This window comes from Gopherus flavomarginatus, chromosome 1, assembly GCF_025201925.1.
Source record: "Gopherus flavomarginatus isolate rGopFla2 chromosome 1, rGopFla2.mat.asm, whole genome shotgun sequence".
NCBI classification, from domain to species: domain Eukaryota; kingdom Metazoa; phylum Chordata; order Testudines; family Testudinidae; genus Gopherus; species Gopherus flavomarginatus.
In genome coordinates this window covers 140,853,516-140,997,694 of record NC_066617.1, presented here as the reverse complement: position 1 = coordinate 140,997,694, position 144,179 = coordinate 140,853,516, and the positions used below count along the sequence as shown (strand labels likewise).

Here is a 144,179-nt window from a genome sequence, read left to right as displayed (position 1 = left end):
TAATGCATCCCAGAATCACGTTTGCTTTTTTTGCAACAGTATCACACTGTTGACTCATATTAAGCTTGTGGTCCACTATGACCCCTAGATCTCTTTCTGCCATACTCCTTCCTAGACAGTCTCCTCCCATTCTGTATGTGTGAAACTGATTGTTCCTTCCTAAGTGGAGCACTTTGCATTTATCTTTATTGAACTTCATCCTGTTTACCTCAGACCATTTCTCCAACTTGTCCAGATCATTTTGAATTTTGACCCTGTCCTCCAAAGCAGTTGCAATCCCTCCCAGTTTGGTATCATCTGCAAACTTAATAAGCGTACTTTCTATGCCAACATCTAAATCGTTGATGAAGATATTGAACAGAACCGGTCCCAAAACAGAACCCTGTGGAACCCCACTTGTTATACCTTTCCAGCAGGATTGGGAGCCATTAACAACTACTCTCTGAGTACGGTTATCCAGCCAGTTATGCACCCACCTTATAGTAGCCCCATCTAAATTGTACTTTCCTAGCTTATCTATAAGAATATCATGCGAGACTGTATCAAATGCCTTACTGAAGTCTAGATATATCACATCCACCGCTTCTCCCTTATCCACAAGGCTCGTTATCCTATCAAAGAATGTTATCAGATTAGTTTGACATGATTTGTTCTTTACAAATCCATGCTGGCTATTCCCTATCACCTTACCACCTTCCAAGTGTTTGCAGATGATTTCTTTGATTACCTGCTCCATTATCTTCCCTGGCACAGAAGTTAAACTAACTGGTCTGTAGTTTCCTGGGTTGTTTTTATTTCCCTTTTTATAGATGGGCACTATATTTGCCCCCTTCCAGTCTTCTGGAATCTCCCCCGTCTCCCATGATTTCCCAAAGATAATAGCTAGAGGCTCAGATACCTCTTCTATTAACTCCTTCAGTATTCTAGGATGCATTTCATCAGGCCCTGGTGACTTGCAGGCATCTAACTTTTCTAAGTGATTTTTTACTTGCTCTTTGCTTATTTTCTCTTCTAAATCTACCCTCTTCCCGTAAGCATTCACTATACTAGACATTCCTTCAGACTTCTCAGTGAAGACCGAAACAAAGAAGTCATTAAGCATCTCTGCCATTTCCAAGTCTCCCGTTACTGTTACCCCCTCCTCATTGAGCAGTGGGCCTACCCTGTCCTTAGTCTTCCTCTTGCTTCGAATGTATTGATAAAAAGTCTTCTTGTTTCCCTTTATTCCCATAGCTAGTTTGAGTTCATTTTGTGCCTTTGCTTTTCTAATCTTGCCTCTGCATTCCTGTGTTATTTGCCTATATTCATCCTTCGTGATCTGCCCTAGTTTCCATTTTTTATATGACGCCTTTTTATTTTGTAGGTCACGCAAGATCTCAAGGGTAAGACAAGGTGGTCTTTTGCCACATTTTCTATCTTTCCTAACCATTGGAATAACTTGCTTTTGGGCCCTTAATAGCGTCCCTTTGAAAAACTGCCAACTTTCCTCAGTTGTTTTTCCCCTCAGTCTTAATTCCCATGGGACCTTGCCTATCAGCTCTCTGAGCTTACCAAAATCCGCCTTCCTGAAATCCATTGTCTCTATTCTGCTGTACTCCCTTCTACCCTTACTTAGAATTGCAAATTCTATGATTTCATGATCACTTTCACCCAAGCTTCCTTCTACTTTCAAATTCTCAACAAGTTCCTCCCTATTTGTTAAAATCAAGTCTAGAACAACTTCCCCCCTAGTAGCTTTTTCAACTTTCTGAAATAAAAAGTTGTCTGCAATGCAGTCCAGGAACTTATTGGATAGTCTGTGCCCCGCGGTGTTATTGTCCCAACATATATCTGGATAGTTGAAGTCCCCCATCACCACCAAATCTTGGGCTTTGGATGATTTTGTTAGTTGTTTGAAAAAAGCCTCATCCACCTCTTCCGCCTGATTAGGTGGCCTGTAGTAGACTCCCAGCACGACATCACCTGTGTTTTTTACCCCTTTTAGCCTAACCCAGAGACTCTCCACCCTTCCGTCTCCTATGTCCATCTCCACCTCAGTCCAAGTGTGTACATTTTTAATATATAAGGCAACACCTCCTCCCTTTTTCCCCTGTCTATCTTTCCTGAGCAAACTATACCCATCCACACCAACATTCCAGTTGTGTGTATTATCCCACCAAGTTTCAGTAATGCCAATAATGTCATAGTTGTATTTGTTTATTAGCACTTCCAGTTCTTCCTGCTTATTACCCATACTTCTTGCATTTGTATAAAGGCATCTAAGATACTGGTTTGATTTTGCCTCCCAGCTTTGCCCTGACCCTCCTTCCTCTCTGCCATTATAGCCTGTGCTCCCTCCTGCTTCCAACCCATCTCCCAGGTCTTGTTCCCCACTTTCCTGTGGGCTTTGCTCACCTGTCCCCGTCGAACCTAGTTTTAAAGCCCTCCTTACCAGGTTAGCCAGTCTGTGCGCGAATAAGGCCTTTCCTCTCTTCGAAAGGTGAACGCCATCTGTTCCTAGCAGTCCTTCCTCATTCAGTAAGGCATTTGATGTAGATCTGCATTGGAAATTATTACTTAAATTGGATAAAATGGGGATTAATATGAGAATTGAAAGATGGATAAGGAACTGGTAAAGGGGAGACTAAGCTGGGTCATGCAAGATGAACAGTCAGGCTGGAGGAACTTTCTTAATGAAGTTCCTCAGGGATCAGTCTTGGTACCAATCTTATTTAAGATTTTTATTAATGCCCTTCACACAAAAAGTGTGAATGAGCTAATAAAATTGGCAGATGACATAAAAGTTGGGAGGTATTGCCAATAAGGAGGAGGACCAGGATATCATATAAGATCAGGATGACCTTGAAAACTGTAGTAATAGAAAAGGGATGAAATTTAACAGTGCAAAGTACAAGGTCATGTACCTAGGTACTAACAAAAAAAAATTGCTGCTGGGGACTTATTAGTTTGAAGCGACAGAGGAGGAGAAAGACCTGGGTGTATTAGTTGATCACAGGATACTATGAGCTGCCAATGTGATCCAGCTGTGAAAAAGGCTAATGCAATCCTAGATTGCATTAGGCAAGGTATTTCCAGTAGAGATAGGGAAGTGTTAATACCATTGTAAAAGGCACTGGTGAGACCTCATCTGGAAAACTGTGTGCCTTTCTGGTCTCCCATGTTTAAAAAAAGATGAATTCAAACTGGAATAGGTGCAGAGAAGGGCTACTAGGACTATCTGAGGAATGGACAACCTACCTCCTGGGAGGAGACACAAAGAGCTTGGCATGTTTAGCCTAACCAAAAGAAGGCAGTTATAAATTACCACACAGCTTGCTTGCTTAAAAGGTAAAAACATTATATAGAGAATATATTAAAACAAAAGTTTCTATATACAAACTAAATAACAGCTAGGCAGATCAGCTGTTTCTTTATACAGCTGCTGCTCAGGCCTTTGATCTTGGCCTTTTGTTAGGTTATCAGCTGACAAAGACCTTGTCCTCAGTGCATAGCTTAAAAATGCTGGATTATGGCTAACTGGAGTGGGGGTAATTTGCATTAATGTCTTTCCCTTGGGATTTCCCAGGAAATCCACTTTACACTCAGGCTAAGTCTACACTACTGTATAGGTCGACCTACACTATGCAACTCCAGGTATGTGAATAACATAGCTGGAGTCGACATAACTTAGGTCGGGTTACCGTGGGGGGTCAATGGCAGAAACTGTCCCATCAACTTAACTTACTCTTCTAGTTGGCAGTAGAGTACAGGGTCAACTGGAGAGCGATCTGCTGTCGAGTTGGTGGGACTTCACTAGTCCCACTAAATCTATCCACCCACCGGTGGATCCATCTCAGAGCGTTGATCCCGGCTATATTGAAGACATAGCCTTATTGTCCCAAAGGCTATATTTGTCTGAGACATTTTCAGTATGGTCTATTGAACTCCCAAGTCTCACATGTCATAATCCCTTTTTTCCCACCCGCAAAACGTTACATACAATCCCAGCCCACAATAATACATATACTTAATACTCTAGGTCCTTTAAGGATATTACAGGAAATTATTCCATCTGTCAGAGATGCTATTCAGCCAGCCAAGCTTCTTTATATCCAGCTGCTCAGCTTGTACATCTTGCCGTTCATAAGATCCTCCTTCAGAGAGAGAGAGAGCTTGCTGAGTGTTTGATTTCATCTGGTTTCACCAGCTCAGCATTTAAACTGCTTGAACTAACAAGTACACAGAGCATGCAGGTTTTAGTGTGTGCATGTATATTTTATGCAACAATTGAGAGGGTTCATTCTTTCAAGATGAGCTCTAAACCGGGCTTTTTTAACTTTGTAGACAATGTCTGTGGAAGGAGTCAAAAACACTACATTAAACAGCTGTTTTTGAGGACCTGATTTGAGTACCTAGGAGAATGAGGTATTGGGTGAACAGTGGCTCCCAGACTGGTCACCAAGCAACCCAGCAAGCTCAGCTGGGCCCAGTTAGTTTTATTTAAATGCTGTTTCGAATGTCAAACAGCAGCCATTTTCCTGGTTTATTTTTATGAAATGTGCTTAGGTTTTTTGTGTTTATTTACACTGGAAAAGGTGGAATACAGTGTAACCTCAGAGTTACAATGCCTCTGGGATAGAAGTTGTTCATAACACTGAAATGTTCATAACTGAACAAAACGTTATGGTGGTTCTTTCAAAAGTTTACAGCTAAACAATGACTTACTGCAGCATTGAAATTTTGCTACGCAGAAGAAAAATTCAGCTTTTAACCATCTTAATTTAAATGAAATAAGCACAGAAATTGTTTTCTTACCTTGTCAAATATATATTTTTTTAAAATGTTCCCTTTATTTTTGCAGTGGTTTATGTTTAACACAGTACTGTACTATATTTGGCCCAGCCCCACCCTCGCTGCTGCCTGATTGCATACTTGCGCGGTTCCACACCAGGCGTGTGGCTGACCAGTAAGTTCATAACTCTGGTGTTTGTAACTCTGAAGTTCTACCGTAATCCATTTCCCAGTGCCAGGGTTGTAGCACTGCCTAAGGGGATTTTGATTTCACTTTAGACATGAACAAAATTAATCTTTGGGCAGAGACCAAGCAGGAATGTTTGCAGCCCAAAACATGGACTTTTCAGGAAGTCATGAAAAGCTTTTTTCTCTCACATTATCAATATCCTCTTGTCTAGCATCTGCCTGATGGGTTAATCACACCAACAAAGTTCGTATTGGCATCCAAACTGCCCTCTTTATATAATCCTCAAACTTCACCTCCGTGCCAGTCTGCTACTTTTGTGCCACAGCACAGAGCTTCTCTCTGCAAAGGGGGAATTTAGGCTCCTGCCCCTTAGTTTTAACAGTGAGAACATAAGACTGGAAGGCAAGGCCGGTGCAACCACTAGGCAGACTAGGCAGCCGCCTAGGGCGCCAAGATTTGAGGGCGCTGCTGGCTGCAGATCGGAGACTGTAGGAAGGGAAGACGTATATGATAAGAACCATGCTCCCAATGAATTGCTCTCCTGCCTTTAGAAAGCCAGCGAAGTCCTTTGATTTGATTGCTGTGTTGATAAGTACATTTATACAGTAATCGCTCCTTTGTCTTGTAGATGGCACAGCAGCCAGAAGAAAAGTGGAGTAGCTTGTGGGGGTGAGGGGTGAGGGTGTGTAAGACCCCAGGGGTTGGGGCTGTGCTGTCAGTGAGGTGCCTTGGAGAGCGGGCTGCAGGTTTTTCAGGGTGGAAGCTCTGCTCCCTGGGGAGAGAAGGGAGGGACGCCCGGTTGGCAGCTCTGCTGGCTCTCTTGCAAGGAGGGGCGGCTAAGCCGCTTTAACCCACCTCCCTGCACCCCAGCTTTCTACCCTCATGACCCTGCTCTGCCTCACAGTCCTGCCTGCCCCACGCCCCACTGCCGGAGTGAGAGCCCAGCATTCAACTCCCCAGCCCGGGCACAGGACAGACTCATGAAAGCAAAGCAGAGGACACGCTCCCATTGCCCTGTTGCAATTGCAGTTGGCCTGCTGCTGCATGCCAGGGACTGGAGAGGAGAGGGCCCATTTCACCTTGTGGCTCTTTGAATCCTACCCTGCCTGCCACCCCCCAGCCAAACCCAGATTGCGCCCTCTCTCCCCTCCACACCCAAACCCGGTCTGCCTCCCTTCCCCTCCCCAACCAAACCCGATCCTCCCAGTTACCTAACCGTTCTGCTCCCCTTGCACTCCCCAGCCAAACCCAATCCTCACAGTGACCGAACCCAGTCTGCTTCCTTCTCTTCCTGGTCAAACTCAAACCATCACTAACCGAATCCGATCTGCTTCTCTTCCCTTCCCTTCCCCTCCACACCCAAACCCAATCCTCCCAGTGACTGAATCTGTTCTGCTCCCCTTGCACTCCCCAGCCAAACCCAATCCCCAACTGACTGAACCCAGTCTGCTTCCCTTCCCCACCAAACCCAATCCCCCGGTTTGACAGAACATCTGCCATTCTAATTTTATGAAAACAACAAGGAGTCCTGTGGCACCTTAAAGACTAACAGATTTATTTAGGCATAAGCTTTCCTGGGTAAAACCCCCCACTTCTTCAGATGCATGGAGTGAAAGTTACAGATGCAGGTATTATATAATGACACATGAAGAGAAGGGAGTTACCTCACAAATGGAGAATCAGTGTTGACGGGGTGGATGTGGTCCACTTCCAATTATTGATGAGGAGGCGTCAATTCCAGAAGAGGCAAAGCTGCTTCTGTAATGAGCCAGCCGCTCCCAGTCCCTATTCAAGCCCAAATTAATGGTGTTAAATTTGCAAATGAATTTTCGTTCTGCTGTTTCTCTTTGAAGCCTGTTTCTGAATTTTTTTTGTTCAAGAATAGTGACTTTTAAATCTGTTATAGAATGACCAGGGAGATTGAAGTGTTCACCTACTGGCTTTTGTATGTTACCATTCCTGATAGCCGATTTGTGTCCATTTATTGTTTTACGTAGGGACTGTCCAGTTTGTCCAATGTATCTGGCAGAGGGGCATTGCTGGCACATGATTGTTGTAAGTAAAAGCCCTGATAAAGGCCTGGTCTGAGGCCTGAGCTAAAGTAATGGTCAAGACTTTGCTATCCTAAAGCAAAGTTAAGCTGTGAGCTAGAGGCAGGCCCTGCTCACAGAAACTGGCAAGGAAAGGGCTGATGTTGCATAAACATATCTACCTAGTGTGAAGTATAAACATGGTACCAGAACACCTTATACTGGAACATTTCACAGATAACAAGGAACAGGCTGACCCATCCCAATGACAAGGCCAAAAGGGTAATATGATGGATAGAGTTGTTTTGTTCAAACCAACATGTACAAGGTGAGAGGCGGCACCTGACTACATAGAGGGGTTGTACCTGGCTACGTAGAGGGATTGCACCTCAATACGTCAGGCGTGATTGTGTAACTTGTTTGTACCTGTGTATAAGAATGCATCCCTGGGGCGGTGTCTTTGTCCAGCCGAGGGGGCAGTGGAAAGTCCTGCCACTGACTAAGCCGAGTCCATTGCCAAGAGGCATTTTCTTGTAGCATGCCCTGAATTAGACTAAGAAATTTACAGGGAACTACTATTGTCCATATGGCAATAAACCTGGCCAACGTGCCTTCGTACCTTACTAGACTCTGCGGTCATTGGGGGTTCTCTTCGGGTCTGCTGTGTCAGCGATCTGTGCAGAGCTGAGACAGCACACAGAGGGAGCACACACATGCAGCCTAGTGATATCAACACTGAACAGAGCAGAGCACCACACCGGTAGCATCTGACAACACTGGTGACCCTGACCGCTGATCTGAAAGTTTATAATAAGAGATGCTCCAGGGGAGGGGAGGAGGTGGGTGGATGGGTGGAAGGTGGAAGTTTCGTCTAGGGTGCAAAATATCCTTGCACCGGCCCTGCTGGAATCCAATCCCCCTTGTGTAAACTCATTAATCTATCCCTGTGCTCCTTTGACACCTTCACCTCTTGAACCTTCCTGCTCTATTTTCCTTTCTTCTTCCTCGTCTGCAATCCGGCAATATGAGAGTGTAGTCAGGGTAGGGAACAACTGCTGTAACCTCCACCCAAGAATTTCAAAGTGCTGTGAAAGTATTCAGGAATGTAGCCTGTATGATGGAGCTGGTGGTGGTGGTATTTTGTAAATGAGAAAGTGGAAGTGTGTATTGATTAAGTGACTAATTCATGACTATGAATATAGTTTGCAGGAGATATGGGGAAAGAATCAGCTTGTGCTGGCCTTCTAATCTTGTACTTCAGTCTGGAAATGGGCTTGGCATGATAGGTTGCAGTTCTAGCACATCAAACATTGATTTTGGATTTATGCCATCTATTGACAGTAAATAACACGTAATGTAATTATATTTGACAGACTAAGAAAAAGTGGAGTGTCCTCCTCATGCAGGCAAAGAAGCAGCCAGAGGCTGAGGACAGCAAAGGATGCCTTGCCTTTCTCCATTACAAAAAAAGGGACTGAGGTCTGGACTTAGGCATTGCAATGCTCAGAATGGCAGTGCCTAGCCACCCAATGGAATCCATAAATGCTAGGCTAGGCACCTAGGCTCCCTATACAATGCATGGGGAGAGATAAGTGCCTAATAATGGGATCCACAAAAATGAACATCTAGGGGGGAGCTGCATAAGCTAGCCCATTGCAGACACCAAAGGGAGGGGTGCATCCTAAGCCCTCCCCTTCTCAGGGAGTTAAGTGCCTATATCTGCTTGGGATCCACAGCTGGGAACCCCATCCTGGAGTCAGGCAACCAACCTATTTCATGCAAGAACAGCACCAGAGCATGTCTCGTGCCACACAAAATGGCTGGGGCAGGAGGAGGTGACCTTCCTTATAACCTTTAGCCCAGTCACTAGCAGGGCCAGTGCAACCATTTAGGCAAACTAGGCGGTTGCCTGGGATGCTGAGATTTGGGGGTGCCAAAAAGCGCCCTCAAATTTTTTTTTAAATGGTTGACCAGCCGCTGCTGCCGGGACAGAGAGGGAGTCTGAGCTGCCGGCGGCAGCCGGCAGCCCAGGGGGTCCCCCGGGTCAGTGCGCCGCCGCAGCAGCTGGCAGCCCAGGGGATCCCCTGGCCCAGGGAAACCCCGGGCTGCCGGCTGCCGTGGAGGTGCACTGACCCTGGGTCAGCACGCACCACCACGGCAGCCGGCAGCCCAGGGGGTCCCCCGAGTCAGGGCGCTGCCACAGCAGCCAGCAGCCCAAGGGGTCCCCCGGGTCAGGGCGCCGCTGCGACTGCCCAGAGGTTCAGGCTGCTAGCTGCGTGCTGACCCAGGGGAATCCCTGAGCTGCTAGCAGAGGCTCAGAAATCAGAATCCCTCTCCCTCCTAGAGCAAGGGCTCCAGCCTATGCAATTTTTCTCATTGTGGTGGGGGTGGGGGCGGCGGCGGCTGAGCAGAGCTGTGCAGCTCTGCTGAGCGCACATGGTAGGAGCCCTGCAATGGCATGACACAAGGGCTTCTGGAGGAAAGCGAGGGCTGCCCCCTGGCTCAGCCTCCACATCAGCCCCAGCGAGGGACACGGAGAAGAAAAGAGCCTCAGCGGTGGTCTGGTGGAGTGGAGAAAGAAAGAAGACTCTGACGCTCATGTGCTGGGCAAGGTAAGCAAGTGCTTCCCCACAGCTCGGCCTCAGGCGCCTGTGCTCCTGCCCCCTTGGTCCTTGACTGGTCCCTGCTCCTGCTCCCCTTGTTTGTGGGCAGCTCGAGAGAACAGCAGCCTGCAGAGCTGAGCTGCCCCAGTGCCCCCAGGCACCCCCTTGACCCCATCCCCCCCACAGCCCTGACCCCCAGCTCTGAGCCCAGCTCCTCTGAGCTGGACACCACCCTGACCCCATCTCCCCACATCCCTGAGCCCAGCCCCTGTGAGCTGGGCACCCCTGAACCCAGAGCCCAGCTCCCCACCCAGCCCTGGGCAACAGCACCACCTCCAGGCAGCGACAGCCCATTGGTACCAACCATCACAATCACCCATCATCTGCCCATTATGTAATTGCAAATGTATACATACCATTACAGCTTTTAATGTTTTTAATAATGTATTTAGTGTATTTTCAAATTATTACAAGTTAATTTTTGAATGTATTTCACTAGTTATTTTTTACATTTCCTAATACATGTTACTACAGTATTGCAAATGTTTTATGGAAGGGGCCCCCAATTTTGCTTTGCCCAAGGCCCCCTGAATCCTCTGGGCGGCCCTGTCTGAGTTTTAAGCCCTGCTGCTGTGTTTTGCCTGAAACAGGCAGGCCTAAGCCTGTGAGTGACCCCCATAGCAGCTGCCTGAAGAAGTGCTTGGGGGAATCATGTAGAAGGAGCGTGATATTTATTTGAGTTCTCTCCTCATGGAGGCTGTGCTCCACTTGGTGCAGGACAGCAGTCTCAGCAGGACTCTAGGCCCAGCACCTTGCCTCAGTTTGTGGACTTGTACTGCACCCATCACCGGGCTCAGTCTGGCACCGTTACCCCTCACCAGTGCCCAAGAAGCAGTCAAAAAAGTTGGATGGACTGGTTAGGTTAGTTGTGCTGTTGCTTGGCCAGTGTAGGGACCACTGAATGCATAATATTCCTCTGTGATGTTCTGTCCTGAGCACAATTGGCATGTTATGAGGTAGTGCCTGTGAGGGACAGGTGTCTGTTTATGTCATCCAGCCATCATGTCTTAGGTCTTCTGGGCGGGGGGGGGGGGTGACCATTCCATCCTGCTTTCATTGGATCAAAGTCAAAGATTATTTTCACAGGGAAGTTAGTAGGCATTTAGAGCAGATGAACATACCACCACAGAGAGCACTTGGGAACCATTTGAGTGTGTGTGACCTATTTAGTTAGAAAATGGAATTTTTCATTCAAATTGAGTTTGTACCATTTGATGTTTTTAATCATTTGGAGGTGCATGCCTAGTTAGGCAGAATGGGTTCTGCAGCACTCCCAGTCAGATTTTGATATGAAGGAAGGACATATACATGACTAAAAAAAGGTGTATTTCTGATTACAATTTAATTTAATTTTAAGGGAAAGTCATCTTGATCTCTTAATCAATATTTACGTCAAACAGTTGATGAAATTCAAATAGTTAATTATAGTAAGTGACATGCATTCTCTATCCTTTACTTTTAATAGTGAACAAGAAAAAGGACTGATAGGAATAAAATTTCATTTTTTTTTGTTTACAGTTGATGCAGCCTCATGGCAGATAAAAAAAAAAAAAGGGTCTGGGGCACAATTTCATGACCGTGTATTGTGTATAATGTATGTGATTTTTTTTGAGGAGGGGGGCGCAAGATGGAAGTTTTGCCTAAGGCGCAAAATATCCTTGCACCGGCCCTGGCACTCAGCTGGGATATAGAAGACTACAGTTCAATTCCTCCACCCCCAGCCCTTTTCCTGATGAGAGGGGTTTGAACAAGGGTCCTTCATATGATGCTGTATGGAATTGGGAGACGCTTTATATTATTATTACCAATATTATAAAATTGCAATGAATCATGCCAGATATGCCATGTAAGGTGTCCGTGAAAATGTTATGATTTGTCAAGTATGATAATCTTGTTTATATGTTTGTATCACCTTTTGTGAGTTACAGATATACCCTACATATCTATATTTCAAAGCTTGTGCTGTGATTCTGGGTAACACCCCCAGACAGATTGGCACCAGCACTAAGCCTGCTTGACGGCTCATCCAAGGGACATCAGCTGTACAATGAACCCATTGAGAGAAGGCGGGGGTGCACCGTGTAAACATCGTGGTTGATTTTATTGCTGTAATTGGCCTCTGGAAGGTGTCCCACAATACCCATCCTGACCACTCTGGTCAGCAGTTTCAACTCTTGTGTCCAGCCTCTAGGTAAACAACCTTCCACCACTCCCCCCTTTAAAGCCCCAGGAATTTTGAAATTCCCTTCCCTTTTTGTTCGGGGTGGAGAGCTCACATCATATCTTCCCAGGTGACCATGGCAGCTCCATACAGCAAATGCTCTCCCACTTGGAGCAGTGTGGAGTTACTGGATCTGATCAGTATTTGGGAAGAGGAGGCTGTCCAGTTCCAGCTGCACTCCAGTCCTAGGAATTTTGATACCTATGGTCAGATTGCATGCAGCTTGTGCAAAAAGGACTATAATCAGGACACACTGCAGTGCAGAGCTAAAGGAGAAGAGGCATACATACCAGAAGGGAAGGGAGGCAAACTGTTGTTCTGGTGCTGTGCCCCCAACCTGCCATCCTTTAGAAGGAGTTGGATGCTATCCTAGGTGGCGACCCCATCTCCACCGTGGATACTTTGGCAGGTCTGGAGTCAGGGGAGGAAGTCATTGATGAAAAAGTGGAGGCAGAAGATGATGTGGAGCCTGTGCTGGGGTCTCCTGGTGCTGCATCTAGTCAGTACGGTGGAACAGGGTGTTGATGCACTCTGAGATTTCACGGGAATCCTCCAGAGATCTCTAGGAAACTTTCCTGGAGGTACTTGGCAATCTTCTGCCGAAGATTCCTTGGCAGAGCTGCTTTGTTCCTTCCCTCATTGAGGGACACTTTCCCATGCCACTCTGCAATTACTTGTGCAGGGACCAAAGCAGCACACAGACAAGTAACATAGGGGCTGGGGCGGAAGCCACAAGCATGTAGTAGATGCACCTTTGGCTTCCATGCTTACCCTCAGGAGCGAGATATCATCCATAATGACCTCCATTGTGGAAAATGTTGGGAAAGTTTAGGTTGTTGCCCCCCCATAAGTGCCCTACGACCCTTTCATATTGCTTTTTGGCAATGAACAGTGTCCCCGCCCCTGGGTGCACTTACAATGCTTGGGGTGTTTGCCAGCATGTGTGCTTGCCTAGGGTCACCGAGAAAGTGATAGGTATGCTACCAGTGGTGTATTTTCATGTAGCGTTTTAATGTTGTGTGTGTAATTAACAATAGTGCTTCTGTTTATTGTTGCTTGTGCTTCTGCCATATAACACGATCACAGATTGGCTCCCCTTTAAGGTATAATACAGTACGGTACTATACCAATGGTCCCCAACACGATGGCAGGGGAGAGAAGCTGCAGCCCTGCACCTGCTGGGGACAGAGAATTCCGAGGGTGCTGGTGCTCTCTGTCCCCAGCAGGCGTGGGGCCCCAGCTTCTCTCCAGCTTCTCCAGGGATGCGGGCACCGGTGCTCTCTGTCCCCGGCAGGTGCGGGGCCGTGGCTTCTTTGCCACTTCAAGAGGAGCTGTGATTCCCTGCCTGCCGGGGACAGAGAACTCTGGGGCTGTGGGCACCGGTGCTCTCTGTCCCTGGCAGGCGGGGGACCACAGCTCCTCTCCCCTGCTGGGCACTAGGCACCAGGGGCACTAGGTGGTGCACCTCAATGCACCGCTTTGGGGACCGCAGAAAAACTGACTGGTTTGAAACCCCGCTATACCATGACCCCGCATTTAGCGCGATGGAATTTTTTGGACCCCAAAGGTCGTGTTATAGCTGGATTTCACTGTATGTTCTTGAAAGCGCGCACACACACACACACACACACACACACACACACACACTGTCTGTGCCAGATAAGAAAATGCCCAAGACAGAGCAAGGAAGATATGTTCTGGAAGGGGCTGCAACACTCCAATGCAGAAAAGATGGAACATAAGCAGTGGAAGGAAAGCGACAAGCAGAAAAGAAAAGAAAATGAGGCGTACACTAGTGACGCCACGGAGAGGCTGATAAAAGTTTTCGAGCAGCAAACCTACATGCTGCAGTCCCTCCTTACATTCCTGACTGAGCATATGTGTGCCTGTCCTCCCTTTCAGCACATTCAGAACTTTTTCCTCATACCCTTCCCAAACTCCACTCTCACATTCCTTTCCAGAGTCTGGGCACTTTCCCCATGTTCCACCCTCACAGACACATTTTCACATAAAAGCTGGACTTCCACTCAGCTCTGAAAGTCAGCCCTCCCCTGCTACCTCCTCTCCCCCTGAGAGAGAGAGTGGGGGGGACGTTGAAAAATGCCGCAAACTGAAGATGGAAGTACATGGAATGCTGGGATGGAAAACAATGCATCACGGGGTATTGAGCCCAGATCCGTGATGTGCTGCGATCCCCTCCACCTTCCCAGAAGATCTAGCGGCAGAAGGGGGAGAGCTGCACTGTGGGATAGCTACCCACAGTGCATTGCTCTCACTGTTGATGCAATGGCCCCAAGTGCAAACGTGTTCTTCCGCCCATGGAAGACAATGGTTCTCTTTAAATGTTTTTTGATCATCAACCAAACTCTCGGCAAAAAAACTCTTCCAGTGTAGACATAGCCTAAGGCTTTTCCGTACCATGTGCTGTGAAGCTTGTGTTTGAGACAAAGGAAGTACAGGCCACATGGCAAAGGATATAAAAAGGCAGCTACATCTTCTCCATTTTGTCTTCAGTCCTCCTGCTTCTTACCTCTGGAGCAACTTGTCTACAAACTGAAGCTCTGAACAAAGGACCAAATGACCCATCCAAGCTGTGGATGTGTTCCAGAGGGACTTTCAAGCCAGCAAACTCACCAGAACAGCTGAGAAACTGATATATGGACTCTGAAGTCTCTGTATGTATCTGAGTGCTTTATCATTTTACAACTTTTCCTTGTTCTTTCTTTTTTCCTTACAATAAACCTTTAGTTTTAGACACTAAAGGATTGGCTGGCAGTGTGGTATTTTGGGTAAGATCCAAACTAATACTGATCTGCTAATGTGGCTGGCCCTTTGAGGTCAGAAGAACATTTTGTATAGTGAGCAGAGTTTTTAAATAACTTCTCACTGTACTGGACCTATTTGCTGATTGGGAGTCAAAGAACTGGAATGCAATAAAGGGGGCTGTGTGATTTCTTATTTCAGTTCCTTGATAACCAGTATGGGGGTTCAGGAGCACATTTGGTGAGTCTAACTTCAGTGTTAACCACCATTTGGGGAGAATCTGCACCCCTTTTTGCAGCCTGCCCTGACTTTAGCATTTTCAGTGAGGGCTGCCCTAAGCATCTCAGGAAGGATGTCATTTTAATGGGGGGGGGGCACTTTCACCATGATTCCAGGGGCTATTTTCTACTGCATCAATACTCCATAGTCACTTAAAAACTAGACCAATCTATTTATTTAAACAATTTATTTAACAACCCTACAGTCGATACCTTTAAAAAGAATCACTATTTAGAGTACAATTAAATGGTGGATGTTAGCAGCATAGATCTATAACAAATTCTGGCAGCCAAATCTTACAAATTGTTCAGATTGGCTTGGGTTTATGTTCACTGAAGGATTTATACAGATAGTTATGATAAATAGAAAGGATAAAGTTGGAAGGAGGTTTCTAATGTGTTGCTGTAAGGATTTGAGAGAGTAAACATCACCTATGAAATTCACTGATGGTACTGAAGTTTGTGAGACTCTGCCACCCTCAGAAATGTTAAGCAGCAAGTACAACAGGAGAACAATATTTACCAGCTGGAAGAGAAGGAGATACAGCAGAAAGCTAAAAATGGCTGCTACAGATAGCAGCTGAGGGGCAGCAGCTCCTCAAAAGGTATCTGGGGAAAAGGTTCTAGAAAAGTGCAACCCCGCTATGGGGAGATTTGGTAAAACCCAGGTGTTCACAGAAGAATCTGTGTTTCTGTATCACAGCCTATGGACCTGATCCAAAGCTGGCAAAGGAAAGACTCACAGACAAGTGAGGCAGAATAAATGGCCACAATGGGGTACTACCATTCACTACAAATTTAGAGTTGGAAAACAATGGGAAAGTTTTCAGTGTAATTTAACCAATATTTGCGGTGTGACTGCACACTTGTTTCTGACAGGAGGGAAAGATCCCTGGTAGTCGTTCTTCAGCACTGCTCTTGCAGCCTGAAACTTCCAAAGCTGGGCTGACTGAGGGGATAATTACCCCCTGAATTTGCCTCCTCTGCCTGAGCAGCCCTGTGTCTACTGGTGTCACAAGGGGCTTGCTCCTGCCTTTGTAACATGTCAGCATGTGAAAGTGAATGGCAGATCATGATGAACTCTGCAGCAAGCATCTTGTGACCTAAGCACAGAGCTCCCTGCCCCCCCCCCTGCCTGAGAGTGTTTGAAAAGTGCTGCAGAAGCTGCCAGCCCTGCTATTGGCTCTGCCAGACACACCTCTGTATTCCTGTGCAAAAATAGCCAGCCCAGGGAGGGGAGGAGGCAGAGGAGCAAGCAGTGTTGCTCCCAGCTGGCAGTATGAAACTTGAGCGGAAGCAGGGGATGCTCTATCATTTTTGCTGCCCCAAGCGGGAGGGGGAAAGGTGCTCGGACTACTGCCCGAAATGCTGAAGCTGCCCCAAGAATGGACAGAATGCCACCCTTAGCATGTGCTGCCCAGGCATGTGCTTCCTCCGCTGGTGCCTGGAGCCAGCCCTGGCAGCCCCCCTGCCCTCCTTAAATGGTGCCCTTGCCTGCGTCACACCCCACCTTTCAGGTGGGTCCTGTAGAGTCATTCTCACATGATCTCTGGCTCACTGCATGTTTAATTATTTATGCAAGTGGAATAGCTTCAACAGGGGAGATTGAGAGCGCTACATCATAATATGCCAGAGTCCAGTGGTTAGCGCAGTCACCTGGGAGGTGGCAGATCCCTGTGCAAATCCCTTCTCATCAGGCAGGTGGGGAATGGAAGTGGTGGTCTCTCACATTCCAGGTGAGTGCCCTGACCACTGGGCTAGAGGTTATAAGGGAGCCTGCCTTGTCATCCTCTTCCCAGACCTATTGTGCGAAGTTAGGCATTCTCAGAGCACACCTACCCCACTGAGCTCTAAAGGTGAGATAGGTGGGGGAATGCCTATCTTCACTTGGGTTGTGTATTGAACTGGGGCATAGCTGTGGGATAAAGTCTGGATGACCTTGTAAACTGGAGTAATAGTAATAGGATGAAATTTAATAGTGAAAAGTACAAGGTCATGCATTTAGGGATTAATAACAAGAATTTTAGTTATAAATTGGAGGGACATTAGCTGGAAGTAACAGAGGAGGAGAAGGACCTCAGAGTATTGGTTGATCACAGGATGACTATGAGCCGCCAATGTGATATGGCCGTTAAAAAAGCGAATGCGGTTTTAGGATGCATCAGGTGAGGTGTTTCCAGCAAAGATAAGGAGGTGTTAGTATCATTATACAAGGCACTGGTGAGACCTCATCTGGAATTGTCATAAACAGTTAAGTAAGAGTTAATAGAACAGAAGTGCTTCATCTCTCTTTGCCTGGAAAGGGTTAACAAGAACAGTGAGCCTGGCTGTCACCTAACCAGAGGACCAATTAGAGGACAGGATACTTTCAAATCTTGAGGGAGGGAAGTTTTTGTGCTATGCTGTTTGAATTTGGTTGTTGTTCACTCTGGGTTCTCAGAGGGATCAGACGTGCAACCAGGTTTCTCTCCTATCTCTCCAATACAGGCTCTTATAAGTTCAGACTAGTGAGTACTAGGTAGATAAAGCGAGTTAGGCTTATGGTTGTTTTCTTTATTTGCAAATGTGTATTTGGCTGAAAGGAGTTCAAATGGGTATTTTGCTGAAAAGATTTTAATTTGTACTTGTATACTTAGGCTGGGAGAGTATTCCCAGTGTCTATAGTGAAAGACCCTATACCTATTACATTTTAAATTTACAAAGATAATTTTTACTGTCTTTCTCTCTTTAATTAAAAGTTTTCTTGTTTAAGAACCAGATTGTTTTTGTATTCTGGTGAGACCCCAGGAGCCTGGGTCTGGATCTACCAGGGAATTGGTGGGGAGAAAGGAGGGAAGGGGGAGAGAGTGGTTAATTTCTTTCTGTGTCAGGATTACTTTCTCTCTCAGGGAGAATCTGGGAGGGGGAAAGAGAAGGAGGGAGGAAGGTGAATTGTCCTCTCTGTTTCGTGATTCAAGGAGTTTGAATCACAGTGATCTTCCAGGGTAACCCAGGGAGGGGAAGGTTGGGAGAGGCAACGGTGAGGGAAAGGGTTTACTTTCCTTGTGTTAAGATCCAGAGGGACTGGGTCTTGGGGGTCCCCGGGCCAGGTTTTGTGGGGACCAGAGTGTAGCAGGCACTGGAATTCCTGGTTGGTGGCAGCGCTACTGGTTCTAAGCTGGTAATTGAGCTTAGAGGAATTCATGCTGGTACCCCATCTTTTGGACGCTAAGGTTCAGAGTGGGGAATTATACCATAACAGGAATACTGTGTGCAGTTCTCGTCTCCCATGTTTAAGAAGGTTGAATTCAAACTGGAACAGGTTCAGAGATGGGCTACTAGGATGATCCGAGGAATGGAAAACCTGTCTTATGAAAGGAGACTCAAAGAGCTTGGATTGTTTAGCCTAACCAAAAGAAGGTTGAGGGGGGATATGATTGCTCTTTATAAATATATCAGAGGGATAAATATTAGGGAGGGAGAGGAATTATTTAAGCTTAGTACCAATGTGGACACAAGAACAAATGGATATAAACTGGACACTAGGAAGTTTAGACTTGAAATTAGATGAAGGTTTCTAACCATTAGAGGAGTGAAGTTCTTGAGTAGTCTTCCAAGGGGAGTAGTGGGGGCAAAAGACGTATCTGGCTTTAAGGCTAAGCTTAAGTTTATGGAGGGGATGGTATGATGGGAGAGCCTAATTTTGGCAATTTAATTTGGCAATTGATCTTTGATTATCAGCAGGTAAGTATGCTAAGTGGTCTATCATGGGATGGGATTTGAGTTACTACAGAGAATTCTTTCCTGGGTGCTGGCTGGTGAGTCTTGCCCACATGCTCAGGGTTTAGCTGATCGCCATATTTGGGGTCAGAAAGGAATTTTCCTCCAGGGCAGATTGGCAGAGGCCCTGGAGGTTTTTCGTCTTCCTCTGCAGCATGGGGCACAGGTCACCTGCTGGAGGATTATCTGCAGCTTGAGGTCTTCCAACCACAATTTGAGGACTTCAGTAACTCGGACATAGGTTAGGGGTTTGTTATAGAAGTGGATGGGTGAGATTCTGTGGCCTGCATTGTGCAGGAGGTCAAACTAGATAATCATAATGGTCCCTTCTGACCTTAAAGTCTGAGTCTATAAGTGTCTGGCCACCTACCTGAGACAGCGGTGCTGATACCCAGAGGTGGAAGTTTGGCCGACTGGGGGTTTTTACAGCAAAAATGTAGGTCCCTACAGGGAGTTGAGGCACCTACACAGGTTAGGCTTGAGCTGAACAGGGGTTTTGAGGATCTCTATGATGCCTAAATTTTGGATTTAGGTGCCTGAACTGGGAGGTGAGCACCTAAGTTCTTTTGTGGACCTGGGCCTGAGTACTTCGGTGACATTTGGCACCCTAATATATAGGTATGTGCTAGCTAGGTGTGAGGTAGGGAAGGCTGTTTTGGGGAGAAGATCAGATCCAAGAAGAGGGATCTATCCAAGAGGGAGGCAGTGTGAAATTCAGTCCTGGGAATGGGTTTGCAAGGTAAGAACTCTGCCCTCGACTCACCATGTGACCTGAGCAAGTCATTTCACCTCTCTATTTTACACATCCATCTCTACCTCCCCTAGATGGCATGTCATTGTCTCCATTCTGCTTTGTGGGCATTCCCAGTGTGTTTTGAATGTTGGCCACATAAGCATTAATCTGTGCTGGACTCCACCATGCCTGCATTGCGAACTCCACCCTGAGGGATTTGGGAATATGATGTCAGGAAGGATAATCATTACTTCTGTGACACTGCTGTGTGATCCTTTCCAGTCCCTTCCTCCCCCACCCCACACCATCCCACCGCCACCAAATCTAGAATGGAGTTCAGCCTCCAAGAGCTACAGATCTGGGAAAATTTACTGGGGGCTAGAGCCATTTCTATGAGGGGAGGGAAGAGGAATCCATTTTAGACAGCTAGTTATTTTACTTGTTTGTTTGCCAGTAATGCTTAGATCCCCCAATCAAGATTGGGGTCCCATGGTGCTAGGCACTGTACAAACATATTACCCCAATGAACTTAAAATTAATATGCAAAACAGACCAATAGTGGGAGAAAGGGAAAGTTGTTAACCTCGTTTACAGATGGGGTGCTATGGCACAGAGAGGCTAAGTGACATGCCCAAGATCACACAGAGTCTGTGACAGAGCAGGCCACTAAACCCAGATTCCCTGAGTCCCAGCTCTTAACCACAAACGGTCTCACTACAGGTGTGGGATCAAACACTGGCCCCAGAGGGAATAATCAAGCCGACACTCCATGAATGCACCTTCATCATTTTTTCAGTCCTCTCGAATAAAATGAAGAACAACTTGGCCTTTAATTTGTTTACATTGTGTTGAAACTGTGATGACATAGCAGGCTAAATAAATTGTGGATGGTAGTAAAATGTTTCAGTGGAAAAGCAGAAGTTGCATAGAATTACTAAGTCTTGTGATACCTGTGACTGAAAAATAATCCTGTTCACAGCCCCACTACTGCACCTATCTCAGAACAGCATCCTCTTCCCTAGCAGATTTTTGTCTGTTTCATAAAGCCTGGCGTAATTTGAGGGTTGATAGCCCCAGGAGCTATCTATTACTGAAACAGGGTTGGCTGGCCTATAGTACAATGACAGAACAAATAGAGAAGTTGACACAGGCTCTATTTACTCTTTTGCTTTTTCTAATCGTATTGACTCAAATGGTGTCTCACCTGGGAAGGTAAATAGCAGTTGGGAGACACCCTCTATTTACACAGCTTGTTATGTCTTCACTGCAGAGTTAGCCTGGGCTAGCTTACCATGGGTGGAAAGTAGCCACTGAAAAACACTACCCCTGTGGCTAGGGTGGCCACTCACATGGTTCTAGAATACCAGAGATTCTGCCACTTCCAGGAAAGGCACGGGCCCAACCTTGCCTGCATGGCCCTGCCCCTGCCTGCGTGGCCCCACCCCCACCAGCATGCCCCTGTACATGCTGTGTGTGAGGTCATGCCACGGGGTAGGGTGATCAGACAGCAAGTGTAAAAAATCAGGACAAGAGGTGGGAGGTAATAGGCCCCTAGATAAGACAAAGCCCTAAATATCAGGACTGTCCCTATAAAATTGGGATATCTGGTCACCCTACACAGGTGGGGATTCCTCTGTGCTGCGATGCCCCTGCTGGGGTGACCTCATTTACATAGTGTGTGGAAGTCATGCCATATGTGTGACACCATTTTCAAGAGTGTGCTGTGCTGCCCTGCCAGCCTGAGCTGGCATGCAATGTGCTTGAAGATGACGACAGTGAAAGTGGAGTGGTGTGCTGTTCAAAATGGTGTCCCCTGTCCAGTACTGGACAAAAAACACATCAGCTGTTGTCCCAGTTCTGGAGGGCGAACAAGCCAGCCAAAAGGAGGACTGTCTGGTATAAAACTGGACAAGTAGCATCCCTACATATGGCTGTATCCACAGTGGTGCTGTACTAGTCCATGTACTGGGATGTGTTTTTGGTGGGATATACCTTGATTCTTAGCAGGGAATTAAACTGGGCTGCTCTATGAATTCATTCACAGGGTGATCTTGCTCTCTCTCTTCTCTAGCACAGAGCTGCAGTGACATGAGGATAATCCTGCATTTAAAAAAGTGCCAGCTAGGATTACTCACTGTTAATGCAGATAGTTCTGAAGGTGAAAGCGAATAGCATTTGGAACCAAGAACTTTTATCATTAAGGAATTTGGTCTGCAAACCACAAAATGATTGGTAGCACATCAGACTGACTTCTCTGCCTCTGCATTTCTTTCCTGTCCACTAAATATTGAAAAATTGTTGTGGGGACATTTCTCCAAATTATGGGTCTTACTGACATCACACTACAGCTTTACCAGAAAGCTAGTTTTAACTCTATTGCCTTTGGTGAAGTTACTCCTGAGTTACACCTGTGTAAATGAGAGTAGAATCAGGTCTCTTAGAGACCTAAAGTGAGTGGGTAGATTGATTTTTGTGTGTTTTGAAGTAGTGCATAAAACACGAATGTTACTGCATAATTGTTTTATTGGCGTATATTTAATCTGTCTGATTGCAGCCATTACTAAATACCATTAATATGGCATCTCTTTCTTGTGAACCCTGCCAGATTGGAATCATTCTCAAAGATGATAATTTATCATTCATGAACTAGTGGTACTATTTAGATTAATGTTTGGCAATAACAATTGCCTTTCCCTTGTCAGATGACTTTGACTATCCACAGTTAGGTTGCTGCTGCTGCCCTCACTACTTTGACACTGAAAAATACATAGTTATCCTTTTTATTTTTTAATACTTAATTGAGAAACAATTGCAATGCAGAACAACAAAACAAATTATCTTGTTGGTTTAGGGTTGTTTCTAACAACATCACCATCTGAAAAAAAAAAGTAACAAAAATAAAACATCATCAAGCTGCAAAATCATGCCAGAGAATAGAAATCTGAATAGTAGGGTTTTGGAGCAAGAGATTGTGTCATGATCATCAAAAACTTCTACATACAGAGGTGATATGGCTATCGCATAGGAAGGTGTCTGGTAAAGGTGACAGTTCTGTAAAAACATGGGTCATACTTTGGTTGTCAACGTGGGGAACAGGGAAGGTTCTCATAGCTGAGATTAAGGTCAGTCCAGCACGTTTGTGTCAAGGTCACACAAACAATACAATCATTATGATGATTTGGGAAATCTCTCTGTACAATTTATGGGTTCCATGTGAGATTATGAATTCTCTGTAGGTATCTGTATCCAGCTGCAAATTCTATTTTGAACTTGCTGCCTTTTGTCATCTCTGATGTCCTTTCAACTCCATGTTGGCATAAAATTTCAACAAAGGGAGGGGAAGAGGCCTAACAATAGAAAGTCATTTAACATAAGTTCTCGATCACTGAAATGTAATCATTCTCGAAACAGACTGATTCCCAAGGAGGAGAACTGGGGAGAAGTCACCTGGCAATGAAGTCTTGTGGCAGGGATCTCTGGTCACCTGTTGAGGATGATAGGGGAATCACTGACTTGACAGAGAAACCTGAAAAGTTTATAAAAAGACAGGAGATGATCTATTCCAGGATGATTTTTTTTCCCAGCTTAAGAGGAGGGAAAAGCAACCCAGCAGGTAGAAGCCAGATGAAGCAGAGTGTGCTGACTACCTTCTGGAACACAGATGGTACCCCCAAGAATTCCCAAGGAAAGGGTGAGCCTGTGAGGGGCATTGCAGTTAGGACCTTGGTGGTTTTCTAAATGGGGGGTACTCTTTTGTATTTTATCTAAATAAGAGTGATGGTGCTAGAATCCCATGCAAAATGTTGCTTTGTTGTGCTTCACAAGAACCATGTGCTTAAGCTGTAACCCAGGAGGGATAACATCTTGGGATGGAGTTCCAGAGAGGGTGTGTTCAAGTGCAGGGAAGTCTGAAGGATCAACACTGTGTCCAGGGACCAGGCAGCTAGACAGCATATTCCAGTCCTCAGGACAGGTGCCCTATAGAGTAGGGGTTCTGAACATTTTTCTTTCCGAGGCTGCCCAGCATGCTAAAAAGAACTTCCATGGCCCACCTGTGCCACAACTGTTGTTTTTTTTTTTTTCACATAAAATCCAGGGCCAATGTTAGGGGTAGCAAGCAGGGCAATTGCCCAGGACCCCATTCCACAAGGGGCCTTGTGAAACTAAGTTGCTCAGGCTTTGGCTTCAGCCCCATGTGGTGGGTCTTCAGCTTTCTGCCCTGGGCCCCAGCAAGTCTAATGCCAGCCCTGATTGGTGGACTTCCTGAAACCTGCTCATGGCCTCCCAGGGGGCCCTGGACCTCTGGTTGAGAACCACTGTAATAGAGTATTTTTGCCATGCCTAGAGACATTAAGACACTCCAGAAGCTTAAAACACTGAGGACCCAGCAGCTGGGTTCCCTCATAGCAGACTGGTGAGTGTCCAAGAGCAGGTACTCAACTGGGACTTATGACACTAGATCAGTGGTTCACAAACTTTATTGGTTGATGTCATTTTATTTTTAAAAATGAATGTTCAAAGTATCATATATAAACATTTTGCCTTTTTGTGCATATTTGTTTTAGGCCTCAGTTGGCTTAACTTCAGTATTTCTGGACTCATAGTAAAATAAATGCCTAGGGAAGTCTAAAATATGATGATCTTAATATTCTTTTTAAATATCTCAGGTTTATACAATGAGTCAAAAAGCACAAGGAAGCAGGATGGTAGTTTATTTTCCATGTTACGCAAATTCCAAGACACAATTGAATCTGTCACATGATAGTCTGATATATTTTGGTATGCCACTGAATGATGTCAATGACTTGATGTTTAATTTGTTTAACTTTGCTTAACTTATTTGTTTTACTTAGAATTTCCTCCTAAATTTTTATCTGGGCTAATGCTGAACATGAGCCAAAGTTCACTTTACTTACCTTTTACAAGATATAAATCAAGAAAAATACAAAACATTTTGAGTAGGTCTCAGAAAAAGTTTAAAAAGAACCATTAATGAGAAGACTGTGCTTGCTTCATAGAACAGAGTTGTTTGATGTCAAGTCAGACACTGGTGAATGTCAGCTGAAAAGCTGTTTCTATATTGAGGTGCACCGTGCTCTTGTTTTTAATGAGAGAGACAAGGTGGGTGAGGTAATATCTCTTTCTGGACCAACTTCTGTAGGTGAAAGATACACCTTTCAAGCTACAGAGTTCTTCTTCAGGTCTGGGAAAAGTACTGAAGGTATGGCTACACTTGCAATTTCAAAGCGCTGCTGCGGGAGCGGTCCCGCGGCAGTGCTTTGACGTGCGAGGTGTGGTTGTGGCACCAGCCCTGGGAGAGAGCTCTCCCAGCGCTGCAGGTACTCCACCTCCCCGTGCGGATTAGCTTACAGCACTGGGAGCCACGCTCCCAGCGCTGGGGCACTGTTTACACTGGCGCTTTACAGCGCTGTAACTTGCTGTGCTCAGGGGGTGTTTTTTCACACCCCTGAGCTAGAAAGTTGCAGCGCTGTAAAGCGCCAGTGTAGCCAAGGCCTTAGAGTGTAACTACTAAATACAAGGTGGAACAGATTAAGTATAATGAGTTAACACATAGCAAGAGATGATTCAAAATGAAATGGGCAATTAACACCTTTGTTGTCATAGGACAAAAGACAGTCAGTGGGCTACAGATTGTTATAATGAAACCAGTGCCTCTGAGACCCAGAGTTTTGTTGACAAAAGTTATGTTGACGACCAAAAAGTATTATTATAATAACATTGCTATTGCATGTACACACTACACTCCCTCTGTTGGCAGAGCATGTCTACACTTGGTGCTCTAGCATCAACGGTAAGAGTAGTGCACTATAGGTAGCTAGCCCATAGTGCTACTCACCATCTTTTGCTGCTAGGAGTTGCGAGTTTCTGGAGTGGATCACAGTGCATCACGGGTGCAAGCTGAACATCCCATTGTTTTCTGTCGCATCATTCTATGGTCTTCCAACTGTGGCTCATGGCCTTTTTTTAACAGCCCCTGTTTACTGTGTGCCTACCATGTTTGTGGGAAAGGATGGATCCCGCACTGCTCTCTACTTGATCTGTTAACTGTTAATGCATCACGGACGGCAGTGCATTTAATCATGAGGTTCCTATTTGAACAGGAACCTGAGTTGCTTGACCTGCTGTGTGCCATGGATAGAAGTAATGCCAGATTACTTTTAGCATTCACAGAGCACTTGCACATGGTGGACCACCGCTTTTGGGCTTGGGAACCAGCATTGAGTGGTGAGATCACATCATTATGCAGATCTGGGGTGATGAGCAGTGGCTACAGAACTTTCAGATGCAGAAAGCCAACTTCCTGGAACTGTGCGCTGAGCTCACTCCAACCCTGTGGCACAGGGACATCAAAATGAGAGCTGCCCTCTCAGTGGAGAAGCACATGGCGATCGCAGTGTGGAAGCTGGCTGCTCACGACTGCTACTGGTCGATGAAGATTCAATTTGGAAGTCGACTGTTAATGCAAGTGTGCAGGGCCATTAATCACATCCTGCTGCGAAGGACCATGACTCTTGGCAATGTGCATGAAATAGTGGTTGGCTCTGCAGAAATGGGTCTGTCTAACTGCTGGAGGGGTGATAGATGGCACACACATCCCAATTTTGGCACTGAACCAACTTGCGATGCAGTATATCAATAGAGAGGGGCACTTGTGGATCACCATGGGTGTTTCACTGACATTGATGTGGGGTGTACTTGCCAGTACAGAAAGCTGCAATCAGGGTCTTTTCAGACCAGAAGATTCCAATGGGGGATGTTGAAATGCTCATAGTGATCCTGGGAGACCTGGCCATACCCCTTACTCCCTTGGCTCAAGAATCTTGGACAACAGCGAGGAACACTTCAACAATAGGCTGAGTAGGTGCAGGATGACCGTGTAATGTGTGCTTGGCAGATTAAAGGCACACTGGCGATGCCTTTATGGCCGATTAGACCTCAGTGAGGAAAATATTCCCATAGTCATAGTTGCCTGTTGTACGTTACATAATATTTGTGAAGGTAAGGGTGAAAGGTTTGCTCAGAGGTGGAGTGCTGAGGCAGATCACTGGCTGCTGATTTTGAGCAGCCTGATACCAGGGTTATTAGAGAGGCACAACGGGGAGCAAGATGAATCATGGAGACTTTGAGGCAACATTTTGAGAATGAGAACATGTGATGTATATTTCTAAGCAGCAATCTGTCATGCCTCATTAAATCAATTTTTTTTAAAAGAACTTGCACTGATTTGTGGGCTACATTTTCAGTAAGCAATTGATTAAACTGCCTGTATGTTTTGCTGCAAGGTGTTATCACAATTTGTAGGATGCAAATATATATTAGTTATCTTTCAGATACTTTTTTTTATTAAACATAATTAACACACACACACACAAAGGCTTGGTGGGAAAAGAGGTACCAAGCCAGTACAGATTGACATAGCTGTGCATAGGTCCAGCTGTCATTTTGAAAGCTGCCTGAAGGAAACTGAGAAGTTCAAGAAAGTTGAAAGGAACGTATGGGAGGAGTTTGTGGAGGGTAAGGAAAACAATTTTGTATAGGCTGAAGGGAAGGGCAAGCATGCATCTGTTCTGACTATGGTGTGATTAGGCACTTCAGCATTTCTATTTGCTCCTCCATTACTTTTATCATCTGCTCAGTGGCCTTTTGAATTATTTTCTTTTCTGTCCAGCCTTTCAATTTCTCACCACTGCCTGTGTTCCCTTTTTCCTGCATCAGAGAATTGCAGCACCTCCCGGAGCATGTCCACCTTGCTCTGTCTTGGTCCCATTCTTGTCTGGATGAGGTGCTGTGCCAGTGTGTAAGGGGTTCCCCCAGAGGCCACATCTGCAGAATCATAAGAAACAGTACACAGAAGCGAGATTGTTAGTTCATGCACAGCACTGAATCATTACAGTTAAATAGACCTCTTGTATCATACCAAGCACTTTTTCACTGATCCTTGGGAATCACACATCTTGGTGAACACCATAAGCATGGCGAGTTGAGGCTGGGGAGGTGAATGAAGTAGAGGCATTCCACTTGGGGTAAAGAGTGATGGTGGTGATTCAAGGGTCATGGTGCAGGTGACTAGGGACAATATAATAAATTATCCCACCATTCTCCAAAGGTGGGGGTCATTGAAACAGATATATCACTCCTGAGGGTAAGCAAGGATGTAAGGATACATCTACTACATGCATACGACTTCAGACACAATCCTTATGCTGCTCGACTGTGTACCACTTTGGTCCCTGCCCAAGTGATTGCAGGGTGGTGTGGGAAAGTTTTTCCTACAATGGGGGACAGAACAAAGCATCTCTGCCAAGGAACCTTCGGCAGAGGATTGACAAGTACCTCCAGGAAAGTTTTCCTAGAGATGTCTCTGGAAGAGTCCTATGAAATCTCGGTGTGCATCAACACACTGTTCTGCTGCACTGCCTAGCTGCCCAGGTGAATGTGCAGCACACAGAAACACAGCTAGTCTTGTACATTTCTATCCCTTCACCCACTTCTGCACTACACAAAGCGCAGGAAAGCTGGACATTGTATAACCAAGCAGCCTCAACTCAAAAAAAATCACTAACCAGAGGTCTCCTCTCCTGCTTCTTGCTTGCAGGAGTGGGACTGGCTAGACACCTTTGGAGTGGAGAAGAGTTCCTGACTGGCCACCCCACCTGGTGACTGCACGTGGGCTCCATGTCGTCATCCAACTCCCACTCCTCTTCCATGACCTTGTCCCCTGGGTTAGGTCCACTTTCTGCGATCTCCAGTCCTGCCAAAGTATCTACGGGTTCTTGGCTGTGGAGGCTGGGTTACTGCTGAGGATAGCATCCAGCTTCCTATAGAATTGGCAGGTCTTCAGTGCAGTACTGGAGCAATGGTTTGCCTTCCTTGCCTTCTGGTACACCTACCTCACCTTCTTTATCTTTGCTCTGCACTACACTGTGTCCCGATCATAACCCTTTTCGCACAAGAAATCTGCTTGTAAGGCACAGCTGAGAGTGGCCAGCCTCCTCTTTTCATATACTGAGCAGATCCAACAGCTCCGCACTGGCTCAAGTGGGAGAGTATTTGCATGTGTGTGGAACTGCCATGGTTCGCTAGGAAGTTGTGATGTGAGCTCACCACACCATGCAAACAAGAAATAAAAATTCCTAGGCCTTTAAAGGGGGAGGGGTGTATGGTGTTTACCTGGCTGCAGGGCAGAGGGGTTAAAACTGCTGACCAAAGTGGTCAGGATGGGCATTGTGGGATACCTCCTGGAGGCCATTTACAGCAACAAAACGAAGTGTGGTGTCTACACTTGCACTTTGTCACCAAAACTTTACCGGAAAAATCTGTCTTTAGTAGAAGGGGTTTTGTTTGTCACCAAAACAGGCCAGTTTTGTCACCAAAAGTTACATTGCAGTGTGCACACCTCCATTGTTTTGTCAAAAAATCCCCCATTTGCTGACAGACTGTGTAGTGCAGACAAGACCTAAGAAACAGCGGCATCATGCAATGACCTTTCTCCTCCCCGACCTACGCTGAAGGCGACAAGAACTCTGGGAAGAAGACAACTTGAACTGAGGAGACTAGTCTCAGTCTGAAAAGGAAAGCCTGGGCTTTAAGGATTGTAACCTACCTGCAACATCCATTAGAGTGAGACAAACTGCTTGATCCAAATGCTGCTTAGGCTGTATCTACATTAGCACTTCTGTTGGCAAAACTTTTATTGGTCAGGGATAGGAGATGTGATTTTGTTAACCTGAATATTATAAAATTACAAGGAAACTGACCAGATATGCTGTGTAAACTATCTGTAAAAATGTTATGATTTGCCAAGTATGATAATCTTGTTTATAGGTTCGTGTCACCTTTGTATTGTGAGTTATAGATATGTAGGATATATCTGTATTTCCAAACTTGTGCTGTGTTTCTGGGGGACACCCTCAGACAGACTGGCGTCAGCACTGCCTGACCTGCTCAGTGGCCAGTCAAAGGTCATGAGCTGTACAATAAACCCATTGAAAGACCAGGGACTACACCTTATGTGTCAGCAAGACATGTAGAGGCATGTCTATGGACAGAACTCTAAGGCTTTTCCATGCTATGTGCTGTGCAGCTTCTGTTTGGGACAAAGGAAGTACAGGTCACATGGCAAAAAGAATATAAAAGGCAGTTGCACCTTCTCCATTTTGTCTTCATTCCTGCTTCTTACATCTGGAGTAACTTTTCTGCAAACTGAAGCTCTGAACAAAGGACCAAATGACCCATCCAACTGTGGATGTTTTCCAGAGGGACTTTCAAGCCAGCAAACTCACCAATACTACAATGAACCTGATGTATGGACTTTGAAGTCTCTGTATGTATCTGAGTGCTTTATCATTTTACAATTCTCTCCTTGTTCTTTCTTTTTTCCTTACAATAATCCTTTAGTTTTAGACACTAAAGGATTGGTTGGCAGCGTGGTATTTTGGGTAAGATCCAAACTAATACAGATCTGCTAATGTGGCTGGCCCTTTGGGGCCAGAAGAACATTTTGTAAGTGAGCAGAGTTTTTAAATAACTTCTCACTGTACTGGACCTATTTGCTGATTGGGAGTCAGAAAACTGGAATGCAGTAAAGGGGGCTGTGCGATTTCCTTTTTTATCTTCTTGATAACCAGTGTGGGGATCAGAAGCACAGTTTGTGACTGGTGGTTGAGTTTAACTTCAGTGTTAACCACCAGTTTTGGGAGTATCTGCTCTTCCTTTTGCAGCCTGTCACGACCGTGGGATTTTCGGTGAGGGCTGTCCCAGGCACCCCGGGTCACAAGGGATGTGAAAAAAAACACTCCCTGGCCAACATAAATTGAACAGAGAAACATGCTGGTGTGGACAGTGCTATGTCAGCGGGAGATGCTCTCCCGCTGACATAGCTACACCACACTTTTAATTATGCCTGCAGGAGAGTTCTCCCCTGTCGGCATAAAGCAGCTTCGTAGGAGACCTTACAGTGGTGTGGCTGCAGTGGGACAGCTGTGTCACTGTGTGGTCTGTATTATAGACATAGCCGTAGCTTAATAAGGCTTAGGATTTAGACTATGTGCATATTCTTTATTTTCTTTGGCAACTTCCTGTGACCTTTTATGCTTACCACTTATAATCACTTACAATCTATCTTTCCGTTGTTAATAAACTTATTTTAATATTTTATCCTTACCAGTGAGTATGTCTAAAGTGCTTAGGTAATCTGCTCAGGTTACAAAGGCTGGTGCATGTCCACATCCCTTTGATGAAGTGGTGAACTAATTAGTAAGTTTGCACTGTTCAAGAATAGGTGTTGAGAAGTGCAAGATGGTATATTTGTGGGGTGCAAGGCTGGGGGCTGGGAGATTTGCTGATGTTTCCCTGTGTATAGTTCATGAATGGCTAGGGGAGAATTCATGCTACTTGGCTGGGTGTGCCTCTGCTTGCTGATGGTTGAGTGATAACAGCACCTGGAGGGGTTTGCTGCTTATCTCTGGCAAAGCATTGTGAAGACCATGGAAGAGATGGCTTCTTTGGCTGATGTCTTTGAACAGACCCAGGCATTCAGACCCACAGAAAGAAGGGGCTAAACCAGGTGAGAAGGGAAGATCTCATTTAACTCTGGGAAGAAAGAAATGGGTTGGGAGCCTAAACATTCTCTTCCCCCAAAACATCTTTCTCCTAGTAATTCCCACCCCAAACCTCCTGTGAAAACAGAAGAGCTCAAAGGGTATTATCAGTGTAATTCCACTGAACATCTAAGAAATCGTTGTCCAGAACTGAAAGCAAGCCAGCCAGAAACAGTTCATGTGAATACTACTGTCCTCAGCACAGAAACCTCTCGGGCACCTGTCATATTGGTTTTGTGAAATTAGGCTCTGCAGAACCAGACATGGAGCCAGGTAAGTTTTTCAGGATTAATGGCAGGGAGTTCTGAGGATGGAAGGATACTGGGACACACATTTCTCTGGTTAAGCAGATTGTGGCCCCAGATGCCAGCATATTATGTGGTCAAATGGCAGAGATTGTAGATGTGGATGGAACCAGATTCCTTGTGCCACTAGCTAGAATTCATGTGGTGTGAGAAGATTTGGAAAGTGTTTTGACTGTGGGGTTGATGGAAAGTCTCTCAGTTGACATGTTTATAGGAAATGATTTTTTCCATGTAGCTCAGGCTGTTAAGATGTTTACCAGCAGCAAGGAGTACTATGCTGGGACCCTAGAGGTGAGAGGCAAAGCCACAGAAACTGCTGAAGGAAATTGAGTAAGTTGCTTTGATTCCTCTGCAGCAAAGGGAAGCAGCATGCTTCCAGGTGTGAGGGGTATTGAGAACAACCGTGCACCTCAGCTAAAGGTAGCGCCTCCTCAGTAAGGGAGGAAGGTGGAGTGCCTGTCACTGAGGAAACTGTTCCAGCTGTTAACGGCAAGTCCTCTGCAGTTGAACAAGGGACAGAACTAGGGAGCATAGAGACATGTGTCCTAGAGAGGAGCCCAGAGAAGTGTGGTGGAATCTTAGAAACCACTGTTGTGGAAAACTAACCACAGCCTGAAGCCCACTTTATTACAAGCATGCAGGGAGAGATGACCAGTCTGGCTGCTCTCCAGAAAAAGGGAACACAGAAGCTTATATAGATCAAAACCACATTTAGTTACACATACGTCCTTATTAATATTTTTCCTTATTAGAAATACAGCAAAAACAAGCATTTCCTGTTATTCGCAGGCCGTTCTTTTGCATTTAGCAGCTTTCCTAACACTAGTTATTGCAGTTACATTAAGCAAGATCGGCTGTTGCAATTGTGTCTTGTTAGTCATTTTCCATACTCTCTTCTTTTGTCCTTTGTCCCTTACACAGTTACTTGACCAGAGTTTAGGCATATTCTTATTTTTCCTTTACACCACTAAGGAGGTGGGTATGTATTCCTCTAACTCTGCATCACAAGGAAGCAGCATGCTCCCAAGTCTGGGTGGGGCCAAAACTAGCTCCTTTCCCACAGAAGGCAACACTCCCTCTGGATGGGGGGCAAGAGAAGTGTTGTCATTAACTGAGAAAACTTTCCCAGTTGTTAGCTGGCAGAGTTTTGCAGCTGAACAGGGGATAGATCTCTCTCTAGCCAGCATAGAAAGATGTGTCCTAGAGGGAACCTCAAACAGAGAAAATGGGGAAAGGGTTTCTGTAGGAGATAAGCAATGCTATAAGTGATTGGCTTTGCCTATCCAGCATCATGGGGAAGGAATAATGGAGGCATATGATACAGTTGGGAGAGAATGCCCATGACAGAGAGGCTGGATCAGCATCTGTCCACCCAGACAAGCAACCTGCAACTCAAGTTCAGAGAGGGCACTGTGAAACTGACTTTCCTGAGGACAGCAGTCACACTGCTGACTGCTCGGGGCGGAAAAGGGGATGAGGGGTGGTACCCCAATCCAAGTTCGTTTTCCAGGGCACCGGCCTTGAAATACTTGTGGAAACAGACTCTCTTTTTAAGACAGGAAGCAGATTCTACTGAGGAAGAAGATGTTTGTGAGCATGCAATTGATCCTGCTGGCAGAGGGGATGGGGGCTTCCCCTGGGCTGATAAGACACAGATAGCGACTGAGGAAATGTTGATGTAAAGAGTAACATCTTATCGAAGAGTGGACACTCCTAACCCAGAGAAAACAACTCATAACCCGCTAGGAAAAGGGGACAGAGAATGTCCCAGTGCTGGGAGTGGGGAACATAGGGTAGCCCCAAGAGGGGAGATTTTTTTTTTCATATGTCGAGTCCTGGAGTTGGGAGACAGCCCCCCAGTGAGCCAGCTAATAAGCAGGATCCCCCTGAACCCTTACTTCACTGGACCCTGAGGTACAAAAATCCCAGAAATATGATCAGATTAAAAACCCAGGCAGAAAGGAACACTGGATGGAAAGAGAAGCCAGTGACTGATTACATTCAAAAGTTCTGAAGAGAGTTAAATGACACAATGAGTCATGAACAAACCAGTCTCAAAACCAGACTGTCAGAAACGGAAGTAGCATGATAAAGATATTTGTAAACACTCATCTGTGATAAAAAGTTTGGTACTAAGTTTCAACCTTGTGATAAGGATTTTGATACTAATGTTAAACCTTGTGATAAGCTACAATATGCACAATTTTTGGGACAAGTCTGGGAATGGTAATTGGGAACACCTGTAGTGTTAAGAAACCTTTGTGGTATGCTGCTTCCCAGCTATTACCTGTAAACAGACTTAAAGCTTATCACAGTAGAGAAACCATAAGGCTTTGATGGCTGGATGCCAAGATACCTATATACTGGAAAACCTTATTGACACTGAGTTAACACCAGTTGAGAAAGCAGAAGTGTTAATAGTAATGCAAAGGTACAAGGAGATGCTTTCTATCAACACAGAGAAAAACACACTTGGTAACTTATGAGACTAGTCCACAGAGAGTTAAAAGATGCACAAAACTTTGCAGGAGCATATGTGGGTAACAATACAAGGTTTAGCAACACTTGAGAATTATGCTGTTAAAACTCAAAAGGACCCTAAGACACACTGCCTTCGAGTCAGTCAATGACTAAACCTTTTGCAGTAAACTGAGGGGGGAGGGGTGACGTGCTGTACTCTAAAGTAGCATCCTGTAACTCTAATATTCTTCATTCACATATGGTTGTGATATTTCATACAAAGCATGCCATGTATGATATCATATGGAAGGGCATGATCTGCTGAACATCACCGTTCTGTTCAAATATGCATATTGTTAGTATGTATGAAGTTATGAGATTCTGTTATGGTTTCAAGTATCAGAGGGGTAGCCGTGTTAGTCTGGATCTGTAAAAAGCGACAGAGTCCTATGGCACCTTATAGACTAACAGAAGTATTGGAGCATGAGCTTTCGTGGGTGAATACCCACTTTGTCAGACGCATGTGATGGAAATTTCCAGAGGTAGGTATAAATATGCAGGCAAGAATCAGGCTGGAGATAACAAGGTTACTTCAATCAGGGAGGATGAGGCCCTCTTCTAGCAGTTGAGGTGTGAACACCAAGGGAGGAGAAACTGCTTTTGTAGCTGGCAATCCATTCACAGTTTTTGTTTAATCCTCAGCTGATGGTGTCAAATTTGCAAATGAACTGAAGCTCAGCAGTTTCTCTTTGGAGTCTGGTCCTGAAGTTTTTTGCTGCAGGATGGCTACCTTTAAATCTGCTACTGTGTGTCCAAGGAGGTTGAAGTGTTCTCCTACAGGTTTTTGTATATTGCCATTCCTAATATCTGACTTGTGTCCATTTATCCTTTATGTAGGGATTGTCCAGTTTGGCCGATGTACATAGCAGAGGGGCATTGCTGGCACATATTACATTGGCAGACGTGCAAGTGAATGAACCGGGGATGTTGCGGCTGATCTGGTTAGGTCCTGTGATGGTGTTGCTAGTGTAAATATGTAGGCAGAGTTAGCATTGCGATTTGTTGCATGGATTGGTTCCTGAGTTAGAGTTACTATGGTGCGGTGTGTGGTTGCTGGTGAGAATATGCTTAAGGTTGGCGGGTTGTCTGTGGGCGAGGACTGGCCTGCCTCCCAAGGCCTGTGAAAGTGAGTGATCGTTGTCCAGTATGGGTTGTAAATCACTGATGACATGTTGGAGAGGTTTTAGCAGAGGACTGCTAGGTGATGGCTAGTGGAGTTCTGTTGGTTTCTTTCTTGGGCTATCATGCAGCAGGAGGCTTCTGGGTACACAGCTGTCTCTGTTGATTTGTTTCCTTACTTCCCCATGTGGGTATAGTAGTTCTGAGAATGTTTGGTGAAGATCTTGTAGGTGTTGGTCTCTGTCTGAGGGGTTGGAGCAAATGCGGTTATACCTCAGTGCTTGGCTGTAGACTATGGATCGTGTGGTGTGTCCGGGATGGAAGCTGGAGGCGTGAAGGCAGGCATAGCGGTCGGTGGGTTTTCAGTATAGGGTGGTGTTAACTCAGGAACCAATCCATGCAACAAACCTCGATGCCAACTCTGGGTGTCGATCATGCCTAGCAGTGGAGATGTGTTTGCGGGTTTTTAATCTGTTGCTCTGGCAGAGTCTGGTGCCTCTTTGAATTGGTTTTTCCTGGTTGTGGGGAGCTTGTTCCTCGTGATGAACTTGGTGAGGTTGAGGGGTTGTTTGAAGGCCAGAAGAGTGGGTTTGGGAAAGATTTCTTTCAGAATGTGAGCCCCATCAAGTTTGTAATTGTTTGATGATATCCAATATGAGGTTCAATGTAGGAGGTTGGATGTGACAATTAGGAACATGCAGTCATGTCCCCCCCACAACCCCACCACTTATTGAAGCATGTTCTCTCTGGGTATTTCAGTGGCCCATTCCATGAGGTGTTCTACTTCTCTTGAGAGTCTTTATCTGCTGAAGGTGGTTTTATGTGTGTTAAAGTGTATCCTGGACATTCTCCTTGGAGCATATTCTGTAGTATCAGTGTATCTGGCTGAAGATAACAGATTTCTTGGTGTATTTGGGTTGGTTGTTGGGTCTGTGAAGGTAGGTGTGGTGATCTGTGGGTTTCTTGTATATAGTTGTCTGTAGGGTTCCATTATTGAAGCTGATCATGGTGTCCAGGTGTCCTTGTTTTTAATATTGATCAGGTAGAAAAAATGGTTGCCAAGGTTGGGAACAATTAGCTATTTCCCTTTTCTCCTCCTCATGCTATAAAATGCAGTTTCTTTATCCTTGCCTTGTTTTGGCATGTACAGTAAAAATCATAGTTTTCAGTCATAAATTACCATTCAGTTCACTGAGACGTGAGCAAGTCAGCTAAACAGGCTAGTCATGAGAGCCATAACTCAGCCACAAAACAATCAGCACACTCAAAATTAAAATCACCAACAAAAACTTGTATGTCAGAACAAAGTTCAAGGAGATGAGTTAACACGTGCTAGCCATCTTATTTCTGAATGTAGAAGAAGCTTTTGTTGATTACTTCCCATGTCAGTGCAGAAATTTGAAAACAAGCATGGGTTCAATGCTCATGTATTAATGAATTTGGCCACCTTTACCGCCTGCCACAGAGCCACTTTCAGACTGACATGCTTTTTAAATTTTTGTTTGGCAACTAATGCCTCGTGATCAATGCTGCAGTGAACGAATTTATCATTAGGTGCCACTTCTTCAATTTTTCCCAGAACACCACTCCATTTCCGAATTTTTGTTAGAGTACGCTCCAATCCAGTTTTGCAACTCCACACCATTTGCTGCAATTGTACCTCTTGATAAAGCTTCACAGAACAAGAACTCTTCTTTGCTTGTCACTCTAATTCAAATCTTACAACAGCTTTGTCTTTGAAAGAGTTGTGCTGTGTACTGAGATGATGCTGAAGTAGAGAAGAATGAATGGAATGGATGATAATACATAGCAAATGATGCACTGGTTCACTTTCTTCACCATCCAAAGTAAATCCAAATAGCAGATATTTAGGATTATACGTTCTAATAATCGTGCACTATTTATTTCTTGTAGCAGGAAGCCCTATCAGCAATGCCTGAAATATCTTCAGTTCTTTTACTCAAGTCTTGATTCATAGTACTGCCTGTTTCATCAACAGGCTTTTATGTTTCAGCATGTTTTCTTTTGAAGCTGTCACTTATCCATAGATTGGAATTATATTCACAAATACAAAACAACATCCACAACCATGTGCAAACTGAAATTAGTGATGCCAAAGCACTCCCATGAGCAGGGCTAAGATGGATGAGGATTTCTGAATGCACGCAAACTCTTTTTGTTGAACCAAGGCATGGGCTGTGGCCCTAGAATGTATGTAAAAAGAACAGAAGTACTTGTGGCTCCTTAGACACTAACAAATTTATTTCAGCATAAGCTTTCGTGGGCTACAACTCACTTCTTCGGATGCATAGAATGGAACACACAGATAGGAGATATTTATACATACAGAGAATATGAAAAGGTGGAAGTACACTTACTTAGAATGTATGTGTGCAGGATGATTAAAGATGGCCTGGTTAGTTGAGGTCCAAAGGGAGTTTGGCTGGAGAAGTCTGGGTGGGAGGTTTAGAGGGGTTCTGGATGGAGTTTAGTAGGGTTGCCAACACTGTATTTAAAAAAACATATGGGACTGTTTTCTTAGCACCCCTATGGGGGAGGAATATCCTGTATCCATGGGCCAGGGGTGGAATGCCCAGTACCACAGGGAGTGAGGGTGGGGGGTACTAACCATGTGGCATTTGAGGAAACCTTCTGCTCCCTGCAGCAGACAGGAAGTCTTGGCTGCCAGGACCCAGCTCCAGACGTGAACAGGGCAGCAGTGAAGGGCCAGGGTTGGGAGGGGAGTGAGAAGATGCACCCTTGAGTATTGGTCCTCTGCCGGACAGAGCACCCTGCTGACCCAGCCCTTGAGAGCAGCCCCATCTGCTTTCCCTGTTCAGGCTGTGTGCCCCGGAGCTGTGCTGAAGGACCAGGGTCAGGAAGGGGCTCTGTCTGGCCCAGGGGTCAGTACTTCCAGGGTGTAACCTCTCCATTTGCAGAGTCTCTGCCAATGTCCCCAGCAGTGAAGCATAACTGCTGGTTTGTGGCTGCTGCAGCAGTGGGGAGAGGCGGAGGGGGGGAGGGGAGAGGTGGTCAAGAAGCCTGGTCCTAGCAGCGAGACCATCTGCACAGAGCCCTGTCTGCTTCTCCTGCTGGACAGAGCCCCCTCCTGATTTCAGCCTTTCAGTGTGGTCCTATCAGGTCTTTGTGCCCCCTGATAACCTTATTGCGCTGCACCTCATAGTTTGGGAACCTCTGTGCTGTAGGTACATTGATTCAGTAAATCATGGGACCCATTCTGCATTACTACATTGTCTAATTTTACAACTTTGTAACATTGGAAGGTAAGTGTGACAGGGAGTGCATACCCCACACTACAGAAGCAAGGGTTAACCCCACACTATGCGGAGAGGAAGTCCTGCTCCCCCACACTATGCTGAGCATGCTCCAGTGGCTGTTCCAGTATAAAAGAGAGCAGACTAGCTCAGTCTAGGCTGACTACCACGGGGGAAAGATGCCTGGTGGAGGATCCAGCTCAGGAGCCTCCACAGCCCCTGACTGCAGGAGCTGGAGATCCTGAGAACCAGAGCAGAGACTTGTTGCCTGCAGCTGACCGACTGGAGTCAGAGTCCCAGGGAGCTACCTGTGCTGAGGAGCCCAGAGACCCCATCAACATATGGACCACAGTTTCAGGAGACAGGGTAGAAAGTGGCCCAGGGAGGGGGCGCAAGTTGTAATCCCATCAGAGCAAAGTCAGCATGATGCGGTAGGATCCCTGCTGACTGAGTGGTGGACACACTCGTCACCGCCTGGGCCAGGATCCAGTGGAGCAGGGAGGGACCTGATCCCTCTACCCCAACCGTCACACCCCCCTACCTTGGGTGGTGACCCCTGACTTTGGCCAGTAGCCCATGCAGCTCCGAACCCAAAGGCAGTCATATTGACTTAAGCCACACAGCCCTGAACCAAAAGGCAGCCATATTGATTCTGGACTCTGAGTTGCACCATTTTGAGTCCAAGGATGGTCTGGTAGTCTGCAGCCACAGTGCCACCACACCCAAAATCCACCTTAAAGGGGACTAGAGTATGCATACACTGCAACATGTGGTGGAGATAGGTAGTGACTGGGCCCCTGCTGAGAGGCCTCATGGGGAGGAGATTGCTGGGAGAGTAACCCTTCTTCGCCTGCCTAGCTGTTGCTCCACCCAAGATGGAAATCAAAAGATTTTGAAATGGCTGTTGGAGAGTAAACAGCAACAGGCCACCCAACAGCTGAAACAAATTACATCTCTGCAGCAACAGCTCATGAGGGAGTTGTCTGAGTAACATAAAACCCAACAAGAGTGCTTGATTCAACCGCTAGCCATGCTGATACATCCTACAGGGATGCCAAACCCTGACCCAGTTAGACAGGACCCACAGACTCTTCCCGCTGGTTTTCCATTGCAGTTGTCAAAAATGGGACCCAATGATGAACCCAAAGCATTTTTGGTAACTTTCAAACGGGTAATCACCACCACCAGGTGGCCACAAGAGCACTGATCCACGCTTTTAGCCCCTTATCTGATTGGGGCAGCAAAGGCGTCCTACTGGGGGTTGGATCTCAAAGCACCCTGGAGTATGAGAAAGTGAAGGCTGTCATCTTGTACTAGATGGGTATTAACTCTCACACTTACTGCTGGAGCTTTCACCAAGAAAGGTACCCCCTTGGAGTCAGGCCATGGTTGGTAGGTCAATGCTTACTAGGCAGTGCCTGGTGATGGGCCCCCAAATGTTTCTCCATTTCCAACCAAGTCGTGGAGACCATGGTCCTTGAACAGTTCACTCAGATCCTCTCGAGCAGGGGAAGGAATGGATGCAGTGGCAAAGATGAACAATGCTGGTGGCAGCCATTGATCTGATGAAGGAATACATGGCAGCTGATGAGTGGAAGCCTGGCCTCAGAGGTCTGGAAGCCTGAGGAGGAGGGACAGACTGGAAAGGGGTAGCCACCATAAAACAGAGCCAAGGGACTCCCAATGTCTGCCTGGGCCACTGGCCAACTCCCAAAACCTTGAATGCAGGCATCCTATCAGCCAGACCCAGACCAAGGGGAAACAAAATCTGTAGGAGAAACAGGGTCCACCACATGCAGATCTTGAGACCATTGCTGAGTTTGGCCAAAGGGGCACTTCGGCAAGACTGTCTCTACATGGATTGTAATTATGGACAAGTCTGTGTAGCTTGTCCTAGAGCACGGAAGAGAGGCCAAGAGAAACTCCTGGTCCTGATACAAGTGGAAGAGTCCCCCATGACAACTTCAGTCGACTTGAGCTGCAGCCAGATGCTCATCCGGCGGGGGGGGGGGGGGTTAGTCCCCAGCCTCAAGATCTCTGAGGCGAGAACACATCTAAAGTGTATCCATGGAGATATACAGCCCTACCCAACCTCTTGGGTAAGGCTTGAGGTCTTCCACTGGGAGGAAATCCTCCAGGTTGCGTTAACCCCTAAGTAAGCCTACCCCATGGTATTGTGATGAGATTGGCCCAAATTCCAGGAGATGCTGCAAGACTACAACCAATAACAGCTAGGAGAGGGAGAAGCAGAATCCTGGAGGAGGGAACTACTAGGCCACCCCTCGGAGGCCAACCCAGGGGAAGGGCCATCCAACCCCTATGAGCTGTCCGTGGACACCTGTTCAGGCATGGATCAACCCGTAGAGGACACCCAGGTGGAGCTGGAACAAAATGGGGATTTTGTACGAGAGCAAAGGGAGGACTCGACCTTGAGTCAAACCTGGGAACAGGCCTCAATCCCAAACCTGGAAAGGAACAATGTGTTACAACCCACACAGAGACCATTGTTTGAGATCTGGAGGATAGCCTACAATGAATGGTACAAGACCAAAACCCTAGAGGCCATCTAGGGGGTCTTGTACCACTCATTATAGGCTATCTACCAACAATTGGTTCCCTGGAGATCATGTCAGAGCCTCCTACATTTAGCACATGAGATACACTGGGCAGATGGTAGCCCGCTGCTTCTTCTGGCTTGGCATACACCAGGAGGTAAGGAACTATTGTGCCTCCTGCACTGAATGCCAATGGATTAGACCCAAGAAGGTACCCCAAGCTCCCTTTTTACTCTTCCCTGTGGTTGGCATAGCATTTGATGTGTCAGAATGGATCTTGTGGGCTCACTAGAGAATAGCCAGGCCGGGAACCATTGCATCCCAGTAGTTAATAATTATGTGACACAGTACCCTGAGGCTGCCCCCGTGCATGGTCATGGCCCCTAACCTTACTATCGAGCTGGTGAAGATTTTCACTCGAGTTGGGATACCCAAGGAAATTCTAAGTGTTCAAGGCACCAATGTGTCCTCCAAATTAATAGTGGATTTGTGCCGCATCCTGAATATTTGAACCCTCAGGGCTTTGGTATATCACCCCAAACGGATGAACTAGTTGAATGTTTCAACAGAACCCTAAATTCAATGTTGCATAAATTTGTAGAGGATGATCCCCAACAGTGGGACTTGCTGCTGCCAGCCATGATTTTCACCATACAGGAGGTCCCCCGAAGACTGGGTTCTCTCCCTTTGAGATCCTATAAGAGAGGCAACTTCAAGGCATCCTTGATCTCCTTAGGGAGGACTGGGAGGTGCAAGAGATGTGGGTCCTGGGAACCACCCAGTATTATGACTCCGGGAGTGACTCTGGGCCTTGGGGGCCTTCATTCAGGGGAACCTGATCCAAGCCCAGCAAACCCAGGAGCAGCAATAAAACATGGGAACTAAGGTATGCAGCTTTGAGCCAAGGGACCAAGTTTTACTCTTTTTGGCCTATGCAGCATCAAAACTCTTGGCCAAGTGCCAAGGCCCCTTTGAGGTTTCCCATCAGAGATCAGGTTGCCAGAGTGAAGGAAAGGAGTATGCACGTACTATGTGAACTTACTGGAAAACTGGGGAACCCTTATTCATTGCACCTTCACTCCTGGAACCTGAACTAGGGCCTCTGCTGGGAGAACCTCTAGAACCAAAACTGGCCGTACTTGGAGAAGACCTTAGCCCCACACAACGAGAGCAGTTACAATGCCTCCTGCAGGACTTCCCAGACATCTTGTCGATCTGCTCCAGATGGACCAATGTCATGAGCCACTGCATTGCAATGCCCCGGGGCAGAGAGTGAGGGATGACCTCCGGCCTCTCTCCCAGCAGCTGTGGATTGCCATCTAACAGGAACTGAAGGTGATGTATGAGATGAGAGTCATTGAAGAATCACAAAGTGAATGGTGGAGCCCAACTGTCATGGTCCTGAAACCAGATGAGGCCATCCAATTTTTCATTGGTATCTGAAAGGTCAAGGCCACCTCCCAGTTTGATGCATGCCCAATGTCCTGGAGCGGCTAAGGAGAGCCAAATATTTGTCGACCCTGGACTTAATGAATGGGTGTTGGCAGATATCCCTGATGCCAAACTCTGAGGTGAAGACTGACTTTCCCACTCATACAGCCTCTTCCAGTTTGTAACAATGCCTTTTGGGCTACATGGGGCAGCCGCAACCTTCCAGCAGTTGATGAACAAGATGCTACAACCTCATGACCAGTATGTGGCAATTTATATAGACAATTTTGTGGTCTACAGCAGCAACTGGAAAAACTGCCTTCAGCTCCTTCACAAGTATATTCCAGACCCTTTGGGATGCTGGTCTTACTGCCAACCCTGCGAAATGCCATTTCAGACAGAAGACGTGGCCTGTCTCGGGTATGTAGTGGGAGGTGGTAAGCTATGGATGCTTATCGACAAGGTACAGGCTTTATCTGATACCCTGACGCCAAAGACAAAGAAGCAGGTATGCAAATTCTAAGGAGTGGCTGGATACTATCAGTGCTTTGTGCCGGTTTCGCAACAGTTGCGTCTCCACCCCTGACTTGAGTAAGAGCTCCCAGCACCGGCAAGTGCAAGGCCTTTCAGACCCTGAAGAAAGGGCTAGCATGGGAGCCAGTCCTCATATATCTCGACTTCATGAAGGATTTTGTGCTCCAAACCAATGCCTTGAAAGTGGGGCCAGTGGCTGTCCTGTCCCAGGAGGTAGATGGGGAATAACACCCCATCTTGTATTTGAGCCGTAAGTTATTCCTCAGGGAGGCACATTATTCAATGATTGAGAAGGAGGTCTTGGTTGTAAAGTGGGCCTTTGACACCCTATGTTATTACATACTTGGAAGTACCTTGAAATTGATTACCAATCATGCACCCCTCAGATGGTTACAAAGCATGAAGGATACCAACCCCAGATCGTGTGTTGGTATCTCTCTGTCCAACCTTATGATTCCACATGTTACATTGACCTGGTGTAGCGAGGCAGTGTGGCTCCCCACCGCCCCGGAGCGGGAAGAGCCCATCCGGAGGCCCGAGTGGGCAGAGCTAGGGAGCTCTGAGCCTGCCCCTCAAAGGGTCAGGCGGAGACCCGGAACTATAAAGGCTGGCTCTCAGAGCTCAGTAGAAGCCCAGCTGCCCGAGAGAACAGGCATTCCTAGCGGAGCCCGTGACTGGGAAACCCCCGCGGCCCAAGGCGGCTGCCCAGACTGGCCGGGCCTGCCCTGCACCCTCTATCCAGAGGAGTTGCCGGGCCTGCCCTGCGCCCACTATCCAGAGGAGTTACCGGACCTGTCCTGTGCCCGTTACCCGGAGAAGTTGTCAGACCTGCCCTATGCCCGTTATCTGGAGGAGTTGCCGGGTCTGCCGATCAACCCATGCCCCGAAGAATCCATGCTCCTGGATCCCCCAGAGGCCAACACCATGGCCCAGATAGGACTTGAGGGGGAGTGTGGAAGTAGCCCGGGGACAGCCAACCCCTATCTGGCTGCAGCCTTACCGGAGCCTATGTCAGTGTGTTGCGGCCAGGATCCCCACTGATTAAGCAGTGGATCTTCAGCTGCTGCTAGGGCCCTGGGCTGGGATGCAGTGGAGTGAGAAGGCCTGCTTCCCCCCTGCCATCCAACTCCTGGGTGGCAGGCTCCCCCTTTCCCTGGCCTGAGGAGGCTGGAGCCTGTGATTGCTGCTCAGCCCTGCCTGAGGGCCTGAGCCCCCTGACTCAGTGTTTGTGCCCCACCCTGACCTAGGGCCTGGGCTTAATACTATTGTTACTGCTCAGCCCTGCCTGGGGCCTGAGCTCCTGACTTAGCGGTGTTGCCTCAGCCCTGAGCCAGGGCCGGGCTAACTGCATTTCGGCTGGCTACAGCAAGGGCTACTGAGGGAGACCCCTCGGTTGCACTAATTCCCCGGGACCAACTGTGTGTAGTGAGCTGGTATGGCTGCCCACTGCTCCGGCAAGGGTCGAGCCCTGGCAAACTCTTGTACACCTGGTAAGGCTCATGCCAACGCAGACTTCTTCTCTAGGTTGGGACTGGCGGAAGGAGGGGGTAGACTGCCCACCAGATCCTTTTAAAGGGGTGTGTGTGTGACAAAGTGTGCATATCCCGCATTAGAGAAGCAAGGGTTAACCTCACACTAAGGGTGGAGGAAATCCCACCCCAGATCATGTAGAGCATGCTCCATCTGCTGTTCCAGTATAAAAGGGAGCAGACTAGCTCAGTCTAGGCTGACCGCTGAGGAGGAAGGATGCTTGGTGGAGCTCCAGTCCAGGAGGTGCTACAGCCCCTGACTGTGGGCACTGGAGATCCCAAGAACCAGACCAGAGACCTGTTGCCTATAGCCAACCAGATGGAGTCGGAGTCCCAGGGACCTACCTGTGCCAAGGAGCCAGGAGACCCTATTGACATATGGACCATGGCTTCCAGAGATAGGGAGGAAGTGGTCCAGGGACGGAGAGTGAGCTGTAACCCCACCAGAGCAAAGTCAGTGTTGCAGTAGGATCCCTGCTGACTGAGTGGCGGACACACTCATCACTGCCAGGGCCATGGACTGGAACCCAGTGGAGCAGGGAGAGACTGGGTCCCCTTACCGCAGCCATCACAACCTACCTCCCCCTTTGCATGGCGGACCCTGACTTTGGTCAGTAGGATTCGCAGCTCTGAATTCAAGGGCAGCCATATTGACTCTGGACTTTGAGATGCACTATCTTGAGTCCAAAGACAGTTGGGTAGATGGCAACTGTGGTGCCAGCACATCCACAATCCATCCTGTCACAATGACAGTAAGGTATAATAATAAAACTGGCTTTGCATAATGATAATTTTTAATATGCTGAAATATGGGATAAAAGAGATTAAGTATGTGACAGGCAATTTTCTATTTAAATAAGGGACGCCCCTTGTAATACGGGACTATTGGCAACCCTACGTGCAGGTGGCTCTAGTGCGGAGTGTGTGTGTGTGTGTGTGTGTGTGTGTGTAAAAGTAAAAGGGCCTGGGATGGGTAGAAAGGTTGAGGGAGTCTTGGCAGGAGTGAGGAGCTTTACCCATGCATCAGGCAGCTTCCAATTCATCCCTGCTCCAAAACTTCAGGTTGCCAGTTCCCTTTCAGCCAGGCAGCTCTGCCTCTACCACTGGCATCCCTGACTTCTCTAGGCAGTCTTCTCCACAGGTCAGCTCTTTCTGGATCCACACTTCCAAATCCTTCCTCTTGGCTAAGGAATTCCACAGTCCCCCACCATAGGGCTGTGCTATAATTAAAGCAGGCTTCCCCAGCCCACCAGTATCCATGTTCTTGCCCCACTCCCTGGAACACTCATCCCCGGTCTGTGAACTCTGACATTGGTCCCCTTGTTCTGGGGCCTAACAGCCCTTCTTCTTGGGGTTGAGCTGTGATTCAAGGTGGCTTCTCCAGAAGAATTGAGAGACCTAATTCTTGCAAAGTTTAAAATTCTAGTGAATCTCTAAACTGTTCTCAGGATGGGAAAACAGTTTATCTTCTAACTCTAGTGAAATTTCCCTTTCTGAGTACAAATGGAAAAAAATCTTCTTTGGCAGCTACCTGAGCTGCCAGTTTCAGCCTCAGGTCTAACAAGACCATTAAATTATGAACCTGTCTCTCAAATAGAAATCAAAGAGAGCGCTATAATCCTGGTCAGTTCTCCAGTCGGAGAGGAAAGCACCCGTAGCTCTTGGCTGAATGTAAGCGGCTCCAAATGCAGCTACTTATAATGTCTGATGATGTCCCACTGTACAGAGGATGGAGTGAACCAGGACAAACTCACTGGCACAGTCCCATCCCTGATTGTCTTGAGACATGCACTCCATTTTGTTAAACTCCCTAGGTCTTTAAGCTATTCACTCTTTTGCAGTTTTTTGGAGCCATCAATCCTCACAGGATACACAATGCCCTCACTCTACAGGATACTATCTTCACCTGTTCTGCTTCGTTTGCAGACATATACAAATCTCATCAGACGATCTTGATCAGTGGCAAAGGAATCACTTGCAGATTTATTGTGTGTGTATTTTTTTCTGACAACCATCCAGCAATATTAGACCTCTGGCAACATGTGCCACATGAGAACAATCAAATCCTTTAACTCCCTAGGCAAGTCTGTTACAGCTGCGTACCTTCCCATTAAAGGGTAACCTGTATAACACATAGTGTAGGTAAAAGGCTGTAAACGCCCATCCCTTCCAGGAACTTTAAATAATTGCTGCCTGCTCTCTGACACATTCAAGTTCAAAGAGATCGCTCCACCTGAGCAGTCTTAATGTCTGCTCCAAAGAGGTCTATTTGGAACTAATTTGAGGCAGCAACGACTGCAACTGAATAAGAATCACTACCAGGACAGATATATATTTTAGGAAGAGAATGGTGTCATGGAGAAGGTTACCAGGTCTCTTTCCAACCGTGCTGTTTCTTGTATCCACTGCGAATATCTTCCTTGTGTTTTATGTGAAGAATGTAATACAAGAACTGAAAAATGAAAGCCACAGATACTTAGCGGTTCACCCCCGATCTTTCAGCCAAGAAAATGCAGTAATTGAGCGGCTGGACCATTTGGAGATGTATATTCACAACATCTGTAAGTAAAACACATTGCTGTTCAGCAGCATATTTAGAACATCTAACTTCACTAGAATTAAGTCTCTTAATTCTTTTGCCCTGTGGGTACTTCGTAGCATTTTAGAAGTAATTTATGTCTGTGTGTTTCTTGGGATTTGTCTGAACACATTTTCTAAATCAGAATGTTGCAGAGAAAAGATTTGAGGATTTCTCTGTCATATCTACAAGGAAATGCCACTTGCCCTTACTTGCTTTGTTTTCTAGGCTGGTATCACCCTAAACTCTCTTGGAGTTGGGACAGGTCTTAATCATTTGGGGGCCCATAGCTATAGATGTTGGAAACAGTAAGATTTTCAGCATTAGATGGAAGAGATTAAGATCAAGTATGAAACACTTGGCAGGGCTGATCACACCAGCAGATTAATCACAAGGGAAAATAATTTATTAGATTTTGTTGTTGCTGTAAGAAATCTATTGTGAGAAATGAATCTGTTTTGAAAGAAAGAGAGGCCTTGGGAATCTCCTTGCTCATTTCACCTGACCTCAGCTGTTGTTATGAGCAAAGGATTTGAACTTGGGAAGCCATGACCAGGCCCTGGTTTTGTTTTTCTCATTCCCTGAGCTAGAAGGAACTGGCAGAAGTGCTATTGGGAAGGGGGGTTGCTGAGATTGGTGATAGCTGCTGACTGACCTGTGTTCAAAAACAGCACTGAGAGCTGAAGAGAAGATTGTTCAACCCTCAGAATACAGAAAGAGGCAAGAAACTTCTAAGGGTATGTCTACACTAAAGCTAGAGGTATAATTTCCAGCTTGGGTAGACATACTTGCACTAGCTCTGATTGACCTAGCATGCTAAACAAAGCAGTGGAGCTGCTCTGAGTATGATCCCATCTGAAATCTTAGGTACGTACTTGTGCGGCTAACTCCTCCTGCTGCTTAGGCCACTACACCTATTTTTAGTGCTCAATCTGTTTTAGCATGTGTATGTTTGCCTGAGCTGGGAATTACACCTCCTGGCTACAGTGCAGACATACCTTGAATGGGATGGAATATTTATGTAAGAAGAGATCAGGGCTTTATGACTGAAGATGTAGGAAATCCCTGTGTCAGGAATTCATTCTGAGTGGGATTTTGTTTAAAATGGTGTCACAGGGTAGTTGGCCCCTGTGAACAGAATAATGCCAGCTCCCCTGGACCAGAGCCGGTGAGTGCAATCCAGCCAATTAAAGAGGGAGATGGACAGAGAAAGATTGTGCCCTGGGGAGGGAAAGCCGCACCGGCTTCAGCTTGCTCCTATGGTGGGTCCCTGGACCAAAGGTCCATAAACTCAGGGAAGCAGCCCTGGGTCGATTGCTCCAAGAAGGGAGCAGAGCCTGCTGAAACTAGGAAACTGCTGGGAGTAACAGTGCCAGAGACTCTCCAGAGGGGTGATCCTAAAGCCAGAGGCTAAGGAATGAGCTAAAACTGGTTTTGTTTGTTTGCTAACCTCCATTAAGGACGTGGCAGCACATGCTATGGCACTGGGTAGATGCTTGGTCCAGTGACACATGGTACTAGAAATGGGGTTGCCAGCCCCCCCGGAATAAAGGGAAAGATGGAGGTGGTAATCTGCCTGTTAGTGGCAGGACAGCAATAGCAGACTCTGGTCCTGCTGATACAATTGATGGAAAGCCAACAGAAACAGCAGGAGGCCAAGTTAGCAGCACAACAGAGGTGACAAGAAATTCACTCCAAACAACAGGAGTGAATACAGAAAAGGTTAGGCTGAGCCACATCTGGTAACAAAGCTGGTGTTGGGACTAGGGGCTGGTAGGTCCTAGGTCTAGAGAAGCTTGGACTGGAAGATGATGCTGAGGCCTTCCTCTGAACATTTGAGTGCGTGGCAAAGGTGGCAGACTGGTAGGTGTTGACAGGGGTGGCTGCATAGCACCTTCCTAGTGGGTAAGGAGCAGGCAGCTTACCTGGCAGTAAGAGATGAGATGGTGAATGCCTATCCAGTGGTTAAGGCTGCCATCTTGGACTGAATAGAGCTGAGTCCTGAGGTATATAGACACAGGTTGTGGGTAGAACTGTTTCCACAAGGGGTCTGATGGTAGTAGTGGCCCAGAAATTATGGGACCTTGCGACATGGGGGCTCTGCCCTGATACCAGTTCAATGGAGAAAGTTATGTTGGAGCAATTCCTGAAAGTTCTACTGAGGGGATCAAAGAGCTGGCCTTAGTGGGGGAAGCTGTGGAACGAACTGAAGCCTTCTTTGAGGAGAAAGGAGACAAGTGGCATGGGCACTATGATAAACTGAGGGGAATTCACTAGGGGATGACCCAGGGAAACTCACAAGGGGAAAAGACCTTGAGTGACCAAAACTCAGGGACATGCAGAATCTACGAGGGACTCAGGTAGCCCCACCATTTATTGTAAATACTGGTGAGAGGAAACCAGAAGGGCCCTATGGTTTGCTTCCAGTGTGACCAGTCCAGGCATAGTAAAACTGTTAGTAGAGTGGGACCATGCAGTGGGAGACCACTCCAAAACTTTCTTAGAGTTGGACAGGGCTTAATTATTTATGGGCCCACAGGAGCCCCACTGTAGGTAGTAGAAGTTAGGGTGGGGGAACAGTAGTTGAGGGACTTGTCGACTCAGATTGTGGGTGCAGGCTGGTTCAGGAAGATCAGGTAAGGCTAAGTAACCTGGACAAGTACCTCTGAGTACACATCTCCTATACCCATGGTAAGACCCACATCTATCCCACCACAGAAGTTGAGCTGGAGTTTCAGGATCAAAGACCTCAAATGCACGCTGCGGGGTCAAGTGTCTGCCTTTGTCCACAGTCCTGTGGTGAGACCAGGTGGATTTCCCAGCTCTCATACAACAGGGGCTAGAACAAGAGCCCAGGACGTGGAGGGTTCAGGATTGACTAGGAAAAGAAATAAGAGGGCTAGAGGCCAGAGCAAAGATAGCAAAGGCAGACCAAGGGGAGGAGGGGTGTCACAACTTCTATAATGACTGAGGGATCAGCTTAGCAAATACCAACAAGAGTTGGACAATATAAGCACCTCATGGGGAAAATCATTAGTCAACTGGCCAGGTTAGAACAAGCGCTGGCCTGGGTTCAGGTGGAGGTTAAGAAGGAGAAGCAGTGATGCTTGGCACTGTAGGAGGAATTAACCCAGGCCCAGATAAGAAACACTCGGCAGGGTACTTGAGAGATCCAGATTGAGTCCCAGGCTCAGCAGGCTGCTGTAGAGACCTAGACATGGTTCCTGGTTTTATTGGGACACTAGGGAGGCCCAAATGAAATCTCAAATCCCACAGGAGACTGTGGAAACCCAAACAAAATCCCAAATTCAACAGGGTACCATGGGGACCCAAGCTGAACTACCTGTAAAACAAGCCAGCGTGGGGATTCAGACAGGACTACTCCAACATGTGGAGTCCTAAACAGGGAGCCAGGGGGAGAAACAGGGCTCCAGTGCATGGAAAGAGATAGCACAGATCTGTTTTATAGCTCCCCTACCAAGGCCTAGTGAGCTTGTAGAACAACTGGAGCCAGCGGAAAGCAAATGATGGAATCTCAAGTTCAAGAAAGAGCAGCTAGCCACAGATCTCCAGTTCACTGAGGAGAATAGAGAATGTTTACTCCTCATGGTTCATGACCTTGAGACTCAAGTGGAGACTCTGTGCGCAGAGGCGGAAAAGCCTATTCACGCAGCAACTCCAAAGTCCAGCTGACAGAGATAAGACTATGTAGGGACCGTGCCCAGTGAGACTGGGTATGTGACCCTGGCCCCAAGGCATAATATTCAAAGGTGACTGGGACTGAGAGTTCATGCTTAGGGGCAGGACTTCTAGGACTCAGAGAACACACTGACTGGATGGGACTTGTGGGAAATGATAGTTGAAATGTTGGTATTATGTTAAACCACTGAGGCGAATATTTGGGTTGGATTAAGAAAAACATTCAGGCCCTGAAATGTTGTAAAATGAATGATGTTGCAGAATGTCGGGGCAGAACAGTGTTTTTGCACTGAGAGGGGTGAGAGTAGCCCCGGGAGGCCTCCGCACAAGAAGGAAAATATATGCATTTTTTTATTCCTGGAAAACTGGGGGTTAGAGTATGTCACAGGGTAGCTGGTCCCTGTGGATAGACTAAACCAGCACCTCTGAACCAGAGCAGGTGAATCCAGTCCAGCCAGTTAAAGAGGGATGGGCTGCTATAAAGGGCTGTTGGGAAAGGGACGAAGACAGGCTGTGCCATGGGGAAAGAAACCCACTCGCGTGGAGCTAGCTTTTGTGGTGGGTTCCTGCAAAGGGCCAGGGGCTCAGGGAAGCAGCCCTGGGGCTGTGTTGCTCCAAGAAGTGAGCAGAGCTGACTGAAACTGGGAAGCTGCTAAGGACAGGGCCGGCTCCAGGCACCAGCTTATCAAGCAGGTGCTTGGGGCCACCACTCCGGATCGGGGCGGCACTTTCAGGTATTCGGCGGCAATTTGGCGGAGGGTCCCTCACTCCCGCTCGGAGTGAAGGACCTCCCGCTGAATTGCCGCAGATCGCGATTGCAGCTTTTTTTTTTTTTGGCTGCTTGGGGTGGCAAAACCCCTGGAGCCAGCCCTGGCTAAGGAGCAGGAGTCCCAGAGACCCCTGGATCTGAAGCTGGAGGCTAAAAAATAAGCAAAGACTGTTTGTTTGCTAACCTCTGTTAAGGAAATAAACCTCCTTGCGGAAGATTGGGTGGGGCAGCGCAGACTTTGGAGCTGGGGAGAAACCCGGCCTGGTGACAAAGGGGTGTAGTCCTTCAGCCTTACTCAAGTGAGTTGTCCCACCAAAATTACCCGAATAAGTGCTGCAGTATCAGGCCTTCAGGATTTTTTTAGGATTTTTTTCCCCATCCTCGCTAGGCCTTTTCTGTTCCACCAGAATGTTAGCAATGGTGGGAGGGATAGTGTAGCCAAGCCACTGCCAGCTGCCATGGTTTTAGAATCAACATGTTGTCTAGAGCAGTGTTTCTCAAATGCTGCCAGCAGGGATCGGCGCCCTTTGGAATGCGCAGCCTCCTTGGGGTCTCTGGGTAGTGCTTCTGGAGTCACTCTTGCCAGTGTGCACACTGCTGGAGGCGACTCTTATTAGTGGCTATGGTGTTTGGTCACCGGGGTGTTCCCCTGGGCAACTCCCCCACTCCTGCCTGGCCACGGCACGGGGAGTCTGGGACTCTGCAGCCGACCAGTGAGTTCCCAACCCACCTTCCTCGGGTCGGGTTTCACTCAATGTCCATGGGCAGCAGGGACAGCGAGATGAGTTGGCGTTTCCCTCATGTGGGACCACACTCACTCTTTGCAGTACCTCAATGGCTCTGGGCTATTGCAGGGCTTGGCAGCTCCACGGCAGGGTGAGGGGCTTTCACTCTGTGACATGCTCAGAGCACAAGAATAGGAGCAAAGTCCATGTGTGCTGAATGGGGAGCACTACATCCCACTGCCTTCCTACTACATAAATAAATTACAGTGATTTGGACACTATGTATCTGTTTTCCCCTAAAGTTAATTATGTATTTTAGGAAAAATTGTCAGAGCAGCCACCAGCAAGAGTTGGTAGCCGCACTCTGAGGCCACCAAAACATTTGTTGTGAGAACCTCTGGTCTAAACTTACTCTGCCACTAGATAGGCTTGTGAGTACCAGGGAAAGGGGATATAGAGCAGGGATATACAGCACAGTGATCAGCCAGAGATGAAAGCAGCCCTTTCAAACGTCTCTTAGGAAGCCCTGGAATTGGCTCAGACTATGTGGGTTCCCTTCTCTAACTCTAGTAATAAGTACCCCAGTCCAATGACCACACCACCCTTAGTGACAGACTGAGACTCCAATTTACCTGGGCACCTGCTGCTTTGCATATCTCTGCCAATTGCTTTTAATAGCTATGAAAAGTAACAAGTGTGTTTGGTTCAGTATTTGAAAAAGACACTGTTTTTGTTGTTTTAAATCAAAAGGCAAAATATCTCTTACAAGGGCTCTGCTGGCATAGACGTTTTTAAGGGATATTTTCCTTTTGAAATAAATACAGGAATTTACAATCCAATAAAATAATCATCAGGAAAAATAAAGTTAAACTGTTAATATTTAAAAGTTAATATATAACAACAACCCTGCACACACTGATGGCACTCCTGCTTAGTGAAGTCCAAAAATAAATACCTGAGATATCTACATATAGACAGTTCCTGTGAATTACCTGCCTTTTTGATACAGCCTAATTTGCCAGTTCCCCCAGAAGTTTATCTAGGCAAGGGAGCTATTATTAAGCAGTCATGTAATGGAGATAGGGTGGAGAGGTCATTTATGCTTTATGCTTAGAACTACTCTCATAGCCCATATTGCATAAGCAACATGGTTCAGATATGGCCAGATGCTGATCTTAGTTACTTCAGTGTGTCACGGGGGTGGGGGGGGAGACTTTTTGGCCTGAGGGCCACATCAGGTTTTGTAAATTGTATGGAGGGTCGGTTAGGGGAGGGGGTTGTGGCCTGGCCCCCACCTTCTATCTGCCCCCCTCGGGACTCCTGCCCCATCCAACCCCCCCTGTTCCCTGTCCCTTAACTGTCCCTGGACCTCTGCTGCCCCATCCAAGCCCATCTCTCATTCCTGATGGACCCCCGAGACCCCTGCCCCATCCAACCACCCCTCTCCCTGTCTCCTGATGTCCCCTGAACACCTGCCCCTGACTGTCTCCTGCTGCCTCATCCAACTCCCCCTCCTTCCTGACTGCCCCCCAGAACCCCTGCCCCCATTTAACCCCCTGTTTCCCCCCTGACCACCATCCTCATCCCCATTCCCTGATCACCACCCCGAACTCCCCTGTCCTCTATCCAACACCCTCCCCACCACTCTCTATCCCCTTACCATGCTGCCTGGAGCACTGGTGGCTGGTGGTACTACAGCCACGCAGCTCAGCTGGAGCCGGGCCATGCTGCCGCCCCCACCACCACACAGCACAGAGCACTGGGTCAGGCCAGGCTCTGCAACTGCACTGCCCCAGGAGCTCCCAGACCCGCCGTCCACAGCATTGCGCTGGCGGTGGGGCGAGCTGAGGCTGCGGGGGAAGGGGAACAGCAGGGAAGGGGCTGGAAGCTAGCCTCCCAGCCCAGGAGCTGGGGGACCAGCCAGATGTGGCATGTGGATCGTAGTTTGTCCTCCTCTGTGTATCAGAACAAACTCTACTGAACTCCTTGAGTCCTGTTTCTAATATCACTTGTACACTGGTTTTCCTTCTGCATCTCTCCATTGATTTCAGTGGAGTTTCTCTTTATTTACACAAGGGGAAACCGAAAGAAGAATAGTTTCCTAGGGGTAATTGTGTGAGTCTGTATCAGCAAAAACAAAGAGGAGTCCTTGTGGCACCTTAGAGACTTACAAATTTATTTGGGCATAAGCTTTCATGGGCTAAAACCCACTTTGTCAGATGCATGGAGTGAAAAATACAATAGGCAGATATAAATATACAGCACATGAAAAGATGGGAAATGCCTTATCAAGTGCAGGGGTCAGTGCTAACAAGGCCAATTCAATTAGTGTGGATGTGGCCCATTCCCAACAGTTGACAAGAAGGGGTGAGTATCAACAGAGGGAACATTAATTTTTTACAGTGGTCAGAATGTGACCAATAATATTGACATTGTTAGGACTAACTTTTGGAATCCTGCCTTTACAGATTCCTTTTTATAAAGAAGCTAGAAACTGATTCTCCTCTCATGCCAGTTTCATGGTAATTGTAACTGCATTGATTTATTCCTGATTTAACCCTGAGTGAGGAGAATCTGGCCCATTATCTTTATTCTCTCGTCATTAGACCCTAAACACACTTTATTTTTAAGCAGCCAATTTCATGAAAAAGCCCTCTCATAATGAAAGAAACAAACAGAAAGAAGATGACATAAAGCTGCCAGAGGAGTCAAAGGGTGAAATGCACCAGGCTGAGAAAGCAAAGGAGGAAGACAAAATGGAAAAGAAGGTTGTGCACAGAAAGCTGTTTCCAGATTCAAAGCTGTTCAAGCGCTGGGGTGCAGATTTAACAGAAGAGCAACAAACCACAGCCCAGGATCTATTCACTAAATATGGGTATAATGTTTATCTCAGTGACCGTCTGCCCCTGGATCGGACTATTCCAGACACCAGATATCCCAGGTGCAGTATGAACCCAGTATACTTTCATAGGCAGATGTATGAATGTAAAGAGGTGCTATCCAAGGCCCCAAGCTGATTTAGAATGGAAGGTTATAAGGGATCCATGAGCAGATCTGGATTTGTGCTGCATTTAGTTTGATGTGTTCTTCTTTCTGTATTTTACAAAGAGCAGTGGGTAATTCTCTGCACACACAAAATGCAAGTCAGGAGGTCAGAGCTTATAGGAGACATATGTAAAAGATATAATGGGGAAGTTTTAAATAAAATTGGATCTTGTTAATAATGATACATGCTAGCACAAGGGAAAAATAAAAGCAACATTCAAAAGACTTTCTACTCTATGCTATGTTTAAGCTCCACTTGAGCTCCACGAGTGAAATTGTCCCCTGTGCACAGGGCCTGCTCAAAGAAGAAGAAAGCCGGAAAGGATAAGGAAGCTGTATTGTGTTTATACACAGTAGACAGTGTAGTCAAAAGGAGAGGGCACTGCGGGGCTGTTAGGAGACGTGAATTCCACGCCAGTGATTCACTGTGGGACATTGTGCAAGTCACTCAACTGTTCTGTTCTTCACCTTTTCCATCTGTAAAAAAAAAAAAAAAAAAAAAAGGAATATTGATACATACATACCTGTGTAATGTGCTTGGATAAAAAAGTCTATGTAACTACCTAGGTATTATTAATGGTAGGGGACAGTAAGCCCAGTGTCCTATGAAAGCATTATGATAAATGGCAGGTTGAGCTAGGAGCTGAAATTTATGAAGATGGAGAGACTGATCATGTGGCCATACATGTTAGGAGCCAGGACATTCAAAAGCCTGGCTAAAAAACAGTTATCCAGGGCTGATCATTGGCAGTGTACTACAAGCCTCTTTAGTGCTTTCTATCGTTCCCTAGCGCACTGTTCAAGCTCGTAGACGTGATGCTCCAGTCATAAACATCACTTGTCTACACCTGTAACTAGAGCTGGTCAACAAATTTTGATTTTTTTTAAATGAAAACCAGGGACACATTATTTGTGAACTGTTTTGTGAAAAATGTCCCCATTTTTTTTATCAGCTCTAAGTGTACGTTCATTGACTTCAACAGCATTACTCCTGATTTACACAAGTGTAAATGGGATCAGAATAAGATGTACCAATCTATGGAGGTGTCCCCCCTTACCATAATATCTGAGCACTTCTGACTCTCCTCTGATTTGCTCCTCAGAGGTCCCTGAAGCTGCAAAAGGGCTGTTTTAAAGGTGACTCAGAACCAACTCTTTTGAACTTTGGGAGAGTTCGGATTCAGAGCTGAATGAAAATATTGACACTCAGTTCCTACCTCAATAATGGGCCAAAACAAAACAATACTGAACAGCAGCAAAAAGAAAAGAAACTATTAATCTCTCTGCAAACTGGTCATGTGGACCTGAGGAAAAAAAGATAAATTAATTCTAATCTGGTTAGGAAATCCTCCAGCTACCCACCCAACCCTTCTCATTCATTATAACTCTCTTACTTCACCGCTTTGGCCAGCTGGGAAAGATTTGTGTCCTAAGAAGTAGATTGTGACAGCTGTAGTGGGTACAGCAAGCAACTGAAATCTTTCTCCAAAAAGTAATGGAACAAAGAATGTTTAAACAGTATAAGGAACAAGGCGTTCTGTTGTAATGTAGGTGTGACCCTTATATGGTGCCAGCTTCAAGGATATAGAGGAATCAGATAATGCTCTCTTTCAGTGGTCCCCAACCTTATTGCGACCAGTAGCACATTCATGTTTTCAGAAGAGTGTGGTGGGCACCAACCATTTTTCAAGGCTTATTTTGTATTTGTACATTAAATAATACAAAAAAATCATATTTAATGTACATAATATGAATCCATAAGATAAAAAGGGTAATTTTACGTGTAAAAGGTATTAAGAAATTATTTGGCAGTTACTTTTTTACCTTACCATGTGAATATGCTCTTTTTTATCTACCTGTAAGAAAAATTAAGGCGTTTTTACAAAATAAATATCATTAACAGTTTTCATCTTATTTTTAAAAAGTTAAACATTGTTGAACTGCTGTTCCAAATATATTTTATTTATTATTCTTACTTTAACATAGAATGAAACCTGCAGCCCCAGAGTTCTCTGTCCCCGGCAGGGGCGGGGCCGCGGCTTCTCTCCCCTGCTGGGCACTAGGCGGGCATACATAAATGCCCTGGTGGGCGCCGCGTTGGGGACCACTGCTCTGTTTTATGAGGAAGAAGATTGTCAGTTGCTAGGTTTGCTTGCAAAGTGAACCTACTGTGTTGGCTTGTGGATGTAGAAGGAGGCACAGTCTGGTCTTTTATAAGTAAGGCTTTAGTAGAACTCAAATAGGATTACATAAGCCAAAGGAGAGCCGTGTGCTCCTAGTTGTGTATCTAGTGATGCTGATTGGACTGTTTCCAACTAGTCTTCCTAGCCCAATCCCCTTCTCTCTAACATGTGCTCGGCTCTTAAAGTCACAGGATGTATGCCTAATACCTACAGTGGAAATCCCAGTCTCTGATAGGGTGACCAAATGTCCTGATTTTATAGGGACAGTCCCAATATTTGGGGCTTTTTCATATATAGATGCCTATTACCCCCCACTTCCTGTCCCAATTTTTCACACTTTCTATCTGGTCACCCTAGTCCCTGAGGAGCATGGTATAAATTGATAGGGCCAGATTCTTGTTTCAGTTACACCAGTGCAAATCTGGAGTAACTATTTTGAGCCCAGTAGAGTTAATTTGAATTTGCACTGGCATATCTGAGAACAGACTGTGGGCCATATATAGTAGGTGCAGGTAATTTAAGATGTGACAAGGGTATTAGACTTCAAGAAAGCAAGTTGGAGGAAGAACTAAGAAATGTAATGAACATGATGAAATTACACAAAGTATAAAGGGGAGATTTCCATAGACACAATATGAGTAGGTTGCATGACCGCCCACTGGGGCCTTTGAAAATCTTCCTCCAGATCAGTAAGTACTGAAAAAAGTTATAGCATCCTCAAAGATGCTCAAATGTAGCCACAACAGACTACAGCGCCTCTGGTTACAACTTATTAGGCAAAAGATCTAGGTGTCACTGGGCACATCTTGGGCTATGTATATACTACACACTGCTGGTGGTGGCATGTATGGTATGTGCAGCTACACTAGGGTTGCCAACTTTCTAATTGCACAAAACCGAACACCCTTGCCCACCTCTTCCCCAAGGCCCTGCCCCACCTTTCTCCGAGATCCCACACCTCTATCCCCGCTCCCTCTGTTGCTGGCTCTCTCCCACCCTCACTCACTTGCTCATTTTCACCAGGCTGGGGCAGGGGCTTGGCATGCAGGAGAGAGTGAGGGCTCCAGCTGGGGATGTGGGCTCCAGGGTAGGGCCAGAAATGAGAGGTTCAGGGTGTGGGAGGGGCTCCAGGCTGGGGCAGAGGATTGGGATTCAGGGGGTTGGGGTAAGGCTGGGGATGATGGGTTTGGGGTGAAGGACGGGGCTCTGGGAAGGGGCAGGGGGTTGAAGTGCAGGAGAGGTTGCAGGTTGCAGGCTCTGGGAGGGAGTTTTGATGTGAGAGGGGGCTCCAGCCTAAGTGTTGGAGGGGGTGAGGACTCTGGCTGGGGCTGTGGGTTCTCGACTGGGACCAGCGATGAGGAGTTTACAGCACAGGAGGGGGCTCAGGCCTGGGGCAGGGGGTTGGGGCACAGGATGGGGTGTGGGCTCTGGGTGGCAGTTACATCAGGGGGCTCCCTGGAAGCGATGACATGTCCCTCTGAATCCTAGGTAGAGGCATGGCCAAGCGGCTCGTCATGCTCACTGCCTCCACCTGCAGGTTGTGGTTCCAGGCCAATGGGAACCACAGAGCCGGTGCTCAGGGTGGGGGTGGCATGCAGAACCCTCCCAGCCGTCCATCTGCCTAGAAGCTGAGGGACATGTCACCGCTTCTGCGGAGCTGCGTGGAGCCAGTAGGGAGCCTGCCAGTCCCACCAACCGGACTTTTAACTGCCTGGTCAGCAGTGCTGATTTGAGCTGCCAGGGTCCCTTCTTGACAGGGTGTTCCAGCAGAAAACAGGACACTTGGCAACTCTAAGCTACACACTGCAGTGAAAAGCAGGCTGTGTCCAGGCCGCCATGTGTAGCTACATGTCCCAGTGAAAGGCAGAGGCGGCAGCGGGGAAAGATTGAGCCTGCCAGAGCCTTTTCCTGTGACTGTAATCTTTCCATGAGGTGGGAAAAGGCTCTGGCAGGCAGAAGGTGGTGGGACCTTTTCCCACTATCTCTCCATTACCAGTGTTCCCTGGGAATAACTGCAGCAGTGAGGAAAGTCTCCCACAGCTCCCTGATGCTGGAGCCCTTCCCCACTGCAGAGAGCCTTCCCCATGCTGCCGAAAGAAGCATGCAGCATAGACTTACCTTTTAATGTGCTGCAACAACTGAAAAAATTTATAAGCCACCAGCTTTCTAAGAAAGGGCCAGGTAATAATAAGTTATGTATTTTCATGCCATTATATAAACCATGGATCAGTCCTAACTTTGAATACTGTATCAAGGTTAAAAAAACGCACCAAATACAGAAAGCACCAAAAAGGCAACAAAAATGGCCAAAGGCCTAAAGAGGTATCCTGCATTTGCAAGTTTCCATATACAGAAAGGAAAAACTAGGGCTGGGATTTTCAAAGATGTCTATGGGAGTTAGTTGCCCAAATCTCAGAAAATAAGAACATAAGAATGGTCCTACTGGGTCAAACCAAAGGTCCACCTAGCCCAGTATCCTGTCTTCTGACCATGGCCAGTGCCAGGTGCCCAAGAGGGAATGAACAGAACAGGTAATTATCAAGTGATCCATCCCCTGTCACTCATTCTCAGCTTCTGGCAAACAGAGGCTAAAGACACCATTCCTGCACATCCTGGCTAATAGCCATTGATGGACCTATCCTCCATGAAATTATCTAGTTCTTTTTTGAACCCTGTTATGGTCTTGGCCTTCACAACATCCTCTGCCAAGGAGTTCCACAGGTTGACTATGCATTGTCTGAAGAAATACTTCCTTTTGTTTGTTTTAAAGCTGCCTATTAATTTCATTTGGTGACCCTAGTTCTTGTATTATGAGAAGTAGTAAACACTGCCTTATCTACTTTCTTTACACCAGTCGTGATTTTATAGACCTCAATCATATCTCCCTTTAGCCGTCTCTTTTCCAAGCTGAAAAGTCCCAGTCTTATTAATCTCTTCTCATATGGAAGCCTTTCCATATCCCTAATAATTTTTGTTGCCCTTTTCTGAACTTTTTCCAGTTCCAATATATCTTTTTTGAGATGAGGCAACCACATCTGCACACAGTATTCAAGATGTGGGCGTACCATGGATTTTTATAGAGGCAACATGATATTTTCTGTCCTATTATCTATTCCTTTCTTAATTATTCCCAGCATTCTGTTCGCTTGTCAATGGGATCTATGTGCCTGATTTTTTAGGGTCCTTTGAAAAACCTCAGCCTAAGGCTAACATTTTCAAGCTTGGTGGCCTAAATGCATAGGTAGACAGTGAATGGCCTGATTTCATCAGGTCTGAGAACCTGCAGGCCCTGCTAGCTTGGCACTGCTGATTAAATCAGACCTCTTTTACCTAAGTGGCTAAATATGGATGTAGGTACTAATTTGTAGGGACCCAGCTTTGAAAATGTTTTGCCCAAGACAATTGTTGGTGGAAAGGAGACAAATAAGAGGCGACTGAGCTACATAAACTTCCATGATAAAATCTAATATTAAGGAAACCTTAAAACTGAAAAATAGCGGTGAGAAGGCAATGTGGGAGGATCAAGATTACTCTGCCCTTTATATCCTTTGTTGGAGGCAGGAGGAAGTGCAGGGCCCATGCTTCGTCCCAGCTTGTCGCTTAAGTCCACCTGGCGCACGCATATCTAAGTGGGATTTGTGTAATCACTTAAGAAGAACTGTAGAATTAAAGTAAAATGGAATTACTATGAATCTACTCCAACAGAGAGAAGATCAGCCCTGTGGATTTCACTGAAATTCACATGGCTGTGTTTAAACACTACATTTTCCTCTGGCAAAGAATACTTGCCTTTCTGTGGCGGGGCAAGATCTTTGGAAAGAAAAGGGCCTGGTTCTCAGTTATGTGCAAGCCCCTTTACACAGAATCAGGCCCTCAAAGCTCTGTTTCATGGGTAGCCAGTGTTCAGAACAACCTATTTCCTGCTTTGCCCTGAATATGAAGATGCTCCCTTCACTTGGCTGCTTCTCTATTGGGTCTTTTCAGGACTCCTGCTAATATTCTTCTCATTCATTCTCTTACAGCTGTAAAGTGAAAAAATATCCCCACGACCTCCCAACACTTAGTGTCATTCTTATATTCATGAATGAGGCAATGTCGATCATCTTACGTGCAATTACTAGTATAATTAACCGAACGCCTTCTCATTTGCTGAAAGAAATTGTCCTGGTAGATGATTACAGCTCGAATGGTAAGTGACACAGTTAAGCATCGACATCTTCATTTGCTCTTGGGTGCTCCTTGCAGGTGACAGACCATGTTTTAACAGTGCAAAGTTCTCAGTCTGACTCTGCAGCCTTTTTCAGTAGCTGTTTTATTATAACATCATTTTCCACCAACCCACTGGATTGGGGATAATGAGGACTTGTCATTATGTCTAAACCCAAACTGCACTAGAAATTACTTAAACTCTTGCTCATTGAACTGCAGCCCATTGTCAAATCTATTTCTGCTAGACATGGTATGTCTAATATAATAATGCCTGACAATTACCTGTTTAGCTGTAGTATCTTCCAGTAAGGCTATCTCTGGGAAGTGAGAGAAATAATCTAGGACAAGTACATTGTTTTTTCCAGCCAGCATAAATAAATCTATTCCTACTGTGCTCCAGGGGGCTAGTTTTTCCTTGTGCTACCAACATGGCTCTTTTGCTTGACTTGGCCTGTATTTCTGGTGGATGCAACAAGCCTTGACAGATTCCTGAATATTGCTGTTCATTTGAGGCCAAGTATACATTCTCTCACCCGTCTCTTAGATTTTTTCAATCCTTAAAAGACCATCATGTATCCTTTTAAGCTTATTTTTCTGTAACAGTTTAGTAATCCCATCTAGGACTGAAAACTTCCCCTGAATCAGTGAAAGGGGTTGGGAACATGCTGTCCCAGCCATTCTGTTCTAATAGCCTTAATTATTCTCTGTAAGGTCTCATCTTGAGCAGTAGCTCTGGCATTCACAATCCACATTTCATGTGAGATTGCACAGGGTTGGTTTTTTTCCAATCAGATTGACCTATACAATGTCTAGCTCTGGACTTGCTCCACTGAATTTTTTGTTAAATGTTCTAGAGTGCGTGTGTGTCTGCAGAGACCAAATCTCTCCCAGTTTTGTACTGAATGTACAAATCAGATAGTTGTAGCTGGAAAAAGCAATCTCTGTATTCTCAAGGAGTTGTTTGCCAGGCCCCTTCTGGTAATGGCAATAAGTGGTATATGGTCAGTTTCAGCTAACATTCGTGTCCCATAAATAAAGACATGAAACGCTTCACACTCATGGATTAAGGTCAAAGCCTCTTTCTCTCTTTGGGTGTATTGATACTCAGTTTTTGTAAGTGCTCATGACACACACGTCACTGCTGTCCAATTTTGACCATACTGCTGTAGGAGGACTGCACTCTTACTCTCCTTGGAGGTGACTGTGGACAACTTAATTTTGTGCTTAGTGTTCTATTACCTCAGGACTGGGGCCTCTTTAATTAATGCCTTCAGTTTCTCAAACTTTGCATCCTGTGTCCATTGGACATATGTGAACAACAAGTGTTCTGAGTTTCCTGGCTTGATCAGATAAATTAAGGACAAATTTCCCTATGTTGTTCACTGTTTCAAGGAATCATTGTATCCCTTCCTTGTCTGTTGTCTGAGGTAGGTCTCTCTCAATCAGTCCTGTTGAAGCTGTTTCTCTTTGTATGAAATTCTTAGTCATTGGAACCTGGACCTCACAAGTGGGTGACCGAGCCACTAGGCTACAGAGTCATTGTTACTATCTTCCTGGCCCAATTAATATTTAAGTATGTTATACACACCTTCAACAGGCGAGATTGAGACAGATCTACCCCAGAATACCCTGTAGCCCAGTCATTAGGGCACTCTCCTGGGAAGTGGGAGACCTGAATTAAGTCCAGTGAGTGCTCTAACCTTTAGGATATAGGATATAAGGGGACATCCTTCTCAGTTGTGTGCAATAGGTAACTTCTGAGAACTCCTGTTGGATTGGGCTTTGCAGGAATATAGATGTAGGAATGCCCATTTTGAGGATCCCACTGGGGTTGAGGTGCTGAGCAGCTCAGTGGCTGGGTGGCTTTGCAAGTGTCCATTGCCAGAAATGTAGGCATCTTGGGGATTTAACCTGCAGAAACTTAGATGCCTAGGGAATTTAGAAGCCTATAGGCTTAGGTGACATCTGAGCAGGGGTTTGAAGGATCTAAAGTTTGGATTTAGACACCTAAAGTGGCAGTTAGATGTTTAAATCTCTTTATGGATCTTGCCCCAACTTCCCCCCGAGATCAAAATGTCATGTATGCAAACCTTAGTACCCTCTAGACCATCAAAAAGTTGTATTTTCCAAGTATCAAACACAAACCAAATAGCATTCTACAGATATAGTGTCTGTCAAAGCGTGTGGTGACTGCACAAATCATGTGTTCTGTTTTTCTAAGAGAACCTGATAGAAGAGTATTTGGCAACAACCATCTCTCCAAAAATGTCTCACTTTGTAGGTAGTGGAAAATGTTCCCTTTTCACATATATTTTAAAATTAATTTGGGTCTGTACATAAGCGAAGGGGTCCATCTTTTTCTCTACCTTACCAATGAATGTACCCATTCCAGTGGCCCCTACTTGCTCTACGATCCCCAGAGCAATGAGTCAATCCAGCTCTTTTTTTAGTCTCTGCCTGTGGAGTGATGAGAAGTTTCCTAGGGGTGTGAATTGTGGCACGGGTTGTGCTCTTTCAGTTCTATTCTGCACTCTGCTGAGAGCTTTCCTATCCCCTAGAAGGCATCCTCAAACTGTGCCTTAATTGTTTTGGTCCCTCGTCTCTCCAGTGAATGCACTCTTGATGGGACCAAGGGTTTGACATGTTTTTACCCAATAACAGCTTCTTTTTCCCCCTGGTAATATTGCATGCTGTATTTCTTCCAGTTTATTTACCCATACATCAAGCTTATGTATTCTGCTAGTGAGGATCAGCTCAGCATTGTAAGACCTGTGTTTTACAAACTCAAAAGTTTATCCCTTCCACAAACAGGAGTAGGTCCAATAAAAGATATTATCTTACCTACCTTATTTCTCATGTCTTGGATTGGACATGGCTACAACTCTGCAAACTTCTATGTTTTAGCTGTTTATCTTTCATTCCTGTGACTTTTTTTGTGTGTGTGCTAGTAACATTTTCTGGCAACACGGCTTGTGCAAAACTATCTAATTTAAAATTAAAAGTGTCCCATTTGATTTCAGGTTGGCAGGCCAAGAATCTTGTGCTGCAATGTTGTCCATTACTCCTAGGAAGAATTCAGCTGAGCTAGTGGTGCTGTCAACGTCCACCTTGTCCACGCTGTGCACCATCTGCTGACGTTTGCAAACTCTTGCAAAATGATGTGATCTATTGCAGTTCCTGCATCTTTTCTCATATGCTGGGCACTGTTTTGGCTTATGCTGGTTGGCACTGCATGTGCAGTTCCAAGTGCTGTTTTTGCTGGACTCTGAGCACCACATGCATGTCTGCCTCAAGTGTCTTTTTGTGTGTGTCAGAGGGTCCACTCACCAAAGGTGGCACCTCCTCCTGGCCGCTCTGGGAACTAGCTGATTCCAGGTCTGATGCCTCCTTTCTGCCTTTTGCCATGCACTCTGCCTTCTCTTCCTTGCTCCCAGTGAGACAAGGTGGCTGGTCTTCATGGTTTAGCCCTCTATTCAAGTCACATGTGTCTTCCCCTTCCAGAGTATCAAACTCTTCCAGAGTGAACTGTTCCAGGCAGTCTGCTTTCCACTGCCAGGTCTATGCCACTTCCCCAGTGTCTGGTAAGGGAACCTGGGCCTGTCCTCTGCTCTGGGTTCCAGCCCAGAGACCCTCTAGCCAGCACTCAAGGACTGTTCCATCCTGGACATTACTGCCTGTTCCCTGAGCCTTTCCTTACTTTCTGGCTTTTCCTCTTTCCCTGGGTTTGCCAGCCTCACCTTCTAGGGAGTAGCTATAGGTTACTTGACTCTATAACTCCAAACATATGTCCCTTCTCCTTGGGAGTGACTGCAGACTACTTCTCTGCAGCCCTTTACTGCTATCCATTCCCTGGCATATGGAAGCCCCACCTGTTCCTGCACAAGTGATGTTTCCCTAATTAGGGCCTTCCTCTCAGCCTTAATTCCCCCACCTTGCAACCTAATAGGTTAATTGGCCTATCTGGCCTCCATTAACACCTTCAGGGCAAGTGTGGAGTGAAATACTACATTACAGTGTGATATTTTGGATTCTCTATGTAACCTTTCTGCCCATCTGAGTTCGCAGCAACAAGGGCCAGGTTCAGTATCTGGTGTTCATTTCAATAACACAATGCAAAACAGGCTCGAGCCCCCACCCAGTGACCTGGGACACTTACATACCACTCCCCCCTCCCCGGGTGCCTCTAAAAGGCAGTACTTCCCTTCTCACAAGTATGGAGTCTGAGTATAGCAAAATCCTTTAAATAAAGGAGGGAAACAATGCAGCATTAAGTTGGGGAAACACCACAAGCAGGATTCATAACACAAACCATGAGCAAAATACCCACCCCCAAGTAAGTTTGGCAGTATTTTTTTCCCCTCAGGATCTTATGTCCAACCACCCAAAAGATCACCCAAAGTCCCAAAAGTCCAACACCCCAAAAGTCTCTGTCCCTGGTCAGTGCAGCCCCAGACTTCAAAAGTTTATCTACAGACTTTTACCTCACAGCCTGAGAGTGTGAGGGGGCACAGCAGTGTTAAAGGACAGCTTACATGGTCCAAGGCCAACTGACCCACCTCTCCATAGGATTCTACTGCAGCCTTCACCACAAGCCACTCCACTCCACCAGCCATCCTGTGAGCTGCTCCAATCAGCCTTTAAACTACTCCGCCAGCCACTCAGCAACATAGCTTCAGGCCCCCCCACAGCATTGAGTGATTTTAGCTTGTAGTAGGGGAGCCTCAGTGCTGATGCATCATTAGCCCAACATGAATTCAGCTCAGCAGCCTGTAACTAGACTCATAATGGAATTAAAATTAGCTCTAAGATTCTACAGTAGAGAGGAGAAGGTAGTGCAATTAGCATGTCACACCCTCAAAAGGGGGCCCATAATATCAGGTACAAATACTTGTCCCAAGCCACCACCACACTAGGTTTTGGAACCCGTGTCCCTTGTCTAGAGAGTGCTACTTAGTTGATGGTGAGTCCATCTGTGATAAAACAGTTTCATTGTCCTTGATTCACATAATCAGGGTAACTACACTTTATTCTTGCTGTCCCAATAACAGAGAAACTGGGGATCCCACAGCAGCCCAAGTGACCATTTGGGCTGCTGTGGGTTCATGCTAGGCAGGGTGGGTGTACCTATGCAAACAAGATCAGCCCCTGAAATTCTTTTCCACAATTCACCACCAGATGTCAGGGTAGAGCTCATCCTGACTCTGCTTACATCTATCATGTCCACAGTGTCAAAGCGCTGTCCACCTTCATTCTGGACTGGGTGACTTCCTTTGCTTTACAAAATTGCAGTTGCTTAGTCAAATTTTAACTCTGTGTTTCCCAGTAGTTTCTCTGAGTTTTTTGTTCCAGATGTCAATCACAATCAGATCTTTTGTTAGAGGCTTAAGTGGGAGCTTCTGTCTCTGTTAAGGTTCCTTCCCCACTCTGAACGTTAGGGTACAGATGTGGGGACCTGCATGGACACTTCTAAGCTTAATTATTAGCTTAGATCTGGTATCGCTGCCACCGTCCAGAATTTTTAGTGTCTGGATCACTCCCTTTCCCCCCAAAACCTTCCCCTCCCTCGGTAGCCTTGAGGGACTTCACCAATTCCCTGGTGAACACAGATCCAACCCCCTTGGATCATAAAACAAGGAGAAATTAACTATCCCCCCTCCTTTCCCCCACCAATCCCTGGTGAGTCCAGATCCAATCCCCTTGGATCTAAAAACAAGGAAAAATCAATCAGGTATTAAGAAAAAGGCTTTTAATTAAAGAAAAGAAAGGTAAAAGAAAACCCTCTGGGAGAGATTAGCATACCAGCTACTGTCACAGACAACAGATTTAAAACACAGAGGATGTTCCCCTGGGCACAAATTTAGTTACACAAAAAAAATACCCAAATACCCAATTTGATTCTACCTCTAATTGCATAAGACAGGTTACAAAGAAATAAACATAAACCTATTTATTCCTTTCTAAAACTTACAACTCTGATAAGAGGCTGGTTCCTTGATCTTTTTCACTCCGGCTGAAACTGAAACTCTCCAACAAAGGAAAAACTTCCCTCCTTCCTTTTGAAACATCTTGTTCCCCCATTGGTTCCTCTGGTCAGGTGTTAGCTAGGCTAGGTGAACTTTTTAACCCTTTACAAGTAAAAGAGGCATTAACCCTTAACCATCTGTTTATGACAGTCTCCAAAACTGAAAGATTGTCTCTTCAGCTTTATTTCAGTTGCAAGCTTTTTATAGTTTTACTTTCTTTTTGTACCCTCAGGTTAAAAACATCTCTTCTCTAGGTCTCATTTTTACATGAAGTGCAGAACTCCTCAAATTTCCGTACTGCACCTTCATAGCTGGTCCTATGTGCCTGAACTAAACACTGTTGAATGCATCAAGTGCATCACAACCTGCTATTGTCAGAAATAAGTCTACATTCTATTTTCCTTTCCACAGGCCTTCCTTGCTTGCAGATTGACAGTGAAGTGCTTCTTAATTCTCTTCTGATTGTCTTCTACGTTCCCAGAGAGTTTTAGCTTTGGTGGAGCTTTTAACTGCTCCAATCTTCCACCCAGGTTATTTTCTTTAATTTCTATTTACTCCTGGGGCTATCTGATGTCCAGGAATTGCTCTGAACCCAAAGTGTTTGAAAGAGATCTTCTGTATTTAGTGACACAGTTCCCAATTGCCTCTGCATAACAGAACATGGGTTCTGTGGCTCCTGCTCCCTATAAGCTGCCTGTCTTTGAGGCTAAGCCACTTAATGGTACAGTTCCCAATACCACATGGTGTACTGGGATATGGTTATGAGATGAAACCAACAAAGTGAACGTTTAATCTGATTGTCAGGATAAACTTCCTGACAGTGATATTTTATGCTATAGAAGTAATGGAAGCCTCATTGCTCTTAAAATTTGACTGGGCAAAGCATTAGGAAATCTACTGTCCATAGGGAGATGGACTGGTTCATCCACAGATCTTTTCCATTTTGAATTTCTATAATTCTCTAGGTAGATCTTTCTTGTTTCTGCCTGTGGAGAAGGAAATGGGGGCCCTATGTCCCAGGAGAGCACATCCCTACTCATATTACATAGACGTGTGTTTAGCATTTTCATGTTGGTATATTTTTTTCAGGTGCAGTTAACTGTAGACACAAATGTTAGCAGTCAGACATTTAATTGCCTGGTCTTCGGACACAATCAGGAAGTCAGAGGTCTAATGTTTGGTATATGTGCCCATAGTTATTGTGGGTGCAATTAAGTTTGGGCACAAAATTGTATCCCCCAAAATAGAAGCTGGGTTTAAAAATCAGGTCTGTTAAGTCCTGAATGTGCTGTTACCCTCGGTCAAGGTTTACTTCCTGAGAAGTTCTTCTGAGTAACCAAATAATTTAGCCATTATTTTTGAAGGAAGAAATTTACATTGAGGTTGGGGCTGGGAAAAGATGGAAAAGGTGTTATCTAATTGCTCTTTTCTGTTTCCCAATCTCAACAATTTCCATTAACTGGAAAAAAAACACGCTAAAATATGTCATACTATTTTTAGAGGATCTAAAAGGACATTTGGATGAACAGATAAAAAATTACAATGCAAAACACCCTGGATTGCTAAAAATTGTGAGGCATCAGAAGAGAGAAGGCCTAACACAAGCTCGGATTTCCGGCTGGGAAGCATCTACTGCCGATGTTGTCGCAATCTTGGATGCCCATATTGAAGTGAATGTTGGCTGGTAAGATTATGAGGAAATTGTTTTCTGGGAAGTAGGAGTCTAGCTGTGGAGCTGAGGTGCATGGATTTGCTTCTGCCTCACCAAACAATGCCATTGTGTACAGGGCTGGCCTTAGGGAAAATGGTGCCCTGGGCAAACTCCCTGCAGCTTCATCTCCTTCCCCAGCTGGGAGCCGGTTTGACCTGCTCACTCCCTCCATCAAGCTGGGCCACAGTGCCCCTCTACCCATGGTGCCCTGGGCAGTCACCCACGTCACCCACCCTGAAGGTCAGTCCTGATTGTGTATGGCAAGTAGAGGTCACCAGCTGGATGTTTACTTTTGATTGGTGAAGGGATTCATGGTTTGAAAAAGAACTGGGCACATTCAAATTAGAGAAGCAGTCAAATAACAGAATAGTCTGTTTAGAGAAGTGCAGGCAAGCAACACCTAGGTTCTTTGTATCTGTATTCATGGGCAGGAGATTGTCTCCATTGTGCATACACATACAAAAGGACACTCAATCAGAACATATGCAGATTGTTTTCTTTAAATACCAAGGTCCTGATCTATTCCTTTCTAGATACTTGTAAAGAGCAATAGCATCCACTGACTGTTAAATAGGATTTAAACCAAACTAATATGTACATGTTGTCTATTTAGCATTGTTAATTATTATTACCAATTAATGATTGCAGATAGAGTTATAGATGTTCATGAATCATTACAAAGAGAACCAAGACAAGGTCTCTCTGAGACTGTGTTGCGTCTCTAATCTCACCCTACCCCAGGCTATGATGGCCTTATTCATCACAGATAGCACAACCAGGGACTCCTCTTATTTGTTCTTTTTATTTTTATTGGAATAGCACCCAGAGGCCAGCTGTGGTCACTCAGTTAGGATGAACTGCAAAGAATGGGGCAGACAATCCCCAAAAAGCTGGTGAACATTCCAGTACTTATATTTACCAAGCCAGCATAAAAGAGCTTTTTTTATACCTTAGTGGTTACTCAGAAGTTCAAACAACACAGTTTCCATAAAGTGATCCAGCCTTAAACCTCCACCCGATACCCACATTAAATATGGTTTCTGAAAATCTTATCTCATAATATAAAATAAAAGGTTCTACCAATCCCAAAGGATAGGACACATTGCCTCCCAGGTTAATGAATGTTTCAGAACTTATCCAAATACATGCATACAGCCAATTCTTATTAACTAAACTAAAATGTATTTTAAAAAACAAGATCAATATACATACAGAAATGAGTTCAGTCCTTAAGATTTTAATTCATAGTGAAGATGGTGAGCTTTGTAGTTGCAAAGAGTTCTTTCAGAAATAGTCCATAGGTTATAGTCCAATATTTATATTTCAGAGTGATCCAGTTAGAACTGGGATCTCAGTTCTTATGGCCTGAGTTTCCCCTGTATGAAGCTTTAAGCAGATCTGGGAAGAACAGGATCAGGACCCAAGGATCTTTTATACAATTTAATACATATCCTTTTTGACAAGCTGGAGTTCTTCTTCGAGTGCTTGCTCATATCCATTCCAATTAGGTGTGCGCGCACCGCGTGCACGTTCGTCGGAGACTTTTTACCCTAGCAGCACTCGGTGGGCCAGCAGGTCGCTCCCTGGAGTGGCGCCGGTATGGCGCCTGATATATACCCCTGCTGGCCCGCCCGCTCCTCAGTTCCTTCTTACCGCCCGTGTCGGTCGTTGGCACTGTGGAGCACGGCTAGCTGTTCTCCACCTCCCTAGCTTTTCACTCTTGTGTAGTATCGTGTATATAGTTCTTTTATCATAGTTATAGTTATAGTTAGTGTTAAATTTAGTAAATTGTAGTTCTGTAGATAGTTAGAGAGGATCGAGGGTTCGTCCCTTTTTTCCTCCTCATGGTACCAGGGCCCATGCCCGGTTCACCGGGCTTCGAGCCTTGTGCAGCCTGTCATCTGCCGATGCTCACAAGAGATCCGCACGACTCCTGTCTGAGGTGCCTAGGCAAGTCTCACCTTGCGGACAAGTGCCGGATCTGCAAGGCGTTTAAGCCCCGGACAAAGAAAGAGTGGGACAGTTGCCTAAAGCAGCTCTTGATGGAGGCAGCGCTGATTCCCCCATCTTCGGCACCGACTCCGGCACCGGGACCAAGCGTCTCCTCCACTCCGGACCGCCCGGCATCGACAAAGGCTTTGCTTTCCCACCCGGCACCGGCCCGGCACCCCAGCCGGCACCGCTCCCTCTCCCCGAGGAGCAAGAGGCACAGGACTCCTGCGGCACCTACAACTGCACCGCAGTCGAAGCGTGCTTCCAAATCGGACCGCCTGGCACCGTCATCCGCCGTGGCACCGAGCATCGTCGCACCGTCGACTCCAGCTTCGCAGGAGCCGTTGAGTCCGGTGCCTCTTAGCTCCCCAGCATGACCTGCGGTTGAGCTCGTCGCGCCTTCCACGCCGGAGACCTTCTCCGTGGCACGCGACCTCATCGCCCTGACAGAGCCTGAGCCACCTCAACCCCCGGCACCGCCGGTGCGGGTTATCCAGTTGATGGGCAAGCCCACCATGGTGCGCCCACGTTCGCCGGGCGCTACCGAGCATCGGTCCCGATCCAGATCGAGGGACTACTCTCAGCGGCGCCGATCAAGATCCAGACGCCACTCGCAGTCCCGAGGCCGCTCCCCGCGGCACCGGTCGTACTTGCAGCACCGATCAAGATCCCAGTCGCCGTTGTACTACTCCTGGCACCGGTCCAGATCGTGGCACCAACGTTCCTACCGAAGCCGTTCCCAGCACGGCAGCACACGGCACCGGTCGACCTCCCGGCACCGAGCTGGTAGCAGGTCCCAGTCCCGATCGAGGTACCACCATGAGTCCCGGTACCGCTCGCCGGCACCGCGCAGAGACGAAATCTCTATGCTCAGGGGCCTGGCGCAGTCATCGACAGCTCCTCCGTGGCCTTCACATCACTCGTCCGCCTCTTCACATGTGGACAGTGCCTCCTACGGAGGTTCTGATGTGCAGGCCCACCCGGACCATGGACCACCGCAATGGTCCTTTTGGACGCCCTGGGCATACCATCAAGCCCAGGACGAACCATTGGGCCCAGCACGCTCCAGCCACTCGGAGCACCGTGCACCAGAGGCCACAGTCAGCTGGCCTCCCCCCTCGGGTATGGAGGAAGACTCTGCGCATCCCCTGGCACAGCAGGATGCCCCAGAGACGGAGGTCCCTCAGGACGAGGCTTCCATACAGGAACCACTCCTCCCTGGGTTATCTTCTTCCTCGTCCCCAGATGAGGCGGTAGCGGGCACATCTTCATCAGGGCCCCCGCCGATTGATCTCCGCACACACCAGGACCTTCTGCGCCGCGTTGCCCAAAATATAAACCTTCCTGTAGAGGAAGTCCCTGAAGTGGAGGACCCGGTGGTCGGCATACTCTCCGCAGAAACACCAACCAGGGTGGCCCTCCCCTTCATCAAATCCATCCAGGCGAAGGTGGACACCATATGGCAGTCTCCGGCCTCCATTCCACCCACAGCCCGCAGAGTGGAAAGAAAATATATGGTGCCATCCAAGGGGTATGAGTACCTCTACATACACGCCGCCCCCTGCTCGTTGGTGGTACAATCAGTCAATGAGCGGGAGCGCCACGGCCAGCAAACTCCTGCGCCAAAATCCAGAGAAGCCAGGCGCATGGATTTGCTGGGCCGCAAGATTTACTCTGCGGGAGGCCTTCAGCTCCGTGTGGCGCACCAGCAGGCCCTCCTGAGTCGATACAGCCACAACACCTGGGAGGCTGTCGGCAAGTTTACAGAGCTAATTCCCCAGGACTCACGCCAGGAATTTTCAGCTCTCCTGGAAGAGGGGAAGAGGGTTGCCAGGACCACACTGCAAGCGTCCTTAGATGCCGCAGATTCGGCAGCGAGAACGCTGGTGTCGGGTGTAGCCATGTGTCAGATATCGTGGCTGCAGGCTTCAGGACTACCACTGGAGTTGCAGTACACGATCCAAGACCTGCCATTCGATGGACAGGGTCTTTTCTCAGAGAAAACAGATCCCAGGCTACAGAGCCTGAAGGATAACCAGGTTATCATGCGTTCGCTGGGAATGCACACACCCCAGACTCAGAGAAGACCATTCCGTCCACACCCTCAGCGCCCTTATCCCCCACCTCGCCCCAGACAGGACTTTACCCGGAGGCGAGGCCGGCCGAACCGCAGACGACAGTCGGGTCCTCAAAGGGGTAACAATTCTGGGTCCGACAAACCACCGCAGGGACCCAAGGCAAACTTTTGAGGGTGCGCCCGAGAGCAGCTTACCAATCCCTTCCCTGGATCCTCTTCATTTTTTCAACCGCCTCCGCCCCTTCCTGCCGGCGTGGTCCCAACTGACCTCGGATCGTTGGGTCCTGCGCACAGTGGAGTTTGGATACCGCCTTCAGTTTATTTCTCCACCCCTCTCCCATCCTCCCTCCTCGTCCCTCTTCAGGGACCCCTCTCACGAGCAACTTATAGTCCAGGAGGTTCGCAAGCTCCTGCTCATCAGAGCTATAGAGGAGGTGCCGAAGGAGTTAAGGGGCAAAGGGTTTTATTCCCGGTATTTCTTAATCCCCAAGTCAAAAGGGGGCCTTCGGCCCATCCTGGACCTGCGAGGACTGAACAAATTCATCAAAAAGTTCAAGTTCCGCATGGTATCCTTAGGAACCATCATTCCTTCCCTGGATCCCGGAGATTGGTATGCCGCTCTCGACATGAAGGACGCATACTTCCACATTGCAATTTTTCCTCCGCACAGGCGGTATCTACGCTTTGTGGTAAATCAGGATCACTACCAATTCACTGTCCTCCCCTTTGGTCTCTCCTCGGCCCCTCAGGTATTCACCAAATGTATGGCGGTCGTCGCTGCTTCCCTGAACCGTCGTCGTATCCACGTCTTCCCTTACCTCGACGACTGGCTTATCCGAGGCACTTCGGAGGCGCAGGTGGTCAGCCACTTCGCCATCATCAGGGAGCTGTTTGCGAGCCTAGGCTTGACCATCAACCCAGGCAAGTCCACTCTGGTGCCTACGCAGAGGATAGAGTTCATCAGGGCATTGCTGGACTCCAACCTTGCGACAGCCAGTCTTCCCCTGCACCAGTTCCAAGCCATAGTTTCCCTGGTCAAAGGCCTACAAGCCTTTCCGACCACGTCTGCTCCAGCTTGCCTCGCTCTCCTGGGGCACATGGCCACATGCACCTTCGTCACGAAGCGTGCAAGACTCCGCATGAGCCCGCTGCAGACCTGGCTCGTGTCAGTCTATTGACCAGACAGGGACGCCATAGACACAATCATATCGATTCCACCGACCATTATAGGCTCCCTCGGCTGGTGGACGACGTCCTCCCAAGTGTGTGCGGGCCTACCGTTTCACGCCCCACAGCCCTCAGTGTCCTTGACAACGGACGCGTCATCGCTAGGCTGGGGTGTACACCTGGGGACCCTGCGCACACAGGGTCTCTGGTCAACAAGAGAGCTGACCCTCCACATCAATGTGCGCGAGCTGCAGGCAGTCTGATTGGCATGCCAGACGTTTCAACGCCACTTACACGGCCGTTGTGTTGCGGTGTTCACGGACAACACAACGGCCATGTATTACATCAACAAGCAGGGCGGGTCTCGGTCCTCCCTGCTGTGTCAGGAAGCAATACGCCTGTGGGACTTTTGTATAGCCCACTCTATTCACCTAGCAGCCTCCTTTCTCCCGGGAGTGCGGAACACCCTCGCGGATCACCTGAGCAGGTGTTTTCTATCCCACGAATGGTCCATCCGTCCGGACGTCCTTTATTCAGTTTTCCGGAGGTGGGGGTTTCCCCGAATAGACCTGTTCGCCTCCAGATCGAACAGGAAATGCCAGGTGTTCTGCTCCCTATAGGGTCGCTCCCCGGGCTCCCTGTCAGACGCGTTCCTCATTCCGTGGAAGGGAAGTCTTTGTTACGCTTTTCCACCCTTCCCTCTCATCCACCAAGTCCTGATCAAGGTCCGGAGAGACAGAGCCCGCCTCATCCTGATCGCTCCGGCTTGGCTGCGGCAGCTCTGGTATGCCATGCTGCTCGACCTGTCCCTGGCGGACCCAATTACCCTACCTCCTTGGCCGGATCTGATCACGCAGGATTTTGGCAGGATGCGCCATCCGGATTTACAGTCCCTCCATCTGACTGCATGGCTCCTGGCTGGTTAAGCCAGTCCGAGTTGCGCTGTTCTGCAGCAGTACAACAAGTGTTGCTGGGCAGCAGGAAGCCTTCCACGCATTCAACCTACCTCGCGAAATGGAAGCGCTTCTGCTGCTGGTGCAACCATCACGGCCACGCCCCACACTCCGTACTAGTCCCCACTATCCTGGACTACGTCTGGTCTCTCAAGCAGCAGGGATTGGCGATCTCCTCTCTACGCGTTCACCTCGCGGCTATATCCACCTTCCATCCAGGCGAGGCTGGCAAGTCCGTTTTTTCCCACCCCATGGTGTCAAGATTCCTCAAGGGCTTGGAGTGACTGTATCCTCACATCAAACGGCCTACTCGTACTTGGGACCTGAACCTTGTCTTGATCAGGCTTATGGCGCCCCCCTTCGAACCTTTAGCCACGTGCTCGTTGCTGTACCTGTCCTGGAAAGTGGCCTTCCTAGTCGCTATCATTTCGGCTAGACGAGTCTCGAAGCTTCGGGCTCTGACCGTGGACCCTCCGTATACTGTATTCCATAAGGACAAGGTACAGCTGCGACCACACCCGGCGTTCCTCCCTAAGGTCGTCTCCGCCTTTCATGTTAACCAGGACGTCTTCTTGCCAGTCTTTTACCCAAAGCCGCATTCATCTCGACGAGAGCAACAGCTCCATTCCTTAGATGTCCGAAGGGCTCTCGCTTTCTACATTGAGAGGACAAAACCCTTCCGCCGTTAACCACAATTGTTTGTGGCAGTGGCGGAGCGCACGAGGGGCATGGCAATCTCCTCCCAGCGTATCGCATCCTGGGTGACGTCCTGCATCCGGACATGTTACGACTTGGCCCACGTTCCTGCGGGGCCTCTTACCGTCCATTCTACCAGGGCTCAAGCTTCATCTGCCACGTTTTTGGCCCATGTCCTCATACAGGAAATCTGCCGTGCGGCCACCTGGTCTTCTGTACACACCTTTGCATCACACTATGCACTGGTCCAGCAGGCTAGAGACAACGACGCTTTCGGCGCAGCGGTTTTACAGTTCACAACGTCTCGCTCTGACCCCACCGCCTAGGTAAGGCTTGGGAATCACCTAATTGGAATGGATATGAGCAAGCACTCGAAGAAGAAAAGACGGTTACTCACCTTTGTAACTGTTGTTCTTCGAGATGTGTTGCTCATATCCATTCCACACCCGCCCTCCTTCCCCACTGTCAGAGTAGCCGGCAAGAAGGAACTGAGGAGCGGGCAGGCCAGCAGGGGTATATATCAGGCACCATACCGGCGCCACTCCAGGGGGCGACCTGCTGGCCCACCGAGTGCTGCTAGGGTAAAAAGTCTCCGACGAACGTGCATGCGGCGCGCGCACACCTAATTGGAATGGATGTGAGCAACACATCTCGAAGAACAACAGTTACAAAGGTGAGTAACCGTCTTTTCCTCTGGGAACAAAAAGTAATTAGGATGACTTTGAAGGAGGTCCTTCACGAGTAGTTAACGATATGAATTAACATAAGGCAATTTACTTGTTCCTCCACCATTCACAATACATTTCAAAGAGAGATGAATACAGAGCTATTCTGTGTTTACAATTCATTTAAATGTCAGGATGTTCTTTTGATCTTCTGATTAACAGAATACAACATAGACAGGGACTGTTGATTACATTGTTGACCCTCCTCATATATATGTAAATTAAATACACAAAAAACACAAACATTATCTCCTTACATGTTTTTAACAGTTGTTTAATTTGCAGCATGTTTAACCCTTTCTGGTCACATGCCACTACTGGTCATTACTTGGTACAGCTGAGACAGGAGCCAAGGGCTCAGTCATATCTTTGGTCTCAATTCTAAGAAATGGGCTGCGCATTTCAGCATTACGGTGCCATGCACTTTGGTTCACCAGGTCCATACTTGCTGCAAGGTGAAAATAATATTTTTGTTCATTGTCTTAGGGCTGAACCTATTCTGTCTCGAATTAAGGAGGATCGCACTATTATAATATCACCGGTATTTGACAATGTTCGCTTTGATGACTTCGAACTTCTTGAGTATGCTGTGGCTGCAGATGGATTTGACTGGGCACTATGGTGCCTCTATGAACCATTACCAAAAGAATGGTATGCGCTCAAAGATGAAACGGCTCCAGTCCGGTAAGTCTGAATAGTATTCTTGAGGGAACAAAGACCCCAGATATCTGAGATGTTTTCAGACTTACCTTTAAAACTAACAAGGATAGGGTTTTCTCATGTGGGTGGTTTCAGAGTAGAAGCCATGTTAGTCTGTATCTGCAAAAAGAACAGGAATACTTGTGGCACCTTAAAGACTAACAAATTTATTTGAGTATAAGCTTTCATGGGCTACAGCCCACTTCTTCAGATGCACCCAAAGAATGGGTGGGTAAGATATCTGCAAAATGCAGGTGAGTTGAAATTGTCAGTTTGGATCTGAGAGTTGTGTAGTAAACATTAGAGATCTCATGTTAGACTCTCATAGACTCATAGACTCTAGGACTGGAAGGGACCTCGAGAGGTCATCGAGTCCAGTCCCCTGCCCTCATGGCAGGACCAAATATTGTCTAGACCATCCCTAATAGACATTTATCTAATCTACTCTTAAATATTTCCAGAGATGGAGATTCCACAACTTCCCTAGGCAATCTATTCCAGTGTTCAGCTACCCTGACAGTTAGGAACTTTTTCCTAAAGTCCAACCTAAATCTCCCTTGCTGCAGTTTAAGCCCATTGCTTCTTGTTCTATCATTGGAGGCTAAGGTGAACAAGTTTTCTCCCTCCTCCTGATGACACCCTTGTGTCCCATGTGGTCTCTGTAAAAGCATTCTAAGTCTGGTCCTAAATATTTCTCCTTCTGCAATCTTGGGCAAATAGTTTAATCTGTCTATCCAAGTTTCCCATCTATAAATGGATAATAATACTTACTTACTGTCACAGTTGAGAGTTAGCTGTACCTTTGACCCTTCTCTAGGGGTATGTCTGCACTGCAGTCAGACACCCATGAGTGGCCCATTCCAGCTGACTCAGGATTATGGGGCTTGGGCTAAGGGGCTGTTTAGTTGTGGTGTAGACTTTACGGCTTGGGTGGCAGCCTGAGCTCTAGTACCCTCCCACCTTGCCGGGTCCTGAACATCTACACCACAATTAAACAGCCCCTGAGCCCAAGCCCCTTGGCCTAGATCAGCTGGCATGGGCCAGCCAGCACAGGCCAGCCATGGGTTTTTAATTGCAGTGTAGACATACCCTATGTCTGCCTGAGTGCAACCTTTCCAAGTGACAGGCCCTGTGCCTTTTCTTTACCTCCTTGTGGTGGAATCTCAGTTTTCCCACTCTGACAGAAGTACCAGATTACAGGCCTCTGCAGACCAACTTTACTTCTCAGCAGGCCCGACTGGGTTCAAGGCCTGCAATTCTTCCCTTGGGATGCTGTGACCAGTATATGACTAGAGTGACGTGAAACAGCCTTTTCAACACATGAAAATTGTTTCATCTTAACAGAAGTAACACAGAGTAACAAGAAGAGGGTTTTGACACAACAGTCTACATGCGTTACTTTCTTACCTACAACTTAGATAGACCTGGCTTACCCAAACACCCCCACTTCTGGGGCTGGGGTTCAGTCTGCTTCTCCACAGTCCCTGTGTCTCTCTTAAATTTGGTCAAAACAGTTTATGTATCTTATTGGGTTGCTCTGAGGTAACATCACAGTTAATAGCTCTTGGTGTTTGCTGAGGAACTTTTATCTGAGCTTTTCCTCCCTTTCCTGGGATCTAGCCCCTTATAACAGATATAATATAATACAATATAATAACAAAGATATAGATCATTCATGAGATATGACAGGCATCTTCCAAGTCCTTCACACCTACCTCTAGGGTTGCTGACTTTCTAACTGCACAAAACCAAACACCCTAGCCACACCTCTTCCCCAAGGCCCCACCCCCACTCACTAAATTTCACCTCTCTCGGTGACTCCTCTCTCCCATCCTCACTCACTTTCAGGGGGCTGGGATGGGGGTTGGGGTGCAGGAGGGGGTGTGGGCTCTAAGTAGGGGTGTGGGCTCTGGGGTGGGGCCAGAAATGAGGGGTTCAGGGTGTGGGAGGGGTCTCTGAGCTAGGACAGGGAGTTGAGGTGCAAGAGTGGGTGAGGGCTCCAGCTGGTGGTGTGGGCTCTGAGGTGGGGCTGGGGATGAGGGGTTTGGGGTGCAGGAGGGGCTTTAGGCTGGGACAGAAGTTTGGGGCTTAGGGTTGGGGTGCAAGCGTACCACAGGCAGCTCCCAGTCAGTGGTGCTGTGGGTCTAAGGCAGGCTCTCTACCTGTCCTGGCACCATGCTGCACCTGGTGGGGGAGGGGAGGGGCAGGAGGCTCAGCGCACTGCTCTCACCCACAGGCACTGCCTCCCCCAGCTCCCATTGTCCGTGGTTCCCAGCCAATGGAAGTGAGGAGCCAGTGCCTAGGGTGAGGACAGTGCACGGAGCCTTGTGGCCCCCCTGCTTAGAGGCCGGACCTGCTGGCCACTTCTGGGGTGCAGTGCAGTACTAGGACAGGTAGGGACTAACCTGCCTGAGCCCCACAGCAGCACTGACCAGACTTTTAACAGCCTGATTGGCAGTGCTGACCAGAGCCGCCAGGTTCCCTTTTCAACCAGGCATTTCGGTCAAAAACCGGAAACCTGGCAATCCTACCTACTTCACATATGGTGGTGTGAACATTCCCTTGTTAAAGTAGTGCATTTTGGAGATGAAAGTCATTATGTACAAGGTATGCAAAATAAATAAACTATTATGAGGCATTTAATGTCCATATTCAACAGAAAGGATTAATGCATCTTGTATTTGCATGCTGCTAACATAACTCCACCCTGAATAAATTCATTACACACTCAGACACTGGTAATGGGTAAATACCTAAATAGATAAGGATGGGCAGAATTTTGGCACAAAATGCATTTATGGAAATATCCACTGTAAATACAGGGTGGTGGTAAAAATGAGATGGGAAGAAACCAAATCTAGCTAAAGAACAATTTATTAGGGACCCCCAAACTAGCACAAACAAAATAAGAATTGTCCCAATGAGCCCAACACTCAGTCTCTCACAGAACAGGAAATTCAAAAGAGCATAATTAATTCTCAAATGATTGTTTATTCCTCTTCCTGTTTATTTTGTAGTTATTTCTTCTCTCCAACTGTATTTATTCTCTTTCCCAGGAGTCCTTCTATTATGGGGATACTTGCTGCACATAGAGTGTTTCTGGGTGAGATTGGGGTACTGGATGGCGGAATGCATATATACGGAGGGGAAAATGTGGAACTTGGCCTGCGGGTACGTTTAATTCTGCTTCTCTTATAAAATAAATAACGTAAGTGTGAGGACCTGATTTTCAAAAGAACTTGGGGCCAGATTTAAGTGCTCAACACAGATAATTGGGCTCAGTTTTTTCAAAAGAGTTCAGCTCCCATTTCAGTACTGAAATGAAATGGACAGATTTTCAAAAGTGCTGAGCACCTAGTAGCTATTGTTAGATGTTCGGCTGCCTGTGTGTGTTTTTCCTGTGTGCTGTCCCAGCTCTGCACAGACAGCTGGCATGGCAGACTTTGAGTGCACTGCCCAATGACCACAAGATCTGTTAAGGTATGAAGGCACCAGGCCAGATTTATTGTCAACAAAGCACGGTAATAGCATCTGGCAGACTCTACAAGGATACTAAGACATGTATGCCCGTGACAATGGGCACAGCTCACTGAATGGTGGGACTTTCCATTTCTCCCTCACCTGGACAAAGATACTCCCTCTGAGATACTTCTTTATACCCTGATACAAACAAGTTACGTACTGCCCCTCTGACATAGTTACTGCCCCCTGACATAGCTAGTTATCACTCACCACCTTGTACATGTTGATTTGATCAAAACATCTCTATTATGTACTGTCATCCTGACCTTACCTTTTGGGAGGGGTCAGTGTGTTCCTGTTAGCCTTGGGGAATGTTTTTGTACCATCCTTGATATCGAGGTGTTCTGGGTCCGCTTAATATCAGGAGGTGTTTGTGTGAGCACTTCTAGGAATGTGTATTTCTGCAATATCATCCCTGTTCTTGCCAGATTCTGTGAGCAGGTTCTGCCTCACAACAGGCCTCAGATACAACAGCTTATGTCTCAGGATCTCTTCCTACTACAGCTATCATTGTGACACTTAGGGCGGGACATTCTAAAAAGTTCAGCACCTGACATGCTGAGGCCTTGTCTACATGACGAGTTACTGTGTAGCAAGGCAGAGTGTGAATCTACAGTGCAGTAACTTGGTGTGGTGTACCATCCCACGTGGACGCTGCTACAGTACGGTGGAACTCCTGGAGTGCAGCTTGGCATATTATACTTTCAAGTAGTCAAGCCACATTCCGGGATGTTCATTGCACTATGGCAGTGTCCATATGGGGCATTGCGGCATGGCAAGCTGGTGCGCAGTAGATTCACACCATGAAGACAAGCCATGAACCCTTTGAAAACATGCAGTATGAACTTATTTTGATGCCTAAAAAAGGAACTAAGCTCTCTTGCAAATCTGGCCCAGTGAGCAAATATAGAACTGCTGAGTGTGGTATGTACAGCTCTCTGCACAAAGTTACTGTGATGGATGCTTGCTATCCTAACAGTAGAACTGGATTAATCTTGCATATTTTAGTCTCAAAAGTGGTAAGCATAATTTCAATGGCCATGAAGTTCACAAAGGTTCAAACAAGTCCACCTTTCCTATATTCAGAATCCACAGGCAAGGTTTGAGTTTGTAGTGGTTTATGCATTGTTACACAGCTTTCTGATTCATCAAATGTGGCTTTAGTGACCAGACTGGAAAATATTATTTTAGGTTTTAATTCCATGATAGAGAAAACAGCAAATACACATTCAGAAGGAAATGTGGAGGACAGGTGCTGGCTAAGTGTGAGACAAAGTTTGAAGGAGAGAACTACGTACAGCAGGGGGATCACTAAAACAAATTAATAATGACAGGTAAATGTAGAGAAAGAAAGATGGTAAGATAGGAAACCAGAAAGGGAAGAATTTCACACAAAGTTTACTCAGCCTGTTGTCTTCCTTGCCACAGTAAGTCATAAAGAACATTGATAAGATTCTAAAGTTTTATGTCCATTGATAACATAGATAAATAAACAAGCTAAGGTAACAAGTGTAAACTTCATGAAGTTTACAAACTGGAGTCAGAAGGGAAATCCATCTTGTGTAATATTAACCAATTGGAGAGTGACACTATGGGGTACAAGGTCTTTACGTGTAGTCCTCAGGAGCATTATATATTGTCACAGCAGGACACCAGTCTGATTCAACACAGGAAGTGCTGTAAGAAGGGACGAAGGCATTAGAAAGGCAAGACCTCAGAAGGGGACCCCCCACCCCCATGTTAATCAGTAAACCTCAGAAGTCTTTCCTCAGATAACATAATGTAGTACTTGAGACACCAGGGCTACCACCTCAGCCCAAAGTGCCAGGGTGATCTTTGAAGACACAGGTCAGGCTCTTGGTTTTACCCATCATTTAAAATTCAGCACTTACAGCTGCACAGTGCTCCCTAATGCCTTGTCTCAGCCATGTTGCCTCAGTACTGATTTAAAGGGAAGACCGTTGAGTCTTAAATCACCAGCACTACTTGCTGCAGCGTGTAGGTTTTCCACTGATAGAATTTCAGAAACATTTATTTCCTTTCAAGCTGCCAGCCTCCAAAGAAAACTGTCCCTTTCCTCATATTTAGTGTCTCCTCTTCTCAGATAAATACTGATAATGGATTTGTAAATCATTTGATGATGGCTAATTAACATTTAGCAGCAGCGGGAACATGTTACATATAGTGATTAAACTAGAAGAAGGATGGTCCAGTCATTAGCTTGCTAGCTTGGGATTTGGGAGGCCTCAGGTTGATTCCCTGCTCTGCCGCAGACTTCCTGTGTGATCTTGGGCAAGTCCCTTAGCCTCTCTTTGCCTCATTTCCCCATCTGTAAACTAGGGATACCAGAAATACCCTGCCTTTCAGAGATTTTGAGAGGATCAGGCCTGACGATGGGGGTCAAAGGTGGCAATTGCCCAGGGGCCTGGGTGATTTAAAAGGGCCCAGGGGCCCCCCAGCTGCCGCCACTGCCAGCAGTACAGTGGGCCTAAGGCAAGCTTCCTGCCCATCTTCACTCTGCACTGCTCCCAGAAGCGGCTGGCACATCCTAGCAGCCCCTAGGAGGGGGTCTCTGTGCTCTAATCCCAACCCATGCGCTGACTCCGCAGCTCCCATTGGCTGACAACTGCACCCAATGGGAGCTGCGGGAGTAGTGCTTGCAGGCAGCGGCTTGCGGAGACCCCCAGGGCCCCCTGCCTAGGAACTGCTGCCAGAGGGGTGTGCCAGTTGCTTTCAGTAGCCTCCCAAGGTAGGCGCTGACCCCCTGCCTCAGCCTATGGCCCGCAGCCCGCACCCAAACTTCCTCCCAGAGTCTGACCCCACACCCGCTCCCACACCCTCCGCACCCAAACTTCATCCCAGAGCCTGCACTCTCACCCCTCCCGCACCCCCACCCCAGAGCCCACACCCAAACTCCCTCCTAGAGTCTGACTCTGCACCCCCTCCCACACCCGAACTCCTTTCCAGAGCCTGCACCACTCACACCTCTTGCACCCATACCCCCTCCCAGAGCCCACACCCCTTCTCTCCTACACCCAAACTCCCTCCCAGAGCCTGCACCCCACACATTCCCTACACCCCAACCCCTTGCCCCAGCCTGGTGAGAATGAGTGAGGGTGGGGGAGAGTGAGTGACAGAGGGTAGGGGGATGGAGCAAGCAGGGGTGGGGCCTTGGAGAAGGGGCAGGACAGGGGCATGGTCTCAGGGAAGGGGTGGGCTGGGGGGCAGAGCAAGCGTCTTTGGGTTTGTGCAATTAGACAGTTGGCAGCCCTACCAGTTGGACATGTGGAAGCCCTGGCTGTGCTGGAAAAGTGCCCCCAGCAGCATAGCTGGCAGCTCGCTGGGCACCAGCCAGTGCAGGCTCATCACCACCTAAACATCAGGCAGACCACGTCTGCGCAGGCATGGCTTGTATATGCCTGGTGGCCCATTGACTGTTCTGCCCTGGGGCTCGGAATTGCTGTTAGCGGACCTGGTGAAGATATATACATTAGAGATTGTGAGGTGCCCACTGTTAGTACGGCAATAGGGACCATTCAGTATCTAATTGATAGGCAGAATATATTTTGTCTTATTCAACAGCAACTACTGCAGTGACTGAAGTGACAGCACTTCACTTCACTATCCTGTGAGAAGAATCCCAGGTAGTTTTCTGTGGCTAGAAGGGTGGTGACTGCATCTCAAGGACTCATGTGTGAAGTGTGGGAGGAATAAATATGGTAGATTCAGAGTATTCAGGATCCACCTAAGGAAAAGGTGGGATTGACAGGTGTGACAAAGTTCCTCCTCTGCCTTGGTAGGTCCTGCACTTATTGGCAGGAAACAGCGCAGAGACCTTCCCCTCTGGTAGAAGCCACAATCCAGCTCAATTCCTCCTATGTTGGATCAGGAGTTGGGAGGTTTGGGGGGAACCCGGGCCTGCACTCTACTTCAAGTTCCAGCCCAGGGCCCTGTGGACTGCAGCTGTCTAGAGTGCCTCCTGGTACAGTTGTGCAACAGCTACAACTCCCTGGGCTACTTCCCCATGTCCTCCCCCCAATACCTTCTTTGTCCTCACCACCAGACCTTCCTCCTGATGTCTGATAATGCTTGTACTTCTCAGTCCTCCAGCATATGCCTACTCACTCTCAGCTTCTTACACACCTCTTGCCCCCAGTTCCTCCCTCACATGCACTTCCTCTCCTCTAGCTCCCTTTAGCCTGACTGGAGTGAGCCCTTTTATAGAATCAGAGGGGCCTTAATTAGAGTCAGGTGCTTAACAGCCTCACCTGACTCTTAGCAGGTTAATTGAAGTCAGGTGTTCTCATTAGCCTGGAGCAGCCCTTGCTCTGGTCACTCAGGGAACAGAAACCTTCTTCTCCTATGGCCAGTAGATCTCCCTTCTATTCCTCTGCTGTAGATGGGAGGAGGAAGAGGGCTGCTGCTACTGTTCCTGCTGAGCACCGGGCCCTCGCTGCTGCTGCTGCTGCTCTTCCTGCTGCTCCCTTGGCTGGGCCAGACACCACCACTTCCATCTCTGCCTCGCCCATTCTCTGCTACCCTCTAGTTGGCTGGCTACTGATCTCCTCACCCTTCCCCAACCCTCAAATGCTGCTGTTACTCCACTTACAGCCCTGGGTGGGAGGAGAAAGCTGCTGAAGGCCTGCTTCCCAGAGAAGGAGGGGAGTGAGGGACCCCAGCTCTTGTTGCTGAGGACACCACCATCTAAGTGGGGTCCCTCCTGCCTGGACACCAGACCACCACCACCTGGAGCTGCTGAGACTACAGTGGCTGTTGCTGGGGAGCTGTTGGAGCCCCAAGGAGAAGGAGGCGGAGAAGAGGACCACCCGCTGCTGGAAGACCACGTGAGGACTGCTGTGGAGGGGGCTTTACTGGATTGAGTCTTTTTTGAACTGTGCTCTTGTGGTGGGGGTTTGGACTGTGTCTGTTGGGACACCGTGGGTGTGGCGTGGAGCCTGCCCCCGGTCCATCCGTGTCCCACTTCGCCCCCACCACCATCGTTGCCCCCTCCACCACCCCCGCTGGCTGTTTTCCTTCTGCTTTGGACTCCTGCCTCTGGGTCTGAGCTGCTCGCCTGGCTCACCACGCCCACTTCCACCATTTGGGCCTGCAGCAGCAGCAGCCACCTATTGACTTTTTGGCACAAGTGCCTGTGGGTGCACCACCTCCCCCATCCTCCTGGACTGACCCCCTGCCTTTTGCCACATTTGTCCATCCTACCTATTTCCCTCTGTCGCCTGATAGTTCTGCCCCAGTTCTGCAGCTGTCCCCGTGGTCCCTCTACCCCAATCCCAGCTCTCCCTTTTCCACCCACGCTGTGCTCCCCCAGCCCTGATCGCCCCCACGCCCCCTCCCAGGCGCTTGTGCCCTTCCCCATTTGGTTTCCCCTTGTTCACTGCACTCCCCCCTCTGCCGTTGCCCCCCCGATCCCCTAGTGTAACTGGAGGAGCCAGAACCCCCCTCTGCGTTGGTGCCCTGAAACCCTCCCACCCTTAGGTCCTTGGCTGCTCCCCACGCCCGTTTAGCCTTCCCCTTCTGGCGAAAAAAAAAATTCCTCTGCTGTAGATGGGAGGAGGAAGAGGGCTGCTGCTACTGTTCCTGCTGAGCACCGGGCCCTCGCTGCTGCTGCTGCTGCTCTTCCTGCTGCTCCCTTGGCTGGGCCAGACACCACCACTTCCATCTCTGCCTCGCCCATTCTCTGCTACCCTCTAGTTGGCTGGCTACTGATCTCCTCACCCTTCCCCAACCCTCAAATGCTGCTGTTACTCCACCTACAGCCCTGGGTGGGAGGAGAAAGCTGCTGAAGGCCTGCTTTCCAGAGAAGGAGGGGAGTGAGGGACCCCAGCTCTTGTTGCTGAGGACACCACCATCTAAGTGGGGTCCCTCCTGCCTGGACACCAGACCACCACCACCTGGAGCTGCTGGGACTACTGTGGCTGTTGCTGGGGAGCTGTTGGAGCCCCGAGGAGAAGGAGGCGGAGAAGAGGACCACCTGCTGCTGGAGGACCACGTGAGGACTGCTGTGGAGGGGGCTTTACTGGACTGAGCCTTTTTTGAACTGTGCTTTTCTGGTGGGGGTTTGGACTGTGTCTGTTGGGAGAGCGGGGGTGTAGCGTGGAGCCTGCCCCCGGTCCATCCGTGTTTCCCTTCACCCCCACCACCATTGTTGCCCCCTCCACCACCCCCGCTGGCTGTTTTCCTTCTGCTTCGGACTCCTGCCTTTGGGACTGAGCTGCTCGTCTGGCTCACCACACCTGCTTCCATCATTTGGGCCTGCAGCAGCAGCAGCCAAGCATTGACTTAGGCACAAGTGCCCGTGTGCGCGTCACCTCTCCCTACCCCCTGGACTGACCCCCTTTCCTTTGCCACATTTGTCCGCCTCACCTGTTTCCCTCTGCGGCCCTGATAGTCCTGCCCCAGCCATGCAGCTAGCCCCGTGGTCCCTCCATCCCATTCCCAGCTCGCCGTTCCCCACCACCACCCTGTGATCCCCAAGCCCTGATTGGTCCCTTCCCTCATGCGCCCATGCCCCCTCCCATGCGCTTTTGCCCTTCCCCCATTGGAGTTTGCCCTTGTTCACTGCACTCCCCTATGCCATTGTCCCCCCATATCCCCTAGTGCAACTGGAGGAGCCAGAATCCCCTCTGAATCCGTGACGGGACACTCTCCTGTACCTAGGTCCTTGGTTGCTCCCCATGCCCCTTTAGTCTTCCCTTTTTGGCACCCTCCTCCTCTGCCTGCAGCCTAGCAGGGAGGGGTAGTCTCCTCCTCTCCCTCCCCTCCCCTTGCTGCTTGTCCCCCTCCCCGCTTTCGTTATGACGGGGGACGTGGCAGGGGAGACCCCTCGCGATGCTCCCACTGCCCCTCCTCCACCTACCCCCGTGTCCATTCCCCAGGCCTCTACCTCGACCACTGCTGCCGGTCCACCTGCCACCACCCCCACTGAGGCACCAGCAGCAGCGAGTACCGGGGAGACCTCTGCTGCTGCCAAGTCCCTCACCCCTTCCGATTCGGGGGGAGCTCCCTCAGCTGGTGGGAAAGGTCGGGGTGGGAAAAAGGGTAAGGGCCCTGCTAAAAAGGCCTGGCCCTCCATGGCAGAGACTGCCCCCGCTGCCACAGCCCTGCTACCAGCCGTGGCGTCCCTCCCCGCTACTCCCTCCACTAGCTCTGCGGGTGTCCCTACCCCGGCCCCCAAGGCATATGCCCAGGTGGCGACGGCCCCCTCGCCTGCCGCTGCTCCTCCGACTGCCACTTCCGCTACCATCTATAGCGGCCGGGGCCCCTTCCCCACCTTCACCAGGAAGCACAGCGTCTGTTGCCTCCTGATGCCCGCCTCACCCCATGTGGAGACCTACGTGCGGGCGTTGGCGAGGGTGGTGGGGCCCATGGCCATCGTGGAGGCCTCCAAAATGTACGGGAGGGTGGTCTTCTTCCTGGCATCGGAGGCCGCTGCCCACGGTAGAGATGGGCCTGGTGGTAGGGGGCGTGTTCCTCCCCTGAAGCCGTTGGAAGACCTAGGGGTCCGCTTGGTCCTAACCTCAGTCCATCCCTTCTTGCCCAATGCAGCCCTGCTGCCTGCCCTTTCTACCCTGGGGCGCGCTATCTCCGTCATCAGCCCTCTCCCGTTGGGATGCAAGGACCCCGCCCTCCGTCATGTCCTCTCGTTCCGCCGGCAAGTGCAGCTTCAACCACCACCGGCAGCGCGTGGCGGAGAGGCACTCGAGAGGTCCTTTTGGTCCCCTACCATGGAGCCCACTACCGGGTGCATTACTCAATGGGGGAGGCCCGATGCTACCTCTGCCGGGTGATGGGTCACGTCCAGAGGGACTGCCCCTTGACCCGGCACGGAGGAGTGTCCGGGACCCCCGAGCCTTGGCAAGGCGCCGGCCCTGTCATCGCTGATGACCCTGGCTGCCTAGCACCCGAAGCTGTCCCTCCTCCTTCTCGGTCCACCGCTGTGGCAGAGGGTATGGCAGAGATACTGCCGGGCGTGGGAGAGGGCTCTCCCCAGGGAGACTCCTCCCTCGTTCCTGCTACCCTACCATTGCCTCCTTGAGTTCCTGAGCCATTGCCCTTGCGCCCTGACCCTACCCCTGTTAGCCAGCCCCCAGATGATGCCATGGAGGGCTGGTCCTTAGTGCAGGGGAAGCGGGGCAAGCAGAAGGCTCGAGCCCTGTTACATCCTTCGGATTCGGAGACCCCCTGGAAGAGCAGGAAGGAGGGCACTGATGACGAGCCTTCCGCCTTGCCCCCTGATGACTCCCATTGTGTGGTACCAGCTGGGGATGCCATGACAGTACCGGAAGGTGACATCACCCCTCCTCCGGGGTCCCTTCCTATGGTAGCCCCTGAGGGAGCCCCTCTCACCCCCTTTCCATTTGAGACCCCTGCATGCACCGAGGTGGGCGTCGCCTCGGGTGCTGGCAGGGAGGGCCTCGGGGTGGCAGACGGTGATCTCCCTTCCATCTACGAGGAGATCCCGGCCCTGGGTCTGACCCCCATCACGCAGGGGGAGGATGATCCTCTGCCAGTGGGCCTCGATCTAGGTGACCTCACCCCTGTCTCCGTGTTCCCTTCCCTTGACCGCTGCTTCTGCTCCCACCTCTGAGGGTCCCCTGGAATATTGCATCAGCCTGGCTGCAGGTGGCACCCTGCTGACAGCTGCCAAGCCCATTGAGGCGACGGCTGGTGCCTCGCTGCCGGGACCCAGTTCCCAGGGGGTGTCCCTCTTGGTTGTGGAGCACCCAACTTCCTTCCCGGGCAGGGACCCTGTTGACGACCATCCATCTCCTGATGCTGAGGCTACCACCCAAGCCATAGTGGCTGAGCCCGACATCGTTGGGTGTCTCCTTCCCACTCCCCAGATCTCTGAGCCTAAACAGGAGGGGCCACCTTTCAGCGGCCCGACTATTGAGGCTCAGGATCCTACTTCTACCCGTCTCCCTGGTTCCCTTCCTGATCCTCGCTCTACTCCTGTCCCCTGCCCTATTCCTGATGCAAGCCTTGTCCTTGTCCCCTCTACCTCCCGTGCTGCCAGTGCTACCCCTGGGGATACCCCCCAGGGAGTGGCTTTAGTTGTTTTTCCCCATCCCGACCCATCGGGGACTGCTGTTTTCCTTACGCCGCCCACTGTTGAACCGGGGAGTGGGGCAGCCCATCGGACGTCACGTCGGGGGTCTGCCCCCTGCCTGCCCGCCTCGGTGGGCCATGGGGCTGTGACAGGGGCCCCACTGGGGGACAGTCATAGATCAGTGACCTCCCCCCCCCATGCGCTGAAGGAGGAGCTGCGGGAGTTCCTTGAGGACGTCTGTGGCTCCTGTAACAAAGTCCAGCTTGCGCTCCAGCGGTGGGGGGATTTCCATCAGGTCCTCCGGGCCGCAAGGGCCCTCATGGGGGAGGGTAACAGGACTGGGAAGCAGGCCTCCGCGGCCTACCAGCGGGTCCACCTCTTCCGCGACTTTTTACTCACCTACGGGGTAGGTCATGGATTGCTGCACGGCCCAACGGAGGCTGTGGGCATGCCTACTGGCGAGGATCCCCCCCAGCCCTCCTCATGGCACCAACCGTCTTTGCCACATTAAACACCTGGGGCTGTAGGATGAGTCTCAGCAGGAGCCAGGTGCTCTCCTTCCTTCGGGAGAGGGAGTACTCTGTGGTTTTCCTGCAGGAGACCCATATGGATCTGTAAAAGCAGCAAACAATCCCATATGGATCTGGCCGCTGAAGCTAGCTGGTGGCTGGAATGGGGGGACAGGGTCTACTTTAGCCACCTCTCAGTTCGCACGGCTGGAGTGGCGACCCTGTTCTCCCCTGACCTATGGCCCAAGGTGCTGGGGGTCGCCGAGGCTGTCCCGGGCTGCCTGCTGCACCTCCGGGTCTGTATGGAGGGGCTTGTGGTTAATCTTGTCAACGTTTACGCTCCGACATCGGGCCTGGAAAGGTTGCATTTTTATCAGCAGGCGTCCGCCTTCCTCAGCTCCCTGGATCCTCGTGAGTGCCTGGTCCTGGGCGGGGACTTTAACATCACCCTTGAGGAACGAGACCGCTCGGGGACCGAGCAGTGCCCAGCTGCCGCAGACGTCCTCCGGGAGATCGTCAATCACCACTCCCTGGTGGATGTCTGGCGCAACCACCACCCCTTCGACTTCTCAATGTTCACCTTCGTCCGGGTGGAGGCCCATTGGTCGCACCACTCCCGACTGGACTGTATTTACCTGTCGCGTTTCCACCTTTCACAGGACCACTCCTCCAGCGTTCAGCCAGCCCCCTTTTCAAATCACCACCTTGCCACCATGACGGCCTCTCTCTGTGCGGAGAGGCCAGGGCCGGCCTATTGGCACTTTAATAATAGTTTGCTGGAGGATGCGGGCTTCGTGGCGTCCTTCCGGGAGTTCTGGCTGGCCTGGCAAGGGCAGAGGCGCGCCTTTTCCTCGGCGCGACGGTGGTGGGATCTGAGGAAGGTGCGCGACCGGCTCTTCTGCCATGATTACACCCGGGGTGCCAGCCGACGGAGGGATGCGGCGATAGGGCAGTTGGAACGGGAGGTCTTGGAGCTGGAGAGGCGTCTGGCTGGCAGCCCCAAGGATCCATGCCTCTGCGGAGCGTGCTGGGAGAAGCGAGAGGTGCTCTGGGCCCTCAAAGACCATCGGGCCCGGGGTGCCTTTGTTTGATCCCACATCCACCTCCTTCGGTAGATGGATTGCGGCTCCCGCTTCTTCTACACCCTGGAGAAAAGGAGGGGGGCCAAGAAGCACATCACCTGCTTTCTGGCGGAGGACAGCACCCCCCTCACGGATCTGGCAGAGATGTTCAAGAGGGCCAGTGCTTTCTACGCAACTCTTTTCTCCCCAGATCCGACCAACCCTAACGCTTGCAGAGTGCTCTGGGACGGAGTCCCGACGGTCAGCACAGGCAACCGGGACCGGCTAGAGTTGCCTCTTACTCTGGCCGAGTTCTCGGAAGCCCTCTGTCTCATGTCCACCAATAAATCTCCGGGCATGGACGGGCTGACCGTGGAGTTCTACCGTGTGTTCTGGGATGTCCTCGGCCCAGACCTGGTCACCATCTAGGCTGAGTCTTTGCAGGGCGGGGTCTTCTCTCGTGCAGGTGAGCCATGCTTGCCTTATTGATGAAGAGAGGGGACCTCCGCGACTTACGGAATTGGCATCCCGTCTCACTCCTCAGCACGGACTACAAAATCATTGTGAAGGCCATCTCGATGCGGCTAGGGTCCGTCCTGACAGATGTGATCCACCCAGACCAGACCTACACAGTTCCGGGTCACACGATCTTTGATAGCATGTATCTGGTCCAGGACCTTCTGGAATTAGGGTGTAGGGATGGTCTGTCGTTCGCCCTCTTGTCCCTGGATCAGGAGAAGGCGTTCGACAAGGTGGACCACGGGTATCTCCTGAGCACTCTGTGAGCGTTCGGCTTCGGACTCCGGTTTGTGGGTTTTCTCCAGGTGCTGTACGCTTCTGTGGAGTGTCTGGTCAGGCTCAACTGGACCCTGACCAAGATGGTCAGCTTCGGGCGGGGAGTACGGCAAGGGTGCCCCTTCTCAGGCCAGCTGTATGCTCTGGCAATCGAGCCCTTCCTCTGTCTCCTCCGCAGGAGGTTGACGGGGTTGGTGCTTCGGGAGCTGGAGCTGCGGCTGGTCCTGTCGATGTGCTTCTCGTGGTCCAGGACCCAGGTGACTTGGCACAGGTGGAGGCTTGCCAAGCTGTGTACTTGGCGGCCTCCTCCACCCAGGTCAACAGGGTCAAGAGCTCTGGCCTGGTGGTCAGGGATGGGTGGCGGGCGAACTCCCTCCCATCCACGCTTCAGACCATCTGGTGGAGCGTGGGTCCACTGCTCTATCTCGGCATTTACCTTTCTGCCACGCATCCGTCTCTGCAGGAGAACTGGCACGGTTTGGAGGGCAGGGTGATGGAGTGGCTCCGGAAATGGACAGGACTACTCCGGTGCCTCTCCCTTCGAGGGAACTTGCTGATGCTCAATCAGCTAGTCCTGTCAGTGCTCTGGTACCAGCTCAACACCCTGGTCCCTGCCCCGGGTTTCCTGGCCAACCTCCGGACTATGATTCTGGAGTTCTTTTGGCCAGGGATGCACTGGGTCTCTGCAGGGGTCCTCCACCTGCCCCTGGAGGAGTAGGGGCAGGGCCTGAAGTGCCTACACACTCAGGTCCATGTCTTCCGCCTCCAGGCCCTGCAGAGGCTCCTGTATGGTGCAGGTAGTCCGGCGTGGAGTGTATTGGCACATGCCTTCCTCCGCCGCTTCCGAGTGCTCCGAAAAGACCGGCAGCTCTTTTACCTCCATCCAAGAGGTCTTCCGCGAGACCTCTCCGGGCTGCTGGTCTTCTACCAAGACCTCCTCCAGATCTGGAAGCTCTTTTCAATGACCAGGTCTGTGGTGGCCACCGTGGGGGCCGATCTCCTCATGGATCCTCCGCTACACAACCCCCAGCTTTGTGTGCAGGTGGTGGAGTCCCCCGCGGTATGCCAGAGGCTGGTCTTGGAGAGAGTCACCAGGGTTGGAGACCTCCTGGACTATGACCGGGGAGACTGGCTGGATCCCTTGACGCTCGCTCAGCGCATGGGGCTCTCCAGACCTCGTACTCCCCAGCGCGTACTTCAGGAGGTGATGGACGCTTTACTGCCCGCTACTCGGGCCTACCTCGACCGGGTCCTGCGAGAGGGCACGCCTCGCGCACCCTCCACTCTAGGCCCTGTGGACCTTTTTATCGGGCCTCCGCCCTGTGGACCCAATCAGCCCCCTCACCCTTTCACTGTGATCCGGCTGCACAATCTGCAGCCGGTTCTGTTCCAGGCCGGGCCAAGGAAACCTCTGTACACGCTCGTGCTCCACACTCTCCACTTCCTGACCCTCGCATCCCGCCCTGATACCAAATGGTGGGACCTCCTGCCACCTCTCGAGGGTGAGAGGCCCCGGTGGGCCAGCTTATACTCTGCCCTGGTCCCGAGGGCCGCCGGGGATGTCAGTTGGTGGCTCCTTGATGGGGCCATGAGCACGGGCGTGTACTTGGCTCGATTTAGCCCGTCCCCAACACCTGCCCTTTTTGTGGCATGAAAGAGACCCTGGTGCATATTTATTTAGAGTGCACCAGATTGCAGCCCCTGTTCCGGCTCCTCTTGAATCTTATGTTGCATTTTTGGTTGCACTTTTCCCCTCACCTGTTTATCTACGCACTCCCTGTCCGTGGCCCCACCAAGTCACGGGATCTTCTTGTCAACCTCCTCTTGGCCCTGGCCAAACTAGCCATCTACAAAACCAGGGAGAGGAGGTTGGCCGACGGGATTTCCTGCGACTGTGGGGCCTCTTTCTGCTCCTCCGTCCATTCACGCATCTGGGCAGAGTTCCTCTGGGTGGCATCCGCTGGCTCCCTTGATTCCTTCGAGGAGCAGTGGGCATTGTCTGGGGTTCTCTGCTCAGTGTCCCCATCAGATTCCCTTCATTTAGCCCTGTGACCTCACTCCCGATCCTGTTTTTTCATTAGTTGTCCCGCGGAATTAGTTGGTGTCACAGACCTGTGGATCCTCCCCTTAGGCTGGGGGGAGGTCCTTTAGAAGTGGGCGGGCTTCACCCGCCCACCTCCTGGATACCAATAGGACCTCTCTGCTGTTCACAACTGACCTGGGTCTATCACATAGGGGATGAACTCCTTTCCACTTTTCATGCATTAAAATACACGGAGGCCTCATTTTTCATTGTTCTGATACATGTATATTCATTTACACTAGTGGAAGGGGGGTGTAAAGCATACTCTTATCAGAATGGTACCATTATACCTCTTCTCTGTGCTGGTATATATGACTGCACACAATGCAGGGGAATGGAGAATCAGGCCCATTAAATACATTTCTGCTCAGAGAAGTGACTTCAAAAATAACATTTTAGGGCTCCTTTTGCATTGTCCCTCAATGATTTCTTGTATCAAACGCGCTCAGTTTGTAAGCAGATTGATGGGGGAGAGGGGGGTTGCTAGGTGTCAGCCCTTTAAACAGCCTGGGATATGAGAGTCAGACTGGTCTCTTTCCTTCCCCTGCAACCTTAATCATAATTAAGATTCTGTAGGGCCAGTTCTGCTCTTTGTGACTCCTGCATAACCTCATGCAAAGGATTTACACGGGAGTAACTGCTTAGTCCTGTAACTGGAAATTAATAATGATGCAAAAGACTAAATAGCCTCCACCTCACTCTCCTGTACCTGTGTTTGCTCTGCAGAGCTTAAAAGAAAAGTACTGAAAATTTCCCTTAATCACTAAAGTCAGGAGAACGTACTCTGGATACTGAGAGTGAGTAGATCCGTTGAGTAAGGAGGTGCAATTTTTAATCACTTACGTAGAACAAAATCGTGTTAACACTGGTGAAAAGAGCCAACTCCAAATGCACATTCACTGGAACTCCTGCTTCATCCATACAGGTTTGGCAGTGTGGGGGTCAAATAGAAGTCTTGCCCTGTTCAAGAGTTGCTCACCTGGAAAGAGCGCACAAACCCTACATGCTGGACTTGAGCATTGCTATGAGACGCAACGCCCTGAGAGTGGCTGAAGTGTGGATGGACAACTATAAATACATGGTTTATTTCGCATGGAATCTTCCTATTGAGGTGTATATGTTTGGTTGTTTAGAACTGGTTTCCCTAAATTGAGATGGTCATTCATATGGGAGAAAATGACTAATAGTGGTCTAAGTAGACCAAGAAATCGCAATGAGGCCAGACATAGCAAACAGAGGTGTTTGTGAGATTTGTCCCTTTAAAAACATTGCTGTTATTATTATAGTGCTTAGGAGTCTGAGTCATGGACCAGGACCCCATTGTGCTAGGCACTATACATAGAACAAAAAGATGGTTTCTGCCCCAAATTTCTAACTTCTTTAAAATAAAAAGTATGTTGTTTGGATTTTTGCAACTTGCGATAATAGAGCAAATGAACTGGGCTTCCTTGAATATCTTTTAAAAATGCACTAATAAATAATAGGCAAGTCAGTTACTTTTCATCAAATGACCCTGTAACACTCTACACTAATTGACCTCCATGCCCAAAATGCTGCAGAGTCCCACCTCCCCACTATCTGACACCCATTTCTCACAGGCCAGGGACAAAGAAAGAGTGGGCCTTACAGCATGCTCTGCAGGCTGAGAAACATTTGTGTTGGGAAATCAAGCACTCAGAATTAAGGAAATTCAAAGAGATGGTTGAAAGCTCAACCTTAACTTTCCTCCACTGTTGAGCTCATGCCTTCAACTACAGTCTCTCTACATATCATTGTAAGTTATGCCAGTTAATACCGTATATCATGCAAATTGGAATTTCTTATACATCGTTACTTACAGTAAATCCTAGTGCAGTGCATACATTCTTCAAGATTTGCTAGTTTTGTAAATCTCATAGAGATCAACAAAGCACACCTCACGAGCGTGGCAAAATGGCAGCTTCTTCTTTGATACTCTGAAATATTTTTGGTTCTGTTTCACACATTTAAAATGCATAGTGATTTATTGTTCTTCATAACTAGTAACAGATCACATTTTTGTACCCTGCCATTTTCCTTTAAAGGTGACCTGGCAAAGGGGATGGTGAGGGTAGGTTTTGTGACCTTATTTCCTTTCTTTCTTGAAGTAAGATGGTCTTCATACTGTTTTTAATTTTTATTTCCTTTCTTCTTAAAGACATCAAGAATGCCAAGTCCTTTTTTTTAATGGTAGAATTTATAATTCAAAGGTATTACGCTTACCTGGAGTGGTGTTTTGAGCCTTTAAGAAAAGAAGATTTATTTATTTTTTTTTGCCAGTGATTTAGTTATAAACTCATAAACTTTAAGGTCAGAAGGGACCATTATGATCATCTAGTCTGACCTCCTGCACAACGCAGGCCACAGAATCTCACCCATCCATTTCAGTAACAAACCCTAACCTGTGTCTGAGTTATTGAAGTCCTCCAATTGTGGTTTGAAGACCTCAAGCTGCAGATAATCCTCCAGCAAGTGACCCATGCCCCATGTTAACTAGATGTTAATGAAAACAAAATAGCTTGAATAAAAAAAGCACTTGTTCTCTCAATTAATTAGTTTTTACATCTATTGTATCTGTGATTTCATAGACATACTCATTCTCCAATCATTCATAGAGTTTTCCAGGCAAAACAAAATCTGAATTTCTAATGTAAAAGTAATCAAGAATTTTTAAAAGCAGATTTTAGATATTCTTTCTATATTATGAAGAAGCAACAAAAAAGGGACAGGGGGCACAAGAGGGTGGGGGCATTTTCCCTCCTCTCCCCCCTCTCTCTTGCAGATAACTTTTAAAATTGTCTGAAAAAATGTGGTGTTTTTTCAGAATCCTGGAATAGACTATGGAGATGTTTCTTCCAGAAAGGAGCTAAGAAAGAAACTGAACTGTAAAAGCTTTGACTGGTACATAAAGAACATTTATCCTAACTTAATACCTTTGACCACCATTGTTGGCTATGGAACAGTAAGTACTGTACATGTCTACTGAACAGATACAATAATTAGGTCTCTCCAATATTATGGAGGTTGTTGAAGGCAATTTCTTCTGTGTTCCTGATCAGTTTAACTTGGGTTGCTCTTGTAAATTGGTCATATTCAGGTATGTTTTACTAGAGGTTTTAGAGACACTTAAAGTGAGTGTCAGCTTTTTGTAAAACTTTCTGTACCTGTTGCATATCTAAACTGTTCCCACTGTATGTCTAAAGGCATAAGCATAAAATAGCATAGGAAGGTATTTAGAAACATTTTTGTGCGACATAACAGTGCTCATAGAGCAGGGAACAATACTGGATGAAAATTCTCCCTATAATTGTCTGCAGTGTTCAATAGAATATTATGCAGATGCATCACAGAAATTAGAAGTCCAACAAAATAATCATTACCTGCTGTACAGCTATGAATCAATGGAGGACAGTGGCTTCTGGTCACTCATTTCAGAGTTGTTAAGTTGCTTTTTTAATTTGGACTGGAACAATAATCATAAATGTCATGATAGTGGGGAAAACTATAGCTAAAGAAGAGTATATATACAGAATGTGGTCCACTGTTTTTAATTGACAATTGTTTCTTTCACATTTCCAGACCTCCTTTGGCTGAACTGGGCACACGCAGATTGTGCCATGTGCAAACTCAACTGTGCAGGTTGAGCCAAGTGCAAACTCAACTGTGCAGGTTGAGCCAAGTGCAAACTCAAATGCATGCAAACCTTTGTTTTGCGTACAATGAAACAGAACACAATTGTTTTTAAAAATTCAGTCAAATGAAATATTTTTGTTTTAGTCAAAAAGACATTTCCAAAATGTTTCAATGCAAAAAATCCAACCTTTTCTATTGGTGATGCACGTAGTGACATGGTTTATATGGTACTGCTCTATGATTATACTGTGTCAGTGAACAATTGTGTTATAGCAGGGTTCCCCAACCTGAGGAGTTGTCTACACTATAGAGCCTTTGCCAGAACCCCTAGTGAAGATGCACCATATGTTAATAGAATGAGTTCTTCTGCAAGTGTACGTGAAACACTTCCCTCAATGACATTAACTAAGCGAAGCACTCTTTGGTCAGCATAGCTGTATCTACATGGGGGGTTTTGCTGGGATAGCTACGTTGGCCAGTGGATGTAATTTTTGTAGTGTAGACCAAGCTCCACTGTTTCTCTGATCTATAGATACTAGAAAAACCTTTAGATTTGCTTCTCATGTTTTCTGGGATGAAGTTAACTCTGAAAAACTGTTCTGCAGTTTCTTCTTCTAAATCCATCCTGTATTCTCCTGTTACTTCAGAGTCTGAAGCAAAACTGCAAACCAGCATAGCTCTCAGCAGAGCTTACAAAAACAGTGGTGGGAACAGGAAGATGTGGTAGTTATTCCATGCATTAATATGCCTGTTTTATCTCGGTAGATGAAAAACACTCTGAATGAGAACATCTGCATAGATCAAGGCCCTGTCCCTGGAAACACTCCAATAATGTATGGCTGTCATGCTTACTCACCACAGGTATTACAAACAAGCTGTTTAGCTGCAACCAGAAATCTTTTATTAGCCACTGCTTTGGATCCTTTGCTAGACAATTAAATAGACTCCTGAAAATTGTTCTTCATGTGCTGTTATGCAGGGAAGACTACATTTTATTTTGTAAGTAAACAAGTACAATCCCAAATAAAAAATGAATGGCAGTAGTCTCCTAGACTTTAAGGTAGGAGTGGGCAAACTTTTTGGCAGAAGGGCCACATCTGGGTATGGAAATTGTATGGTGGACCATGAATGCTCACAAAATTGGGGGTTGGAGTATGGGAGGGGGTGAGGGCTCTGGTGGGGGTGTGGGCTTTGTCGTGGAGACAGAGATAAGGAGTTCAGGGTGTGGGAGGGAGCTCTGGGCTGCAGCAGGGGGTTGGGGTATGGTCTGGGGGGGGGGTGAGAGCTCCAGTTGGGAGTGCAGGTTCTGCGGTGGGGCTGGGAATGAGGGGTTGGAGGTGCAGGAAGGTGCTCCAGGCTGGGACTGAGGGGTTTGGAGGATGGGAGGAGGATCAGGGCTGGGGCACGGGGTTGCGGCATGGAAGGGGGTCAGGGTGCAGGCTCCAGGTGGGGCTTACCTCAAGCAGCTCCCAGAAACAGAGGTATGTCTCCTTTCCGGTTCCTATGTGGAGGTGTGACTAGGTGACTCTGTGCCCTACCCTGTCCACAGGCGCTGCCCCTGCAGCTACCATTGGCCATGGTTCCCGACCAATGGGAGGTGCAGGGGTGGCACTTGGGGCAGGGGTAGCTTGTGGAGCACCTTGGCTGCTCCTGCATGTAGGAGCCAGAGGCGGGACATGCTGCTGCTTCTGGGAGACCCATGGGACATGTGGAGCAGGGCCAACCCCTGACTCCACTTCCTGGCTGGAGTGCCAGAGCAGTTCAAGTCCTGGACCCCACTCCCCAGCGGGAGCTCGAGGGCTGGATTAAAATGTCGGAAGTGCCAGATATGGTCCCCGGGCTGTAGTTTGCCCACTTTTTTGCTTTCAGGTCAGAAGGGACCATCATGCTCATCTAGTCTGACCTTCTGCTCATTGCAGGCCAGGGCTGATTCCATCATGGTCTAAGAACATTAAGTCAGTTCCATTTTTATGGGGAGGTGACCTCATCACCTCCCTTCCCCACACACATATTGACAATCATTGTTCTTGTCAGTGGTGGCTCCAGCAGAGAGGCTAAGGATTGAATGAGATGCAGACTGAACTCTTCACTTCTTGTTCTGTCACTAGGACAGACACTACTGATTACAGTTCCACTGTAATGATCTACCTATTTTCTATGAACGGAGGAGAACAAGACTGATGTCATAACTCTAGTGGGTCAAATTCATCCTGGTTTAACTTCAGTTATATCCATGAATTTGGCCCCATGTATCTAATATTAGTTTCACAAATGTTTGGTATCCTCCTTTGGGATTTCATCAGTGTCCTAGCTCACCTACTCCAATGTAACATTCTCTTTCAGCACTTGTTTTATCTCAGCACTGGAGAAATGTATATAGGAGGTCTACGATCTCGACAGAACACAGTAGATCGTTGCTTAACTGATCCTGACACAGGAGACCTGCCATTTATAGAGCAATGTAATGAGGCTGTGAAAAAGGGACTGAACATGCATTGGGATTTTAAGCAGGTAAGTGAATTTCCATGTCCCTACATTTCAATGGCATCTTTCATCCTGAAAGAACCTAAAATGCTTTACACACACAAGGACAAATTTTCATATGGGGAAGCCCCAGCTGTAGGATTTGCACATGCAATTCAAGGAGCCAAGCTGATGTCATTGGGAACAGCAGGTGCTCCACACCTAATGGATCAGGACCTGGATACCTCAAACTCCATTTTATCCTCCACTCTCCCAACAAGCCACCCAGCCTTCTTAGCAACAACAAGGATTCTGACCATCATGCACTGGGATCAAGCCATTCTCAGCAACTTGGCTGTGGAACTACTTGTCAGACGAGGTCAGAGTGGGCTGACGTCTGTTCAGTACAAAGTGATCTGATAAAGCCTTTGCCCAGGACAGACAAGCTTTACAAAGGCAAAACAGCCCAACCCAAACAAAGCCATACTCCTCTGCCCCAGAAAAATACCTTTCGATTTGAGAGCCTTAATTTTGTGTAGTACTTAAACACCGCAGTGATAGCTGGCATCAAAACATTAGATAGACTGACTCAAGGTCTGGGCACAGGGCCTCCCTCTGCTTCTTTGGGATCTGGTCTAAGATACTCAGATACTACTGTGGTTGGGTGGTATAAAAACGTAGACAGGGAGAGAGAGAAGATCATGGTGTCAAGTCTGACAGGTTCTCGGCAGAGAGAATGGAGGCCAGTCAGAACTCAGGCCAGCCTGGCTCTGCTCCCCAGAGTTCTCAACCAAGTATCCCCTAGTTGCCATCCTCTTTCCCCTCCCCTCCCCCCCCAAGTTAGCCTGCCCCCTGGGCAAAATGTTTTGAAACATTGTGGATCACCCCCCTCAGAAATATTACTGATTTGGCGTGAAGGGTGGGGTTCTGACAGATTTCTTTTGTCCTTAATCTGGCTTGTGACCACATGTCTGGAGACAATTTAAAGTAGAGAACAGATACCTTTGAAAGGCTGTCAATCCATCCTAAAAGCAAACCTATAATTCGTATGTCATATATAAGGCTATGCTGTGAAACACAAAAAACTGAATTTTGTAGTACAGCCCATTGAAGCTGGGTGAACCAACCGTATTTTAAAGGAAAACTATACTAAAGTGTAAAGCTTTGGCAGCGTATTGATATCACCATGATTTCACCTCTTTAAATTACTCCACCCTACACAAAACATTTCACATTCTAGTATTGACTTGGGAAAAATCAGCTGCCTTGATTAAGTTCCCTTTGGTGTTAGGGTTGTCCTTGTGCAACATGTGCATTAGTGCCAGCCTAGAGACCTATCCTGTGATTTATTTGAACTCTAAAGAAGGCAACTGTATTTGAATAGGCTTTACAGATTTCCCTGTAACTTACTGATCTCTCTTTGTCAGTACATATAGAGACTCTTCTGTTTACCAGAAAAGACTTGTTTTTATATCGCTGATTAATTTATAGGGATCACATCTGTAAATATTGTCTAGTCTTTGAATATTTGAATAACTTCATCATTCTGCTGTGTCTCATTGCTTTGTCCTCTTCTTTGCCGACTTACAGAGTCATAGATTTTAAAACCCAGAAGGGCGCCTAGATCATCTAATTTGACCTCCTGTATAGAACAGGCCACGGACAGCACCCAGCACCTGCACACTAATCCAACAGCTGAAATGAGATCAAAGTATTCTTTCTGTTATTAATTTATTACTAGCTGGCAGCCTGATGCTAACTTCACTCCAGAGTTATAACTTTCCACCTTCTGAAGCTGCACAGTTTGGTTCACTCAGTCAAACCAAGGAACTTTCTTTCCTACCTGTGACCACAGTTAAGCTAGATGCAGTGACAAAAATGTATTCTGTCTGTGTGCAGAGAACATTTTCCAGGGCCACCCAGAGGATTCAGGGGGCCTGAGGAAAAGCAATTTTGGGGGGCCCTTCCATAAAAAAAATTGCAATACTACAAAATACTATATTCTCGTGGGGGCCTCTGCGGGGCCCAGGGAAAATTGCCCCACTTGCTCCCCTCCCATGGGTGGCCCTGGTAAAAATAAACCTTCCTCATCTCAGCACAAACCCAGTTGTGAGAGAACTTCTTTACAAGGTATCACTAGTTCTCAGCATCAGCTAGTGCTAAAAGGCACTAAAGCTCATTAAGAGGGTTGGACAAATATTTTTCCATCAAAACTTTTTTTGGATCGAAAACTAGGCGTTTTTAAAAAGCAGAAAAATATCACGGCCAGTGTCTACTTTCTGTCAAAATTTGTTGTGGTTTTTTTTAATTGAAAAGCTGAAATTAGTCTGCCAAAACCTGAATATGGTTTGGGGTTTCAGAAGTGTGTGGCCAAATATTTGCTGCTTGCTTTGTTTGATTGTTTAAAGAAACAATAAAAAAATTCTGCTTAAAAAAAATTCAAAACTTTTGAACCACCTTAGCTTGTGATCAAATGCCTGAGCCCCTCCAGTCAGAGATTTTTCAGGTTTCTGATACTCTGCTGGCTTCCTTGACTTGTATCTGTCTCCATAACTTTGGGTTCATTTAGCTTAGGACATAAGAACAGCCATACTGGGTCAAACCAAAGGTCCATTCAGCCCAGTATCTGTTTACCGACAATGGCCAATGCCAAGTGCCCCAGAGGGAGTGAACCTCACAGGTAATGATCAAGTGATCTCCCTCCTGCCATCCATCTCCACCCTCTGACAAACAGAGACTAGGGACACCATTCCTTACCCATCCTGGCTAATAGTCATTAATGGACTTAACCTCCATGCATTTATCTGTTTTCTAGACACTGGCTCCACGGGGTCCCTCACAAACTGGAGACGGTTACTGTGGATTTGTCTTTAGTATAGCTTATGTACATACTCCATGAACTGAGCATTTGAGCTTGTTCCAGAATCTGGGATGAGCCTATGTTGTGAAAACTGAAATGCTCAAAATAGCACATGCATGTAAATGGACACAAGGTGCTAAAATTAACCTAGGGGTTCTCAAACTGGGGGTCGGGACCCCTGAGGGGGTCATGAGGTTATTACTGACAGTCGTGAGCTGTCGGCCTCCACCTCAAACCCCACTTTGCCTCCAGCATTTATAAAAGTGTTAAATATATAAAAAAATGTTTTCAATTTATAAGGGGGGGGGTCACACTCAGAGGTTTGCTATGTGAAAGGGGTCACCAGTACAAACATTTGAGAACCACTGAATTAACCCCTCTGAAGCCTCAGAGGAAGGGGGAGGTCTCCCTTGGTAGGGTTGGGAAGGAGGTAGGTGGTGTAGGATATTGCTCTTCTCATATGATCCCTTCCCCAGTGGCTAATTTGAAAGGAAGCTACCCTCCCCTGACATGAATCTCCCTATGGCACTGAAATTAAATATAGACTATAATTTGGCATTTGAGAAGTGAAAGGGATTGGAAAAGCTAATGGCTTGGCTCTTGTGCAAGCCTCAAACTGCTGAATGAGCTTTAGGGTAGGGAAGGCTGTGCCCCCCAAACAGCCTGGCCCTGCCCCCTATCTGACCCCCACCCACTTCCTGCCCCCTGACTGCCCGCCCCTCTCAGAATCCCCGACCCATCCTGCTCCTTGTCCCCTCACCGTCCTCCAGAGATCCTCCTCAACCACCACCCCAGGACCCCTCCCCTGCTCCCAGTCCTCTGACTGCCCAATCCCCTCCACTGAGTCCTGACAGACCCCCGGAATGCCCACAATCCAACCCCCTCATTCCCTGTCCCCTGACTGCCCCCCCCAACCTCTGCCCTCTCCCTGTCCCCTGACTATCCCTGGGACTCCCTGCCCCTTATCCAACGGCCCTGGCCCCTTACCCCCGGCTCCCCCCTCACCCGGAGCCTCAACACACCACATCCAGGAGCATCCCTGAGCAATGCTGCAGCATGGCTCCGGCAGGGCTCCTGAGCTCCTCCCCACTCAGAGCCATGTGGTAAGGGGGTGGGGCTGCGAGCTACAGAGGGGCCTGAGCTCCCTGTGCTCAGCGTGGATCTCTTAGCCCTGACCCCTAACCACGTGGCTCTGAGCGGGGAGGAGCTCAGGAGCCCCACTGGAGGCACACTGCAGCTGTTCAAGGATGCTCCTGGATGCGCTGAGGCTCCGGGAGAGGGGCGGGGGCAGGGTTGGGCCGGGGCCAGGAAGGGAGCCTTGGCTGTTCTCGTGGGGGCCTCTGAGGAGCCCAGGTCCTGGGGCAAATTGCTGCACTTGCCCCCGCCTCTGGCAGCCCTGACATTTTCACTGACCTGACATATTACAGAAATCAAGAGAATTGTTTACTGCCTGGGCACTCAGTTCTGAAATGCAGACTGCAGCTTGTCTCATGCTTCTTTCATTTTGCAGGGATCATCTGTGATGAACAAGAAAACTAAGAGATGCCTCGAAATTGTAAAGGATAATCCATCTTCGCCTTACAGACTTGTAATGCAGAACTGCACTGGACAAAAATGGAATGTTCAACACACAGTTAAGGATTGGGGCAAGAGAAGTGCTCTGAGATAGCTTATTTATCTCAACCAACAGATGACCTGGCATTGATTCTAGGAAGCGGGGAAATTGGGATCACCAGAAAAACACATTCTTCAGAGGTTTCCAAAGAAGAGCAAGACATCTGTTGCTAGGACATTACACAATGGAGATTATCTCAGGTAGACTCTATAACATTTTGGGGAGCACATTTATTGGTATGGAGGAATGTATGCTCTGAATTATGGGAGGATATGGGCACATAAACAGGAGGGTGATGGACACATGTACCATAGGTAGGTAGTTATCGTTGTGTGTATTTAAGTTGACCGTCAGTGAGGATAAACTGGAACCAAAGACTGGATGAGAGAAAATTGATCTTGTATAGATCATTCGGGCGGGAGCTTGAAGATTCTGTGGTAGAAGGGAAACTAAGGAAATGCAAACAGAGATGTTATAAAGCAGGGGGTCTCAAACTGGGGGTTGCAAGGTTATTATGTGAGGGATCATATCTGTAAATATTGTCTAGTTCGCCACATGAGGGGTTGCAAGCTGTCAGCCTCCACCACAAACCCCGCTTTACATCCAGCATTTATAATGTTATAAAGTGTTTTTAATTTAAAAGGGGGATCGCACGCAGAAGCTTGCTATGTGAAAGGGGTCACCAGTACAAAAGTGTGAGAACCACTGTTATAAAGGATGTGTTATTCAGAGGTGACCAGGACCTACAGCTCCCATTGACTTCATTTGGAAAGCTGGTTGTTCAGTACCTCTCAAAATCAGAACTAAGGTAGTGGTGTTGTTGTTTGTTGTGTGTTTTTTTTACAATGTGAGCCTTCTAAATAAGTGGCCTGATTTTTCAAAAATGTTGAGCTCCCATTGAAATCAATAAACTACTTGCACTGGCCTCTTATTTTTGAAGATCTTGGTTGAGACCTATACATGATATCTGTACCCTGCCTTTTATATTCAGGAGGCCTTCAGTGGATGGGAAATCACCCTGCTTTCAGCTTGACCTTTATACAGTCATCTAATCTATTAACTAGTGATGCAATGGAGTGGTGACTTGTTGGCTTCTGGGAGCTCCTTGTCAAAAGCCTGCAGCTAAACTGAAGTGAAGGCTGGGGTGATTTGCCTGCCTCCAGAGGAGTTACCCCCATTCTGTAGATACTGCCAAACCATCCCTGTCAGAAAAGACTTATCTTTGGGGCTCATAAAAGTACTTCTGAGAACAGAAGCAGAAAATGTTGTTAGCCTTTGGAATTGACCAATGGATTGCTCCAGATAGTAGGTGTTTTCCAAGCATTTCTTGAAACAGGATTTTCCTACATGGTCTTCATACCCATTTTCTCTTCAGTTTTACAAGCCAAACACTACACTGTCCCATAAGTAAATTTTTCAGGGATACAGAGTAAGCATTTCCAGTAAAGGACAGTTTAGTAGAGGTTTGTTCGCCACATGCTGCCTACCTCTCTCTTTGGTTATGGTGATGAGTAAATGTATTTGTTTAAATAAGTTGATTCCTTCACCCCTGATACACAGGGTAGATTTGAGGCTAATTAGACTTGTTGATGAGAGTCAGATGGACAGCTCAACACTGTGAACACCTGTAAAAATTAAATTTCAACAGTGAGTTTCTTTCGCATTTCCACCCCTCCCCCCAGGTTGTTAAATTTAATTACATTATGGTCACTATTACCAAGTAGTTCAGTTATATTCACCTCTTGGACTAGATTCTGTGCTCCACTTAGGACTAAATCAATAACTGCCTCTCTCCTTGTGGGTTCCAGGATTAGCTGCTCCAAGAAGCAGTCATTTAATGTGTCTAGAAATTTTATCTCTGCATCCCATCCTGAGGTGACGTGACATGTACCCAGTCAATAAGAGGATAGTTGAATTCCCTCATTATTATTTTGTTTTCTGCTTTTGTAACATCTCTAATTTCCCTGAGTGTTTCACAGTCACTGTCACCATCGTGGTGAGGTGGTCAGTAGTATATGCCTAATGCTATACTCTTATTGTTCAAGCATGGAAATTCTATCCGTAGAGATTCTCTGGTACAATTTGAGTCATTTAAAATTTTTACTTTATTTGACTCTGTGCTGTCTTTCACATACAGAACCACTCCCTCACCAGCATGACCTAGGCTGTCATTCCAATATGTTTTGTACCCTGGTATTACCACATTCCATAAATTATCCTCATTCCACCAAATTTCTGAGATGCCTAATGACTATTTTATCAATATCTTCGTTTAATGCCAGGCACTTTAGTTCATGCCAAGTTTGAGTTCGTACTGCATTTACCTCCTTAGCACCCTTACCTTGGTGGTGTTAGTTTATTTAAATGATAAAGGTATGAAATGATAGCTGCACAATGGAAAATTTAAATCCTTGGCCTGGAAACAAAATCAGGGAACAGATCACTGACAGTGGCACACACATGTGAACTGCCAATCAGACAAGTACTTCACAGGTTCAGCAAAGCAAATTTCCCTGGACCTGAAATCTTGTCTGCACTAAAGAAACATGGTTCTAGGACTGTAGGCAGATGCCCAGACCTTTTACATGAGGAAAAGTTACTTGTTGACACCAGCTGTTAGTCATAGGGACAACTAAATTGATGCTGCATGTGGTTTAATTGCCAACATAGCCAAAGACAAGGTGCATTCAGCATATCAGAAACCATGTTTTAAATCTGGTTGAACCATAGTTGCCGAATGCTGTTTGGCCTTTTCTGCAGTTATCCTGGTCAGTTGCATCCCCTTGTCAGCAATAGATAATTTTCCTAGGGTACACAAAGCTTGTGGATCTGCTTATATGCCTGGAATCATGTTTGTATAGCATTATGTTTCAACATTCATCTTGCCTGTCACAGGGTGATTGGCCCCTTTAAGGAGAAATGGGCCCAGCTATAGCGGTGCCATAATAACTGCCTTGCAGCCAGAGGGGACGGGGCTAATGAGGTCAGGTGTTAACATGGCAGACACCTGGAACTCATACTAAAAAGGCTTGTGAAATCAATGTCAAGGGGAAGCTGTGATAGGAACCAAAGGAAACAGGTTAGGCTCCAGTGGGAGGCCCTGCAGTAGGAAGCAGGGAAGTTCCTGGGAGGCGAGGCAGTGGAACCTGCTAGGGAAGAGGGCCTCTAGGGAGAAATCCCTGGGAGGTAGTGCTCATTTAGAAGGAGCAAAGAGCAACTTGCAAAGCCTGGTAGTAGTCCACTGGAGCAACCTGGAGTCAGCATTCTAGGACTGAGCAGAAAAAGATAGTAAGGTAGCCAAGAATGGCAGACAAAAGGGGGTGCTAGAGTGGAAGAATCCTTGCAATATCATGTCCTGGCTCAAAGGAGTGTTCCAGTGATGAATTGCCTCCATGCCATTGCCCCAGTACAACAAATTAGATTTCAGCACATCCATACTGCAGCAGCGACCAGATTTCCATTTCTATGGTGCAAGGGATATACTCAGTATGGATGCAAAAATAATGTTAGCTTACTACTAGATTGCCTTTACTGAGTTTTAGCAGATACTTACCAGTTACTTTCATATACATGATGCTTGAACAACGTGCTGGTTCACATGCTTATGACTTTGGTGCTTATTCAATTAAAAAAATATTCAAGAAACTTCTGCTTTGTGTCAACTAGTGATGTGCACCAAATATGTGAGAATAACCATAAAACCATATTTATTACCTCTAAGTGTGTTCACTGACTCTGGAATTTAGCTTTACAGCTTCCATTTTGCTTTAATTTTCTTCTATACTACCTTTAAATGTAAATGAATGTTAGTTATTGTGATTCATGTTTTGTATAGAGTGATTGATTGATAGAAATCTTTAACTGCAAGTTGTAAATGTATGAGACCTGGTAGATTGTAAATCTAGGAACTATGCAATCAGAAGGAAACCAACCAATATCAAAGGACAGGATGAATCCTCCTGGTACAGGTCTGATCTTTATCTCAAGAGGACAAGCTCTGTAAGATACTTAAATTATTTTACAGTCTTTTTAAACTTTAAGGCTATTCTTTATTTGCGATATTCCAAAGAAGAGTGATCTTTAGGGCATGTTATGAGAGCTAAAATTTCAGTTATAAAAATGGGCCTCTTTATGCCATCTCTTTGCAAGAAAAAAACTCTTGTTTAAACCTACAAGGAATTTTATATATAGCCTTATTGAAGCTGATCTTTTATAAGCACTCTTAAAATCTTCATTTATAGGTGGGAAACATTTTACAGGAGCTATTGGTTACTTCTAACTCACGTTTTTTCTTAAATGTGAAAATCTTTGTTACATCTCAACTGCTTATAGTGGCATAAGTTTCCTATGCGATATTTATTTGTAAATGTTTTGTATCTAAATGCAAGCATCCATGTAATAGGTTCCTGATGCCATTTTTACATGAATAGTAAGATGCTTAATGTACAATTACAGCAAGGTCATTTGATTCTATGACCGGTTACAATACAAAAAGCTGTTTGAACATAAACATATTTAATTAGGGAACTAAGTAAATAACTGGCAGTGCTTCAGGAAGTCCTTGTCAAACTCAGAAAGACAAGATGAGCCTCTCCAAGGATTACTAAGAAGAAAATGCACTACTGTATTTGATGACCATTTAACTTTAAAGACTAAATCACTTAAATTGTAAAAAGACTAGTTTAGGGGCTGAAAGACTTTTGTATAGGAAATAGGAGTGTTTGAACATAAGAACAGCCATACTGGGTCATGCCAAAGGTCCATCAAGCCCAGTATCCTGTCCTCTGACCATGACCAATGGCAGGTGTCCCAAAGGGAGTGAACAGACAGGTTATCATCAAGTGATCCATGTTCTGTCACCCAATCCCAGCTTCTGGCAAACAGAGGCTAGGGACACCATTCCTGCCCATCCTGGCTAATAGCCACTGATGGATCTATCTTCCATGAATCTATCTAGCTCCCTTTTGAACCCCATTATAATATTGGCCTTCACAGCACCCTCTGGTAAGGAGTTCCAAAGACTGACTGGTCGTTGCATGGAAAAATACTTTCTTGTGTTTGTTTTAAACCTGCTAGCTATTAATTTCATTTGGTGGCCCTTTGTTCTTGTATTTGAGAAGGAGTAAATAATACTTTCTTATTTACTTTCTCTATACCACTCATGATTTTATAAACCTCTATCATATCTCCCCTTAGTTGCCTCTTTTCCAAGCTGGAAAGTCCCAGTCTTATTAATCTCTTCTCATATGGAAGCCGTTCTATACCCCTAATCATTTTTGTAGCCCTTTTCTGAACCTTTTCCAATTCCAATATATCTTTTTTGAGATGAGGCGACCATATCTGCACACAGTATTCAGGGTGTGGGCGTACCACAGACTCATTTGAAACAAGACTTCAATATTAAACCTTGATGGAAGTCAAAGAATCTCAGAAAATGAACTGAATAAAATAAAGTTAAAAATCTGAAGTTAAAGATATGTGGATTTCCCACTACAAAAGCAATATAACCATAAATTACACCATGCTACGTGTGCAAATTACAACCCTGCTACATAGCAAATAAGCATCTTCATAAGCTGAAGACTACCAAGCTGAAGACTACCAAGCCCAGCTTATGAAGGTGTTGAGCCAGTGAGAGGTGACAGTGGCTGATATATTAATCCGGCAAAGCCCATGAAAGAAGTGTATCTTCTACCTTCAGTGAGACTGTAGAAAGAGTACATATGCCTCTGAATTGAGCTGTGCACTTTTAGGCCTAACCTACATTAGTAAAGGCTTGATGGTATAGCTATAATGCAAACCTTGATGCTGTGGACATACTTTATAAAGCTACATCAAAGTTTTTTTTGCTGGTAAATCTGCATTTACACTAGGACTTCTGCTGGTATAGAAATGTTGTTGTAAATGAATTGCTACTAACCAACATTACTATACCAGCAACAGGTTTTATTATAGACTTGCCTTATTCTCTTACCCTTATGTTTTCTTATACACTCTTGGTTCTGCTTTTATTCTCATCACACGCTCAAGCCAACATTTCTACAGGTGAGCCAGCAACAATCTAACAGCTAAGAAGACCAAAGCCACAACACAGCATTAAGAGGAAGAAAAAAAAATCCATCAACATGTGGTCACTGCTGCTTGTTAGAGGCTACATAAAGTCTGTGAGTGGAATGGGAAATGTGACCAGAATGTCTGGAATGAGGAAACCAACTGGAGCAGGTCATTTAGGGAAGTTGTGGAATTCCTGTTACTAGACAAACATTGATCAGAGATGTTCTAATACTGCCTCAGCATGATGGCGATAGACTAGATGATCTTTCAAAGTCCTCTCCAGCCCTACAGTTTTATGACTGGCACAAGCTGACTGGCCCAATGTTGCACTCCCAGCTAGACTGCTAGTGAGGCCCTTCATCTAAAGTTGGTCATCCAGGTCAAGACTGATGCACATTGACTGAGAAAGTCTGCATAGTCACTTCCCATGATGCAACTGCTCTGCAGATAAAATTGCCTAGGACTGTCAAGACCACATTAAATTCCCATCCTTAAAAAAAAAAGTGGGGGAGGGGAGTTCCATTATTCTAAAAGTCATCCTTAACATTTTTTGTAACCACTTACTTATATTTTGTTAGTGTCTATGAGGCTTAGTTATGGATCAGGTTACAAATAAGGCCCCGTCTACACTGGCAAGTTTCTGAGCACTTTGAGTATTGTAACTCCTGAGGTGTACACACTGCCAAGCCACTTAGTGCTCAGAAACTGCACAGTTGTAGCACTATTAAAAAAAACACCTCGATGAGAGGTGTACAGCTTCCTGCGCCATGGCTACAGCACCAGGTTGCCAGTGTAGACACCATGGCGACTACAGCACTGCGACTGGCCACTGGGTGGTGTCCCACAATGCCTGTTCTCGCCTTTCTGGTCATCGGTTTGAACTCTACTGCCCTGCCCTCAGGTGACCAACCATCATCCCCACCACGTAAATGTCTTTGCAAATTTGAAAGTCCCCTTCCTGTTTGCTTGGTGATGAGTACAGTGGTCTCAGCACATCATTCCAGGTGTCCATGCTTGCTCCACGCACCAGGTGATCCCCCGCTTGGAGCAATGCCAAGCTGCTGGACCTCATCGGCATTTGGGGAGAGGAAGCTATCCAGTCTCAGCTGCGCTCCAGCCATAGGAATTATGATACCTAAGGACAGATTTCATGATGCATGATAGAAGGGGTCTTTCTTACAAACAGGAAGATAATTTTGTTTTAAACCAAGTAGGAAAAGAAGCTTGTAGAACCGCAAAACCTTGACAAGGTATTCTGAGATACAAGTAGACTAAATTGCAAATTTCCCTTTTAATTTTTTAAAAGCTAGTGATTCTTTTCATTAATTTTGGCAGATCATACAAAGTACAAGTCAGAGGTTAATGGGAAGTAGAAAATATCAGCCATGGAGAACAGGGAACATCATGTGGACAGATGGAAAATGACAAGTTAAAATCAATCCCAAAGCAACAGGAGGACTTCAAGGAGGCAGGGAAAGGGATGAAGTAAAAAAATGATGGGCAGGAGGTTGATAGATTTTTTTTAAATCTAGGAAGGACCATTACTTCATCTAATCTGACCTCCTGTCATAGACCATAAAATTTCACCCAAGTACCTTTGTGTGGAGTCCACTAACTTGTTTGGCTAAACCATATTTTCTAGAAAGGCATGCAGTCTGGATCTGAACACATGAAGAGATGGATCATCCCCAGCTTCCCTTAATAGTTAGTTCCAATGTTCAATCACCCTCACTGTTAAAACTTTGTGCCTTCTTTCTAAATTGAATTTGTCTGACTTCATTGGTTCTAGTTGTACTTTTCTCTAGCACTTTAGAGAGCCCTTTAATACTTGGGATTTTCCTCCTGTGAAAGTATTTATACACGGTAGTTAAGTCACCTCTTGATCTTCTTTTTGGTAAACTAAACAGATTGAGCTCTTTAGGTCTTTCACTGTAAGACATTTTCTCCAGAACTTGAAACTAATTTCTGTGGTCCTTTTCTTCACTCTCTTCAATTATTCAATGTCCTTTCTAAAATGCTGACACTAGAACTGGGTGTAATAGCCCAGTACTGGCCTCACCAATGCTGAATACAGAGGTAAAAATCACCTACTATTCCTGCATATGGCTCCCCTGGTTATACATCCAAGGATTGCATGAGTCCTTTTACCCACAGCATCTCATTGGGAGCTCATGTTCAGTTGATTATCCATCAGAATCCCCAAGTCCTTTTCAAAGACACTGCTTTCCAAGACAGAGTCCTCCATCTGTAAGTGTGGCCTGTGTTCTTTCTTCCTAGATGGATAACTTTGCATTTGGCTACAATAAAAAATGCACTTTGTTTGAATGGGCCTAGTTAACAAAACAATCCAGATCGCTCTGTATGACTGTCCTGTCTTCACATTATTTATGACTGTGTCCATCTTTGTCATCCGTAAACTTTAGCCTCAATGATTTCACCATTACTTCCAGATCGCCAATGAAAATGTCATACCCCCTTAGAACCACCCCTTTTTGGAGAGCTGTCAGCCAGTTTTTTTATCCATGTAATGTGTGTCGTCTTGATTTTTTTTTTCGTAGTGCTAGTTTTTCAAATCTGAATGTGGTGTGGCACTAAATCAAATGCATTATAAAACTCAAAGTTTATTACATGGACACACCTTCATCAAACTTGTAATCTAATCAAAGAATTAAATCTGGTTTGTTTAACAGGACCTATTTTCCAGAAAAACATATTGATTGTCACTAATTATATTCCCATCCTTTAATTCTTTACTAATTGAATCCCCCATCAATTTTTCCGTTTTCTCCTGGGATTGATATCAGGTCATTACCTATAATTACCCAAGTCATGCTGCTTGCCCTTCTTTGCATATTACCATGACACTAGCTCTCTTCCAGGGCTTGGAATTTCCTCACTATTCAAAGGTTTATTAAAAATTAACATCAGTGGGACAGAGATCGCCTCAGCCAATTTTACTAGGGCCAGCTTGAACCACACCTTTTTATTTCCAGCTTTAACTGTGGATTTCTAAGTTGCTTAATTCACTCCTCACCTGCATGGGTTCCTGTTATAGTCATAATTTCCAACAAGCCATAGAGCTTAGGAATGCAGCCTGCCAAGGCCCCTTGGACACTGGAGTCTGGACCTCCTGAGCCAGGGCCCTCTGGGGAGGAAGGGGCCCCTAATTCTGGAGCAGATGCCTCTCTCTTGTTCAGTTTGGGATATCAAGTCAGCTGTTGGCATTTTAGTACCTGTTCATGGGAAAGGAAAGTGGTGAATTCACACTTGATTAGACAGTCACCACACAGGTCTCTACACCCTCTCATTTATCTACTGGGGACAGCAGAGGAAAATGCACATGCAACATGAACAAGGTAAGCATATTGCCAAAGAGACACTTTGGAGAAGTGAAGTACTGAGCAGGAATTGTAGTGTTCTCCAAGCAGGAGAGTCAGCAGTCTCCACCCACATGTGGGGATGGGCCATTTCCTTCCATTTCTGGATTACCAGCATGTTCACAGGTTTGAAAACATAAGCACAAGCACAAATGAATAGTTTTCTGCTCCCTTAGGAAACTCTCCCTGATCCCTTCCTGTAAATTTTAGCACTGGATCTCTGTAAAAAGGGGTAGAGGATGGTTTCTTACATACAGATGCTGGAGACTAACAGGCTTGATCCACCAGCAACCTCAGCGATCTTCCCAATCCCTGAGCCCCGCACTGGAGGGAACTGTAGAATCTCCAGTAAAAAGAGAGTAACCAAAATTTGACTCCCAAGATGTGATTCTCATAATTCTCCTTCATGACCTCTCCACAGAGCTCTCCCTGCCATTGGCCAGCACAGCCCACACAGTGCCAGAGAAATACACGACTACATCATCAAATGATGGTATCACCTGAAACAGCAAGCATTCCTCGCTTAGAAATCAGTGACAGTCTTGCTTCTTAGCCACAGGTCACGTAAAGCAGGGCAGAGCCAGCATTGCAGAGGCAATACAAAAAGCATTGCCCTGGCTGTGGGCAGGATCCCAGGGGAGAGCCAGGCATTTCAGAAAGGTTTGCATATGTGTCTTCAGTCATGAAGTAGGACAGAGCAAATGTTAGACACAAGTAAATATAGCCTCTAAAGTTGCAAAGCAAACACAGTACGAGCCTCACCATGCCTGCATGAAGAGAATTCAGCTTTATGTGCAATGTAGAGAGGAAGGATGGTTCACAAATGGTTAGGGACGGTTTCTTGGGCAATCAGGTTCAATTTTCCTCGTCCACAGACTTCCCGTGTGACCGAGCATATGTCACTTAGGTTCCCTGAGCCTCTGTTTCCCACCTGTCCAATGAGGATACCGCACCTTCCCTATCTTATCTAGGTATTAACAGGATAACTACATTAATGATTCTGAGACAGTAGTGAGGGCCATATAAGTATGATAAGCAGGTTTAATAAAAAGGGGAGGGTTAGTGGAAAAAGAGTCTGGTGTTCTTCTCCTATGACCATGTGGTGCTCCATAGGCTCATTCATCTTATACCCAATGTGCTGAGGATAATTAGCAAAAGGGAACAGCAAGAGTGTCAACAACTGTTGGCCGTGAATGAACAAATATTGCCTTGTAAGAAGAGAAGAGACCACAGTTCATTGGAAGAGGCAATTTAAGAAGCTTAGTTCATGGGAAGATCACCAAAGAATTTTCAGAGCCTGCAAACACCACCAAATGCCAACACACCACGGTTGTATTGTGTTGAGCACATTTGTCACTTCAGGCAAACTCACATAAGTGGTCACCCTGTGCCCAGCTGTCCCAATGAAAACCCAAGATGCAGCTCCTTCAGAAAATCTCACTTGCACTAAGGCCATTTCTTCTCTCAGGCCCCTGGAGGGAGCTGTTATGTATCAAATAACCACTTGAATCTGATTCACTGTTGCTTTACTTCCGTTAGGGAGCTAGGATGCTGAGGTTATACTGTATGTCTACACTGCAATTAAAACCCCCTCCTGCTGGCCCATTCCAGGTGACTCAGACTTGTGGGGCTCAGACTAAGAGGCTGTTTAATCGAGGTATAGACATTCAGGCTCTGGCCGCAGCCCAGCTCAGGGACGCTCCCACCTCAAAGGGTCATAACACTAGAGCCCAGGCTCTGGCCTGAGCTCAGAAGTCTACAGTGCAGTTCAACAGCCCTACAATTTGAGCCCCATGAGCCTGACTCAGATTGCATGCGAAGCTTCAAGGAAAATACTTCATTGCCTGTAAAGCTGTACTTATCACCTCCAGGTCCAGTTACAGATTCAAGAATACAGTATATATCTTCAGTTTTGTTGTAATATTCTAGATAGTTGATTTAATGTTTGAAAGAGATGTTTCACTATTAGTTATTGTGATCTTTGCATAAAGTGATTGGTAGACATTTTTCAAGACTATGATGATCAGGCTCAGGTGCTTTGTTTTGAGAAGTTCAAGTTGAGGAGTGCTGAACGGGGTCCTGAGGGTGAGGTCGTTGTGAATCCTTATGACAAATGCTTCCTCCATGAGGCTTTACAGGAGGATTTAGCTCAAGTTAGTTAGCTTGAGGGGTTTTAGTTTTGTTTTGTTCTGTTTTTTGTTTTTGTTTTTTTTAGTTAAGGCCTGTTTGTTCTGGGGTCTCAGATCATTGTGGATTCAGCCAAAATGTAAATATCCCCACAAATCCTGTAAGGACCATTCCTCATTAGTTACAGGAAACCTGGTGAAAATCTTTGGGGGCTTGAGCAGCATGTGACTGGAGGAGGCCCCAATTCAGCTGGGTGGGCAAATGATCTGATCCTCATAGGAAAGGCCTGATTCCTGGAGGACTGTCTACTGCTTCACAAAATACTGCTGGTTAAGGAGTCAGTCCTGTACTATGTCCACATGGGTGTACATGTGTGTGCAGGGCTCTAGGCAAAAGCTTCAGAGCTCAGTTATGGAATGAAATGTATCAGACATGTGGCCACTGCAACCCTGGGGATTTCTGCTCTTGAATGCTCCCTACCTGCTCTCTCTCTACTCCCTGTACAGATACTGCCCACATCTCTTCCTGCAACACACCCATCCCGCCCGCTGCGGGTCCACTTGAGTGTTCAGCTCCTTCAACACAATAAAAAGGTAAAGTCAGAAGTTGCAGCTACCTGACATGTAGTGATCACTAAAATGAGCAACGATCTGGTTCTTCTCTTTCCTCTGTTTCATACCAGAGTTTTCTCACTGAGACACAAACAAAGGCATGAGATACATAACAGGAGGACAGACCCCTGAAGTGTCCCCCTTTCCCATAGCTGACCAAAGCTTCCTGTCCCAATGGGATACCACTTCAATGTGAGTGAAATGTAGATCCAGTTAAGATTATGAACCCCGATCTTCTCATTGAACATGACATTTTGGAGAGGCTGGGCCATGCCCAGGACTAAGCTCCTTCACAATCACCTGACAGCCCTGGTGGGCAGCCACCAAATCAACCAACTCAGACCCTATAGAATGAGCAGTTTCCTGAGCAGACAGTGTCTTTAATGTCCTGAAACCTCTGACATCCAGATGAGGCCCCAAGGTCTTAATGTTCCTTCAGGAAGTGACCTGATTTTGGTGGCACAGACCAGGTTCAGATGAAGTTTTCTAACCATCAGATTGAAGTTCTGGGACAATCTTCCCAAGGGAAGAAGTGGGGGCAAAAATCCTAACTTGTTTCAGCCTGAGCATGATAAGTTTCCCTAGGGGATGGTTTGAGACATATGTTCCATCTGGGGATGTCATTAGCAAATATCTGCAACAGCCAGAGATGGGACACTAGATGGGGAGAGCTGTGAGTTACTGCAGAGAATTCTTTTGCAAGCGTCTGGATAGTTGTTCTCATCCACATGCTCAGGGTCTCATCCATATGTTCTTGATCTAACTTATTGCCATATGAGGTCATCCCCCAGGTCAGGTTGGCAGAGACTCTGAGGGTTATTCACGTTGCTCTACAGCATGGGGCATGGGTCTGTAACTTGAAAGTATTTTAAAATCAAGAATTGAGGACTTCAGTACCTCAACCAAAGGTCATGAGCCTATTACAGGAGTGGGTGGATGATGTGCAGTAGACTGCTATGTCTGTAGGAAAGGACTGAGGGGCACTGGCAGAGTTGTGAGGGGAGCCCAGGACTGGAACAGCAGTGGGGCTGCAAGGCAGGGATTGAAGGGAATAAGCAGTTCTCTGTGGGGGTGGGAGTATACAAGTTATTGAGGACTGAGTAGCAGGAGATGCTGTGGCACAGGGTTGAGATGAGCTGGCAGAAATGCAGGTGAATCCAGGAGTGGAATGACAGGTGTGCTACAGATCAGAACTGACAGCGCTGTGTTTGGGGAAAGCTTGCACCACCTGTTTGTTACCTGCATTATCAGCCCTCATCTTTATGGGCACCAGTTAAATGAGAAAGATTGTTATGTTGTAAAAATGTTAATAAATGGACATAAGGGCAAAGCAACTGCAGCTGATCTGGGGCTGTAATATCGTTTATTATTAGTGCTCTCCATGGAGTAACTAGTACAGCTGCTGAAAAAATAAGAAGAATATGTGTGTGTGTGTGTGAAAGAAAGAGATTTCAGCAAGGCCCCTCAGTGAGGATTTCCAGTCACACTGCAGGGGGAGAGGGACACCCTGCTGGTGTTGGTCTTGAGAGTGCAGGTGCTCCTGTTTATCGGTTGCACCGGTCAGTGTTGCAGCAAATGGCCTTCAGTGCAGACCCCCCCATGGCCTTCATGACTTCACACTCATACGTCGAGGAGCATCGCTTAGCGTATTTAGCTGGGAAACAGGAAGAAAGAGAGAGGGGGAGATGGAATAGCTCCAGGAATTTTGTGATTTGGCATACTTGGGTGAAGTCACCACTTATTTCTTCTTCACCTAGGGCCGGATTAACCTTTTCTGGGCCTGGTGCCAAACTAATTTGTGGGCCCCCGTGGGAGCTGTGGAGCATGACACGGGGAGGTCAGTCTCCAGAGTGAGGGGCCAGCTAGGGGCATGGCAGGGGCGGCCCAGCTCCACTCAGCCCCATGCGAGGGCACTATTTACAAACCGGGAGTTGCCAGACACACAGGGGCCTGCCCGGCTCTGTGCTGCCAGCATGCCCCTTCCCCCTGGGGGCGGGCCCATGCCTCACCACACAGCCCCCTCATCCAATATCCTCCCGACTCCCTATGGACAGAGCACTCCCAGACCCACTATGCCATCACCCCCTAATCCCCTCCACACAAATGCACAGCGCCGTGCACAACACCACCCTTGCCCAGCGCCCCCCTGCCCTCAGCCCCACCACAATTGCCCAGCACCTCCCACAGAACCCCCATTCCCTAGTGCCCCAACATACACATCTTCCCCACCCCCTCACAGCCCAGCACCACCTCCGCAAAAAAAACACTACCCAACGTCCTGCCTCCCGGCCCCACTCACTGGCCTGGCTGAGAGGCAACTGTGTCTGCCAGGCTGAGTTGGCAGTGCAGTCAGAGCTGGTCCCGGGACCGGGAATCACTCCAATCCCTTGGGAGTGGTGTGATCAGCTAGGCCAGGGCCTGCCCCGGCTGAGCTCCCTCAAGACACATTTCCCCTAGAAGGGCCCAGCCAAGCTCTCCGCACTGTCCCTTCTCCTCCTCCCCCACCCGGCTGACACTGGCCAGGCTTCTGCACCAGTCCCAGGTGGCTCAGCTCCAGAAAGACAGGTGGGGCCCCACAGGTGGTTGGAAGAAGAGACTGCCCGGAGCTGGAGGTGCACTGAAGTCCATCCAGGGAGCAGAAAGGAGCAGAGGGGTATGCCAAGATCAGCAAGGGGAGGGTGGGGGGAGTCAGAGGGGTCTCGGGGTGCAGTGCAAGCAGACCGGGCTGGGGTCCCCTTCTGAGCATGGACCCATCTCCATGGAGCCATTGGTGCTATTGTAAACCCGGGACTGTCTTCACCTTCTGCTCTTCAACCTTTCTTCTTTCTTTTCACCCCTTCCTCTGTTCCTCTTTTCTTCCCTTCCTCCTTATCCATTTCCTTGCTACTTCTCCCTATTTATTTTCCCTCTTCCCTTTTTGCTTTGTCTCTCATTTTCCCATCTTCATACCTCATTGTCTCTCATGGTACCATAGTATTTATCCAGCAGCTTTCCTTCTGGGTACAACGGGCAGGATTGGGCTGGACACTCAAAGTTAATTCTCTTCAGGCCTTTCCCACACTCACCCATGGCTGGGGAGCTTGGTCAAAAACTTAGGCCTGATCCATCATGGCTGCTGTGCACTTAGCTCCGTATCACATTAATCTGAAGTGTCTGTGACCCCAGCTTGTTCCCTTGCCTCTGTCTTTCTTACCAGTGAGAAGGAAGAACATGGTAATACATTGATCCTGGTCATCCCTGCATTTCTGAGTGGTGAAGCATCTTCCTCCATTAGGGCAATGATAACACTCCAGAGACACAACAGCTGAAGGAGACAAAACAAGGAGGGTCAACAGGATAACGGGCAAGGTGCCTTCTTTCTCCTAGGAGTGATTGAAATGCAAGGCTCCTCACCAACTTTTCTTTGTGGGGGCAGGGTAGATTGAACAGGAGGATGGCCCAGCAAGTAAGGTGCGAGCTTGGAACTTGAGACATGGATTAATTTCCCTGGTGTGCCACAGACTGTAGTTACCTTAGGCAAGTCACTTAGTGACTCTGTGCCTCAGTTCCCCATCTGTACAATGGGGATAATATTGTTTAGGTAAAATCATTAAGGCTTGTGAGGTGATCAGATACTATGGTAAAGGGGTGATTGTAAGTAGCATAGATAGATATCTAGCTATGGAAACATGCAGATTTGGCAGACAGGAGGAGGATGGATCAGTCTCTGACCTTGTCAATGCTTGTCTGTACTTGTGGTAGCATGTGGGGTATGCATAGCTACAGGCAGCAGTGAAAGGCTCTAGCACCTCCTTGCTGCTGGAGCCTCCTTGCTGCTGGAGCCTTTCCCCACTGCATCCCCTGCACAAGAGCCTTTTCCCACTAGCAGAACCTTTTCCTGTGATAGGGAAAAGCTCCACAGCCAGGAGGCAGTGGGACAATAATGTCTAAAAATAGCAGTGCAGATGAGGTAGGCATGGCTTGGGCGAGTAGAGAGCTGTGCAGTGTACACACCCTAGGGTTCAGGTGGGTAGAGCACTTTACTCACATAAGCTGTGTCTGACTGCCTGCAATTCTGTTTATAGCCGTGCTAGCTGAGCGTACTGCATCTGTACCCTACACCCTGCCATAAGTGTAGAACTACCCTTTGTCTAACTTTTCCTTTCTAATGTTTCATATTGAACAAAAGGGTCATTTAGGAAAACATGAAGGATGGTAAGAAGCAAGAGAGGTTTACAAGCGGGGGACTCACCTTGTGCCATCAGTGCTAGGGCGAGCACACACACTATCAGGTTCCTCATTTTGTGTACAAAGGCTTTAAACAGACACCTGGAGATGAGAATGAGCAATTATCTTTTTTAAAAAAGGCAGTGTAATTAGTGGGCTGCATGTGGAGAGTCAGCACATCTCAGAGCAGGGAGGTGAGACTCTTTTACTAGAAAGCTCTGGCCTGCCATTCTGGAATCCTGTGTTCACCTCAGATCCAGAAAGATATCCGAGTCAGTACCGGTAATTAAGAGAAGAGCCACAAAACCCACCAGGGACTGAGGGCCTTACCACTGAGGAAAGTTCAAAATTGCTAAGTACACAGAGCTGGGGTTAGTGATGACAAATGCCTGGGTGGGGAACACGGTAACAATCTTTAGACAACTGAAGGTGTAAACACCATGGAGGTAACTTTGTAGAGCGTATATAGGGACATAACGAGGCATGACGCGGGAAAGTTCTGCTGAATATCCTACATTTTAGTTCATATTTGTCTTGTGTTTTAAGGAAATAATGGTTATAAGGGCTTTGTCCTGAGGGCACTGGAGGTTCAGTACCTGACTAGATGCCATTCTTGCAGTGCACACGGCACTGTTAGTTTAGTCCACCTCAGGCTGTCACACAGAATAACACAATTGAGCCAATGCAATTCAGTCCTGGTGGCTGTTAAACCCAGGGGAATGAATTGTTCTACCCATGATGAAGCACTCTTGTATTTGGACACAGGACATGCTAAAGTCACATGAGAGGAAGTGCTCCATTTTGAAAATGATCAAAAGGTCTGGTCTAGACTGGTGGAACTTTTTCTGTCAATTAAGGATGCTGAGCTGAGTAATAGTGTGCATAATCACAAGTATTCTCTGAACATGCCCTGCAGTTATTCAGTCTCTTTTTAACTGTCCTGTGATGGGATTTATAAACTCCACATTACAAGTGATGGTTTAATGGGTGCTGAGGAGCCCGACTAGCCCATATTGTGGCACCTGAAGCTGGATCCTGTTGGGTAGAACCAAACTGGATGGTTCTTATAAAGAAAGGACTGTAGGGCACTAGGGAAAGGAGACTCAGGAGATAGGTAGGTGGGAGTTTTCTTTCTGGGGGAAAGAAACCATGGAAGTGTCTATAGGAAAGAGCTGGTATCTTGGGACTATCCCTGAAGAGAGAGAGCAGCTGCGGGGAGGAGACTTCTGAAAGAGGCCTGGGAGAAGAAAAGCTCCAGATAATAAGCAGTGAGGGTCAGTGGCTTGAAAGGATCTTAGTTTCTATGGAGAAAGTTCTGGAAGGCAGCAGTTTGGAAGAAAGTGAGGAAGAACTTTGCAGAGCTTAGGAAAGGGGCAAAGAGGTTGTGGAGGACTGAGCCTGGGAAGGGTGGAAGAGTTTTGAATTTGGATACTGTTACCCTGGAAGTACTAGAAAATGACTGTCTTGTCATTCAGATCCCTCTGAAAAACTCACTCCTCCCACTCAGTTTTTCAGTGGAAATCCACCAAAGCAGCTAAAACATTTACATACAAAATGCATCTTCATTTCCTCAGCCAGTGCATAAGGACCTGTATTTTAACATATGTTTTAAAAATTTTGATCTCCAAGTCCATATTAATGCACTTCGATACATGTGGGGTGAGTTTCTAAGGTCCTGAGAACCCAGAGCACAGCACTTACTGAATTCAGCATTAGTTGGGATTGGCTCAGAATCTCTGAAAATTTGCCACATTTAGTTAGTGGCTTAGCTTTGGGGCCACACACAACTAAAATGTTAGCCGGAACTGTTTTGTCTGTAAAACTTCTTGGAACAGGGACTATGGTCCAGATTTCTTAAGGGGATTTAGGTGCCTAAAAAGCAGGTATCACACTAGGTGCCTAGCTGCATATTTAGGTGCTTAAATACCTTAAAAAAAAAACCCTGACTCATAGACTCATTGACTTTAAGGTCAGAAGGGACCATTATCATCATTTAGTCTGACCTCCTGCACAACGCAGACCACAGAACCTCAGCCACTCACATTAGTCTTCATCTACTAATATATACTGTACAGCACCAAGCATGTTGTGGGTGCTAAATAACACACTTGTGAACCCCTGCTCTAGAGACGAGTTAGAGGAAACTCAAACTTCAGTAAAACCAGGGAACGCAGGCTAGGGTCACAAACACAGATTAGAATACATTACATGAAACTGGAATCTAACAGAGTCTAATGCTCAATTTCACGTTCTATTCATGCTGGTGGTTCAAGGAAGGAAAAAAAATCTCACATACCTGGTTTGCAGTTGAAGTGAGGGAGATCGGTTTCATTGCTGCTGTGTGGGGCTGCTGGTTTATATACTTCCCCACATGCCCCCTCCACACTGCTCCCACCCAGTAGACATGGAATTTCCCGCAATTGTTGACTTTGTTTTCCCTGGGCAAAGTGACAGTAAAACAGAGGGAAGAACAGCCCATAGCAACCTTCAGTAACTTTGTGTTGAAACACTTCCTTTTGGCTGGCCTCAGCTTTTAGGGAAACTGGAAGCTCTTACACAAGGTGCAAAGTACACAGTGTATCTTCCAAACAATGAGGAAATATTCAGGGAATCTGGATGGTTAGTGTAAACAAAAGAAAATTCTCTAAGGGGTGCTTCCCACCACAGTAAATCTATGGCATATGATTATGGTTCAAAACTACACTTCTTTTTTTTTTAGTCCTTGTATTGCTGAAGTTACACAGTTGTAATTTAAATCAGTCTAATTATTCCTGTTTAGATACACTGTTTGTGTATGTTCATACTGTAGTGCTTGCTTTGGTGTAGTCCCTGTCACATTAGAAACCATGTGTTCACACAGCAGTTTGCAGTCAGGGTCGATCTCCCAGGATGCCTTGCACTGCTTCTAGACTTGCTGCATTCTGGGCAACTTTCATAGCAGATATTGGGATACTTCTCAGAGGCCAAGAGAGGAGAGGGAACAGGCATCAAACTTGCTTAATCCCCCTTGTGCCCTGGTGCCATTTTGAACACTTTCAGCATAGAAGTGGCACATATGAACACCGGGCTCCAGTCCTTTAGTAACTGTGAAAAGCAGATCCTGTCATACTGGAGAGGCCTCACTGAGGCATCCTCAGCAGCCCACTAGACCCATCAGGATTGTTACAGGAGTTGGAATGATGGAGGACCAGGTGATGGATTCCATAAACACGTCTGTATAGTCTGTGTATTTGGTGAACTCCACTCAACAGAGCACAGCTTTGGGGGCTGAACTATGAGCACAAAATGGTAGGACCAGGTAATTATTCATGCTATAGTTACACACATGTAGCATTCTGTGGTATACCTCTGTCTTTCTAATATGTCTATCCTAAATTCATTATTGGAATGCTCCACTATATATTAGTGATGGACCTTTTTAAATAAGTTCTGTTTTCAAGAAAGTTTGTATTTCAGTGATTGTGCAAGTACTTCTCCTATGCACCTAAACTTCAATAAACAATCCTGATTTATACATATGTGCATTTCCAAACAGTCATTTACTTATTGCCAGATTCTGCAAGCCATATTCACATGCCATTTAGTGCTACAGAATTTGAGTATGGGTTGCAAAATGGAACACTTTTGTAACAGGATTTTGTAAACATTTCAAAGAATCTTCCTTAACAACTGTGAATGTTCTAATATTGATTACTTTTCTATCCCTTTATGTAGATATTTACACATGGTATTTTTCTTATGGGACCTGTCCACTAACTTTCTTAATAAAGATAAAAAAAATCTACATTTGTAAGTTGCACTTTCATGATAAAGAAATTGCACTACCGTACTTGTATGAGGTGAATTGAAAAATACTATTTCTTTCATTTATCATTTTTACAGTGCCAATATTTGTAATTAAAAAAATATAGAGTGAGCACTGTACACTTTGTATTCTGTGTTGTAATTGAAATCAATATATTTGAAAATATAGAAAAATATCCAAAATATTTACAATAATTTTCAATTGGAATTCTATTATTGTTTAGCAGTGTGATTAAAACTGCACTTAATTGTGATTAATTTTTTTAATTGTTTGAAAACCTAGTTTCTTCAAAGATTTCCAGCAACTGAACTCTAGTCACTGCTATGATGAATCTGCCAGGCAGGCATCTACCATTTCCATCAACCCCCTACCTAACCTTCCAGGGTGGCAGCACAGCTGTACGTCCCTGAAGACAGAATATCCTGTAATTGGTCTTCATAGTCTGGAAAGGCTCTGGTGGCCAGGTGTAGGGAGATACCTTGATGGAGTCAAGTATCAGAGGGTAGCCGTGTTAGTCTGGATCTGTAAAAGCAGCAAAGAATCCTGTGGCACCTTATAGACTAACAGACGTTTTGGAGCATGAGCTTTCGTGGATGAATACCCACTTCCTCAGATGCATGTAATGGAAATATCCAGGGGCAGGTATATATATGTGTGCTAGCAAGCAAGCTAGAGATAACGAGGTCAGTTCAATCAGGGAGGATGAGGCCCTGTTCTAGCAGTTGAGGTGTGAAAACCAAGAGAGGAGAAACTGGTTCTGTAATTGGCAAGCCATTCACAGTCTTTGTTCAATCCTGAGCTGATGGTGTCAAATTTGCAGATGAACTGACGCTCAGCAGTTTCTCTTTGAAGTCTGGTCCTGAAGTTTTTTTGCTGCAGGATGGCCACCTTAAGGTCTGCTATAGTGTGGCCAGGGAGGTTGAAGTGCTCTCCTACAGGTTTTTGTATATTGCCATTCCTAATGTCTGATTTGTGTCCATTTATCCTTTTCCGTAGAGACTGTCCAGTTTGGCCGATGTACATAGCAGAGGGGCATTGCTGGCATATGATGGCGTATATTACGTTGGTGGATGTGCAGGTGAATGAACCAGTGATGGTGTGGCTGATCTGGTTATGTCCTGTGATGGTGTCGCTGGTGTAGATATGTGGGCAGAGTTGGCATCGAGGTTTGTTGCATGGATTGGTTCCTGAGCTAGAGTTATTATGGTGTGGTGTGCAGTTGCTGGTGAGAATATGTTTCAGGTTGGCAGGTTGTCTGTGGGCAAGGATTGGCCTGCCACCCAAGGCCTGTGAAAGTGTGGGATCATTGTCCAGGATGGGTTGTAGATCCTTGATGATGCGTTGGAGGGGTTTTAGCTGGGGGCTGTATGTGATGGCCAGTGGAGTCCTGTTGGTTTCTCTCTTGGGTTTGTCTTGCAGTAGGAGGCTTCTGGGTACACGTCGGGCTCTGTTGATCTGTTTCCTTATTTCCTCGTGCGGGTATTGTAGTTTTGAGAATGCTTGGTGGAGATTTTGTAGGTGTTGGTCTCTGTCTGAGGGGTCAGAGCAGATGCGGTTGTACCTCAGTGCTTGGCTGTAGACAATGGATCGTGTGATGTGCCCGGGATGGAAGCTGGAGGCATGAAGGTAGGCATAGCGGTCGGTGGGTTTTCGATATAGGGTGGTGTTAATGTGACCATCACTTATTTGCACCGTGGTGTCAAGAAAGTGGACCTCCCGTGTAGATTGGTCCAGGCTGAGGTTGATGGTGGGGTGGAAGCTGTTGAAATCATGGTGGAATTTTTCCAGAGTCTCCTTCCCATGGGTCCAGATGATGAAGATGTCATCAATGTAGCGTAGATAGAGAAGGGGTGTGAGTGGACGAGAGCTGAGGAAGCGTTGTTCCAGGTCGGCCATGAAGATATTGGCATATTGTGGGGCCATGCGGGTGCCCATAGCAGTGCCACTGATCTGGAGATATATATTGTCATCAAATTTGAAATAGTTGTGTGTAAGTATAAAGGCACAGAGCTCAGCAGCCAGTTGTGCTGTGGCATCATCAGGGATAGTGTTCCTGACAGCTTGTATTCCATCTGTGTGTGGGATGGAGGCTCTCAAGGGTTACTTGATGGAGTATTAATACAAATTTTATTAACATAAATTTTATTAATGGGTCATTAAATTGCCTGTGCCTCTACTGAAGTTTAGGATATATTTATCATTACTTACAAACATATGGTGCTTCTCGAAAAGTACCTAACATGCATATATCTATTTGTTAAATTATATTAAATATTCAAGCTATCCAAAAGAATTCCAGAAGACTTCTGCTTTCTCTACTGCAGAGACAAGCAAACGTCAGGAAGATCACCCTTCGCTAGCAATAAAACCATGTTTGTTGCCCCTCTGAGCATCTATACCAAATCAGAAAAGCTGCATTTTAAATTTCCTCTTGTTTTAACTTTCTATATCAATTTTTTTATATACTGTGTTTTTTAAAAATAGATGTGAGTTAGGCTGATAACCTAAAGAGTGTATTATTGAGCACCATAAGCAATGATATACCAGACAAGACCTGCCAGCCTTATAGTGTTTTGCTGACTTAGAAGCAGTATAAGTACTTATGAGATAGTAGGCTTGGCTCACTATATATTTAGGAAACAGTATTGTGAAAGACAAGGTGGATGAGGTAATATCTTTTATTGGACCAACTTTTGTTGTTGAAAGAGACAAGTTTTTGACCTGCACAGAGCTCTTCTTCAGGTCTGGAAAAGGTGTAGAACTGATAAATGAAATTGTTTTCAATTGTTCACTTTATTAATGTAACTTCTGTTCACCATTCACTACACTTGCCTATACTGTAACTTCTGTTCAAACCCCATTTTAAAACACTCACTCCATTTTGTAAAAGCTTCCTCCAACCTTCATTTTTGCAAACCCTGCTGTCATCTTATTAGTTTAGTTTAGATGTGTGAATGAGGTATGTATGAATGATGGAATCAACCTCCAGCCCCAGCCTGTCCTGATGAGATAAAGTTCAAATACCAACGGCTGAAGACCTAGACAACAGCCCTAAACAAAGTAAGAAGCATCCACCCTAAAAAGAAAAGGACAACAGAACAACAGAAGGAAGATCAAAGCCAGGTCCAAGGCTGAAAGTCACGCCTGCAATTGATGGGTGATCAATCTAAACCCAGAGGCAGCGTGACACAGCAAGACCTATAGACTTTGAATCCAAACTAAAAGCCTATAAAAAAGAAGGGTGAGATGAGAGACTCTGGGTAACATTCTGCTGCCAACATGGAAGAACATCGGTGCCTGCCCAACAGAGATCCAGCTCAGCCTTGTGCCCAGCTTTCCTAGCCAGTTAGCTGCTACAAGCTACGAACCCAAGCTGCAAAATCAAGCCATGAACTTAAGCTATCTTCAGGACTGGTAACTAGGCAGCAGCTGCAGAACACCTGATGAATGTGTGTGTGTGTGTGTGTGTGTGAATGTGTGTATGTGTGTGTGTATAGGTATTAGATATAATGTGAATGTGTGTGTGTGTGTGTGTGTGTGTGTGTGTGTGTATAGGTAATAGGTATAATGTGTGTGTATAAGAATTAAGATATCAGTTATTAGTCATAAATTGTTATCATAATAAATGTGGCATCTTTGCCTTGTCCCCTTTAATAAGATCCTGCTGGTTTTTACAGGTCTAATATAATTGGTACAACAAAGGTAATCAGAATGTCACCACTCAATACAAGGTGAAACAGCATGTTAAACATAAATAATTAACATGTTGCAAGAAACCATTGCCTTGGATGTGGGGTTTCTTAAAGAAATGGCTTCTGGATATCGCGTGGCGTAGTCAAGGATGGCTAGTACATTTCGGTGGCCCGGTGCCGATCTTTCCAGTGGGCCCACTATGTCCATGGCTATCCTCTCAAAAGGGACTTCAATAATAGGCACTAATGGGACTCGCAAGTAAGGTCGGGGGCTATGCAACTGGCATTCAGGGCAGAAGGCACAATAGCGCTGGACTCCTGCACGTATCCCTGGCCAATAAAACCTTCTTAGGACTCTATCCAATGTCTTGCCTACTCCTAGATGTCCCCCAAATAGATGAGTGTGAGCTAACTCTAATACTACCCTTGTGTGTTTCCGTGGGACTAAGAGTTGCTCTACTTCTTCCCCTCGTATTTGCTCTATCCTGTACAAGAGATAGCATTTGAGCACATAATATGGCCTTGGGCTTTTGATCTTTTCTTCCACAGGTATGCCATTTACTTCCACTACCTCCTCCCTCATATTCGCACATAGCGGATCATTGGCCTGGTCCTGCCCGAAATTCTCACGTGCGGTACTGATCTGACCTAATTCTAGGGGGCCTATTTCTACTCTTCCCCCTGGGTTGCTCCTACTTGGGCTAGGAACCGCCTCTGAGCCCTCCCTGGCCTGAATTATCTCCTGGCCCCCTGAACGGGTTTGCCTGCCCACAAGGGAAGTTTTTTGATTCTCTGCTAGAATCCTGGTCCCTAATCTTTTATCTGCCCTCCTTTCCTGCCTAGACTTTCGGGGTTTTCCAGGGGATGAGAATAACTATGGAGCAAAATTGGCAAACATTGAGGTGAGGCTATCTGTAGGTGCTTCTGTCTCAGCCTGGGGGTTGCTATCCTCCCCTGGCTCTATTGGGGTAAGTAAGCTGTCAAACCCGGGGAAGTCCCTACCGATTAAGACAGGGTAGGGGAGCTTGGGGACCACCCCTGCAATTACCCTGGGAGTATTCCCCTGGATCTCAATCCGTACCGGGATTGTGGGGTAGAAATTCATAGTGCCATGAACGCACGTTACCCCTGTGTTTTTGGCCCTGGTTAATTGGTCTCGCCCCACCAACTTCTCCGAGACCAGCATGACAGCATTCCCAGAATCTATTAATGCTATGGTCTTAATACCATTCATTTTTACTGATCTTGTATACCCATGTGAGGTCATTGTGACCCCTACCAGGCCGATTAGGCCACATTGCTCCCCGTAATTCCCCAGATTACACTGCATAGGTTCTTCCCTGTTGGGGCATTGGGCTGCTATGTGCCCCAATTCCCCACACTCATAACATATTCTGGTTGTTACCCTCTGCCTGGGGCTATTTGGCCGGCCCCCCACCTCTCTTCCCAAACCCCCAGGTCCCTTCTTGGCCTCTGGCCATTCCTCGGTGTCTTTCCTCCCTGTTACAGTTCTTCTGTAGTTCTTGACAGTCCGGGGCCTTGGGTTTGGGGTTGGCTTCCTGGTTTGCAGTATCTCCCTGTCTGGGGTCTGGAACAGTTCTTGAACTGCCACCTTTTTTAAATAGCAGAAAGAAATGACCCTCTGGGACTATAAGATTCTGTTTTCCCATATGCATTATAAATTGGGCCCTCTCTAACTTTTTGTTTTAAGATTTAGGTAGTAAGAGACAGAATTCTCTATTGTGTCTATGTTAAGTAAATTAGAGAAACATTGAAGGCCTGGGTCTCAACGTAAATTGTCTTGGTTATTAATTGTAAAACTTAGCAAGGTTTAATTTGCAATGCTTTTTTGCTCGATATAAAATACTACTCTTTGTATTCTCAATCTGTTTGTGTGAATGAGGAATGTATGCATCAGGAAAAGATAAGGTGTGAAGGCCATTGTTATAGCCAGAGTCAAGAAAGAAGTAGTAAAGAGACTTAAAGAACATCAAAGAATCATCAGGCACTGCTTACTACCCAGATGGCTGTTAAACTGTCTGGCACCTCAGAGTGGATACATGCTTCACAGTGTAAGAATGCACCACCCCCAGCGAACCAATCACCACCTCAGGACCACGCAGAGTCAATTGTGACTCCAGAAGAAGACGTAGAGGAACAGCCTGCAATACCTTACAATCTACGCTCTCGTAAGGGTTGCCAGAAGCAGACGACAACCTAAAGCAAGGCTCAAGAAGAAGCAGTAGCGAGCCTAGTGCCTGCTGCCTGGTGGACATAAAACCATGACTGCGGTTTCCTCAGTTGAAGTTGTCAGAACCAGAAGGGCCCTGCCTCCAACATGCGCCTCTGGTGGCACCTGTCCCTCGGCTGCTGGTGTCCTAAGGTCTGGGGAGTCCACAATGACAATTCTTTTATCCAGCAGCAAGTGTGGATAGCTCAGACCCTTATTATTTCTAAATGCTGGGTCTGCAGCCACATCCCAGCCCACTCTCAAACTGGTGTTCCTGTCCTGGCTATCCCACTCAATTCCCCAGACCTCAATGGAGGACCTTGTCCATTTAACACAATATGGAACAGTAATGACACCCGGGAAGAGGCTATTGGCAGTTCCTTTATCCCACTTGGGGGAGTAATACACCAGGCAAAAAGGCTTCTGAGGTTACAAGCAGTAGTTAAAATAACGGCAAATAAAACTGGAGAAAGTTTAAGAGCCCTGGCCAAAGAAGCAGGGGCGATCCAACAGGTGGCCCTCCAAAATCATCAGGCATTGGACATAGTGCTGGCAGCCAAAGGAGGGACCTGTGCTTTCATTGGAAAACAATGTTGTGTGTTTATACCTGACGATACCAATGAGGTAATAGATCGCTCTAGCCACTTACAACAAATCTCATATCTTCCCCATGAAGAGCCGAGTTCTTTATGGAAGTGACTAAGTAACCAGTTCAATTTCTCTGGCATAGGAAACTGGTTGTTTCAGGGAGCCCTGACTATCCTGTTGGGAATCTTAATAATTTTTGTATGTTTTCAGTTAGTTTCCTGTTGTATCCAAAATCGTGCAAGGCATGCCACCCAGGTGACTGCCCAAAAACAGAGTGCTAATATGATGATTTTGAATATTGCTGATGAACAAAGACATAAAGAACAATTAATATGTGGAACCCAGTAGTATGTTGGTCATGGTGTGAGCTTGACCAAAAAGAGGGATTGTGAAAGTAGAATGAATTATATTGTAAAAATAAGAATGGATTTGTCATAAACAGATAGTTAAGGGTTAATGTCTCTTTTACCTGTAAAGGGTTAAGAAGTTCAGTGAACCTGGCTGACATCTGATCAGAGGACCAATAGGGGGACAAGATACTTTCAAATCTTGGTGGAGGGAAGTCTTTGTTTGTGCTTTTTGTTTTGTTCGTTGTTCGCTCTCGGGACTGAGAGTGACAGGACATCATTCCAGGCTCTCCAAATCTTTCTGAATCAGTCTCTCATGTTTCAAACTTGTAAATAATTTAGCTAGGCAAGGCGTGTTAGTCTTATGTTTGTTTTTCTCAACTTGTAAATGTTTCTTTTTGCTGGAAGGATTTTTACCTCTGTTTGCTGTAACTTTGAATCTAAGGCTGGAGGGGTGGTCCTTCTGGTCTATATGAATCTGAGTAACCTGTAAAGCATTTTCCATCCTGATTTTACAGAGATAATTTTTACTTTTTTCTTTCTTTAATTAAAAGCTTTCTTTTTAAGAATCTGATTGATTTTCCTTGTTTTAAGATCCAGGGGGATTGGGGTCTGAACTCACCAGGGATTGGTGGGGGGAAAGGACGGGGGATGGTTAATTCCTCCTTGTTTTAAGATCCAAGGAGTTTGGATCGGTGTGAAGCCTCTCAAGGCAACCCAGGGAGGGGAAAGTCTGAGGGGAAAAGAGGGGGGATGGTTAATTTCTCCTTGTTTTAAGATCCAAGGGGTTTGGATCTGTGTTCCCCAGGAAAGGTTTTGGGGGAACAGAAAGTGTGCCAGACACTAAATTCTGGCTGGTGGCAGTTGTTGTGGAAAATCGACCACACGGTTGATTTTAGATCAGACATCCTGAGGCACCTTTATTTCATACAAGCATATATGCAGGAAGAGACAGCCTAGACCCCAAGCAGGAGGCTGGCTGCTCTCCATATTACAAATTTTACCAAGCTTATAAAGGTTAAAACCGCAAAACGTCACACAGCGATACATCCTTATTTGGTAAATACATTGCTAACACTGCAAACATAATTGATAATTTTCCTTATATGGCATACATATTGCAACTTCAGCAGCATTCTGTCACAATCATCCTGTTACTGTACTGACTGTTCTGTTTTTCCTACTTGCGGTTACTTTAGGCAAGTAACTTATTGTTCTACTATAACCACACGAAGCTGCAATGGCACCCTGGGCCCCCCTTGTCCCAAGACCAGTTCCCTATTTCGGACAGTAAGTCTTCGTAAACAAGTTTTAGGGGAGTTAAGGTAGTTCAGCTAAGGGCTTGGGCCTGCAAAACCCTGATGACAGAAGAGCCCTGATATATGGAGGGGATTTTATTTTCTCTAACGTGTACCAGATCTAAGCTAGTAATTAAGCTTAGAAGTGTTCATGCAGGTCCCCACTTTTTGTACTCTGAAGTTCAAACTGGGGACAAAACCTTGACAGGATTAAAGAAATGTGTATGTACCTTTAAGCAGAAATAAGAAATGTTGAAATATAGGTGCCAGGAAAAGAAACATTAGGCATAAACAAGGGCGCTAATGGTGAAACATTAACAGAAGATCAGTATTAGTTAGTAAGGAAATAAGATATGCATGCCTAGCCCAGGTAAACTTATCAGATTCTGCTTCCTTTGTTATCTTGTTAAGTACTCGCCCTTTCATTTGTATAAATAAGATAGTTTGTATCTTCCATGGTGCTCACATTATCTGGGTGTTATTAGCAGAGCGCTGTGCTAATAAAACAGAGTGGTCTGACAAACTGTGAGTCCTGAGTCTAACTTTGACACATGTTGCAAGAAACCATTCAGAATGAAGTGGGCAATTAACACCTCTGCACTTATAGGACAAAGGAGAGTTAGTGGGTTTCAGATTACTTGTAATGAGACATAAAAACTGATGTAAGCAGGGTCAGAATAAGTTCTCCCCTGACCTTGCCAGACACTGGCCAGAAACAGACAGGAGTGGAGGAGCTTCTTCACTGCCCTAAACGCCAAAGGCATAATAGGAACATGATGATGATGACCTCTAGTAATGAGCTGGGGGGACTTCAGGACCAGACCATCTTTGCATAAACACCTACTCTGCCTAGGTATTCAGGAGACAGCACTGCATTGCCAAAGTGATCAATTTTGAGCGGTACTGAATGCATGGGTAGTGAAATGTTGTTATCCTTATCGTATGAGTAAAGGGCAGCAGAACTGTGCTTAGCTTGTCCTGATTGAGGGGGTCACCCTCAACTGAACTGAACTCCTTAATCAGGGCACAGGGATGCCAAAACCCTGTGAAAGGGGAGTGGGAGGATAAACAGGTATTCCTACTTGGGGTGGGTTCTGCTTAAGGGTAGGGCTACACTTAAAATGCTGTAGCGGTGTAGCTGCTCCAGTGCAGCATTTCTCTTTTATTAAAAGTTATTTTTAGTTATACAAAGACTCAGTGCTTGCGAGTGGGGAAGTATTGCTTCTTAGAGGTGCCCATAGGTGATGTTAAGTTTTCCCAGATTACTGGGTGGGGGCTCGAGCCAGTTCTGGTTTGTGGTGTTAAGAGGAGCTCCCAGATGTTGAACCCAGCCCTTGCTGCTACCAACTTCCTCTGGCAGAAAGGTTACACCAATGTTTCTATTGAGTCCATGATATTTGGTGTATAGCAGAGTTCTGAACTTAAACTCCCAGGTTGGTCTATAGAAGGTGGAGAGCAGGTTTCCTTTGAGGATGAGGACTGATGGAGTGGTCGTTTTGTGAAGTGTTCACTGACGGATGACAGTTTTTTTGTCTTTTATCATTTTTCTCTGCAAGTTCATTTGAGAGTGTAGTCATTATCTAGTTATACCCTTATAGCTCTTGATGGGGGATTTGATGCAGTGATGAGGTACACCACATGTTGTGATAGGCATGTGTAGGGCCCCTGGATATTTAAAGGTGTGTTGTGGGAGTGGAGTGTTCATCACCCTAGCAGTGGAGATATGTCTGTAGGTTTTGTATATGTTCTGGCAGGGCCTAGTGCTGCTTGGAGTTGGTGTGTCCTGGTCTGTGGGGAGCTTGCTTCTAATGATGAGCTTGACAAGGTTGGTGGGAGATGTTTGAAGACCAGAAAAGGAGGTTCAGAAAATATTTCTTTCTGGATGTGGTGCCGATCAAATATGAGTTGTAATTGTTTGATATTGTGACCAAATGCAACCCTGTATTCACACTTTACACACTATTATGATAATATTTTGTACAAAACATGACTTGTGAGGTATCACCTGAAAACTGATAACTCACTGGTCAGTAATATCATGGTGAAATGTATGTAGCAACATTATATGTGAAGTTGTGAACATAAGCTTAAATCATGACTGTAATCTGTTTACCAGACAAATCTGGGAAGTGAGTAAACCTGTTTCTCAAAGACAAAGGTCAAGTTTATGCCACAGAAAGGTGCCATCAGAGGTGATGGGCCGTCACCTGATAGGTGGCCATTCTTGTCAAGGAAAGGGGGCAAGAACAAACAGATCTGCATCTTAGCAAACAACAGCAAAAAGCCTCCCCTCCACCAGATTCCATGTGTCCTTGCTCTCAACTGGAAATAACTTTACCTAGGGGGTTACTCTCAGGAAAATGCACTTCAAAGGGAGACTGGACTATAAAAGTGAGGGGCAAAACACCCCAAGTTCTCTCCCTCTCCATTTCTCTTGAACCTAAGAGAACAAAAGAATCCAGCTCTTGGACTTTGGGTGGAATCATGACTTGAAGATTCATCAGTAATGCTGTTAGGAGCATGTGATAAGAATTTTTCCTTGAATCATGCCTAGGTTGTAAAGTTTTAGTATCAGGAAGTGTTTTATCTTTATTTTTCTTACAACCATTTATGACAATGCCTTATTACTTGTACTCACTTAAAATCGATCTTTTTGTAGTTAAACTTTTTGTTCTCTAATCAAAATCAACCCAGTGTTGTGAACTGTGTGGGTAACTCCATTTAATGTGGCAAGTTGTTGTAAGGGAACAATAAACAGGGACAATGGACCTAAAACATCTAACTGTCCAGGAGAGGGCTGGACAGTAAAGAACACCTTTTTCTGGGGAGGGGAATTTGGGACAGGGAGTGTGTTGGGGTTACCTTGCAAGTAATAAGCATGGCTGGTGTTTGCTGACAGGCTGCTTGGATCAGAGTTGCTGAACCAGAACCTTGGCCCTATGCAGACACTCAGAGTGTGACCTGCATAATATTTGGCTGTTTGTGAGGAGCCCAGGTTGGGAGCTACAGCAGCAAAGCATTCTGAGGCATCCTAGGTTGCAGAGTAGAGGTGACACAGCCCCTCACTGTTTATGATTGCATCCTGAAATGTCATAGATACCCTGTATGGGACAGGATGGGGTCATACATGACAACTAGGGGTGTGCAGTCAGTGTTTTTTTCCATATTGGAAGGCCCATTCCATAAGGTGATCTACTTCTCTGTTGTGTCATTGTTTGGTGAAGGTGGGTTTAAGTGTTGTGACAGACCCAAACCAGTGGGGTACAGGAGTCTGGTCCTACTGGTATCCTGGGGGTACAGGAGTCTGGTAGAGGGCAAATATACTGGTCTCTGGATGAGTAGTTTTCTGTTCCCTGAATGACCAGAGCAGGAGCTGCACTAGAGTAATCAGAACACCTGCAGCCAATCAAGGCAGGCTAATCAGGGCACCTGGGTTTAAAAAGGAGCTCACTCCAGTCAGGGAGCAGGGAGCCAGAGGAGAGGAAGTGCGTGTAAGGAGCTGGGAGAAAGAGGCACAAGGAGCTGAGAGGGAGAGGCTGTGCTGCTGGAGGACTAAGGAGTACAAGTGTTATCAGACACCAGGAGGAAGATCCTGTGGTGAGGATAAAGAAGGTGTTTGGAGGAGGCCATGGGGAAGTAGCCCAGGGAGTTGTAGCTTTCATGCAAGCACACAAGCCATGGAGAGCAGGGGACATCATGTGGACAGATGGAAAATGACAAGTTAAAACCAATCCCAAAGCAACAGGAAGACTGTAATTTTCAGCCAGGGCAGATCCTAAATCAACATCTACAAGATTCCCTCTACCTGCCAGATAATTCATAGAGAGAGAACATGAGCGGCTCTGAGGGGGTCACTAAGGACATGTGTTTTCAATTAGGATGGAGACTGACATTACAGGCACTAACACAAATGACACAAGTACCATGTGAGAAAACTGAACTGTGAATTTCCGGACTTTGGGTACAATTAACTGCCTCCCTTTCACTGCATGCACAATGGTGGATCTCAGAGAATCAAACTGTGCTCCTGTCCAAATGCTGAAAGCATCATAGGCCTGTGATGGTCTGTATTTTAACATTGTCTGTAGACCTAACAACTAGCTGAAGTTGTGACATACCATGAATTGCCAGTGAATATAAAACTATTGCTCATATGAGAGGAGGAAACCGGGAATCTCAAATCTCCATAGGCATAGCAGTTGTTTCTAGCCTTCATAGAGTCTAAAGCCAGAAGGGGCCATTATGATCGAGTCTGATCACCTTCAAAGCACAGGATGTAGAATCTCACCAATAGTTTTTTTTTAATTAAACCCATAACTTGTTTGAGCTAAATCATCTTTAAATCAAGATTTAATATCTTTCTAACAGCAATGGATAATCCACTCTGATCTTAAGAGTCGCAATATTTGAATTTTATTATTCCATGACAGCCAACTCATGTGCTCTTAGATTAGCATCCTGGTCTCTGTGCTTATGTGCCAATAACATCTGATTTTCTGAGATCCATGGCACAATTGATCTAAAGGCACAATTTTTCCCATGACAGTGGGGATGGGGAGGAAGAAAGGGTTGGTAGACTGAAGTAGATTGATCCAAAGTTAGTTGAAGTCAATGGAAAGACTCCCTTTGACTTCAGCGTGCTATGGATCAGAGACCAATCTGTGCAATATCAGACTTCAAGGAGGCAGGGAAAGGGATGAAGTGAAAAAATGGTGGGCAGGAGGTTGATAGATTTTTTTAAATCTAGGAAGGACCATTACTTCATCTGATCTGACCTCCTGTCATAGGCCATAAAATTTCACCCAAGTACCTTTGTGTGGAGTCCACTAACTTGTTTGGCTAAACCATATCTTCTAGAAAGGCATGCAGTCTGGATCTGAACACATGAAGAGATGGAGCATCTCCAACTTCCCTCTGTAGTTAGTTCCAATGTTCAGTCACCCTCACTGTTAAAACTTTGTGCCTGCTTTCTAATTTGAATTTGTCTGGCTTCATTGGTTCTTGTTCTACTTTTCTCTAGTAGTTTAGAGAGCCCTTTAGTACTTGGGATTTTCCTCCTGTGAAGGTATTTATACACGATAGTCAAGTCACCTCTTGATCTTCTTTTTGGTAAACTAAACAGATTGAGCTCTTTAGGTCTTTCACTGTAAGACATTTTCTCCAGAACTTGAAACTAATTTCTGTGGTCCTTTTCTTCACTCTCTTCAATTATCCAATGTCCTTTTAAAAATGCTGACACTAGAACTGGGTGTAATAGCCCAGTACTGGCCTCACCAATGCTGAATACAGAGGTAAAAATTGCCTCACTATTCCTGCACATGGCTCCCCTGGTTATACATCCAAGGATTGCATGAGTCCTTTTACCCACAGCATCTCATTGGGAGCTCATGTTCAGTTGATTATCCATCAGAATCCCCAAGTCCTTTTCAAAAACACTGTTTTCCAAGACAGAGTCCTCCATCTGTAAGTGTGGCCTGTGTTCTTTCTTCCTAGATGGATAACTTTGCATTTGGCTACAATAAAAAATGCACTTTGTTTGAATGGGCCCAGTTTACAAAGCAATCCAGATCGCTCTGTATGACTGTCCTGTCCTCACATTATTTATGACTTTGTCTATTTTTGTCATTTGCAAACTTTAGCATCAATGATCTCACCATTACTTCCAGATCATAAATGAAAATGTTGAACCCCCTTAGAACCAACCCCCTTTTGAGAGCTGTCAGCAGGGCCGGCTCCAGGCACCAGTTCAGCAAGCAGGTGCTTTGGGCAGCCAAGGGGAAAGGGTGGCAGGTCGGGCTCTTCGGCAGCAATTCAGTGGCAGGTCCCTTGGTCCCTCTCAGAGGGAAGGACCTGCCGCCAAATTGCTGCCAAAGAAGAAAGCAGCGCCGTGGAGCTGCCGTCGATTGCGATTGCGGCTTTTTCTTTTTTTTTTTTTTTTTGCTGCTTGGGGCGGCAAGAACTCTGGTGCCGGCCCTGGCTGTCAGCCAGTTCTTAATCCTTGTAATGTGTGTCTTCTGGATTTTTTTTTTTGGTAGTGCTAATTTTAAAATCCGAATATGGTGTGTCACTAAATCAAATGCATTATAAAAGTCAAACTTTATTACATCAACACACCATCAAAAAAACTTGTAATCTAATCAAAGAAATACATCTGTTTTTTTAACACGTACTTAAGACAGGTTTGCATGTGTGTCTTTGGTCATGAGGTGGGACAGGGCAAGTGTTAGACACAAGTAAATATAGCCTCTAAAGTTGCAAAGCAAACACAGTATGAGCCTCACCATGCCTGCATGAAGAGAATTCAGCTTTCTGTGCAATGTAGAGAGGAAGGAGGGTTCAGGAGGTGTTATGGACAGTATCTTGGCGCAATCAGGTTCAATTCTCCTCTGCCACAGACTTCCTGTGTGACCATGCATAAGTCATTTAGGTTCCCTGTGCCTCAGTTCCCCACCTGTCCAGTGAGGATAACACACCTTCCCTATCTTAAGGTATTGACAGGATAAATATATTAACAATTCTGGGATGGTAGCAAGGGCCATATAAGTATGATAAATATGTTTAATGAAAAGGGGAGGGGTTAGTGAAAAAAGAGAGAGTTCCCCCTTCTCCTATGACCATGCGGTGCTCCACAGGCTCATTCATCTTGTATTCAATGTACTGAGGATGGATAGCAAAAGGTAACGGCAAATGTGTCAATGACTGTTGGCCGCGAATGAACAAATATTGCCTTGTAAGAAGAGAAGAGATCACAGTTCATTGGAAGAGGCAATTTAAGAAGCTTAGTTTATGGGAAGCTCTCTAAAGAATTTTCTTCACCTGTAAACATTACCAGATGCCAACACACCACGGCTGTATTGTGTTGAGCACATTTGTCACATCAGGTGAACTCACATAAGTGGTCACCCTGTGCCCAGATGTTCCAGTGAAAACCCAACAAGCAGCTCCTTCAGAATGTCTCACCTACGCTAAGGCCATTTCTTCTCTCAGGCCCCCGAAGGGAGCTGTTCTGTATCAAATAATCACCTGAATCTGATTCCCTGTTGCTATGCTTCCCCCAGGAAGCTGAGATGCTGAGGATTTGTCTACATGCAGTTAAAAACCCGCAGCTAGCCCATTCCAGATGACTCATGGCTTGTCTACATTACCCGCTGGATTAACTGGCAGTGATCGATCCAGCAGGGGTCGATTCATCACGACTGGTGTATACATGATAAATCGACAGCCGAGAGCTTTCCCGTTGACTGCAGTACTCCACCAGAGTGAGAGGTGCATGCAGAGTCGACGGGAGAGTGTCAGCTGTTGGCTTACCACAGTGAAGACACCACAGCGAGTAGATCTAAATAAGTCGACTTCAGCTATGTTATTCACGTAGCTGATGTTGTGTAACTTAGATCGATTGACTCCCACACAAGTGTAGCCCAGGCCTTAGGCTTGTACGACTCAGGCTAAGAGGCTGTTTAACTGTGATGTAGACATTCAGGCTCTGGCTGCAGCCCAAGCTCTGGGACCCTCACACTTCACAGGGTCATAAAGCCTGGGTTCCAGCCTGAGCTCAGAAGTCTATATTGTAGTTCAACAGCCACATAGCCTGAGCCACATAAGCCTGACGCCTGGTCTACACTGTGGGGAGACTGATCTAAGTTACGCAACTTCAGCTACATGAATAACGTAGCTGAAGTCGAAGTACTTAGATCTACTTACTGCAGTGTCTTCACTGTGGTAGGTTGATTGCTGATGCTCCCCCATTGACTCCATATACACTTCTCGCTCCAGTGGAGTACTGGAGTTGACGGTAGAGTGCTTGGCGGTTGATTTATTGCGTCTTCATTAGACATGATAAATTGACCCCTGCTGGATCAATCGCTCCGGAATTAAGCGTAGACATGCCCTGAGTCAGATTGCACGTGAAGCTTCAAGGAAAATACTGTCCTTGCCTGTAAAGCTGTACTTATCACCTCCAGGTCCAATTACAGATTCTGGAATGCAGTACATATCTTCAGCATTGTTGTAATATTCTAGATAGTTTATTGAATGTTAGAAAGAGAAGTTTCACTATTAGTTATTGTGATTTTGCATAAAGTGAGTGGCAGACATCTTTCCTTATAGATTGAGGACAGTGAAGGAGTGACTATTCCTTTAAGGGTCAGCCAGGAGCTCACACCCAGAACAGCCTGGGTGTAATCGGGGGCTTCCTGCTCCACGCTAGGACTGACCTATTTGAACAGGAACAGAGAGCTAAGCAGAGAAGAGGAGATTAGACGTTATTGAGGTTTTAGTGGATGGTATTATCCCTCCCTCCTATTTCCAAAGACTAGGCTGACCTGGCTCAGATGCTTTGGTTTGAGTTGCAGAGTGCTGAATGGAGTCCTGAGGGTAAGGTGAATTGTTGTTAGAAATGCTTCCTCCATGAGGCTTTACTAAAGGATTTAGCTCAAGTTAGTTAGCTTGAAGTTTTTTTGTTTTGCTTTGTTTTGATTTTAGTTAAGGCCTGTTTGCGCTGGGGTTTCAGATCATTGTGGATTCTGTCAAAATGTGATCCCACACAGGGATGGCTCTATGTTCTTTGCCGCCCCAAGCACGGCAGTCAGGCAGCCTTTGGCGGCATTTCTGCGGGAGGTCCGCCAGTCACTTGGATTCAGCAGCAGTTCTGCGGATGACACTGGTCTACAATTTTTGAGAAGTCGTCTGCTTCAGAGATAAAGTGTGCTATTTATTATGTATTTTGATGTGCTGAATTCAAATATGACAATTAAAACAACTGGCTACTGTTTCTAAGATATTGAAGTTTTTACATTTTATCTCTGTGTATATTGTGTAGATAGTAGAGTTTTAATCATAAATTGTAAACGTAGGTCTTTTCATGTGTTTATGGTTGCGTTACATGATAATATTTCACCTGTCCTGTTTATGTAACACTTTAAAAATCAGCAAAAGGGTTAAATAAATAAAATTTATTATGAAACAAAAGGAAAAAAACTATTAGGTACATAGTTTAGTCCTCTTCAGTGTCTACTCGGCGCTTCTTGGCTTGTCTCTTGTATTCATTAAATGGAGCATCTCTTGTCACTGTCCAGCAATAGTCTGCAAGCATTGATGGGCTCCATTTGCCCAGCTCAGGATTGAACAAAGACTGTGAATGGCTTGCCAATTACAGAACCAGTTTTTCCTCTCTTGGTTTTCACACCTCAACTGCTAGAACAGGGCCTCATCCTCCCAGATTGAACTGACCTCGTTATCTCTAGCTTGCTTGCTAGCACACATATATATACCTGCCCCTGGATATTTCCATTACATGCATCTGAGGAAGTGGGTATTCACCCACGAAAGCTCATGCTCCAAAACGTCTGTTAGTCTATAAGGTGCCACAGGATTCTTTGCTCCATTTGCCCTGATAGCCTTCCAGGAGATTCCACTGCTGTAGTCTGGAGCCCAACAGCTCTGCCTTACTCTTGGGTAGTTCCAAATCCCTGACAAGGTCATTCAGTTCACCTTGTCTTATGAGGTGTGGTTCAGAGGAGGAGGATGGGAGAAAATGTGGGTCCTGTGACATTGATGGTTCAGGACCAGAAGTTTCATCCTCTTCCTCTTCCTCGTCTGACTCAAGTGAAAATGATTCTGGTGCATCAGGAACCGGCAGTCCTTCTCTGTGGGGTACTGGGCGTATAGGTGATGGAATGTTTGGATAATGCACAGTCCACTTTTTCTACTTTGACACACCTTTCCCAACTGGAGGCACCATGCAGAAGTAACAATTGCTGGTATGATCTGTTGGCTCTCTCCAAATCATTGGCACTGCAAAAGGCATAGATTTCCTTTTCCTGTTCAACCACTGGCGAAGATTTGTTGCACAAGTGTTGCAGCGTATGTGTGGGGCCCATCTCTTGTCCTGATCTCCAATTTTGCAGCCCAAATAAAGGTGGTAGGCTTTCTTAACCATAGTGGTTATACTGCGCTTTTGTGATGCAAAAGTCACTTCACCACAAACATAGCAGAAGTTATCTGCACTGTTCACACAAGTACAAGGCATCTCTGCTCACTTTGGCTAAACAGATATGTGTCCCTTTGCAAAATCAAACACTGACAAATAAGAGAGCATGACACTGTATGATTTCTAGAGCTGATATAGGGCAATTTGTTCAGCAGAGTGTGTAAGCTTCGTTATGATTGCATCATCCATGACTTCTAGGAATAACATGATGCAATTCATATCATGTATGATGCAATACCAGCTTCAGATTGCATCATTCATTGTTTTGCCTAAAAAGCAAGTACTGTCCAAACGCAGTCATAGATTTATTCATAGATCCAGTCAAAGATGTATTTTAGTCATTTCTGGTTTAAATTGAGATCTCTTTCCTTTATAACTCACTTATCCTCCGCCATTCCCAAGTAAAAGGTAGTATATACTGACCCAATAGCATATCTTGAAACTAGAGCCAATCAACAATTTTAAGCATCATTTTCGTTCTCAGTGACCCAGAATTAGTAAAGTTGGAGTACATTTATTTCAGAAGCATTTTGGCTGTAGAGTAGTGTGACCTGCCGGTCCCGTGCCTTCGGTGTACTCACTGCCGAATTGCCACTGAAACTGCGGGACCAGCGGACCTGGTGTAGAGATGCCGGCAAAGGCTGCCTGACTCCCACCCTCAGAGCAACCGGCAGGTCACC

At 46.7% G+C, this 144,179-nt stretch overlaps 2 protein-coding genes across 4 annotated transcripts; one reads left to right on the top strand and one right to left on the bottom strand.

Moving 5' to 3' along the window:
* The first annotated feature begins 46,502 nt into the window (after positions 1 to 46,502).
* GALNT8 (polypeptide N-acetylgalactosaminyltransferase 8) lies at positions 46,503 to 106,364 on the top strand. Of its 3 annotated transcripts, none has more exons than XR_007775971.1 (12): positions 46,503 to 46,857; positions 54,702 to 55,008; positions 61,318 to 61,484; positions 69,028 to 69,211; positions 77,335 to 77,532; positions 80,604 to 80,718; positions 95,513 to 95,698; positions 97,430 to 97,567; positions 99,004 to 99,099; positions 100,582 to 100,749; positions 105,072 to 105,684; positions 105,724 to 106,364. XR_007775971.1 is itself a non-coding variant. In XM_050965513.1 (11 exons), exons 1-11 carry the CDS (start codon positions 46,644 to 46,646, stop codon positions 105,228 to 105,230), a joined length of 1,935 nt encoding a protein of 644 aa, XP_050821470.1. In that variant the 5' UTR covers positions 46,503 to 46,643; the 3' UTR covers positions 105,231 to 105,692. The 3 variants fall into 3 exon arrangements, 1 of the variants encoding a protein (XP_050821470.1); XR_007775969.1 differs by having other exon boundaries at positions 54,699 to 55,008; XM_050965513.1 differs by lacking the exon at positions 105,724 to 106,364 and having other exon boundaries at positions 54,699 to 55,008; positions 105,072 to 105,692.
* Positions 106,365 to 118,689: 12,325 nt separating this feature from the next.
* LOC127057809 (CD59 glycoprotein-like) lies at positions 118,690 to 123,962 on the bottom strand. Its single transcript, XM_050966915.1, has 4 exons — positions 123,848 to 123,962; positions 121,577 to 121,653; positions 120,539 to 120,649; positions 118,690 to 118,999 (listed from the first exon to the last, which is right to left on the bottom strand). The coding sequence occupies exons 2-4, from the start codon at positions 121,623 to 121,625 to the stop codon at positions 118,890 to 118,892; spliced, it is 270 nt and encodes an 89-aa protein (XP_050822872.1). The 5' UTR covers positions 121,626 to 121,653; positions 123,848 to 123,962; the 3' UTR covers positions 118,690 to 118,889.
* Between the last annotated feature and the right edge of the window lie 20,217 nt (positions 123,963 to 144,179).

Bases quoted from the DNA above. Each gene is read 5' to 3' on its own strand.
- GALNT8 (XM_050965513.1), top strand. From the start codon at position 46,644: ATGGTGTCATGGAGAAGGTTACCAGGTCTCTTTCCAACCGTGCTGTTT. The intron at 46,858-54,698 runs GTAAGTAAAACA...TTTATTTTTAAG, and splicing joins GATGTATATTCACAACATCT to CAGCCAATTTCATGAAAAAG. The intron at 99,100-100,581 runs GTATTACAAACA...ATTCTCTTTCAG, and splicing joins GTCATGCTTACTCACCACAG to CACTTGTTTTATCTCAGCAC.
- LOC127057809 (XM_050966915.1), bottom strand. From the start codon at position 121,625: ATGAGGAACCTGATAGTGTGTGTGCTCGCCCTAGCACTGATGGCACAA. The intron at 120,650-121,576 runs GTGAGTCCCCCG...TGTCTCCTTCAG, and splicing joins CCTAGCACTGATGGCACAAG to CTGTTGTGTCTCTGGAGTGT. The intron at 119,000-120,538 runs GTAAGAAAGACA...CCTGTTTCCCAG, and splicing joins CATGTTCTTCCTTCTCACTG to CTAAATACGCTAAGCGATGC.